This window comes from Mytilus trossulus, chromosome 6, assembly GCF_036588685.1.
Source record: "Mytilus trossulus isolate FHL-02 chromosome 6, PNRI_Mtr1.1.1.hap1, whole genome shotgun sequence".
NCBI classification, from domain to species: Eukaryota; Metazoa; Mollusca; class Bivalvia; order Mytilida; family Mytilidae; genus Mytilus; species Mytilus trossulus.
This window is the reverse complement of record NC_086378.1, coordinates 71,842,555-71,986,733: the sequence shown is the minus strand read 5'-3', so window position 1 is coordinate 71,986,733 and position 144,179 is coordinate 71,842,555. Positions and strand designations below refer to the sequence as shown.

At 33.1% G+C, this 144,179-nt stretch overlaps 1 protein-coding gene and 1 long non-coding RNA gene across 2 annotated transcripts; one reads left to right on the top strand and one right to left on the bottom strand.

Annotated features, from left to right (window-relative positions):
• Nucleotides 1-92,479: 92,479 nt before the first annotated feature.
• LOC134723728 (uncharacterized) lies at nt 92,480-93,124 on the bottom strand. Its single transcript, XR_010108169.1, has 3 exons — nt 93,028-93,124; nt 92,779-92,930; nt 92,480-92,675 (listed from the first exon to the last, which is right to left on the bottom strand). It is a non-coding gene; the product is annotated as an uncharacterized LOC134723728 (long non-coding RNA).
• A 4,583-nt stretch (nt 93,125-97,707) lies between these two features.
• LOC134721804 (ankyrin repeat and SAM domain-containing protein 6-like) lies at nt 97,708-128,251 on the top strand. Its single transcript, XM_063585035.1, has 18 exons — nt 97,708-97,987; nt 102,739-103,318; nt 109,280-109,324; nt 109,962-110,169; nt 110,519-110,616; nt 111,398-111,527; nt 112,325-112,355; nt 113,189-113,335; nt 113,778-113,909; nt 114,723-114,872; nt 116,060-116,162; nt 117,720-117,828; nt 118,476-118,641; nt 119,799-119,856; nt 121,156-121,220; nt 122,069-122,185; nt 122,715-122,806; nt 123,429-128,251. Exons 1-18 carry the CDS (start codon nt 97,865-97,867, stop codon nt 123,472-123,474), a joined length of 2,400 nt encoding a protein of 799 aa, XP_063441105.1. The 5' UTR covers nt 97,708-97,864; the 3' UTR covers nt 123,475-128,251.
• Nucleotides 128,252-144,179: the final 15,928 nt, after the last annotated feature.

Genomic DNA, 144,179 nt, shown 5'->3' with positions numbered 1-144,179 from the left:
ACGACCAATATCTAATCTTAGATGTTCTCCTATTTGATTAGTTCCTAAAAAAACTGAGGACTTCGTATAATTACACATTTATCATATCCGCATTTGAAACCATTGTTTGTCATGTTAATTTTATTACTACCACTGGGTCGATCCCTCTGTTGGTGGACTATTAGTCCTCGAGAGTTTCACACCCCAGTCGCCAGCACTTCTGTACTGGCATGAAAATACGGATTGTTTTGTGTTATTAAAATTTGCTGTTACAAAATGATAGAAATTATTATAAAATAAGGAATGTATCTCCCTCATGCAAAGCTCTGATTCCTTTCACGGATTTGGCTATACTTGTGGACCTTTTGGATTATATCTCTTCATCTTTTATATAAGTTTTGGATTTCAAATATTTGGGCCACGAGCATCACTGAAGAGTCATGTATTGTCGAAATGCGCATCTGGTGCAAGAAAATTGGTACCGTTTTTTTATTGGAACAGCAAAAAGGGACACAAATTCCATTAAAGACTACGAAAATATGACCTTAGACTACAAGAATTTGAACATGATTTGAAGAGTGGTGATCTCAAAATCATGTAGGTCAATGTGTTTTTATGAGATAGATTAATTTAAAAAAAAACCAGTTCACTGCATACATGTATGCTTTTCATTTTCATGACTTTCAACAATTACAGTTAATTTTAAGATATTATCCGAAAGAACAGGACAAACAAATTTTGTTTAATGGATTTAAATTTGGATTAAGTTTGAATTATCATGGACCAAGCATTCCATTTGAATCAACAAATTGAAAATCTGTTTTGTCAAATCCTGTTGGAGCTAGACTTAAGCTTGAATCTGACATATCATTAGGAAGAATAAAAGGTCCTTTTTGTAAACGACCAATATCTAATCTTAGATGTTCTCCTATTGGATTAGTTCCTTAAAAAACTGAGGACTTCGTCTAATTACACATTTATCATATCCGCATTTGAAACCATTGTTTGTCATGTTAATTTTATTACTACCATTTGAGCAGTATTAACGATTTCATTGATTAAAAGTTTAACTCGGTTAAATATTCTGCATAAAAAGGTTGAAGAATTTTTAGACAGAATTATTTAGTTGTCAGCCATGAAAAAAATAAACTTTAAAAGAATTGCAGTCAATTTGCGGTTCATTAGCTTTCTGCACAAAGGCTCTACCTGCTGGAAGGGCGTTTAGTTGGCGTTTGTATTCAACCATGGGCAAAGTTTCAAAACCGTTTCACTTTAATAGGGTGACATCAGGCATGAAAAATGATTTATTAATGTGGACATTATTTTTGGAACAGTTTAATGGGAATTCGTATATAAATGATTTATGATGGATATCAAATTTTGATCTTAAACTATATACAGATAGTGCTTGCGGATTAGGTAAAGGGTGTGCAGCTTATCTTAATAGACTTTTCTCTAGTGGCCTTATGAATGGAATAGTTCAGAAATATTTTAAGATATTACATACCTTGAAATCATTACAATAGCACTTGCAATATTTTTGTGGTTGATCAATTTTACAAGAAAAGCATTCTTTTTCACATTGATAATCTTGCAGTAGTGAATATTTTAAACAAAAAGTCAAGCAAATCTGAACGAGTTATGTCCATTTTGAGATTAATTGTTTACTGTTCACTTATTGGTAATTTTCAGTTTACATCTGCTGATGCATTATCTCGAGCACATTTTCAGAAATTTCGACGTCTAGCACCACTAGCCAACGATTATCCAATTCCAGTTGAGTTCTGGAACCTTTTAAAGACGAAGTGAATAAAATTTTACAGCACTCTGTTTCTTCAAATACAACGAATGTGTATGAAAATGCTATCTGTTCATATAATAAATTTTGGACCAGTTTTAAAATAGAGGAAAGTTGGCCACCGCCTGTTGATCACATCATCAACTACGTTTCATATCTTTAAAAAATGATTATTCATACACCACTGCAAAAACATATCTATCAGGAATTAATCATAAGTTGAAAATTAATAATTGGAATAATTATAGCAAATAATTCATTTCGGAAAAAAATGTTAAAAGGTATGCAGCGTTTGGGTAAAAAAGTTGATTCAAGAAAACCTATTACTGTTGATGTATTGAAAATGATTATATTATTTCTTCACCATGTTTGTAAGTCAATTTATTAGAAAACACTGTTTATGGCTGCATTTGCTTTAGCCTTTTTTGGATTTATGAGAATTGGAGAAATCAAATATTATAAAAAAAATGCTGATAATCATGTTTTAAAAATATCTGATATTAAATTTAATGATATTGATTCTGACGTTTGTTGTTACAATAATGTCTTCAAATAAAGGCAACAGTAGTATACCGCTGATCAAAACTCATAAATCAAAGGACAAAAATCAAAATCGGGGTAACAAACTAAAACCAAGGTAAACGCATTAAATATAGGAGGGGAGAATAACGACATAACACTAAAATGTAACCCACACAGAACCGGGCTGAGCATCAGACAAAATCCCACGAGAATAACAAATTAATATAACATCAAAACCAAATATATGAATTTGGGATAGACAAGTTCCGTTACACGTCTTATCGTAATGTGAATTTACACTAAAAAATAAGAGAAAAACAAACGACGCAACGTTAAAATGTAACACACACACAGAAACGAACTATAATATTGATTGATTGTTGGTTTCTTAACGTCCAGTGGCAAATATTTCCTGCATATTCAGGACGAGAACAAGTTCACAATAAATACAATAGGTAGGTTGTTACAATAGAGGCCATCTGGGATGATGGTCGGGGAAATTTGGACTGCCACTGGCAAATGAGGGTATATTGGATAGGAACAGAAATTTTGCCGTGCAACAGGTCATCTACGGACCCCTCAAAAGAGTTGTTGCAAGGGTTCTTAACGTGCAAAGAGCGTGATACTCTCTTTACACGATTTATCGGATTTAACGTCCCCCTCTGGCCGGACGTGACTACGAACTTGATACATCCTGCACAGCCAAACGGACGCCCCACTTCGGCAAGCGTTTTACTGCTTGTCGAGAGAAGACCAAGTGACCATATTTCAATACCCCAGTGAACCTTGGGGGGCCAATATGACAAATATGTCTCAAACAGGGATAAATACAAAGATGACTAGAACATATCTGACGATGACACTGTATTCGATCTCATGGAAGATTTGGATCAGATTAATAATAATGACCAACTGGAAAACTTTGATGTTGATGATCTGCTAAGTCAACATGTAGAACGCCACATGTGAGGTTTCGGCTATATGGGCAAGGGGTGGCAATTTTGAAGCGAAGAAAAGCTATCAAAGTAAGTTCAAGTATCAAAATTTCTTTTTTTTAGAATACTATAATACTGTAACACAATCTATTTCCTGCAAGCAGAATCAGTCGATTTCAGTGCTCGGTTTTCTCAAACACCTCTCCCTAGTGTTTCGTGTTGCAGATTTTGAGGCTATATATGCAAGTTTCTGGAAAATGACTTGAAATTATTTTTTTAAAGCTGGAAAAGGATTTCTTGTTCATATCATGGTCAGATTCAAAGTCACGACTGTGGGTCAATGAACCGAAACATATACGATTTGTTCGAATCCACCAAATGTCAAACTCCATCATTGGCACCAAAGTTTTTCACCAGGTTCCCCTCAAAATCACTCGTGCACGCCGCAAAAGCACTCACTCCAAAATAAATTCGATTACTCTCTCCAATGAAACACTCACCGCATCTGTATCATCAAACGACAATACATCTTTAAGGAGACACGAAAACGACGACACTAATATTCTTTTCATTTAGGTTTAGCATAACAAATTCACCATATCTATGGATCAAAAAACTTAACACTACTTATGTGTAGATACATTAAACAGTCATTGGTTTTGCGCATCATATAATAAAGTTAGACGATATTTAACAAGATTGGCAGATCATGAGATTAGAAAAATAGAAGATTGGGCATACGTTCCGCACAGTATTATATCTTCCTCTGGGGGTCAAACCTTACCCAAGCAGATGCAGACAATGTCGACCTAAATACAGAAACAATAGATGGGGAAGATACATTCCATTCAATGGCTAGGGCGGTGTTTCAAGTAGTGACATTACCCGCAGACCCCCCAGTTACGGAAATAGGGATAGCACGTGGCCCAAGACTTTCACTTTCTGTTACGAAGGAAACATCTTCCTTTATTCGTTGTCTTCCTTTCATACCAAAAGAAAGAGTAGAACTTACTAGGCGTGAAAGTGCGTATGAATAAATTATTTCCTGCAATGTTTTAAATGCAGAAATATCCAACCTTTCATATGTATTTCAAAGACTTTTATGTAGTAACCCTTTAGAGTTCCAAATAGTATTTTCTAATTCCACCGATCAACAAATCATACCATTTTAGACCGAATATCACAAAGTAATTTCAAAACAAGTATTAAAGAAGATATAATACCGTGCGGAACTATTTGCAAGTACTGTAGTATATGCACCTATAATTGATGCAAAACCAACTGTCTATACTACGATGAAAAGATGTGTTGAAATGTGTAAAAAAGCCGATCAAAAGTTCTCTGTTCATACTTTTGAACAACAGCTATATGCTATCGTTCAGCAAATAAAGTGGACAAACCCTTTGTAATTTCTTGATCATCTACGCATAGGTAGCGTCCATGCTTTATCTTGCTTCATAGCATCTGATGAAAAACTCTGTGGTGACGGAGGCCTTGCGGATCTGTTTGTTGATTCACGTGTGTATGCAGCATGTACGGTTGATCAAATGTTATCTGGAAACAGTTCAATAGGTCGGTGTGAGGTCTCACTTTAGTGTATGAGGCTACTATGACTCTTTGGCTCTCAATTTTTTTGATTGGTGTGGATCTAATTGAGAACATACCAGACGAGTTTTGGGATAAGCTCCAAACATGCTATAGTAGCTTTTCAGATGACCCGCCTACGTTTAATCTTAATATTACCAAATTTTGATCTTTATTTGAGACATATCTGTCACCTCTTCTTGAGGATTTAAGAACTGTTGTTGTTCCGTTTCTGCAACGTTTCAATACTGCCTGGGATATGTTTCTGCAAGCTATGGAAATCATGCTAGAAAATATTCGAGCGGAAAAAAATGGCTTGTGATCACCCTTTAAGTTCAGCTCGTTCAGTGGTTCCTTTTCCAACAGAAACAACTACTCTCGATGGCTACCAATATATATACTTGATCTCCCTCCCTTTGAAAATAGTTTTCGTGTTGGTCTGTTTGCTATTCGTCGGAAAACTGGTACTTTTAATGGGGTTTGGCGGGACATGACAACAGAAAAAAAACAGTAATAAAAGACAGCAAGGGATATTGAGGCATTGTTGGTATAACAAGAAAAAAGTCTGCACTCATCATGAGAAATCTAACAAGGTATATTGTAAATGTAGGACATTTGGCCACATGAAGGATAATATAATTAACCCTTTTGACACTTAAGATCACCCTCGTGAATCAATCAATATATCAACTGGCTTGCATGCAACAAAAAAAGTTTACGACTGTTTACCTCAAGCAGTTACTATTGGCACTTCAATGATTAACAAAATGTTGATAAAGCTTTGTCTGCGAATAAAAGGAGTTTGTTTGATCCAATTCAACGATCAAACATGAAGACTTTTACTGACCATCTTTTACTGACATGAACAAAAAGAGTAAAAGAAGGAAGGGCAAAAGATGAACATTTTCTCAGGGTACCGTCATCATGGAACAGAGAAGTCGGAATTGGCATTAATAGGGAAAGACAACAGTTTTTCGACGGTAAAATCATCTTTGTACTTTGTTGAGACTAGAGCACGTCTAAAAATAAGTTCTGGGTTGATGTTTTCATTAATTATTTCACCTGATCTGCATTTCAGTTTTGTCCGACTTTCTACAAGATTTGGTCTGTTCCTGCAAAGCAAAATCAATCTGTAGTAGATCTTGCGTCTGCTTTGAGCAAAACCTATGCTGTTCTGAGTTATGCCCTTGCCAAGAAAGGATCTTTGTTAAAACATGTTGACAAACGAACCAAGCCTGGACGATGAGAATGATGATACAATCAGTAAATGGAGGTAATTCTCCCCATTTTTAATAAAAAAATACCTTTATCTTTAAATAAAAAAAAAATCTCATATAAATAAAATATAAACAATAAATCAATTTTAATTCATAATATTTAGTATAAATACTTGTCAAATTGCAAAGAATTTAATACTTGTTTTGCAGAATGATGATAAAATATTATTGCACGAGCGAGGGAAAATAAACGTACGTCTTATTTATATATAAATAGAGAGATTTAGTATATCCTTAGCTAAATAGCCGCCTTTCAATGCTGACGCTTAAATGCTTAAGCAATATTTGCAGATTAGTTAATTTTGTTATTTGAAAAATATTATGCAGTTTCTCGGTAGAGTTTCATTAATTAAAAGTTATATGGAAATATTATGATAGTTTTATCAGAATCTATAATACGGCTTTTCCGTACTTTAACATAGTTTTATAGTCAAGTTCAAAATTACTGAGTTACAGCTATAAATTGTTTTATTGGCGATATTAATTTATGGCGTAATTTTAGAGTGCTCTGTCGAATTCATTAGTCGATCAGTTCTTGTCTCATTTTAGTTTGTGGTTTTATATTTAGATTATGAATGAATGTAATTGTTTCCGAATTTGTTGAATGATTTTTAAATGTTGAAATAAACATTATATTTACAGTTGATAAAAGTGGTATCAAAGTCACTGTCTAGTTTTAGCAATCACGATAATTTCGTGTATGTCAAGTTCACATTAATTTAATTTATTTGTTAAAATATTGTTTTGTTATTGATATAATGAAAATAATCATATATGTTTTCATTTCAGAAATAAATATTGAAACACTTTCTCACGATGAGGATAATAAAAGTGAACAAAAGCAATCTATCAATCGGCCATAAAAACTTAGGCTAGATGATAGATGAGAAAACTTTTACATTTTTTTGGCATTTTATAAGATATTTGATTTTTGCAAATAAGATTTTTTTTGTTTATTCTCAATATCCTTCTAATTAATATGTAAGCACACTTTGACCACGCAATACTAATATTTTAACCACTAGGGTTGTACATTATATTAAGTTAAATAAGTTTTTATCATATAAATAAGGTTATATCAATGTGTTATTTTATATCCTACAAAAGATTCCTAACGTATAGAAGCTAAGAAGAACATCCCTTCTGGAATTTGGACGTGGTCAAAGATGGAGCTTGCGGTTAATGAGGTCAGTTGAAGTCGCCATTTCCGGTCCTGGAAGAACCAAGGTTACTAGAAAGACGATCATCACTAAACTGGTTGGACTACTTGGTAACAAGACCCACCTTTGTTCCCTGTGGAGGACAGAGGCGGGACCAGTTTGGTTTTCCACTGTTGTGACTCCAGAAGAGGCCGATCCCCTGGTTGGAAAGAGGGGTGTAGTTGGAGAGTACTCTCTGGTGTTTACCCCATATAACAGAAGACGTCTGCATGTACGTGTCCACTGGCTGCCTTTGTGAACTCCTACTCCTGTTGAAGTTTCTTTTTTCGAGAGGTATGGTTTGGTACAGAGTTGCTACGAGGAGATACAGAGCCATACCACTCTGAAAGCTGGGTATGGTAATGGTGTTCGTCATGTTCAGATGGACGTCATAGAGGGTATCCAGTATGATATACCATACGGACTACCATCAATAACAGACAGTGTTTGATCACCATTCCTGGAAGACCCACTTTATGTCTGAAGTGTATGGCCATTACAGGTCAGATTGCCAAAGTGGAAACAGAAATCGTCCAGGCTCCTACTCCGATGCTCTGAGAAGTGTTGATCAGCAGCAGCAGGTGAAAATCCTGTTCCAGATACCAGTGGTTGAGCAGGTCCTCCACAAGATAAAAGTGGACAGAGTGGAAATGATGAAGATGTAAATGTAACCCCTGACCCCAGTCAAGAGAATGGTACCGGATATCAAGAACACTCTCATAGTCAAGGTGAGAGTGTTCAAGATCCTGATCCTATTTCTAAAGAGGATGAAGTTGTAATGGCCCCTCGCAAGACAAGCACGGGAGGGGGCAGGACGATAAAGATCGTATGGGCCACCTGCAAGACAAGGACAGGAGGGGGCAGGCCTCCGATTACAAGGACCCCACAAGACAAGCGCGAGAGGGGACAGGAATCCCCTGGTGATAGTGCTATGGAGGAGTCAATAGATGAAGAAGATGTTAATGAAGTTGACTCTCTATCTGACTGTGGCATATTTTTCAGTCCAGATACGCCACAGTCAAGTGACAACATTAAGAAAAAATAGAAAAATAAACAGATAAAGCTGAAGAAAAATGAAACTAAAAGCTGAGGCAAATAGCCTACGTGAAGCTTTAGATAATAACAATGTGCCTTCTTTGGTGTCCTAACTGTCACCAGCTTCAGCAATTTTTCGATCCAAGCATTGAGATACATGTACAGGAATAACTCCAAAGTGGTACAGAGTGTACAAGTAACAGTGTTACTTAGATTTAAAATATTTCTTTGTGTTATAAATAAATAATTCATGTCGAACATGAGTCGAAATACGGACTTTGAATATAAGAACACTAGCTTTGCTCCGTTTCACTGTTGATTTCATATTACAAATGTTTTTTTATATTTATAAGTCATATTTTTGTTTAATAAATTGTATATGTACATTTGTTTGTATGTATATGTCGTGTACATTTTATTATTTTGTAAAGATTATTACTTGTACAAAAAAAATGTACAATTAATCACTTGTATGATGCCAAAGAAATTTCATGATGAAATAAATAAATTGAAAAATGACAATAATATCTTTTAATAATATAATTCAGTATTCACACTTTAGTGACTCAGCACGAGGTATTTTGGAATTTACAGGTTAGTTAGAACATTTTTTATGTCCTTCTCTGTCTGGAGTAGTAATCAAAGGTACCAGGATTATAATTTAGTACACCAGACACGCGTTTCGTCTGCATAAGACTCATCAGTGACGCTCATATCAAAATAGTTATAAAGCCAAACAAGTACAAAGTTGAAAAGCATTGAGAATCCCAAATTCCAAAATGCTGTACCAAATACGGCTAAGGTAATCTATGCCTGGGATAAGAAAATCCCATTTTTTTTTTAAATATTCAGTTTTGTAAACAGATAGATGTCACCAGCAGTGGCATAGAAATCACTCTCGATCGTGTCTTCGGTCTGATAGGTGTCTGGCGGGGCCCTTCCCAGTTGGCAACTGTTTCTTACTCATCATTTACATATAGTTTGTCACGGATGAGAACAACGTTTGAGTTTTTTTCCGGCACGTGTTACTTTTTTTAAATCGGCAAGTACAAAAATCGTGCTATGATTGGTCTCGGTTTGTTCCGGTAACTCTACCAAAAACGATGAACATTGCCTCTAAATTGTATATTTTCTCTTTCATGTTCTCTTGTCTGTTTTCAAAATCAGTCCTCTCCCTCTGTAAATATTTTGTATCAGAGGCTAATGTGTCTGTCTGTGCCTTAATTCCATCGAGAAGATTTCCTGTACCATGCGAAGTTGCTTCTAGTTGAGTCACTCTCGTCTTAAACATCTACTATACCCCTTTCTGCGTCGATTACTCTTGCGGAAAGGGAATTACATTTATCGTTCAATCGACTCAAAGTTGTGTTTTTTCCTTTTTTTTTATAGTGTCAAAACGTTATTTGGAACAGCAGGTATATATGTTTATTCTCCACACAAGACATTCTTACTTTCCTTTAGAATCTGCGTTGTCGATATTTGTCACCCTTTTTGTATTTTATAGTCTCCATTTTTTTTTACTCTTTTAGACCCTCAGTTGAGTTTATATAGTTTTTGTAAATAGTACATCGGATCGGAACGGGATCACAGGTTATCCTAAATACACATCAATCTTTGATAACGGTCGTTGAGAGGATAAGACCCTCATCCCAAAATCTTTGAATAAGATACATACGATTTCTCGTGTGAAGTCAATAAAAAAAGCTATAAAAATTTATCTTGAGAGCTCAAAAAATCAAAACATCCATCTTGTCATGCGCACAGATAGATCAAGACATTAGAGTGATTGAATAATTTAAATGTCACATATTAATTAGAGTGATTGAATCAGTCACTATATAGCAAATGATAATATTTCTGACGGTAAGTTAACTGTTATAAAAAAAACGCTGCACATTCGTTGAACATGTGTAATACAGGTTTTTGAGAAAAAATTACTGTTATCATTATACAGATCATATTCCATATAACGTAACAAAAGTGTTGCTGTCAATGTGGATGGCATTTACTTAGATTGTCTTGTTAATCACTGAACACAATTGGATTAATACTTATCAAGTCATCCAAAAGTTTCGCTCTTTAGTCTGATAGACGATCCCACATATACATGATACCTTCAATAACGTTATAGAAAAAACTGTCCACATTTACCGCTCAAGAGGGGCGACTTTTCTGTTCGGATGACGGAACATAGATCAACAATATTTTAAGCTCCAACTCTGAAGTTAGGATTAATTTTAGCTATGACCCAAGCTCTGTGTGGTACAATGTGTTTGTGAATTGCACGGAAAATTTCAAAGTCACTGTAAACTAATATTTCTTGTTGCCATCTGTTGTTTTCAGAGATCACTATGGAAGTAGAAATATATCTGTTGTTTTCAGAGATCGCTATGGAAGTAGAAATATATCTGTTGTTTTCAGAGATCGCTATGGAAGTAGAAATATATCTGTTGTTTTCAGAGATCGCTATGGAAGTAGAAATATCTGTTCCATACAGTCTTACTTAGGAAGCTGCCTGATTTCATGAAATCTTCAACATAGTTTATCTTATTTAACGGCTATTCTGATTAAATATGGTACAAAACCATCTTTCGTTTGGCATATTTGTTTTTAAATTCTTTAAGTCGTAGTAATAGTATACGTTTTGGAAGCACGTTGGTGTCTATCCTCGTAGTCTTCCAAAAATTTTAACTTACACTTGTCAGTATCGCACTCCACAGGAAGCCAACCGATTAGGCCTTTGCACTTGTCGGATGGAGTTCCTGCAAAATTATTGTACATATATATTTGTGAGAACGTTCTAGCATTTTTAGTTCAGTATTTGAAAGACCATAACAAAGTGCACTTGCCTTTGGATAACACACACTGAAATGCTATTTTGGAGCACATTAATGGATTAAGGAATAATGGGTGTATTCCGGTTTCATTACAGATAACGCAGTTGCATGCGTTATTCGGCATGCATTTAAAGTTCTCGACATATGCTCTTAAATTTGGCTTTCAATATAATTCTATCGTGCATGGTTGATGTTACTACTTAAATGTCCGCTCCGTAAAGTTTTAATGGTTGACTGATGGTAGCACATTTTTGCAAATGTCTATTACAAGTTTTCATACCCTTTGATGTTGTATATAAGAGCAATGTCGTCGCTTTTACGGTACTGCTTACCCGACGATTGAATAGAATACTTTTATAAGAACTTTAATCTAATTGTCTAAGAAGATCATTAATGAACACTAAATAATAATTAAAACAGTAGACAGCACACCACGTTGTCTTGTGCCTCTTTTGAGTTTGAACCATATGAACACTTTCCTTTAAAGTGCACACAGCTTCGCATGTTCTGGTACATGCCATCGATCAACAACCAAGTTAAACCACGCACTCTATATATTTACAACTTAACTTATTGTCCTTTGAGTCATAGAGTATCGAATACTTTTATGCTGTCCAGAAGTGTGACGATAATATTGCTGTGACGATCTAAGTTATAGCGTACGACTTCTTGCATGTTAAAACTTGCATTTTTGCTAGATAATGTCTTCTGATGGGCAACTTGTGTTTGATGGGGAAAGTTGTGATGAAACAGTTTTAAACGAGTATATATAATGCCTTTTTAAACAGTTTTGATATGTTACATAGAACAGAAATTCCCCGAAATGAAATCGGATCAAACTTTGATTTTTTTCCACTTAATAAAGGTATGATACAACTGTCTTTCCAGCTTTGCGGTGTGAAGCATGTTTCCAATACAAGATTATGACGCTGATGTAGCTTTCCGCCGTATTTCAAATGTTCATAACAGATCTCATCTAACTCTAGAGATCTGTAACACGGCAAATAATCGCAAAGTTTATGTTTCGTCGAAAGTAAATTCCTCGATATTTTCGTTTGTGTGTGTACGTACAGACATCTGTAACAGTTACCATTTCCGGACCTAGAAGGGACCGTGTGACGAGAGAGATAGTCATTGGGAATAAGACTCACCTTCATTCCCTCTGGAGAACTGAGACTGAACTTTCGTGGTGTGTCACTCCGGAGACGCCCGAGGAAGCAGAGTTTTTGGTGAACAGGAGACGTAATTTCAAAAATTGCGTCTCCTGTTCAAAAATTGACAATTCTTTTTTAGACAAAGGACAAACATTCCTCCTGGACCCAGATATAGCGCTTGTTACTAGAATGATGTAACCTTGGTACAATCAAGTCTGCTCCGAATCGTCTCCTTCAACATTAAATGCTTTAATTCCAATAAAAACTTTTTTGATGAACTTCATGATAAGCAAATTCTGTTCAATTCACTAACACCATTAGAACTGAGAAAAAAGAATCATCATCTCCAAATGAGATGAATGGTATCTTCAAAGAACACTTTGAAAAATTAGCGGAGCCCAACTCAAATCCTCCCTTTAACATAAATCATGATAATCTCGCCAAGATAGACGTGGAAACCATTGTTAACATGCATTTGTGAAAATCAACAAATAACAATCCAACCTGCTTCCTCAACAGAAACCTCTAAGCGTATATCTATATTAAAAAGACAAAAAGACTGGTAATGTATATATGGTGACACAGAATTTTGGCTGAACAACTGATAACCTCGATTAACAATATTTTATATCCTAACAATGTAACAGAGTTCATTACAAATTTTCTTGCTGACTCCAGTCCACATATAAAGGCAACAGTAGTATACCGCTGTTCAAAACTCATAAATCCATGGACAAAAAACAAAATCGGGGCAACAAACCAAAATCGAGGGAAACGCATTAAATATTAGAGGAAAACTACGACACAAAAGAGACAAAGACCCTACTTTACCATCCAACTATAGAGGCATCACAGTTATTTTTATCATATGTAAGATGTTGGAGCTTTTTATTAGAACAAGAATCGAAGTTTCTTTAAACAAGCATCAAAACATGCTTCAGAAATGCTTAACATTGCTCTTCTCATCTCTTAAGCAATTAATAAAGCCAAGGACAAAGACGAGTGGCTCATTCTATTTACTCTGGATGCAGAAAAAAATAACATGAATAATGCAACAAAATCTCATTTCACACGTGTCATTAGTCTTAATTTTCTTCAAATTGTATATATAAAAGGTATATTAAAAAAAGGTAAAAGCATCGTGTTATTTGTAACGTTCGGATGACAATAAGGACATATCCGATTATAACACTGTAATCGATCTTAAGGAAGATTTGGGTCAGATATAAGCGTTATTATTGAATTCAGTGATCCTCTTGAAATTGTCGATGAATCTGGAAATAATGTAGAAGACCAGGAAATTTTAAGTGACAATGTGATAATAAGTGATGAAAATCTTCAAGATAATAATAATTCCGCTTTGGAGACTTCAAAGCTAGCTTAGAACAAGGACACAAATATTTACCCTTACTTGTGAAAGATAGATAAACTATGTTGACGGGGTTGAAACAGTCATCGTAAGCATTTGTTACCAGGATTTGGCGAACTTTTTGTTTAAGTTTCTGTTTGGGAGTACATGAAACTTACTTTTCAAAATTTGTCTCCGTTAATCTTTAATTGTTGTATGTGAATTATAATTGAGTATATCCATCAATTGTTATAGAAACTCGTTCTATTGTTTTGCAACTTTATATAATTTATTATAATATGCTTTATTTGTACCTATAAACAAGAATTGAAAAAAAAAATGATTTAATTGAACTGGAATATGTAAACTGAATATTATGTATTATAGCTGTTTAATGGGACTGTTTTCCTTAATCGGTCTTTCATGGCTTTCATACATGAGGCATTATTTCTTTGTTTGTACTCGCAGAACTGGCTTTGCTCTATTGACAGGACCTCTACTTTTATGCGTATATTTCGAATTTGTGTCTGTAATGATTTTTCTGGCTATAAGATTCTATAAATTTCGCCAGCGATCAATTTATGGGAAGGCAATTCAAAGTAAGTTATTGCCCGATGGAGTTACGACAAATGATCTTTTACCAAGTCTATCTACAATTTAAAAAATTTGAAAAATGCCAAATGTCACACAAAAAATTAAAAGTATGTGCTAAGGAAGCCTTAACCAACGACGATTTGACGAATACATAAATACTGTATCTGCAATTAATCCTTATTCTTTACATTTCTTTGACGAATCATCTGTCAAAATAACAACTGAAAATAGACTTTATGGGCATGCAACACTAGAGGAAAAGGCTATAGAGGTACAAAAATATGCTTCCAATGCTACCCACACGGTAGACCTTCATTGGCTATTTGGAGTTGTTTATTTCAATATTTTAGATGGACCTTCAAATGTATTTTATCTCGTTGAATTTTTTTTTAATGCTTTACAGTAATTATAACGATTTGGAAAGCATTGCATACGTTCCGGGGACACTGATGTTATGGACAATTGGGGCTTCCAACACGGTAGATTCGCCGAAAATACCCTGTAGGTATATTAGACCGCAATATCCAGACAGATTAGCCGGACGGTAAAACACACACATCATCATCACTATCATACCTTTGAAATGTCATTACCATCACCGTTAAAGAAAACTTAATGTTGTCGCCTATGCTGAAGCCAAGAAAAATGTCCGTAATTTGAGAAAACTTAAAGAACTCCTTCACTTCCCTGATCTTAAAAAGGCCCGAATGCCCTGGATAACAGATCATACACAGCAAGGATTTACCCTATCTACATTAGAGTTGCGTCTTAAAGCAATGCAATTGTCATAATCACTGATTGATCACAAGCTAGATCTTCAGATGCTTCATAGACTGGTGTTATGGGGTTTTACGTCGTCATATCCATATATCTCAAAAACTTCCAGCTGACTACGAAAATAAACTTCTAGAATTTCAGAAATATATAATAAAAGTACGAAAGCAAAATAATTATCTTTCGTCTTAAGATAGGCAATGCAGATCAAACTCCTCTCACGTTTGATTTACCGGCTGATACAACTATTGACCATAAGGGTACATCAACCTCAAATATTAGAACTGGCAATAAAAAAAATCGGTTTACCGTAATCTTAGCATGCACAGCAGACGGGAGAAAGCATCCACCATACTTTGTATTTAAAAGAAAACCCATGCCAAAGATACCTTTCCCTAAAGGACTAATAATACAGGTGCACCAAATTACTCTTTTATTAACACCCATGAACACACTTAAAATTATATCACAAATTATAAGGAAAACAATAAAGACGTCAACAACAGCTACCAGGACGCAAGTAATGTATGTTTACAAAAAACACGGGTATTATAAAGACCAATCCAAATAGACATTAGAAACAACGACAAATCTAAAATATATATCTAAGATGGAGACAAATAGGGAAAGAGATGTATGCATCATAATATCCAAAGACTCAAATGACATACTAGAACATCAAGTTTCTGTGTCACTAAAAGGAATTTTAATAAAATTAAGATTTAAAATAGTAAAAAAAATATCATAATATTTTAAATATATATGATCGAGTTATTCTTGGAGATTTTGTTCTTATAACAGCGAACAGTGATTCAAAATCAGGAATAATTAGAACATATAGAGACAATAAACACTTAATAACATAGTTAAAAAACTGAGAATTAAAGATTCGTATAGATATAGAACTGTCCCCGGTTTAAGGAAGATTGATAGAGATAAAATATAGACGCACATTAAAGGCACATCCAAACAATGTTTGCCAAATGTGAGCGAAACATTGACCTATTAAGTGGATTGGTGTTTCTTTACTGGTCACGATCCAGCATTTTTACTTGCCTTGTCTTTGAGGCCCTTCACCTACCAGAACCCAGACTATACATTTGGTAGTCTAAAACAAAAGAAATTTATAAGATGTTTTTATTCATATTATTACGTTAAGATTTTTCAGAAAAATCAAAACGTTAATTTTACGCGTGTATTTCAAAGGATTATGTCAGCATATTCTTTACAGATATATGGTCTAGTATAAACAATATCTTAAGCAATCATCATCAAGATTTTGTTTATAGAGTTATGTATAATACTCTGCCTGCTAAACAGAGGAAATTATATTAACGTTTCTCCAAAATGCAATTTTTGCAACTCTGAAAACAAAACATGTAGGCATATGATTATCAACTTAGTTATATTAATTCACGATGGTTTAGACAATCAAAACTAAGAAGTAAACCAAGACTCACAAAACCAACGGACATTAACATCAACAGTTATAAATAATAAGTAAGAAACAACGCTAACTCCACTGGAATGAGGCAGCTATTCTACTTCTACCAGAATTCAGCTGTCCAAATGCATGGGTTAAAAGATATAGAGGTATATAATTTTAATTTTTCTTATATTTCTTATTTACAAATAATCAAATGAATTTAGACAATTATAGATATCATAATAATATACAGATTTAATAATAAATATTTCACACATCCATTTGTCAAAAAAATAAATTTCGTCACAAAATGAATCAATCGTAAATATGATTGATTGTTGTTGGTTGCTTAACGTCCAGTGGCAAATATTTACTGCATATTCAGGACGAGAACAAGTTGACAATAAATACAATAGGTAGGTTGTTGTAATAGAGGATGATGGTCGGGGGAATTTGGACTGCCACTGGAAAATGAGGGTATATTGGATAGAGACAGAAATTTTGCCTTGCAACAGGCCACCTACGGACCCCTCAAATAGTTGTTGCAAGGGCTCTTAACGTGCAAAGAGCGTGGCACTCTCTTTACACGAGACATCGGATTTAACGTCCCCCTTCTGACCGGACGTGACTGCGAACTTGATACATCCCGCACAGCCAAAAGGACGCCCCACTTCGGCAAGCGTTTTACTGCCGGTCGGGAGAAGACCAAGTGACCATATTTCTATACCCCAGTCACCCTTGGGGATTCGTAAATATGAAATTAATATTCTTTTTTTTATTACAGAACATCCTTGGTGACCCAGTTGTCAAACTCAAGGACATCTGTGACACCAGGTGGCTATCCCACCTGAACTCAGTTGAAACAGTCAAGCGTTGCCACACAGCACTCATTGCCAGTTTTGAGAGGAAAGCCTCTGAGCGTACATATGCTACAGCAGCTTGATTAGCCATGCTTGTGAAGTCTCCATTCTTCATGTGTGCCATTGCCATGTTACTGGATACCCTACCACACCTGAACCACCTGTTAGAACTCCTCCAGAAAACATCTATAGATTTCAGTATGGTAGCCACACTTGTTTCATCAACTCAGCTAGTACTCACCAACCTACTCGACAACCCAGGACCAAACACAAAAGACATTGCAACCCACTTCAACAGCATAGAGAGAAGTATGGAGTAAAGTACTAGCAGACAGATTCCAGGAGCAAGTCTACCAACCCTTCATTTACAATGTTATCAACAACCTTCATGGCAGATTCCCAGACACCAGTGTACTAGACTCCTTCTCACTATTTGAACCAGTGTGCTGGACCAGAAAGTTCCACCTACCACTCAGTACTTGAATTTTCAGAAGTTGAAGGTATTTTTGTTTCTCATTTAATATTGAAAGTTGGTGCAACATATTAATTTCATGAAGATAATATAGATACAAGTACATTACAAGGGGTAAAAAGCATTGTCGCGCCGCGGGGAATGACCATTAAAAAAACCTGATATTATTTTTTACGTCAAATGTGATGCTATCCAAACTTTCTGGGGAGAACACTGCTGTATGTTAATAAATAACTAGCACTATTAGTTGCAAATATAGTTGATGAACATAATCACTGAACTAGTATATATTTGTTTAGGGGCTAGCTGAAGGACGCCTCCGGGTGCGGGAATTTCTCGCTACATTGAAGACCTGTTGGTGACTTTCTGCTGTTGTGGGTTTTTTTTCTACGGTCGGGTTGTCTCTTTGACACATTCCCCATTTCCATTCTCAATTTTAATGATCATATTTATTATACATTTCAGTATGTATTGTGTTAGAACATACTTACTCTGTGAAAAGAAAATCACATAACCATGTGTCAATTGACTAAAAGTTACAGAGAAACAATTAAAATATTTGAGAAAGCCTTATCTGTTTTGGATGCACACCAAATAAACTCCCTGACAATATGCTAGTGTGTTTATACAGTGCCCAGCTATTGTCATGAACATTGTAATATGGTCACTTCGACTCGCCTTTTCTTGGCGCAACTAGTTTTACTAGACCCTGAAAGTGTCCATTTTCTTGAATACAAACCCTATCAAACACAACCTGTAACGAAACCGAACCGGATCCTTCAACGATATACTTATTCCCTTTCCCCGTGAAGGGGAAACTTGATGCAAAGCATTATTTTTTACTGTTTCATTGCATTTGATAGAAAAAGAGGACTTTGTGGCAAATAAATCAAGATTTTTATAGAAAATCCACAGCCTTTAATACAGAGATTTTTGTTATAAAATTTGAAACATAAATTACTCACTTGATTTTCTATGATGTGCTAGTGTTTATTTTTTACAAAAAGTTCTAAGTAACCTGTAAATTCCAAAACACCTCGTGCTGAGTCACTAAAGTCGAGCGCACCCTAAAAGGTGTACTTGATTTTTGCCATATTTATACTTGTCTTAACTAATAACTACATTTATAAACTTGTTTTAAGAAAATCAATGCCAGCACTGCATGCAATAATCCTATATCTATCAGTCATCAAATTGCCAAATATGAGTACAAGGATAAAGGCTGAGGATTTTCTATAAAAATCTTAATTTATTTGCCACAAAGTCCCCTTTTTCTATTAAATGCAATGGAACAGTAAAACATAATGCTTTGCATCATGTTTTCCCTTGGAATATGTACAAACTAGTATATCTCTATTATGCATTATATCTGCAGTTTTGATACAATTGAAGTTTGAAAAGTTAGTACTGTACAAAAATGGCTACAGAAGATAAACCTTAAATTTAACAAAAAAAAAATCAGAATACAACCAATACCAAACTACTTATAGTGATTATAAGACTATAAAACTTATAAAATGAACAAGAAATAAACTTGACAATGACTACAAAATGACATTCGCTAATAAATCACCTAATGTAAGCCTATAACAAAATACCAGAGTAGTGTCACATATCCGGACTTGAAATCCGGAGAAAAAAACAGATATTTAGCAAAATATTTATCTTCCCACGAATAAACTTTAAAAAATAATCGGGTCGATAGAGTATTGTACTGCGGCATTACTGTTGTAGCACCAACATACAACTAAACTGCACGTGCAAATAGTGCTGCTGTGGTTTACATATATGACTATTTAGTGTGCCCTTACAATGTATGAAGTTCAGGATTTATCAATTTCTATCACAAATTATTTTGGAAGGGGTTAGTTAGGATATTTGTCTATCGATTCAGCAGTGGGGTATTTTTTGGAAGTTGGGTAACGTCAGTTGAGGGCATACGATACAGTTTTGAACCTGCATTTACAAGTTGATGAAAATTTGCATATTGGCTATTTTTTACCCGATTAAATCAAATAGGTAATACAAAATATACCTTCATGTGCTACTTTAAGAGTAAAATGAGGTCGAAATTTTGTATAATTACTCAAAATTCAGATTTGTGTCCGTATTTTCTTTTTTCGAAATAGAAATAGAGGAATAAACGGCATTTTTGCTGCATGTTTATCAAAATTAAAAAAAGAAAATTGCTAATTACAGTTTTATAAATTTTGGGGGGTTACATTAAAGACCTTAAAGTGGAAAATATATGAAATTATTCAAATTGCAATAAATATTTTTATTATTGGATGGAATTTCTTCAAGTTGGAATTTTATAAATCTCAAATATTCATATTTCATTAAAATTTAAATATTTGATGCCAAAAGTTGGACCTGAACGGAGAAATGAAAAGACCTAAAAATCTATGTCGGACTAATTCTATCTTCAATAACCTTTTTAATATTCAATGGATATTTTTCAACTTTTGATTTTTTTAAACTAAAAAATAGTTATAATGATAAAATAAAAAAATATATATGAAAAATACCATTTGGATGTAAAAACTCGGAATTTAGGTAACATAAACTTGCTTGAAAAGACTGCGGTCAGATTTATTCACTATCTTTAACTGTTTTCAATTATTCTCCTTGAAATATGAATTTTGTTATAGGAAAGTTATAATATATCATTGAAATAATAAAGAGTTTTATCGAAAATATAATGGTTGAGTTACAAAATTCGGACCTTGTCGGTGAAGTAAAAGACATGAATGGATCATAGGGGTAGATGTATTTAAACTCGCAAAACATTGTTTTTATATTTGTTTCTATTTTAGACAAAAGTCTATTAAGGAGAACAAATGACTTAAAGAATGAAAAAAAGGAAGATTGGAAGTTGAAATTATTCAAACTAATACAACTTGCTTAAACTACATACATATATATATATTAAAACAGGTCGTGAACTGTTTTATTTATAAAATGAAAGTAATAGTATTGCTTTCATATAAACCATATTTTAATTTAAAGACGCATGTTCGTCGATTGGAATGTTTTAATTACATGAACGAGTGCCGGTTGTAATTCACACCTTATGTTGATATCAGTTGATAATTGGATCAGTAGTCTAAATAAACATCTGACTTTAATCTTTTAATTGGATAATCACTATATATTGGTATACGAAATAAACATTGCTCGGTCACCAATTAAGTATATACTTTACAAATTAAAAATATAAGCATATATCAAATAATTAGAGAATTCAGATCAACGCTCTTACTTAAAAATAGTCAACTTTGAATCGTTTTTAGTCTTGTTTTAGTTTTAAAACTTGGAAGGCAAAATCCCATTAAAATTCAAAAGGCTCTATCGGATTCGGTAGGAGTTACAAAAAAATTAAAGCAACTCGCAAACGGCAATTTACTAATCGAGTGCCAAGATAAATATCAATGGAAAGTCATCCAACAAAGAACCCCCATAGGTGAATGGTCGATAAGGACAAGTTTGCCCAAATCGACTACATCATCAGCTGGAGTGATATACAACGTGCCGCTTGACTTTGATATTGAGGATGAAGACTTAAATTCAGTCATGAAAGGACAGCAAGTTAGTAAGGCAACACGCATAACATACTATGATCAAACTAGTAAAACAAGAAAAACGTCAAGATCAGTCAAACTGATCTTTGATGTACCAATACTACTATGACCGGACTATTTGGACTGTGCAGTGTGAAATTAGTTTTTAAACAACATTTTAGTATTTCTATTGGTTTAATGTATATTTAGGATTTGTATTTATTTTATTATTCTAGACTTTGTCGTAAATTTAGGCATAAGTGTTTTACACGGATTATATGTCATAATCTTGGTCAAAGGTCTTAAATGCTTAAATTTACTCTATTTATCTCATTATTTATTCTCTGTGACAGTTTGGACTATAATTTACAAATACGTGTCGGACACTAATTACTCTATTAATCTATTGCTATTTCTAATTTGTCATTTGTTAATCTGCTTACTCCTTTAATTGCTTGTGCTTATATATATGGTTATTGTTTGTATGTTACATTACATTTAGTTTGGAGTTTGTTGTGCGGTCTGTCCGGACTGCTGAAATAAAAGTTTGAAGAGCGAATTATTCCTTCTTCTTTTAGCCGGAACGCAATTTCACCCGGCTATATCTGATGTTATGACATCCGGGCAACGCATCTATCGGATACCTTGTTCTACCTGTGAAGCTGACCCCCAGCAAAGAGAAAAATGGATACGCAGAGAACCAGAAATTTTGGCCGAGACTGGAGATACCAGATGCCTGATCATGGAACTACCTGTCAGACAATAAACTTTCAACATATGGACAACTGCCTATGTAAGTTTTGTGGAAAGACTGTTAACAATCAATTTCATTTTAGACAATGTATAGCACAAACGTCATTTTGTTATAAGTGCAGAAATTTTGGACATTACGCCAGAATGTGTAACTTTCATAGACAACCCATCTTCGCTAGCCAAGGGTTACGATCCACTCAACGCTCTCTTCACCCTTGGCGGATTGAGATAAAATTTCGGAGACACAAGGTAAGGATTTTTATTGGTTGCAGTCAAAACTCGCTGCATCCAATCAAAATGCGCCTATAACATGGTCACGTGTAAATGTAGAAAGTGTTTGTAAACAATTGCCACGTGTTTTTTGTGCAACAAGCCTTTCCATCCCTAAACATACACGACTATATTTAGTGAAAACTTGAATGTTTTTAATCAACAAATAGAAATTCCTGTGTATGTTACATGCACAAATGCATGAATGTTGACGTATGCTTTCATTTCCGGCTTTACCAAGTGTGTAGAATCTAGACGCTACCGTGTCTTCACCTCCAAATTTAAGAGTTCAAGTGCTACTATTGGTCAAGACTAATGTATTCGGAATTGGCGTGATTTTTATCTTCCGATAGATGGCGCAAAATTGTTATCACAAATGTTGGATCAATCCGCCAAGGGTGAAGAGAGCGGGAGTAGATCGTAACCCTTGGCTAGCGAAGATGTAGACAACCGGACGTGAAACTTGTTAAAGTTAAATCTAAATCAAAATTACGCCGCAACGCAGAAAGGATGAGGATATTCAAAGAAAACAAAGCTATGTCAATGTTTCCATGTGCGGAACTGAATACTATAGAATTGATGGACTTTTTTCCAAGCTTAGAATATAACACGGAATTCATAGATAACGTAAGACTCAGGCACGACCGCGTGCATTCAGAGAGAGTTAAATTTGAAATTAAAAGTGTGCATTATGAGAAGAATTTTAAAGATATAAATCAAAAGCATTCCAGTGTCGTAAGCAATTTAGAAAACTTCAAAAAACAAAACGCAGATGACCAAAAAGAAATGGAAAAATTACAGGAACGCAATACGGATCTTAAAGAAGCTTATTCTCGGATATACGATCAGTAGATCAAAGATGTAAAGCCATCGACCAGCAATATCAATTACAGCCTGACAAAGAACGTATGTTGAATCGAATCACAACACTGGAAGACGAACTGGACAAAATTCGGAAAAATTCAGTAGAAGATTATCATCCAAACCAAAACTATCGTTACAGAGGACGCTACAATCACAGTCGAAACTTAAAGAAACAATTTCAGTTGAATATAATATTAAGACCCGGGACGTGTCTTCAGGGGCCGCAGGAATATATGACCGGACTATTTGGACTGTGCAGTGTGAAATTAGTTTTTAAACAACATTTTAGTATTTCTATTGTTTTAATGTATATTAAGGTTTTGTATTTATTTTATTTTTCTAGACTGTCGTAAATTTAGGTACAAGTGTTTTACACGGATTATGTGTCATAATCTTGGACAAAGGTCTTAAATGCATTTACACTATTTATTCTCTGTGACAGTTTGGACTATAATTTACAAATACGTGTCGGACACTATTTACTCTTTGAATCTATTGTTATTTCTAATTTGTCATCTGCTAATCTGCTTAATCCTTTAATTGCTTGTGCTTATAAATATATTGTTATTGTTTGTATGTTACATAACATTTAGTTTAGAGTTTGTTGTTCGGTCTGTCCGGACTGCTGAAATAAATGTTTGAGGAGCGAATTATTCATTCTTGATTTACTTTTAGCCGGAACGCAATTTCACCCGGCTATACTACCCCAAACCATAAATATTGGATTCAATACTTATAAAATAAAGCTGTATGGACCAAATACCATCCAATGTTATAAATGTCAGGTATATGGGCATATGGCAGGTAATTGTAGTAATACAAGAAAATTGAGGAAATGTGGTGAGGACCACCAATCCAATGAATGTAACACTGAATCCACAAAGTGTGTAAATTGTGAAGGTTACCATTCATCACATTATAAACTTTGTCCCTCAAGGGAGCAACACAAACAAGCTCGCAAGGTAGTTAAAAGAGACATCACCTTGCATGAGGCAAATAAACCAGTAGAAGCTAAGGCTAATGCTAAAGCAAGACCTGTTGGTCAGCAACCAATAGCTGAACATACTGATATATAAAAAAAAAAGGTTATATAAACACCAAATTGAATATAATAGACCAAGTAATTCCAATTATAAGTGTTCCAATGCTAACCATACTTACATCCCAAACCCAACTAAGTGAACTTAATTTAGAAAAGGTTATTGGTTTCGTATCAATGGCAACCAAACACATGTTTGGACTTGATTATGATGTTTCGAAAGGTCTTCAATTGGCCAAGAGAGTAACAACAGAAATGCTATAATGTTGTATTATACAAAATATTAACAGAAGTAATGTCATATGTTCTATATGTGCTTATAATGTCTAACTTTACTAGTTTACTGATATACAACATAATGTTCAGTATTGTTCACTGGAACTGTCGTGGTATTCACAATAATGCTGCCATGTATAAAGTTATGTCGCAAATAAAGCCTGATATAAAATGCTTTCAGGAAACATGGTGTAAAAACGAACAAGACCATCCACATGTAATAGGTTATAAAGTAGCTGATTTTTCTTTACGTAATACTATTAAATCACATGGAGGTACAGCTATATATGTCATAGAAAACCTCCCATATATGAAAAAGAATATTGATAGTAATTTAGAAATATCATGCATTAAATTTTATTTTGATAATAATGATATTACACTGGTCAATCTTTATGACACAGTATCAGATACCAAATTACCACAATATAACAATATATTTGACCAAATAGAGGGAAACATTTTTTACAGTGTGGAGACTTTAATGCCAACCACACTATGTGGGGTGGTAAACATACAGATACTAAGGAAATAGAGTTCTCTTTCCTTGAGTATAAAGATATAGTACTTATTAATGATGGTACAGCTACAAGGTGAAATCACAGTACATTAGAACTGGCACCTATTGATTTGTCTTTTTATAATTCTAGTCTAGCTAGAAAAATAACATGGTTAGTTGACCTCACTAGTTCTTATGGCAGTGACCATCATGTTGTAAATATTAATTTTAGTCATAAACAAATGCTAACTGATGATTCTGAATCAGTATATAATTATAAGAAAGCAGACTGGCAGGCATTCTCCAGTAAATGTAATGAACATTTGAGTCCCGACATGATTTCTGACAATATGCAATAAATATGTTAGAAAGGAATACTTGTAAAAACCGTGCCCATCATACAGGTGTTGGTATTAATGTTACTACATATAAGAGAAAAAGAAAGAGTGTGCAGAAAAACTATTTAAGCTGCACAAGCTATGTATTGGGAGAGCTACTGTTACTTGCTAAATATTGATAGTAAACTGTCAGATGCACGGAAAAAAGTAAAATCAATGTTGGGGAAAACATTTAAAAATCTAAATTTACAAACCGTTATATAATAATACCAAATATGAATGTACTCAAGACAAAACTCATAAACTTTCTACAAATTATGCTCAAGTCAGTAGTGATGATAATTACTCTGAAAATTTGAAAAGTCAGAGACAAGATATAGAACAAAAGGAATACAGTAAATTATTACACTATTATACGGATAACTCTGATAGTTATAATGAACCATATACTATGCAAGAATTAAAATATGCTATAAGTGATACATCTGATACCTCCCCTGGAAAGATAGATTTACATATTCTATGTTCAAACAATTTACAGACAAATCACTGTCGTAAGTTATTACTTTTTATTAATAGAGTTTGATTTTTACAAAAACTTCCAGGTGAATGGAAGCATTCCATTATATCTCCAGTACTTAAACCTTTAAAAAAAACCGCAGACCCACAATCATATAGACCAATAGGCCTTACATCTAACTTTGTAAAAATTATAGAGAAAATGATTAATAATAGACTACGCTGGTAACTAGAAAAAAAACTATTTTTACTCAGCAAATCCGAGTAATAAGATAGAAATATTATGGAACAAATAAATAGAATTGATAATGATATTCATAAAGCATTTCTCAAAAAACATGTCACAGTTGTATGAGAGAACTTACAGGAAGAAGATGGGACGCAACCAGTAATACCCTTATAACTATTTATAATTCCTTGATAAGATCAAAAATTGATAATGGATGTGAAATTTATAATTCAGCTTCTTTAAGCACTAAAAAATTTCTAAATAAAATTCAAAATCAGGCATTAGATATATGTACATGTACTGGTTCAATGAGATCAGCTTCCTTGAACGCTTTGAAAGTTGAAATGGGAGATCCGCCTTCAGAAGTGAGAAGACAAAGTCTTACAGCAAATTTTAAAGCTTTTGTAAATATTACTAGTTTTGATAACTCAAATCCAGCTACATCCGCGGTAAACGACACTTTCATCTTTGATTATTACTCAAATACGTTAAACGAAAACACTTTTTAATAACAGCAAGAATTTTTTTTTTACAGAATGTATTTATAGATGTTCAGAATGTCCATGTCCACCATGGCATATCGAAAAATCATTAGTTAAAACGCAACTTCGGGATAAAATAAGAAACAGAGCTCCTATTTTTTCAAGTAAACAATCAAATCTAATACGATATTCATTTAATTTGGACTTCACTTAAAAAGGATGGATCAGAAATTATATTTGAAATGATACCAAGTCATGTCGGAGTAATAAGCAACGAAAGAACAGATTTACAAGCCAAAAACGCACTTAATTTAGACAACTGCATAGATTTATACCTCTCTTTAAAGAAGACATTAAAACTGGCTAAAACGTTTCTGAAAAGTTCATAGCAAAAAGATTGGGAAACAAACAAAGATAGGTCATTTTTTAAAATTATTGATAAAGTAAATTTTTAAATTAATATTCCAAATATAACAAGGGAGCAAGAACTATTACTCTTCAAATTAAGAACAGGATATTTTAGACTAAATAAGCACCTGAATTAAATTGGAGTAGTTATCTCAAATCTATGTATAAACTGCAACCAGATCGAAAGTGTAGAGCATTATATGTTAAATTGTAAATTATTTAATTTAGAAAGGAAATTATTTTAACTTTTTATGATAATTAGATGTATAGTTATTCATGTGTGATTTTCAATCAAATTAACGAGATTTTTGTATTTGCAGAAACATGTTACAGTGTCAGCAGCACATTTACATGGTTCAAATTATGTTATAGATAATGCATATTTTAAGGTTTTTCTTGTCGTAGAACACACCGAGGGGTGTCAGGATTGATCAAATGAAAGACCAACCGGAGGGAGGTCTTCCTTTGAACAATCCTGACACCCCGAGGTGTGTTCTACGACAAGAAAAACCTTAAAATATGCATTATCTGACTTATATACCGTCAAAAAATATCAATAAATTTAGTATCCTTTTTTATCAACATCACTAAAGTGGGATATTCCTTTCTAATGCGTTCAGGTTTTAATACGCCCTGCGGCTCATTTAAAATGTGAAATAAAACTCACTTAATAATTAAGATATAAACCTTTTAAAAATTGTTATCCATACATAATAAAAATATTACTGTAACTGCATGAAGTAAGACACAAATGTATTGTTACCATCCGATAACGGTGTATGACAAATACAAGACACATTGTAAGTTATTTATTGTATCCCTTAGCTTATGGAAAAGGGGGAGGGGTATGTTTTTTCGTTTTGTTTTGTTATGTTATTTCTATCTCGGAAAAGTTGTTATTTATTTATCCATTTTACTTGAATCGAATGAAAAATTCAGAAAGATTGTCTTTCGAATAGCAATACATTTTACTAAATGATAATCAGGATAAAATTATATCCCCTCCGCACCCAACCCTTTCGTGAGTTACGTTAATGTTATTCAATATAATATAAGATTATTTTATTAGTTGATCATTTGATAGAGTAAAAGGTATACATAAATTTTAAAAAGTAACGAACTGACACGAAGACGAATATAAATACATGTAGGTCACAGTATGATTTCCTATTCAGTGTGTATCGTTCTGAACATGCATGAAATATTTGCCACTGGACGTTTAGCAATCAACCTATTTAGATTTTCAAAATCTTACACATGTTAAATCTGGATTTATTTTATGAAAGTCTACATTAAAATTCATCTCACCTATTTGATAATGTTTCTTTATTATAGCGGTAAATCAAAAAAACTTCTCGTTATTTGTTTCTAAAATTAAATTGCGGGTCTACAATGACGGTTTCTTTTACATCTATAATCGGTTGTACTTTAGAAAATAAATTTCCAAATCGGCAACAAAAAACTATTAGACGAATAAAATTTTGAAGTAAATCATAGATTGCATGTTTATCAAGGAAAATAATGACCTCACACAGGTAATTATGTTATGCCTTGGAGCATATACCATTGAAACATGGTATCGTCCGGGTTGATTCTGAAAAAGAATGACCTGACGTTCTGAAAGAAAATAACTCCATATAGGTATATAAGATGCTATATCTCCAGTATTATCAACATCAATACTAAAACTTCAGGCTTTACTTACACGAAACGCTCTAGACAGTCTTAACTCTTTACACACCATAACAGCGAGTCTAGAAATACAGTTGGCAGCAATATAAAAAAAAACTTCAACGTGAAAAAAACAGAAGTGCCACAACAAACTAATGGAAATGACTGTGGATTATATGCCCTGGCTAACTAAATGGAATTTTGTGTGAATCAAAATTTTAACCCACGTTTAAAGATCGATTGCGACAAAAAATTAATGAGAACTCATCTCGTAAGTTGTTTTGAACAAGGATGTCTAATTGAATTTCCCAAGATGTTGGGTCTCCCTTCTAACATTCATGTTAAAATACCCCAGAGAAAGACTGAAGTGTTTGGTTATATGGAAAGCCCGATTTATACGAAAATATGATAGGGTGCGAAGCTAAAAGAGAAAGAGTTACATGTAGCAAATGGAGTCATAAATCTTGTGCAGGGTTTTGAATTTCCTTGATTTCTTCCGTCCTTTTTTACTTGTTTTGCTCATCATATTAGTATCTACCGTCAATAAAAATTAGAAAGATGTGATGTGATTCCAATGAGAACGATCTCTACAAGAGACCAAAATGACATCAAACATGAAAAGTTATCAACCATATTTTTCGTCTATGTTTATTATTTTCGTTTTAAAAAAATTGTGAAATTTTAGGCTTATTCAGATTTTTCAATTTTCCGTTCAGGTCCGAGTTTTCACATCCAAATGGGGTATTTTTCTTATATATTTTTTTTATTTTACCATTATAACTTACTTTTAGTTTCACAAAATCAAAAATTGAAAGATATCCATTGAATATTAAAAAAGTTATTGAAGTTAGAATAAGTTCGACATAGGTTTTAAGGTCCCTTCAGGTCTTTTCATTACTCCGTTCAGGTCCAACTTCTTGCATCAAAAACTTGTTTTTAATTTTTAATAAGATATGAATATTTGCGATTAATAAAATTTCATCTTGAAGAAATTCCATCTAATAACAAACAAGAATGTGTCCACAGTACACGGATGTACCACTCGCACTATCATTTTCTATGTTTAGTGGACTATGAAATTGGAATAAATTCTCTAATTTTACATTAAAATTAGAATGATCTCACCAAAGGGAACACGTATACTAAGTTTCAAGTTGATTGGACTTCTACTTTATCAAAAACTACCTTGACCAAATATTTTAACCTGAACTTTGCACTATCATTTTCTATGTTCAGTGAACCGTAAAATTGGGGTCAAAACTCTAATTTGGCATTAAAATTAGAAAGTTCATATCATAGGGCACATGTATACTTAGTTTCAAGTTGATTGGACTTCAACTTCATCAAAAACTACCTCGACCAAAAACTTTAACCTGAAGCGGGAGAGGGACGAACGAACGGACAGACGCAGACCAGAAAACATAATGCCCCTCTACTATCGTAGGTTGGGCATAAAAAGTTATTGCAATTTGAATAATTTTAGTCGTATATTTTCAGGTCTTTTAGGTCCAATTTCAGGTCTTAAGTGTAACCCAATTTTAGCATACTGAATATTATGATGTTGTTACTTAAGTTCAGGTTATGATAAAAAGTTTACACCGTCCAGTACAGATAGAAGTGTTTCAGTGCAAGTTTTCGTGTTTTTTTTAGCAGAAATGTTTTGGAATGACACTTTACAGGTTTAAAAGAGCTCAGAAATTTTTCATAATGGACAGTGGTCACTTCTTCTGAAATTGTACTGTTTCACAACGTGGGAATATTGCACAGGTTCAATGCATAACAATGGAAAAAAATAAGTCAAAATGTGAAGCCCGTAAACAAGACTTTTTTAGTCTGTGCATGCAAATTAAATATTATGTTATATATGTTACAATACACATATTCAAATGACAAAAACATTTATTTTGAATGTCCCAGACACTATATTAGTTGCCAGTTTTATCACTAATTCCACGTGTTTTCGGGTGGTAGTATACTCGTTGTAGCCCAGAATGTATTGTAGTTCATTGAGCTGATTGGTCAGTTTTTCAAGGCCATATTGGCCTTGACGTATTTGGGAAATTACTATGCAAATATATTCTGACGTCAGGAAATCTTTAGTTCTCGGCTTGTTTAATTATGGAGTTTAATGCTCCCAGTTCTTACGAGGCAATTGCAGGTAGTGATGTTTTTTAGACGATTCGTTACCCTTTCCTGTTGGCGCAAAAACGGTAGGGCAGGGAATCCCTCCTAATAGTAGTCAACTTACCGACCTTCTCACTTCGACGACTTGTAAGACCGATCAACAGACCCTCAATGTAGATTCTGTCGGTTATCATGGAGGTGTCCCTACCATTACCACTGTTACGCCCACATTTTCTAGTCCAGTTGGCACCACAGGGTCCATTTCATCTTACCCTGGTATCATCATTGGTTTAAACATACCTGGGTCTAGAGCACCAGCGTCATACTGTGTCTTCACTTTTCTCGCTTCGGCTATTAATGCCATGTCTTGGTCTAAGGGTTATCTTTATTCAGGTTTTCTGGTCTTATATTGTAGGCCAATTACAACACCAGTTATTGTTCCTCATAGTACTACATCTAATCTGTCAGTACCTGCTCTTCCTTTAGCAGTGTCATCTAGTAGTTGTAGGTAGTAGTGTATCTGTACTTGCTGTTCTGTCTACCTTTTCTGTTAGGCATCAGTTTAATCAGGTAACTGAATCTGGCCCCTCCTTAGATGGGTTCACGAATATTCTGGACTACTTTCGTCGGTCTATTTCTTCTGGGTCCGTCCAGATCATGGTATATAGTGACCCGGAGGATAGTGATGAGGTAGAAGGCTTTTCAACGGCCCAAGGCAGTCAGAAAGAATATGATATTTCAGTTCAGGTCTCTCAGAATATTTCTTTACCTTCTGTTATTGGTTTTTCTTCTACCAATTCCAGTAAGGATCCTGAGGCTGAAGATACTCCTACTTTGAAGGATCTTAGAGATTCGGTAATGATACAATAATGAGAGATGTCAACAAGGTGCCATTTCAGTCTCCTCCCAGACCCAAGAAACTTGCCTCTACTATCGAGGCTTCATGTGGTGTGTCCGTAGACAATGCTAAGTCACATACTAGTTTTCCAAAATCCAACTATATGACTGTCTAACTAACTCTCTGTAGATCATCAATGATGGGATTGTGGCTAATAAGTCCCAATTTTCCCAAAACTGGTAGTAAATGTGACAAGGTTTTTTCATCTACGATTGCTTCTAAACCTGCCGATGGACTGCGTCTTTCTGGTCTAAAACGGAGAACCTTCTAAGAAATGCAACTCATGTTTTATGCACTGCTGGAAACTTAAACCGAAGTTGCTTCCTGAAGAACAAAAAATCTTGTTTTATACTTACAATTGGAAAATGAGAAATAAAAATACTAAAATCAAGAAGGAAATTCATGTTGTTAAAATTTTCGAAAAATGTGTCAATGCAAAATATTTCGGATGTGATTGGCAGTATACGCAAAATATTCAATGGACAGGAAATGTACACTTTGCCCTCAGTTGCATTAACTAACAACATTTCACATGAGACCATAGTAATATTCAACTTGAAGAGGCAATTAAACATTCTGACAATTTAACAATAATGAAAGATGTACAACGGAACAAGGGAGATATGTTTATCGTGCAAAAAATTGCAGTAGAGGAGAATTCACTTCTGCTAATGGATATTACTTTTACATGATTAAACCATGTAATTTCTATAAAATCAAATTGTACATTTACTGAGATTTCATTATTTCATTATTCTCCAACAAAAAATCTTTTAAAACTTTGGGTATGAGATTATTTTTTTTTAGAAAACACGCTCAACGCACATACTAGATTTCTACAAATTATCTTCCCTTATAACATTGAATTTTATGTATGAACTCCACATTATCTATTAATTTTAAAAATCACATTTAAAAGCTATACCGACTGTGTATTTTTATTCTATTCTATCGCTGTTCTATCCATGCCGGAGAAAGACGGCAAATGTATCTTAATTCTAAATCTTAGGTATACATGTATTCATTTTTAATCCCGAAAAAAATGATATTTTAAAATTGAACAATTGATTTATTAATTCAAATTACTTCTCTTATAGTCGACATGGCATCACATAAAAAATGCAGCTGTAAAAGTCAGAACTACACCAGTGAAAGCACGGTCAGCAACATCATTAAGATAAAGGCTATAGAGATAAGATAAATCAGAAAGGCTGTCTCAGATGTGCTCATTGAGCGCGGTGACATATATTTGCCCACAGCATTTACTTCCGCCAAGGCTGTGTGAAGTTTAACGAGACAAACTTCCTTGACGACACGCAAATGCCAAGAAAAACTAGAGGCTCTAAAGAGCCTGTGTCGCTCACCTTGGTCTATGTGCATATTAAACAAAGGACACAAATGGATTCATGACAAAATTGTATTTTGGTGATGGTGATGTGTTTGAAGTTCTTACTTTACTGAACGATTTTGCTTCTTACAATTATATCTATCATGAACTTTGCCCATTAGTAACAGAGAACTATATTTGGTAAAAATTTACATAAATTTACCAAATTAATGAAAATTGTTAAAAATTGACTATAAAGGGCAATAACTCCTTAAGGGGTCAATTGACCATTTAGGTCATGTTGACTTATTTGTAGATCTTACTTTGCTGAACATTATTGCTGTTTACAGTTTATCGCTATCTATAATAGTATTCAAGATAACCAAAAACGGCAAAATTTCTTTAAAAATTACCAATAGGAGGGCAGAAACCCAACAACCAGTTGTCCAATTCATCTGAAAAATTCAGGGCAGATAGATATTGACTTGATTAAAAATTTAACTTCTTGTCAGATTTGCTCTAGATGCTTTGGTTTTATAGTTATAAGCAAAAAACTGCATTTTACCCCTATGTTCTTTTTTTAGCCGTGGCGGCCATCTTGGTTGAATGGCCAGGTCATCGGACACATTTTTCAAACTAGATACCCCAAAGATGATTGTGGCCTAGTAGTTTCAGTGGAGATTTTGTAAAAGATTACTTAGATTTACGAAAAATGGTTAAAGATTGACTATAAAGGGCAATAACTCCTAAAGGGGTCAACTGACCATTTTGGTCATGTTGACTTATTTGTAGATCTTACTTTGCTGAACATTATTGCTGTTTACAATTTATCTCTATCTATAATAATATTCAAGATAATAACCAAAAACAGCAAAACTTCCTCAAAATTACCAATTCAGGGGCAGCAACCCAACAACCGATTGACCGATTCATCTGAAAATTTCAGGGCAGATAGTTCTTGACCTGATAAACATTTTTATCCCATGTCAGATTTGCTCTAAATGCTTTGGTTTTTGAGTTATAAGCCAAAAACTGCATTTTACCCCTATGTTCTATTTTTAGCGGTGGCGGCCATCTTGGTTGGTTGACCAGGTCACGCCACACATTTTTTAAACTAGATACCCCAAAGATGATTGTGGCCAAGTTTGGATTAATTTGGCCAAGTAGTTTCAGAGGAGAAGATTTTTGTAAAAGATTACTTTAATTTACGAAAAATGGTTAAAAATTGACTATAAAGGGCAATAACTCCTAAACGGGTCAACTGACCATTTTGGTCATGTTGACTTATTTGTAGATCTTACTTTGCTGAACATTATTGCTGTTTACAGTTTATCTCTATCTATAATAATATTCAAGATAATAACCAAAAACAGCAAATTTCCTCAAAATTACCAATTCAGGGGCAGCAACCCAACAACCGATTGACCGATTCATCTGAAAATTTTAAGGCAGATAGATCTTGACCTGATAAACATTTTTATCCCATGTCAGATTTCCTCAAAATGCTTTGGTTTTTGAGTTATAAGCCAAAAACTGCATTTTACCCCTTTGTTCTATTTTTAGCCGTGGCGGCCATCTTGGTTGGTTGACCAGGTCACGCCACACATTTTTTAAACTAGATACCCCAAAGATGATTGTGGCCAAGTTTGGATTAATTTGGCCAAGTAGTTTCAGAGGAGAAGATTTTTGTAAAAGATTACTTTAATTAACGAAAAATGGTTAAAAATTGACTATAAAGGGCAATAACTCCTAAACGGGTCAACTGACCATTTTGGTCATGTTGACTTATTTGTAGATCTTACTTTGCTGAACATTATTGCTGTTTACAGTTTATCTCTAACTATAATAATATTCAAGATAATAACCAAAAACAGCAAAATTTCTCCAAAATTACCAATTCAGGGGCAGCAACCCAACAACCGATTGACCGATTCATCTGAAAATTTCAGGGCAGATAGATCTTGACCTGATAAACATTTTTACCCCATGTCAGATTTGCTCTAAATGCTTTGGTTTTTGAGTTATAAGCCAAAAACTGCATTTTACCCCTATGTTCTATTTTTAGCCGTGGCGGCCATCTTGGTTGGTTGACCGGGTCACGCCACACATTTTTTAAACTAGATACCCCAATGATGATTGTGGCCAAGTTTGGTTTGATTTGGCCCAGTAGTTTCAGAGGAGAAGATTTTTGTAAAAGTTAACGACGACGGACGACGACGACGACGGACGACGGACGACGACGGACGACGACGGACGACGGACGCCGGACGCCAAGTGATGAGAAAAGCTCACTTGGCCCTTCGGGCCAGGTGAGCTAAAAATCAAGATTGATTTGTCAGAAAAAGCGGTGCAAGCAGTTATTTCACTTTTAAAAAGGGCCGGTGAGTGCTCTACTCAACATCAATAGGGAAATGCCAAAGCAGAGTCGTTTACGAGGATTCGAAGAGAACCCCAATGTTATATAGCAAAACATAATGTGTTTCTTTGTAGAAGTGGAAGAAATATATACCTTTTTGTGCGAATGTTGTATCAGTTTCTTTGATGTGTGACAAAACTGTGTCTGCACTAGGCAAAAACAAAACAATCATATAGCACAGATAATCTACAAAAAAAATTAAGTTACTAATTAGAGTGTTAATATCGTTGACATGTGGTTGTCCCGTATTTGTATCAATTGTCATAAAAAATTGCAAACTTACAGCATGTTAAAAAAATATTTCGATCACGAATGATGTTTACGCGTTAGTTGTTACCTTTACACAAATTTTTTTGGATTAAATATTCCGTTAACAGAGGGTTCTGACAAAATCAGTTACTATCATAAAAGACCTATTTTATACAATTACGATTATTTTTCAAGTTATTTCTCCACAAGTTACGACTATCTTCTTTTGGAGTTAAATAGTCTTCCGTAAATTTTCAATGGCTATTATTTCGGTAACAAGGTCACATATGATATTAGGAACACACGCATACAATATCGTACATACCAACCTAGCGGCTGAGTAATTCTTTGAAACAACGCGTGTACATGGGGAAATTACAAAAAGACGATTTTTTACTCCGCCACGTTTGGATCCCCATAACTGCATTAACCTTGATCAGATTACCACCAGTAATCGTTTCCTAATATAGATAAAAGTAATTTTCTTGAATAAAAAAGAAATACAATGAACATTTGAATTTATAAAAAAAAAGGAAATTTAAGTTTAGAGGTGATCAGGATGAGATCCATTCTTAAAAACGTGTCAGAAAATCTACTTGTTGGCATGGAACAAGATGCAAAAGTACAGAAATATATCAGTGTATTGTGTGACAACGGGGCTGTTATAAACTCTCAAATAGTTATCGCTGTCGCAATAGTAATGATGAAAGGAACTGATTAAGACATAGTTGAAAAAGGATGTTCCGTTGAAATAACTGAAAAAAAATTGAGAAAAATCTTTGCTGCACAGAATGAATTTTGTGAAACGTCGACTTTCGACTGCTTGTAAAAACGATAAAGTTGAAAATTTCGAGAGTTCCTACTCCAAACTTGGTTTCCTTTTTTGAGACGTATGGAATGGTATTAAAGCTGATATGAGGAGAAACGGAGTCTTACTACTCTTTGAGCTGGGTACGGACTGGCGTTCGTCATGTTGAGATGGACGTCAGAGAGGGAAATCCTGTGCCTGTGAACTATGTAGAACAACTTACACATATAAAACTTAAGTTTCCTTCTTGAGACGTATAAAATGGTTTCAAGTTGCTATAAGGATACACAGAGCATACTTCTCTTTAAGCTGGGTACGGAACTGGCGTTCGTCAGGTTGAGACGGACTGCAGAGAGGGAACTCAGTTCGACATACCACAGAGAACAACAAGTAACATCACTAAACTGTTTAATTTCAACTCATAAAAGGCCAGCTTAAAGGTTATGGTGACTGCAGATCAGATTGTCAAAGTAACAACTACTTAAAAAATCGTCCAGGTTCCTACTCAGATTCTCTTCGAAGTCTCAGGTCAGCTGTAATTATAAATGGTCAAGTTCCAGTTGATACCAATTGTACAACGGTTCCCCCACACGACAAACATGAGCAGGACAAACTGAATGATGCATATGGTGAAGACGTTTCTCCTGTCACCAGCCAAGAGATGGTACATATGATTTCGAAAACTCTGGATCCTGATTCTGTATAAAAAGAAGAACTTGTAATGGGTCCCCCGCGACAATAGCGCGAGGGGGCAAGAGGAAGACAATATATCCCCCGGCAAGAAAATCGCTTGCGAGGATAAGAGGAAGACAATGAGGTTTTTACCGGTAAATACCGGCATTGATAGAATAGTGAAATTTTGTCGTCAAAACTTTTACCGGAAGGTTTTGATGCCGAAGAAAACATTTATCGCAGAAGAAAATACCGGTAAAAGGAATGGTTTCAGCTCAATGTGAGCTGTTTGCTACACGCACCGACATAACAAATCATATCAGCAAAATGTTTGGTTTACACACGATAATGTTTTCAAATTGCCAAAACGATAGTCATCTCTGTCTTCATTGATACCAGTAGCAAAACAACAGAAATATTTGACAAAGTTCAACAATTCTTGGAAAGCGGACTTCAAATGGTGCCAACCCAGTTCTAAAGGCCAAAACCAGGAAACTGCACCTCTAAAAGATATGTTACGATTGCCGTAATGGCATTACCATACACAGTGAGACCCTTTTTACAAGCAGAAGCATGGATCTGTAGCATCTATGTTCACTGATACTAACCACGTTGACAAAGTTACCCATGCAGACTGTTTTTGACAACTTCATTGCTGACACAAACAAACTGTCTCTGTTTACCAACATAATGCAGACGGTGAAATTCCTACAGTATTCAAGACGAGAATTATGATACACTTATATGAACAAAAGAGGCAATACTCCATTTTACCAACTAACTACAGAGGAATTACAGTAACATCTTCTCTCAGGAAAATATTTGAATTATGGTACACTTATATGAACAAGAGGAAAATACTCCATATTACCAACTAACTACAGAGGAATTACAGTAACATCTGCCCTCAGGAAAATATTTGAACTATGGTACACTTATATGAACTAAAGAGGCAAATACTCCATATTACCAACTAACTACAGAGGAATTACAGTAACATTTTCCCTCAAGAAAATATTTGAATTATGATACACTTGTATGAACAAAATAGGCAAATACTCCATATTACCAACTAACTATAGAAGAATTACAGTAACTTCTTCCCTCAGGAAAATATTTGAATATGATTTATTGATTGTTGGTTGTTTAACGTCCAGTGGCATATATTTCATGAATATTCCGAACGTGTACTATTTGAATATGCAGTAATGAACAAAATGACAGAACTAAAAACAACTAATCGAACTAGACGACACACACGTCTGGCGTAAAAACAAAATTTAATTTGGGTATCTATGATAAGTTTTATTTACAACCACAGGATAGATGCCACTACCGTTTGAGTTTTAATTTCCCGAGGGTATCACTAGCACAGTAGCCATCACTTCGGTGCCAACATCTGGTTATATTTATGAATTAACTGTTTACAAAACTTTTGAATTTTTGAAATACTAAGGCTTTTCTCTACCCCGGGAATGGATTACCTTAGCTGTATTTTGCAAAAAGGAATGTTGGTCTTCAATGCTCACTGATAAGTCTTTTGTAGACGAAACGTTCGTCTGGTGTATTTACGCAGAAAATAGTCATGTCTGACTCTGTATATATGCAATTTTATTTACTTTGTGAAAAGAAAATCTCATTGTCCATTGACTCAAAATTACAGAGAAACCATGAAACTATTCGTGACTGCCTCGTCTGTTTTGGCTGCCCACCAAATAAACTCGTTGACATTATGCTGGTGAGTTTAGACTGTGCCCAGCTATTGTCATGTTTAAAGTAATATGGCAAATTCGACTCGCCTATTCGTTTTTGATGCGTTTTGTATTTTAATTTTGCCATGTCATTTATGGACTTTCCGAATTGATTTTCCTCTAAGTTCAGTATTTTTGTGATTTTACTTTTTTTTCATGGCATCGCGCGGAGCCAGTTTAAACAAGACTCTGCAATTGTTCATTTACTCGTCATGAATACAAAATAAATCAAACACACCTAAAACCAAACGAATCCTACAAGTATATGCACTTACCCGGTTAATTTTAACCAAACAACAAACAAATAACAAAACCAAACAATACAAGACTTCGAAAATTCTGAAATGAACAAGAAATAAGCTTGATTATGACTACACATGACTTTCGCTGAATCACCTAATGTGGGCAACTAAAAACCACAGGAGTGACGATTTTAAATAAGTGACAAATATCCGAACTTGAAATCCGGATAAATAGCATATATTTAGCCAAATATTCATCTTCCTACGAACTGACTTCAAAAACAAATCGGGTCGATTGAAGTGCTGTACTTTTATAATACTGCATAATAATTGCACGTGCAAATAATGCTGTTATTTTCATATAGGACATTATAGAGTATGAGATTCAGGAGTAACTGCATTAGTAATGAGACATTATAGTGTATGAGATTCAGGAGTAACTGCATTAATAATGAGATTTGTGTATTGTGTAACGTCAGTTAAGACTGCTTTTAATGTCATTTGTACCACATTTGATTTTAACGAAAAACAGGTTATGAAGCTTAATAATAGATTGACAATATATGACAGTCATTAGTTTGATTTGTTGTTGGTTATTCGTATTCTGAGTTTTGTCTTTTAATAGATTTAAATTTGATCTTCTACAGGCACATGCAAATTTTAGGATCTGGAGCAGATACTGATTCAGATAATTTTGGTTTTAATGTTGTCTCCTGACATTTCCCAATTGCAGTAGGTTTTGTGATGTTGGTAGACCATATGTTAGGATAGGTTGTATAAAAGTTCTGACTAGTTGTATAGAAGTATTAGGATCAAGGTTGTTTGTCCATGCATACCAGCTGACAGTTAATTGTAGACAGCTCTTCTTGATGTTGTGATATTTTGTTCGAAAGTAGCATGTAGTTAAGTTTTAATTAACTCAAATGTGGAGATTTATCGGTAACTGGCGTTGTAGTGATATTTATACATTTTTATACACATGCGAACTGAGCCGTCTGGTTCTGGTTGGTTTTGATTTTTTTGTGATTTGAAGGCTGTACTTTTAAAGGGACTACACTTTTCGGAGTAAACTGTATTGTTGGTATGTAATATACCGTACAATTATGTTTACTATTGTGATTATGAGGGTTTTAATTGACAATATCTACATTGTCAACTCATGATTATGCATTTAACAAAGTATATATCTTCTATAAATACGTTACATAGATCGGCGCGTAATTTCCGCCCTGTTTGACGCCTTGTAGGACTGGAAATAATTTGCGATATGTCAGTTTACCATTTTATGCATGATTCTGAGTTCCGAAAATTTCATCAAAAAGGAACTATGTAGATGGATCCGTGCACGATACAAATTTTCTTTTCTTAGCAGTATTGTCAGTACGACTACATCGAATAATGGCTTTGCATCAAATAAGTATATACATAAAGGTAATTTTTGTCACATACTCCCTATATATAAACTTCTTCGAAAATGATGGCTGGACTTAATCTTGACCTATTTGCCGTAAAATAAATTTGTAGGATTGACTTAGCTTTTAATCCTGTTTACAAATTTAGATTTTTTTTCGAAAAAAAGATGTTCTTCTCCCAGGCATAGATTACATTTTCCGTATTTGGCACAACTTTTTGGAACACTGGATCCTCAATGTTCTTCTTCAACTTTGTATTTGTTTGGCTTTATAAATATTTTTATATGAGCGTCACTGATGAGTCTTATGTAGACGAAACGCGCGTCTGGCGTACTAAATTATAATCCTGGTACATGTACCTTTGATAACTATTGATAACCTTATCTTAAAATGAATTCACTTTTTTCCTGAAGTATGAGAAGAAGTATTTTGCATTATTTTTTCTCCTTGGTTTTTAAACAAGGGTGACAATAAACCGATTTTGATAAGTAGTAATCGTTTCATTAATGATAACTCAAAAAATAAATAATTGATGCCCATCAAATAAGAAGATTTCAACCGATATTCCAAATATATTTTCAGATTTCTCTTTTCGTGTGGCTTTCTCAATAATATCTAGATCTACGTGTTTTGTAACACACTGCTTAGTAATTTTTTTTTATTCGTGTTGTTTCTTATTTATTATTTATAACTGTTGACGTAAATATCCTTTGGTTTTGTGAGTCTTTGTTTACTCCTTGGGTTTGATTTTATTGTCTTTATAGCGCTAAACTTCTCACTTGTATGACAGTAGCATCAAATTCCGTTAAATTTACAACGATGCGTATACAAAACAGACATAAAAAGTAAAATAGTCAAAATAAGGGTACAGCAGTATTCACTGTGTTACAAACTCAAAACAAACAAACATTTACAAAAAAAAACACATAAAGCATCTATCAAGTTAAAAAAAAACATTCATTGCTTCGCGTGTCTGACGTCAGAAAATGCAAACGTGACATAGGAAGAAATTATGTCGTTCAATGTATATTAAAAAAATCACATGGGGAATGGTGGTATATCGGGTTAAAATATCCACATATGGTTAATACCATTTGGCGAGTAAAATATTTTCAAATATAGTATATAACCATAACATAACATATAATGAAACAACATAATGACATAAAGTGGAACAATAACATAATTATATGTTATAGTACAGAGTCACGTTATAAGAACCAAAGAAACACAAAAATGTCTATATGCAAAACACACCAGTAGATGTGAAAATTAATAAACACTTTTACTGGATGTATAAGTACCGAACCACGTCAAATGGATATCACAGAAAACAATTCAAACAGTAAAAGTAATAATAATAGTAAATCAAAGACATATAACACGTTGTTTAGGTGTAATACCACCAAATCATGGTACGTCACATCCGGTTGTACGATAGTAGGTCGAATAAAATATTCCCTTGAATTTGACTGTTGTTGGTAATTAATTCTACATTTTATTGCAGTAAAACTATTTCTTTGTCATAAACATATGTCTTGGGTATTTAAAAAAACACCATTATTTTTTTATTAGTGATTTCTATAGAAAGTTTTGTAATCTTTAGGTTACACGGTGACTAAACCTTGTACACTGATAGAATAAGGGAAGAAATTTGATTAGTTAACTTCCAATGATTGATATTTTCTTATATGCAATGAAATGTTGTGTAAAATATTTTCTATAGAACTGGACAGGATTAAACTTTGCTCATGACAAGTATTTCTTTTTGTTTGAAACAAAGATAAATTAAGCACAATTTTATTGAAAGGTCAAATTTAACAAAGACTTATACCAGAAAATCAATGGTGGTATTACACCTTGAAATGATAAACAACGTCAGTACGCAGAATCTGTACATCAAGACAATAGTGTATTATTTGTGAGGTTGATACGGAATACTTATTAACCTGGTCTTGGTAAACTTACCGATGAACTTTTATTTTAGAAAAAAGGACGAGACGTTTCTCTGACATACCCCTAGTGTATCATCTTTCTGCTCTGACACTGGTGACGTGTAATAAAGAGTCTTGAGTAGGAGCTGCAAGCTCTTGAATATGGTAAAGGTCGGGAAATGTATATCCCATATGCAGGTGAAGTTGGTAAACTGCTACTAAGGTGGGGGAAATTTATAATTTGAAAATTGATCATCTAGTTTGTCATAGATTCTGATACTGCGATGAGATGACTGTGTGTCAAATCCGAGATATAAGTCTTAAAATGGGACGGAGGAAGCGGTGTCTGTTATTTCTTCGTGTTCTGTGGAATATATTAAGGAAACACAATCAGTAAAGTTCGGATTGTTAATGGAAAGAACATTTGCAATATATCTGAAAGTGAAATTAAATTATCTGGCTTCTTTTGTCTTCTTGTTTTTGAAAAGAATCTGAAGGAAAATTCATATGAAAATAAGAAGAGGTCGGCAAGGAGAGGCGCACAGTTCGTTTCCATAGGAATGCGGACAATTTGTTGAAAAAGTCTACCTCGCAATTCAACAAATAAATTGTTGATAAGAAATTCCAGCATATTGATTACTTGTTTTTTTTGTTATCTACCATTTTTATGTTGAAAGGCATTGTTGATGATTTCGTCAAAGCAATTTTTTTAATTCACATGGGGAATGGTGGTACACAGGGTTGAAAAATCTAAAGTTTTGATAGAACTGTAACAGGAGGCAATCATGTTTGTTGGGTTCAATCTGTGTGTTTCGATATATGAACTAGATTTTGTGTTTGGTACGTTAATGCCGATTGATTCGTTGAACAACGATGCCTAAGTTATGCCCATATATTTGAAATAAATTCAATATATCAATATAGTAGTACAGATTCGAAGTTAAACCAAGAGATACCAAGACCACATAACAACAACTACTTCCGGGTTCTAGGACCTGAGTCTCGGTTTCTTAAATCAATGAGAGGATAAAGTTTTCGTATTTTAATTCACACTAAAACATATATATTTGTGCAAGTATATCTTCACAAGACAACATACAATATTCACAATAAATTATTCCCTTAAATAAGTTCTCCTAAGTTATATTTGCAAAGTTATAATCTTAACCCTTATTCAATTGTAAAGTTAAATATTATTCCTATCTTTATATTATATCCTACATATTAAATGAACATGTTTTATTTCCAAGGTGTGGCGAAGCCAAAAAGGTAAAAATTAAGTAAATGGCACAAAACTATCTCCCTTACATCTAAATGCACCTACCTTGTTAGTCTCTTTAACAGACTGTGGCTCTCTAAATGATGAAGCCATTTGAATGGGTAAAACGTTTGTATATATAGTGCCAGAACACCTAAATTTAGTAACATAATAGTATCCAATAGGATTTAAGTTTAGAAATCAAACCAATTAAATTCATCTTTACTTATTTGTTACTAAAATGTAAAATGGCGTACTCCTAAAAGTCGAATCAAGCTTAGCCTATGAAAATTCCGAGAACCTCTCTAAATAGCAGCCATTTACACGCGAGATGAATGTCTAAATAATTTCATGAAAATACAGTAAATTATGGCTAATAAGTTATTTAAAAAGTATTACAAAGGGACAAGCAATGTCCGGGTATATGATTTTTCATAAAAATAAAACGGGAAATTGACAGGACACAGAGTAAGTGACCTCGGTCTATTTTGAAAAATATTTGGTTTGAAATTCCCGGCAAATACGTCGAGATAATTATGAAAAATATGCGTCTCCGCTACATTCCCCCACCTAAACCAATATATATATATGTATTGGTTAATACCAAACACATATATAACATAATCAAGAACCGAATTAATTAGATCAACAATATTAAACTGTACATAACTATAAAATATATCAAATTAAACAAATGTCACAACTAACTGTTCATTTAGTTTTGGTTCTTTACAACAAGTTTCCCATCCTGTACCACCATATCTGTGTTCATGTTATCTCCCACATCCACAACACCTACTATTTCTTCTGTTATAAAAATTTCCTCCTTAATGGGTGGAATATGTAGTCCTGGCGGTAGCAGTTCTTTTTGTTGCGAACACGGTGAAATGGTGATGATGGCACAGATGTTCCCTCAGTTCCATTCTTGTTTTGCTAGAGTGATCCACACCGGCTGGGCATGGTAAAACTAAAGATGTTCTGGTATGAAACTTTCGCCAATGCCTCGTGTATTGATGAAATGTCGAAAATTTTCTGCCATCACAGCTGATGACAGGGCAATGGTAGTCCTTTTGGAAAATGGGACGCGGACACGTCCAGCAATAGGCACCTGCTGAGATTCCATTTCTGTAAAATAACATCAACTTTAGTCACCAAGGTACAATACAGTAATGACAGTACTGTAGGTATATATTTTATATACATATATGAAAATGATAATTGTGTTTTCTATTTGAACAATTCGCATATTTCTCGCAACAAGTAATCACATATGTAAAGAAATAACTGTTTAAACAGTTTAAAGACTTGTCTCTACTTTTATTTTGAGTTCTGTTAAAAATGTAGAACAGCCCTTTTATATGGGTCAAATGAACATCAAATTCATATATTCCTCAATCAATATTTTAAAATAATGATAGCCTTTTTTCTAGACTAAAGAAGTGTATATGTAGAGATTTTTTAAATTCTTACAATTCAAATAATAATGCTGACGAATATTAATTCACATCACATACATATATAATTGTAACCTCTATATATATTGCAAACATAGTGACTCAGTAGCTAGGTGCATTAAATCAGAACTATTTGTTCTCTTCCCTTAATAAAGTATAAATCGGATAAACATGATAAACATGATAAAAGTTAATGAAATACATACCAGAAACATGGACAAGAACTTACATTCTTATTAAACCTCCACTCAGTTGTAAAGAAACCAATTTCAACATAATAAAATACACTGTATATTATGATTAACACATTAAACTATTTACACTATATTACATCTAGGGAGTACCGACCCCAAGGGTGACTGGGGTATAGAAATATGGTCACTTGGTCTTCTCCCGACCGGCAGTATAACGCTTGCCGAAGTGGGGCGTCCGTTTGGCTGTGCGGGATGTATCAAGTTCGCAGTCACGTCCGGTCAGGAGGGGGACGTTAAATCCGATGCCTCGTGTAAAGAGAGTGCCACGCTCTTTGCACGTTAAGAACCCTTGCAACAACTCTTTGAGGGGTCCGTAGGTGGCCTGTTGCAAGGCAAAATTTCTGTCCCTATCCAATATACCCTCTTTTCCAGTGGCAGTCCAAATTTCCCCGATCATCCTAGATGACCTCTATTACAACAACCTACCTATTGTATTTAGTGTTAACTTGTTCTCGTCCTGAATATGCATGAAATATTTGCCACTGGACGTTAAGCAACCAACAATCAATCAATCTAGGGAGTACCTTAATGGCTTATTAATGGCTCGACCACACCTGGATTGTCTAGGGGGAACTGAGGTTGTAAAAATAGTATTATCTACAGGGTTATCTACGGGACCTTCCTCTTGATCTGAGTCATCAAAGCTAGGTTCTGGGGTAATATAGATTTCTTCCCCGTCAGATTCAGATTCTGATTCCCTTATTATTGACCAAGCTAAAGGAATTGTCCCTAGATAAGGTTTTAGGTGATCTACATGGACTGTTACTTCCCTACTGTTTGGGTTCTTTTTAATTTTATAAGTAACTTCAGAAAATTTATGAAGGACTTTATAAGGCCCAATCCATCCTAAACCCAATTTAATGTGAGCAGTAGGAGGATACCATCTCCTCACAAAATCTCCTATTTCATAGTTTCTAGGTTTAATGTCCCATCATAAGTATTTTTCTGTCTAGTGGCAGCTTTTTACAAATTTTCTTTTGCAAAATTAAAAGTTACTAGAACACCCCCGCGAAATCGCAGGCATTCAGAGCGTATTTGAAAGGATGTAAATTTTGTATAAGATTTAATGACTTGAGAATTTATGGAAAAGTATCAAATGTCATAGGTACTTGGGGCCAGGAAAATGTTTTTTTTAACCCTCCTCCTTTATTTCCAAAATTCCGTTTTTTGTTTTCTACTCATTACAAACATACATTTAGTTTACATGTATTATGAACATTCCAGTCAGGAGCCTGTAATTCTGTGATTCAGTGATATTTGTTTTTCGTTCATTTTTTGTACGTAAATAAGGCTGTTAGTTTTCTCATTTCAATTGTTTTACATTGTCATTTCGGGGCCTTTTATATCAGACTATGCATTAGGCCGTAAAGTGACCTTTAAATGATAATTTCGGTGTCGTTTTGGTCTCTTGTGGACCTTAAAAACACCCGTTCCAGACGTCCCGAAAGTGTATTTTCTTTTTACAGTCAATTCTCAGTTTAATAATTGATCCACAGCGGTCATGGATATATTTTTCAGACCCTCTCTATTAAATAAACCCTGTGATTGCCACAGCGGTAAATGATATATTATTCAGACCCTCTCTATTAAAAAAAAAACTGTGATTGCCGTGGATAGTAAACTTGAAAATGATATCAGACAGAAAATACACTTTATTCGTAGTATATGTATTTGTTTCAAAGTAAAAGAGGAAAACACAAACCGGAGATCTAATCTGACTTAAATTGGTCCAATGACGGATATAAGACAGAAAATACACTGTATTCGTAGTATTAATGTATGTTCAAAGTATATACAGAAAAACGCAAACCGGAAGTCTAATCTGACTTAAAATTTCGCCCAATGACGGAAACATATCCGGACGTCTTTTTTCTCGTTTTTCACCCAAAATGACTCAATCTGAATAATCATATGAATGGATGATAAATGCGATTATGCACTGTAACCATAGGACACAGAGGCATGATGATTAATTTATCGTGGAAAGAAGAGAAGCGACACCCAAAATGAGGTCTTCTCGTTTAAAAGTATAGATATCAAAACTATGTTTTAGCCAACTAACGTACTCAATAGGACATAAATTTTCTTGAGACTTTGGATTTCCTACTAAGACATCTAAAGTGTAGGCAATTTCCCGTCCAAACATCATTTTATAAGGGGTAACCCCTGTGCTATCATGCTCACTTGCTCTATACGCCATGAAGAGATAGGGTAAATGGTCATCCCAATCATTCCTGTTTTAATTAACAAAGGAGGATAACATGATTTGCAGAGTTTGTTGTATCTTTCAACTAAACCATCACTTTGGGGTCTATAGGTTTTTTTTCTGGTTTTCTCAATACCTAAAAGTTGACAAACGGCTTGAAATAATAGAGATTCAAATTCTCTCCCCTGATCAGAATGTATTTGTGTTTGGCATCCCAAACCTAGTAAAAAAAAATATCTGCAACTGTAAGTGCGTGATGATTAGGTACGACATATGCTCACACCATTTAGTAAAAATAATCAGAAACAACTATTATATATTCATTTCCATTTTCTGTTATAGGACATGGACCAACAATAGCAATGCCTATTCTATCAGGAGGACAACTTGGGATTGTTGAAGAAGATAATGTCCTAACCCAGGACCTCGCTTTACTCGGGCACAAATAGAACACTCCTTAACCCATGAGCCTACATCTGAAGACATACCAGGCCAATAGAACCTTCGCCTAATGGACTCTAACGTTCTGTCTCTACCTAAATGACCAGCTATTCTATTGTTATGAAGTTTCCTCATGATTTTGACTCTTAATTCTTTGGGGACTACTAAAACCAAACTATTTATACTAGATTTTTCATATTGTTTATACAAAATTCCATTTACTATTTCTAGCAATTCCCAGCCACTCCATTGTTTCCTAACTTCATATGAAGAACCAGACACTTGTTCAGGACTAGGTTTTTCATCAGACTGAGTTTTTAATTGAATTATTTTAATTAAACCTGAATCATTGTAGACCGGATTTTTGGGACAAAAATGTCGGTTATTGATTTGGGGATGTACGGCGGGCGGCCGGCAATCAAATGTTGTCCGTGCATTAACTCATGAACCATTCATCCAAAGCTTTTAAAATTTTAATATGTTGTTACTGAACACTAAATGAAGGTCAAGTTCAATAACGGCGATTGTGACTTTTACCGTTCAGGAGTTATGGTTCTTGAAAGATGGAAAAATGGAGTTTCCAGTCGTGTCCTTGCATTAACTCATAAACCATTCAATCAAAGCTTTTAAAATTTTAATATGTTGTTACTGACAACTAAATGAAGGTCAAGGGATTTTGACTTTTACCGTTCAGGAGTTATGGTTCTTGAAAGATGGAAAAATTGAGTTTCCAGTCGTGTCCGTGCATTCACTCATGAACCGTTCAACCAAAGCTTTTAAATTTTTTAAATTACTGACAACTAAAGGAACGTCAAGTTCAATAATGGCGATTTTGACTTTTACCATTCATGAGTTATGGTTCTTGAAAGATGGAAAAATGGAGTTCCAAGTCGTGTCCATGCATTTACGCATGAACTGTTCTACCAAATTTTCCCAAATTTTAATAGGTTGTTACTGATGACAAAATGAAGGTAAAGTTTAATAATGACGATTTTGACTTTTACCGTTCAGGAGTTATGGTTCTTGAAAGATGGAAAAATGGTGTTTACAGTCGTGTCCGTGCAATTTCTCATGAACCATTCAACCAAAGCTTTTGAAATGTTTATAGGTTGTTACTGATGACAAATTAGAGGTTCATTAATGACGATTTTGATTTTTACCGTTCAGGACTTATGGTTCTTGAAAGATTGTAAAATGGCATTTCCATTCAAGTTGTTGCATTACAAAGTTTAGGTCAAATTTGATATTGACGATTATTACTTTCACCGTTCATCCTTGTGATATTTGCAGGACACAAATAAATGTTAATAATCCGGTTTGCTGTCGTTGTGACAGCCTCTTGTCTTGCCATAATTTAATTTCTTCATTGGACCATATACTTAACCAATTTGAAAAATCTAGACTTTCATTTATATCATCAGAGTCCTCAGTATGGGGTATTGTTTCATTTTGTTCTAGATTGTCCTCATACGGAATTGTATTGTCTAAATCCTGATCATTTTCAGCCATTAAAGGGTTAACTTTTACACAATCTTTATCTTTATCACACCCGGGACAATCATCCTTTTAACAAGGTCGATATGGTTTCCTAGATAAGGCATCAGCATTTGTGTGTTGACTGCCTTTTCTGTGTTCTATAATAAAATTATAGGATTCTAAAACAGACATTCAACGGGCCGCCATCCCCTCTGGATTTTTAAAATTCTTAAGTAAGCATGATCACTCGTTATTTTAAAATTTTGACCTATCATATGTCTAAAATGTTTAACAAAGGTTAATACTGCCAAAAATTCCCTGTAAGTAGTACAAACATTTCTCTGGGTGTCACTTAACATTTTACTGGCGTAGGCAAGAACTTTTTCTTCCCCATTTTGAATTTGTGAAAAAACTGAACCAATGGCATGTCCACTGGCGTCAGTATCTAAAATAAACTGACCAGTTTCTGAGGGATAATTTTAAATATCCCCTTTTTAGTTAAATGGGTGAGAGTAGAGGCAATTTCAGAAAAATCAAGAATAAAACGTCTGTAATATCCTGCTAATCCTAAGAAGCTACGAACCTCATTGATATTTTTAGGGGTAGGCCAATCACGTACAGCTTCAATTTTTGAGGGATCACAAGCAATGCCTTCATCCGTAATTAAATGTCCCAGAAATAAAACTTGATGTTGAAATAAAGAACACTTTTTGGGTTTTAATTTTAAATTTGCTTGCCTAAATCTTTCAAAAACAAATTCTACATTTTCAAGTGCTTTTTCAAAAGTAGGTCCAAAAATGATAACATCGTCTAAATAACATAAACATCTATCCCACTGATAGCCTTGTAATACAATTTCCATAAATCTCCTAAAACAGCTAGGTGCATTGCACATGCCAAAAGGCATTACTTTAAATTGAAATAATCCACGATGACAAGAAAATGCTGTTTTTGGTCTATCTTTTCCATTCACTAAACAATGCCAATAACCGGAAGCTAGGTCGATCGTGCTAAACCATTTATTCCCTCCCAATGGATCTAAAGGAGGAGGAATTCTAATGGGCCTGGCATCACCAGTGTCAAAAGTATGTTTGACAAGTTCAGTGCGACCTAATTTCCCTTCGAGTCCCAGAAAAATATCTTGAAAATTGAAAATAAGCCTTTTTATTTTCTCTTTTTGTTCTTTTGAAAGTTTAGAGGACACTTTTTCAAGCATACATTTTAAACGTTCAGGTAACTCCTCAGTATCTGATTTGTCACACCCTAAAGACGTAGAAATTTTACTAACAAACTGAATATTTCCTACAACTTTTAGTTTTTTCAGTGTAAAATCCCTATCTGTAAAATTAAGGGCAGAAATGACAACTTTATTATCTTTGGCATTTACTAATGCATTGCTAGATGTTCATTAGGTTCTATTAACATGTTATTTTCCCTCATATTTGTTGGAACTGTAATTTTAAAAGCTGTTACAGTATTAGCGGGTACTAACATTCTTTCTTTTAATCTTATTAAAGCACAACAATTGCTTAGTGATTTCTTTAATTTTATCACAGTCTCATCTGGCATAATGAGTAAAGCTTTGGAAATGTTTAATTGAGCTTCAGATGTATTTCACAAGTCTATGCCTTATATTCCTCACATGGTATCTAGTTCGACAACAACAAAGTCATGTTCAAATGAAACACCATCTATTTTGGTAATTTAACTTTGCCATAAACTATAAGATTTTCTCCACTAGCTGCTACTAAAGTGGTAGATATGGGTTCATACTTTATTTTAAGTTTAAGTTTATCATAAGAGCTTTTAGAAATACATGTGACATCTGACCCTGTATCTACTAAAAAATCAAATTTCTGATTTCCAAAAAGAACCTTTGCAAACAGACCACACTGTTTAATTTTATTTATCTTTATAGTGGGCCTGGTTTCAGTATCTTGGGCTAGGATCCCGACCCCGAGTCCGGTCCCTTTGGGTTTAAATCATTACTGTTTTGATTGTCTTTATTTTGTCTGTTTGGATCAGTCTTTCCCTTATTTGACCTACAATTTGCGGTAAAATGACCCATTGATTTTCATTTGTTACAGAAAAGAGTTTTACATTCTGTTCTGTTATGGTTGGCCAAATCTTGAGCATCTAGTGCATTTTTCAGGGATTGTTTTTTTTTAATTCATCAATTCTTTTATTCAATTCTTGAAAACAGTTCATAACTGATTTCGTGAACTCTGTCAAATCTTTATTTTCTTCCTTATATACCATATTTTCTACTTTTTTAACGGCATTAACGCCAATATCTGTCTGGGGTTCTTTAGGTTTCTTTATTTCACTAGTCATGCTAGTCGACCCTACAAAAGCATCGTATTCCGTTGCTATAACTATAGCACTTTCTATGTTAAAGGATGCGAAAACTGTACTCGCTTTTGAAGCTCGAAATTCTCAAGACCTTTAATGAAGTGATCAATTGTCAAATCTTCAGTTTTATCATGGTCTGGGTAAGCTAACCTCACTAGCCTTCTTAATGCATAGCCATAATCAGAACGACTTTCATTTTTCTTACGTAAACGAGAATTAAACTCAACTCTATATGCAGTTATTTTCTCTTTTTGGGCAAAACGCCTACTTAACATTTCTTTGATTAAAGAATAACTTTGCAAAGTGTCAGGTCTAGCATATTCTAACAACTTTTGGGCTGTGCCTCGAAGACTCATGCACAGTTGTTGAGCCATATCGGCTTCACTCCACTGATTCCAATGAGCTGTTTGTTCAAAATGAACAATATAGTCCTGCCAGTCTATATTTTCCCCATCAAACTTATCTGGCTCTTTTTCCCTTCGCATTATGAAGTTTGGTTTACGAAAAGAAACTTGCTTAAGAGGAGCTGTACGTAAGTTTGTAATTTCTGGTTTATTTGTAAAATTTAACTCTTTTTGGCAAATTTAAGTAAAAAGGAGATCTGATTTCTTTGCTGTTTTCTTCAGCAATTCTGTCATACACCTTGTGATGTAACACAATGTTCCTATTGTTTGAACCAGTGTTGCTTTGTGTTAGAAATAGGGTAAAGTACTTTCTATAACTAGGAGTTGCAGTTGTGTTTTTATCTACAGACAGAAAGGACAGTGTACGTAGTTGAGTTCTGAATTCACTACTGCTGTAATCATCCGTTCCTTCAGACACTCTGGGAATAGAAGATTTGTTGCGTAAGCATCCGTCTTCTATTATATTTGGCTTACGTTCACATGAAGGGCCAACTTCATTGTTGCTTTCATCAACATATCTGCTGGACACCCTCAAGGGATCTACTTCGCTTCTTTCAGATAAGCAGTAATCCCCCCTTATTGTTGAACTTTCAGGTGCTTGTGACAAAGCTCTATACTCATATGATTCAGTTTTACGAGTTCTACATATAGAAACAACAAGGGTTCTAACGGAATATAAGGTTGATCATGTTGATCTGTCGTATTTGCATGTAAAGTATCAAGTTTTGTTCTACACTGCTCAAACTTTTTATCTAACTGGCTCTTATAGTAAGGTAAATCACCAGGAGGAAGTTTCTCAGCCATATTTGTTTAGATACTATTTTTTTTTATTTCCCTATAAAATTCCTTAAAATAATTCAAAGCTTAATTAACTTCAAATTAAATTGAATTGTATAAAAATAATTCAAAGTCTAATTAACTTCATATTTAATTGAATTGTATGAAAATAATTCAAAGTCTAATGAACTTCAAATTTAATTGTTTATAAACTTCAAATATTAAATTTTAAGACTAAGTAAAACTTAAACTAACATTTTTATTTGATTTAAGGACAGAAGTTTCACAACAGGTCCCCACATTGGCCACCAAAAATGTAACCGGAGGCAATCATGTTTGATGGGTTCAATCTGTGTTTCGATATATGAACTAGATTTTATGTTTGGAACGTTAATGTCGACTGGTTCTTTGAACAACGATGCCTAAGTTATGCCCATATATTTGAAATAAATTCAATATATCAATATAGTAGTACAGATTCGAAGTTAAACCAAGAGATACCAAGACCACATAACAACAACTACTTCCGGGTTCTAAGACCTGAGTCTCTTTCTTAAATCAATGAGACGATAAAGTTTTTATATTTTAATTTACACTAAAACAAATATATTTGTGCAAGTATATCTACACAAGACAACATACAATATTCACAATAAATTATTCCCTTAAATAAATTCACTTAAGTTATATTTGCAAAATTATAATCTTAATTAGATATAGGAAGATGTGGTGTGAGTGCCAATGAGACAACTCTCCATCCAAATAACAATTAAAAAATTAAACCATTATAGGTTAAAGTACGGCCTTCAACACGGAGCCTTGGCTCACACAGAACAACAAGCTATAAAGGGCCCCAAAATTACTAGTGTAAAACCATTCAAACGGGAAAACCAACGGTCTAATCTATATAAACAAAACGAGAAACGAGAAACACGTATATATTACATAAACAAACGACAACTACTGTACATCAGATTCCTGACTTAGGACAGGTGCAAACATTTGCAGCGGGATTAAACGTTTTAATGGGTACCCTTATTTAATTGTAAAGTTGAATCATATTCCTATCTTTATATTAAATCCTACATATTAAATGAACAGGTTTTATTTCCGAGGTGTGGCGAAGCCAAAAAGGTTAAAATTAAGTAAATGGGAAAAAAAATTATCTCCCTTACATCTAAATGCACCTACCTTGTTGGTCTCTTTAACTGACTGTAGCTCTCTAAATGATTTAGCCATTTGAATGGGTAAAACGTTTGTATATATAGTGCCAGAGCATCTAAATTTAGTATCATAATAGTATCCAATAGGATTTAAGTTTAGAAATCAAACCAATTAAATTTACCTTTACTTATTTGTTTAGCCTATGTAAAATTCCGAGATACGACGTTCGGAACCTCTCTAAATAGAAGCCATTTACACGCGAGAAGAATTTCTAAATAATTTCATGAAAATACAGTAAATTATGGCTAATAAGTTATTTAAAAAGTATTACAAAGCAATGTCCGAGTAAATTAATTTTCATAAAAATGAAACGGGAAATTGACAGGACACATAGTAAGTACATGTAACCTCGGTCTATTTTGAAAAATATTTGGTTTGAAATTCCCGGCAAATACGTCGAGATAATAATAAAAAGATATGCGTCTCCGCTACAGAACTTATTTCAGAAAAAAAAACGAGATTTGAAATTATCTGGAAGTTCTTAAGAATTTTGGAGTGACCACATATGATTAATACCACTACGCAAGTAAACAGTTTCAAAGTATATCTGAAGACCCTCTTTCGCTGCGGACAGAAATTTTATGAATCTAATGGACAATGCTTTGGTTGAACAGACAAATGAGCTGGCAAAGTACCGTTGTTTGTACGAAATTTTTTGAAGCTTGTGTATCCAATACAAACAAGGTTAGTCCTCCGTTTTGTTTTTCAATGTAATGTTCATTGAAGCCATGAAGGACTTATGATTTGCCAAAATCTCATTCATGTCAAATGGAATGTCTTTGTATGTGGAATTACCTGAGTTCTCATTAATTCTCAATTCTTTTACAAGACACTCGTACTAATACGATTTACATGAAAGTTGAATGAATGAAGCTTTGCCCGCATGAACAACACCATACTTATCATGAAGAGATGATAGACATTTCACGGCCTCTTTGTCTCTGAAAACAGACTTTGGTCGATCTTCACACAGTTTTTTTTTCAACTTATAAATGCGAAGTTTTATCAGAGAGCTGATATTTTGAACCATTCTGACAAAGTGTCTAGTTCAACTTTTTCTCGTTTAGCCAATGCTCTGGCGTGGTCTTCAATGAAATCCGTAATTCTTTTTGAATGTATGGTTCCAATTGATGTGTTGGTTCTCTAAACATCGGACCATGAAAAAACACATTTCGGAGATTTTCGTATTTAATAATGTTTAGATCCCCAGTTATAACACGCTGTAATTTCAAAGCGAGTGGGAATAGTCACAAGTTATATTTTTTTGTATGTATTGTTCTAAATCAAGGTCGTGCAATGCTTGTTTATAGTTAAATACTTTGGGTGCAATGACTTTGGTGTAAATGTATGTCAAAATAGAAACAGACTGATTTTGAAAATAAATAGGAATTTTAGATGTTACCTTCTTGTGATAGAGAACATTGCAGATGATGATTGAATCAATTCCTCTATTGGTAAAGTGAACAGGAAGGACTTTCCTCTTCTTTCTGCATGTAAAGGTTCCGGTCTTGTGTGTTTGAAAAGACGGAAAAGAGCTACCTCACAAATAATACTGACAAGTCTGTATATTGAAGAAAATGTATTGATGCATCTTATGTCAAGTGCATAATCCCTAAAACATTTAAGAAAATTAACAGGCAGTGAAAAAAAGAATAGTTCTAATGTAATAAATGAAGATGTGAAAGAAGTTCAACAAAGCTCCAGAAGGCGATCTAGATTTGGAAGATTGTTTTTTACATTATGCCGATGATAATTGCCCATGACTACGTTGTTGTCGAAAGGTAGTATTAAATAAACTTGTTACATTTCCACCACTTGACAAATTGTCTACTCCTTTGACGTTATCATTGTAACCATATGGCATAGCAGTCCTTAATTCCCTTATCCAAATGTTTTCTCTCACTTAACGGAAAGGAGTACTTAGTACAGTGCTATTTGTGTGGTAATAAATATTCTCGATGATGCGGAATTTCATAGATAAAGGATTATGGTCCGGTTGATTAAAATAGTTGTAAAGAACCCTAAATTGCGGATCTTTAATATCAGACCGGTGTTGATTCATTCTTTTACGCAACGATTGACGAGTTTCACTAACATAAATTACTGGTTAAATCAGAGGTCGTGATTAACATATCACATGTCTTACACGTGCTCCTTTTTCCTTTTTAATGTTAACAAGAAGAAATGATAGTTGTTGATTCACTTGATAGCAGGTGTCTTTAAACAGTCGAAAATATTGACTCATAATGGCTTTAATTGATGAAAAGTATCTGAGTTAATATTATCTCTTTGAAATACTTCGTTACATTAACTTGATTAAGGACATTTATGCATTTGTTCCCATTTTGACTGTGTATGAAAAATATCTGTTTGTCATTCTTTGATGATGTAATTTTCTTCATTAATATGCCTCTTTCTTATTTTTTCGTTTCTAATGCCTGTCCTGAAAGATTTACGGGTGAGTTTCTTCTCCGTTTTGTACAACTTTTTTAAGATTTAACGACGTCAGCTACTAACCATAGAGAGTAGTCGCTGTATAGCAGGAAAAGCAGCTTTTCAACATAAAAATAGAAAAAAAAAGAATTCTAAGTAATGGGCGTCACTGATTAGTCTTGTGTGGACGAAACGCGCGTCTGGCGTAGTAAATTTCAAACCTGGTACCTTTTGTTAGCTGTTATTTGTGTGTTACTCTGTCCTAAATGTTCTCTCATTTATTTGTTTTGTAGTCCTGTCATGTAATGTTGTCATTTTAATGTTATATTTAACATTGCCATAAAAGCGTGAGGTTTGGCATGCCACAAACCAGGTTCAACCCACCATTATTCTTCTTACAATGTCCTGTACCAAGTCAGGGAAATGGCCATTGTTATATTATAGTTCGTGTTTGTGTCTGTTACATTTTAATTCTGTCATTAATTATTGATTATTTATTTTATTGAAAAATAAATCTCAAAATATCTTTTGAACATGGTAACAGGAAACAAACTATTGCATGACCTATCAAATTAAAAAGTGAAAAATGGGGAAATCAAGAAGAAGCGGGAATATGGGGATAGATGGAAGGGGAGCGTTGGTGAAAATGGGTTGGAATCGGGATTAGGAGTTGATGTGTAAGAGACAATTGCTTATTTAAGTCCAATTAACAAAATCATACTTTTTCGCAATTTCTTTTTGTGTGGGGTTATTTTTGTTGAATATCGGGTCTCCGCCAATCTTATTTCTGCGGCCTGTTCCTTCAATTCCTCGCTAGGATAGATGACATTATAAATTGTCATTGTTTTCACTTGGGCGCCATCCTGGTAAAAGTGTCTGATTGCTGCTGATAATTTGTCAAGGTTTTGTTTCATATATTCCATAACAGCCGGCCAGTTGCATCTGTGTCTGTAGTAGCTTTGTATGATTAGGCTTTGTTTCAAAATTGACACCTCTACATGGGTTCTCGATGCCATGATTGAATGATCAAACCGTGCTCTTTTGTTACAATTTTCACCTGAATGGGGATAAATATAGGTTCATTTGTAAAATATGGACTATTTGAGGCATAATCTATTCATTTTCTTAGTGAAAGTGTTGATAAATTAAACCATGTACTGATATTTTTTAAACTATTTTTTATAAGATATTCTCAACTAAAATTGTACAGTACTTTCATTATTATTCAAAACCCTTTCTTGTGTTCATTTACACACACAGGTCACTCAGAAAAAATGAATCGACAAAATCAGACATTCGGTTTGCTTATGATGATGTATATGCACATGAAAATGCAAGCATTGTCACCACCATCATGTTTCGAGGATGAGCAAAACTTTATGTTTTTATTGATGAAAAGCATGTACAACACATACCTTAGGAAAATCAGGAAGCTCTTGCCATTTCACGATGACAGGATGAGATCTAGAATTCTAGAAGATCAGAACCAAGATCAGTTGGTATTGGTAGATGTGTACATTACTCTTTTGTCCAGACCATGTGATTTTTCAAGGCTGTCAGGAGAGGCCTTCAGCTGTTGTCTCCTCTATGGTCGGGTTGTAATTGGTCTTTCCCGCGTAAGCATATGTAAGATGGGATATAACATTTGCAGGGCTGTACTGTTCTTTGTATTTAGGCCAATATCACACAGCAAAATGTTCTATGGTAGGATATCAAATTAAAAGACCGTCAGTAAATTACAATGCATAAATAAATTATTTGTCCGAATGGTGATACATTCCAACGAGTCTTTCCCACGTAAGCATGTATAAAATGGGATATACCATTTTCAGGGCTATGCTGTCCTTCATATTTAGTTAGGTCAATTTTACACAGCAAAATATAATGAACATGTTTACTTTTAAATAATGTTTCTTTAATAAGGAAGTGTGTTATAAATTGGGACTAACTGTGCACCACTTATTGCGGACCTCCTTTTGTATTGTTATGAGTTACAATTTATGACAAAAATAAGCAAAGACCCATCAAAACAACATCTGATAAACAAATTTAATAATACTTTTAGATATTTGGATGATATTTTGGCTCTCAATAATGACGACTTCATTATGTATATTAATGAAATTTATCCTGCTGAACTTACTTTAAATAAAGCTAATACTTACAATGACCACTGCCTTTTCCTCGATCTTGATAGCTATATCACTAACGGAAGGCTGAATGCTAAAATTTATGATAAAAGGGATGATTTTTTATTTCCTATCGTTAATTATCCGTTTTATACCATCTTACGGTGTTTATATATCTCAACTTGTACGATTCGCTCGTGTATGTAACAATGTTTTAGATTTTAAGGAGAGAAATTTATGTATTACTGAAAAATTATTACACCAGGGTTTTCGATATCACAAACTAGTCAAAACATTTACTAAATTTTATCATCGGTATAAAGACATCATTCGTAAATATAGCTCAACATGCAGACTTCTTATACGTTCAGGTATTTCACATCCAATTTTTTATGGAAATATTCTTTATAAAGCACAAAGGTGTCAGTATTCACCTCAAAAACTTACAAAACCTTTGAATAGACTTATTAAGGGATATAATTACGATACTGTTGTCAAGTCATTAAAGATTGCATATGTTGGCGTTAATATTGAGTCACTGTGCATGATAAGGTCTTTGCGTCGGAACTAAACACATTTATTCTAAAAACAGTTGTTGGCATGACACATGTTATGTTCTTCTCATATATGTTATGATGGTATGATAATAAACCCCTAACGGGAAGGATTGTGCCTGATGTTCATATGATGAAATCATAATCTTTCAGTCAGTTTAATTGAAGTCTAGAGCTGGCATGTCAGTTAACTGCTAGTAGTCTGTTGTTATTTATGTATTATTGTCATTTTTTTTATTTTCTTTGGTTACAGCTTCTGACATCAGACTCGGACTTCTTTTGAAGTGAATTTTAATGTGCGTATTGTTATGCGTTTACTTTTCTACATTGGTTAGAGGTATAGGGGGAGGGTTGAGATCTCACAAACATGTTTAATCCCGCCGCATTTTTGCGCCTGTCCCAAGTCAGGAGCCTCTGGCCTTTGTTAGTCTTGTATTATTTTAGTTTTAGTTTCTTGTGTACTATTTGGAAATAAGTATGGCGTTCATTATCACTGAACTAGTATATATTTGTTTAGGGGCCAGCTGAAGGACGCCTCCAGGTGCGGGAATTTCTCGCTACATTAAAGACCTGTTGGTGACCTTCTGCTGTTGTTTTTTTTATTTGGTCGGGTTGTTGTCTCATTGACACATTCCCCATTTCCATTCTGAATATTAGTTGTTTTCGCATCACATAAGTTTTTACATGTTACGAACTAACATGGGTCCAAGTAATGTGCAGTGGCGGATCCAGGAGATGGTTCTCGATTGGAACCGCCCCTTCTTTTTAGGGGGGTCAATGCATTTGAATGGGGACACGGGTTAGACTTGCTGACACATATCCAGGCGTTTTAAGGGGGACCTAATGTATTTTGAGTTGTTTTCGCATCACTCTTTAAATAACATAGGTCCAAGTAGTCCAAATAATTGGAAAACTATTTAATTTTTTTGCTTTGTCGCCTCCCTGAGACGATTTAAGACGTCAAAGAAAAAATATCATAGCCTTTCTAGACCTCATAAATATTTGCAACTAATGTCTTCCATTAACAATTAAAACTTTTCTGATTGTTTTCCATTAGTTTATCTCCCATAACTCGAAATTAACAAAAAGGTAGACATGGCTGCCTCTGCCTTATTTTTAGACTTATTCTCCGAAATTGACATACACGGTCATCTCAGTACGGAAATCTATTACAAACAAGACGATTTCAATTTTGAACTTATCAATTTCCCCACTTTTGTAGCAATATACCAACTTCATCTGCAAATGGGATATACATTTCCCAACTCATTCGTTACTCAAGATCTCGTGTTTATGATATCATCTTAAAAGCGTGTTCATGTATTCTTTTATTTGTCTTTTTGAATATTAAGTCAATTGTCTAGTCAAATTTTGTTGATATCAATTTGACGTGGCTCGTTTCGTTTATATCCCGTCATTCTGTTGTTGTGTTATGGTAAATTTTTGTTATCTTGTTTTTCATTTTTGCTTTCTGTTTTTTGTCAATATGCCTTTTTGTGCTTCTTTGTTAGTTTTCAAAATTGTTAACATTATAACACAATGTTGACTGTTGTACCTATATTTTGACATTTTTACCTGTTATGTCTTTGTTTTCTTTGCAGATCGTTGGCAATAGAACGAAATCTTATACAACTGTGATTCAAGTCAGAGGTTTGGTAAGCTATGAAACCAGGTTTAATCAACCATTTTCTACACAAGTATCAAGTGAGGAATTTGAGGGTTGTAATCCATTTGTTTTTTCTCTCAGTAGGGTTATTTTCCTCTCGACTTTTGTCGACTATTATTTTTAAGTGGTTTGAGAATCAGGGAGATATGGTTCCGAGAGTACTACTTCTTATACTTTATACCGTCGTTAATTTTTGATTATTTATTTTATTCAAAATTTAAAAGTGTGTTTAAGAATACCTGTTATGTTTACATCAACACGTGTTTTCGAATACATCAGTCCGTTCTGTTTACAATGTATCCCGTTGGATGAAATTTAACGCATTGAGAATTAAAAAAAGGTATTTTGTGTATCGTATGATTTTGGCTCGTGTTTCTCGTGCTTGCTATTTGATATAAATTCCATGTAATTTATAATTTATTTTCGAAGTTCTGCCTTACGCTGAGAAGCATACTCCGCACTTCTTACTACCCTGTCTGTATTATAACCATGACAGACCACAGTTCCGAAGACGAGTTACTACTACTATACGAGTCCACAACTCCCTTATTTCTAATAAAAAAAAAAGCTGCATTTCCTAGTTTGTCTGTACCAGTACCGTCGACAGCAAACCAGCAAAGACAGTCACAGCCACAAATAATTGACAGCACCTGTTTACGTCGTACTTCGATTCTAAAATAATTGCTCTAAAGAACGAGCTAGTGTCGGGCAACGACTCTTATGCCACTAAGTTGAAAATGAAAACGTCGGTGAAAATAAAAAGTGAATGTAATCAAATCCAATTTACTTTAAATTCTGAAGTCCTTGCTGGCCTTCATAAGATGCATAAACGTTTTTCGAAAGAAGACTTTCTATAAATTTAATTTCTGGACTTATCTTAAAGTCGAACAAAAGAAATAAGCTCACTAGAATAGCCGATTAATCTGTTGTTGGTTGGACATAGGTTCATGAGTACATAAGTGACGAAATAGAATCAGTTTCTGATGACGAGAAAAGACTACGCCAGGCTGAAAGCAGAGCACTTAAAACCACCAAGGAGAAGAAGAGTCGTACTAAACCTTACGCTTAGCTTCAGCTACTGTTTCCAGACCTCCTTCTAATACTGTAATTATGCCTCATCAACAGTACAACCTGCCGCACTTTTAGAAAAACAGTCAACTCACGGCGACATCCTAAGATATGCGTTATTAATGCTACCAATTCGGACACGGGGGAACAAACTGTCCCAATAGAAACAGCAAGGAACAGCCCAGCAACATAAAATAACAGATTAGTATCTTAATTTAGTAGATGAATATTTATGGGGACATGCATATACTTTTCGAAAACGTTAGGAATTTTGATACAGTAGATTTTTCAAAACTCGCAAAAGGCGTCAAAAGTAGTATGTCTGAAAATATATGATTCCTTTTATGAATTTACCACCCTCTATGAAATTCAAAAAAGTAAATCTGCAGTTAATAATACATGGCTGGTAATCTTCACACACACAGAACATTGGGTTCTGCAATGAAAACCGTGAGAGGATTTTGCGGAGTTGATTGATTGTCACCCTTTCAAACAGACCTACAAGTTCAAATTTAGTTTTTTTTTCGGGCAACGGGAATGTTGTTTTTGGCGGCGTATACACTGTCCGGTGTTGATAGACGTCTTAATAATTCCAAAAACTACATTTTTCATTAAGTCATGCGTGTGGGGATCGGTTTTGATTGAGGACATCGTGAATGCGTGGGGCACATTTTTTTTAATATTTGCCTTTGTGACTTTTGTTGACTCAATAAATGTGAATAATTCTGATTAAAAAGCACAGATTTATCCTTATATTTTAATATGTAAACTAATCACTGATTCAATGAAATCAAACTATTATTATTGTTTGTTCATTTTAAGAAAATACCATTGTTCAAAGGAAAAGAGGACTGAAATTGACAGTCAATTTACAAAAAACCATGCAGATACAAATTATCCCTGCCCTCGAAGCGAACTAACCCTCTGTGAGTAGTCCTGTCGTCAAATATACGTCACAGAGATCATCACATATATTTAAGAAAAGTATATCTTCGATCAAAACTTCAACACCTTTATATATTAGACGTAATCTGTTCACCCAAAATCACGAAATTTCGAAACAAAAAAGGCAGATATACAGAATTTATTTTTCACGAACATCGATGAAAGCCAAGCTAATCTCGAGGAAGACCATAAGGAAGAGTATGTACTTGACAACGAAGAAGACATAGGAGAAGACCACGTAGTAGACAACATAAAAGACCTTGAGGAAGGATATTAAGTTTTTCAAAGTGCTTTAGACAAACTCTCAGACGTAGGGAAAAGGGAAAGATTTTAGATTTTTTTTTCATTTACAGAGTGGACTTAAACAACATTGCATTCGACCTGTTTTTGGACATGAATGAGTGGTTTAAAAAGGACGAATCAAGAGGAATGAGATACTCCCCAACATCTCTGCAGTATTTTTGGTTATCGTTGACAACTTTTTTTGTTTTTATACTTTGTGAAACATATATTTATACTAGGTTCCCACAAGTTATTTCATAATTCAATCTCATAAATTTTCCTAAGCACACATAATAATTAACAAATCAATGTAGCCTAATTTAGGTAAGTTTCAACGACTCGTAGCTTGAATATAAAGATATGATTTGTATTTCCACTCATGCATTCACGATGTCCTCAATCAGAACCGATCCCCTCACGCATGGCTTAATGAAAAAAATGTATAGGTTTTGGAATTATAAAGACGCCTATCAACACCAGACAGTGTACACGCCGCCAAAAGCAACATTCATACCCATTGCCCGAAAAAAAAAAAAATTTGAACTTGTAGGTCTGTAAATAGACCCATTTTAAAATTGTCCGGTACCTCTTGATCTATTTGTTCCATATGAAAAATTTGTTAAACAATTTTCTATTCTATTTTTTATATGAATACGAGGCAAAAACATCAATCTTGTGAGTTGTTTCTCTCAATTTTATTTGAACTTATTATTATCCAATTATTTTCATTTTTTTTCAATTTTGTGTAAAAGCTTCAATGACGTTACTACCGGGATTCCAAAGTTTTGAATTAAATCACTTCAATTTTGTATTAGCAAAATTGACAAATCTATCAACTGTATAAGGACCCAATAAATTATCCATGAATTCAAAAGACATGTTTGCCAGTTATACATATCTATCAATTTAGCCCAAAAAATCAGATCTGAAATGTTCTTATCTAGGTATCAATATTGTGTGTACAATGACACATTTCTTCGAACAAATTTGAAAAATGTTTTATGCGAAACTCTGTAAATGCATCTTGGTACTACTTCTATTGATACTTTTTTTTATTTATCTGTGTGCCATTAACAGTACTGGTTTTTTTTTTAAACGGATTTAGATTAAAACAAAGCTAATTGAACAAAAAGCCTGTAGTTCTCGCCAAGTCGACTAATGTTTTTCTCATATTTGCTTAATGTGGAATAAAACAACTTTTTCATTGAACTCTACAGTAAAAGCACCTGCTTTTGAATACACCACTGTGTTCGGTTAGGTGTCATTCACGAAATTCTTCTGAATTAATAGATTTGTCAAACTGTCTTGACCAAAATCTCAACTCTGATTGACCCTGAATATGTATGTTGCTCTTTGCAGATATCCAAATAAAAATTTCCAGATTTTAAGTCAAATTTTATTAGGCACATGTCTTTCTTAAAAAAATATTGAGCAACTTTCCAATCTTTTTTTTTTTTTATCTTAATGGAAGATTTATGTCGATGCTCATAACGTATAAATGTGCATTTGGGAATAACATTTTTGTTTACGTTTGAGCGTATTTATTTTACTCTGTAAAGGATTGCAAGATGCAAAATAAAAACTGATCAATATTAAAAAGCCATTCTTAATGGTAACTTTGAATATACTACATTATTCGATACACATTATAGAAAATACTACAGTATTCGATACACATGATAGAAAATAAAGTACCACTTGAAAGATCAATAAAGTATTAGGATATAGTAAGATATAAATATAAATATTACAATTAATTTTATTAATAAATTAAATAAAAGCTGCTTCTAACAAATTCCATTTCTGATCAATTTTTACTTTTTGTACAGGGGTTAAGAAACATACAGAGTATTTTTCTTTATTAATCCAATACTTTAACTATTCTATTCCACCATATGTTGTGTGTGTCATGTTCCTACATCTACATCAGATTAGATTACAAAAGAAGAAAGACTTATTCGGAATGACCTTACCCTGGCTGTATAATGAAAAATGCACAAGGAATACCAAACTACTAATGTTAAGAAATAAAACACCATGGACGGATAAGAATTTCAAAGATACTAATAGGAATCAATTTGTCTTATAAACAGCAAAGACCACGGTATTATTATTATATCATGCATTTCTAATCTTGAAGCATTAAGCACAAATTAGCTTTAATTTTTTTTTCATAGATGAAACTTTAAGTTAATGTCCAACTGTATACTTTTCATACATAAAAACTTGGACATTATGTACAACTAGAATTTGCTCTCTTGCCATCTAAATCAGAAGATATTTACACTGTTCTCCTCAACATGAGATCTTCGTTTTGTACATTGATTTCAAACCAAGGCTTGTTCATATTGATTTTAAAATCGAAATGCACAATGCATTTAGTTTTGCATTTCCATCTACAGGAATAGAATGCTGTCGTTTCTATTTAGCCCAAGGATGTTGGCGCCTCATTCAGAAAGATAGGCTAAGTGTTGAATATAAGAACAAATGATGCCAAATTGGATCGAAGTAGACCAAATGTTTTGTTTAACATTTCTTGGTCCTACAACAGTTGGTGATTGTTTGCAGAGAAAAGGATGAAAGGTATTCCAAATTATCATTGCGAAGTTTGCAGATTATATCGTCGAAACTTACATTTCACCAGAGGTCCCATTTTCCCTCCAAGTTTCAATAAGAAGAGCTATATAACCAATCAGTTCCAAAGAATCACCACAACTTGTTTCATCCCCAATAGTGCTAACAACTACATATCCTTTGTTAAGTTGGACATTACGTCCATCCATAGAATACAGGCGTACCATAAACGCCCCGGAATTATTTCATGCTCACTACATTGAGAAATTATGTTCTGCAAATCAATTTAATTTTGGGTTGCTTGACCCCATTTTAAAATTTCCGATCACCACATACTTCAAACTAAGAGGGCTTGATACATGCGCAATAGTGCGTAGAAGTGATTACTTAATGGAGTAATTCAGAAAACACCAGGATAGAGAAGTTAAGAGACGTTTATTTCTTAAAGCAATTGCTTTCAAATTTTCGGCACGTTCCGACATGAAGTCATGTACTATCAGTACTTTTACTTTTTAGATAAGCTATAGTTTTTTAACATTTAAACATTTTCACCTGTATATAATTTTAGGACTTAGTGATTTCGCATAATAAATAGAACTGTTCAAAATCGGTGGGGAGCAGAGGTCTTAAGACTAACGGAAGGGGTACTTTTACTTTTAAATTGATGATAAAAAATGTATTTACCTGAATTTATCTGAGTTTATTTATCAAATAAATGCGCGCAAATGTAATCAAAAGATGGGGGCACACGTGACGATTATTTGCGAGCAAACGTAATGGTAATGCGCGCAAATGTTTTGCATTATAATATCGTTTAGATAGCACATTGCACAAGTAGTATTTGTAAATAATATATACATAATGTTGCTGTAAAGGTAAAGGTATACAAGTTTATCTAACTGTAAAACTAGGTTTAATTTACCATGTTCTACATCAGAAAATGTCTGTACCAAGTCAGGAATATGATAGTTATCCATTCGTAATAACATTAACGGTACCAATTTTCCTGCACCAGATGCGCATTTCGACAATACATGTCTCTTCACTGATGTTCATGGCCAAAATATTTGAAATCCAAAGCTTATATAAAAGATAAAGAACTATAATCCAGAAGGTCTAAAAAGTATAGCCAAATCAGTGAAAGGAATCGGAGCATTGCATAAGGGAGATACATTCCTCAATTTATAATAGTACTTAACATTTTGTAACAGCAAATTTTAATAACACACAAAAATCAGTATTTTCATGCCAGTACTGAAGTACTGGCTACTGGGCTGGTGATACCCCCGGGGACTAACAGTCCACCAGCAGAGGCATCGACACAATGAGGGAGATACATTCCTCAATTTATAGTAATATTTAAAACATTTTGTTACAGCAAATTTTAATAACACAACAAAAACACTATTTGCATGCCAGTACTGAAGTACGGACTACTGGGCTGGTGATACCCTTGGGGACTTGCAGTAGAACAGCAGAGGCAAATCGACCAGTGGTAAGATGTGTTTGAGCTTTTGATTTTGCCACTTGATTAAGTATTTTCTGGGTTTTTTAAAATTTCCTCGGAGTTCAGTATTTTTGTGATTTTACTTTTTTCAAGATAACCCCTTTGTATAGAGATTTTTTTTTAAAGATTTGCTTACATTTAATAGATGAAATGGATGGTAGTCAATATTTGATCATCAATTTGAAAACATAGTATTTAATTATTTATTAGAAATGATGAATATAATTATGAATATTATATATATAGAACAGGCTATTACAGGACATCAAAGGTTAAATAAATTAGTTTCTAACAGAAAATATTCCATGTAGGTTCAAAATTTGTTTAAGGGCTAACATTTTTTATCGTTCTGAAAAACCGTCCAAAGCTTAGAAAGCTGAAGAGGGCGAAAGCAATGTTGAATCGTTAGAGAAATCAAAGACAAATGGTCAATTGTTCGGTAAAAAGACGTCAAGATGTGATATTCCGTTCGGTATTTCATGGGCTGAAAAAAAATGAAAATAATTGGTATGTTCGGTGGTATTTATATATCTGCATATGCCATAAGGCATTCAATTTATATTTGGATACGAACTTGCGTATAAGAAACGAAAAATGACTCTTTGTTAAAAGCTGTATACACACATCTTGAAACATAAAAGAATAATAATAATCTTCTGCAGTCAAATCAAATAGCTTCTAAATTGTAGATATGAAGCCCGTGTAACTATATGTTTAATCAAATAACAATTCTATAGGGAATCATATATCTTTAATAATATCAGATCATCAAAAGTGTAGACATAGAAACACGGCCACCCATGTTTTCCTGCGAATGAATGTGCAACAGAGGGGCTTCAGATTTAATGTGCGGGATGTATAAATACGCAGCCACGTCGTCAAGAGTAGAAGTGCCCAACTATGAGCCGGGTTTAATTTCGTTATGAATTAGACCAGTAGATTACCATATTTATAGGCCTAATAAACCCTTTTGAGTTAGAACTCAAAGAGGCAGCAATTAACTTGTCACCAGTGTGAAAACTTAAACTGTGTACCTCAAGGATCCCGCGTGTGTCCCTTTATATTTTTAAATACAAATTACTGACATAGTAAATACGATAAAATGAGATATTCAACTGTTTGTCGATTACACTTGAATACACATAGAAGTGGATAATGAATATGAAGCGGTCGAAAATTGAAATGCAGAATTAATATAAAAGCACAATAATGTTATTATCACTAAAAAACACATTCTAAGGTAGAATTTTTTTTTATTGAAACTGGATATAGCGTTTAAATTAATTTTCATAAGTCAGAACTCAAATAATAAGCTCTATTAGAATCTAAAAGTTTAGGATTATAGAAACCATTGGACATTTTTTTCAATGCCCAGTCTTGAGAGAAAGGGGCTATAGATACCAGCTTAGAATAGCTGATATAGTCTACGCAGACAAATGTCTCTGGCTATACAAAAACATCTTCAGAAACCTACAATTAGAAGCAACTATGTTCGTCACTGGCTTCCAAAGATGAATTCAAGGCAGATGTTATACGATGAAACAAAATGGGGAACTATTCAATCTTACCGATGAATAATACATAAATTGATATAAATCAACACAGGTTTTACAGAGATTGTTTAGATTACTAATCATTAGTTCCTAATCATGAGCTAGGACTTGTAAGACAAATCGAGTGGACCAATTTTGCAGGTTCACTCATATAACTTGTTAATTTTATTTTTTTTATAGAAATTATTCATAGTTTACGTTTAATTGTAAAAACTTGTATTCTGAGTCCTATGTTTGACCTCGGTGAATAAGAGTCGTACTCAATCGTCATTATTATCTTTTCTGGAGGTCGGTCAATTTATAACGACGTATAGGGAGCTGCCATTTGATTTTTATGGGGGGGCTAGGATGAAAAATGTTGTCCTGCATTTTTTTTTTGCTGTAATCTCTGTCCTGCCTTTTTATTTTTCACTCTGTTCGGTCCTGCCTTTTTTTTTTTTTAGTTTATCCTTACTTTTTTTACCTAAATTGTTGTCCTGACGGTTTTTTTTTTTGCAAGTGTATCATCCTGCTTTTTTTTTTTACTCAAAACTCCTGTCCTGCCTATTTTTTTCAAATTTCATCCTAGACCCCCCCCATAAAAATCAAATGGTAGCTACCTAACTTCCAATCGTATGAAAAAGGTTGCCGTATACTTTGAGGTCATGTGTAAATGATATGACCACTATGTGTAAAACCTGAAGTACTCTTTTTTTCAAAAGAATAAAAGTTTGATAATTTGCAAATGGGTTATTTTTTAATGTCTGTCTAGGATTTCGGATCATAATTGCGTATTTCTTGCCTTCAATATCATATTTGACACTATCCTTGAGTGCAATTAATACCTTCGAAGATGAGTAAGAGCTCAACTTTCGAGATACGGGAAACTCATGGGTTTAACAACTAAAAACGATCAATCATCTGGAACATTACCGAATCGAGTACTCCTTATTTTGAGACAAACAGAAGTACAATAAATGTATGCTTTCCACATGGATGATTTATGCAAGATTCATATATGAGGCAATATCAACTTGATAGGGAACCTGATAATGCTGACATACAAGTACTAGAAGTAGGTGTGAATGACCGGAAATAACGATCCCAATCTGACCATGCGTGGCTGAGTATTTATACATCCCACATACAATGGGACTCCCCTCTTTCGCATGTGGACTTACTACATTAGACAAAAGCACATGTTTTACGTCAAAATGAAATAAATATATGAATTAATTATCAATAATAAAGCAGGTATTTGCTTTACATGTATCATGTCTTCTAAGTGAGATGTCTTCAGTTATTTGTACTTTATTTTGATACCGCATATTAAACACTGTGTAAAACGCCACATGTGGGGTGTCGGCCATGTTTGACACGGGGTGGCAATTTCGAAGCGAAGAAAAAATATCAAAGTAAATTCAAGTATCAAAATTTCTTTTTTTAGAATTATTAGTACTATATAATGTATTGCACGAAAACTGAAACACAATCTATATCTTGCAAGCAGAAGCAGTCGATTTTAGTGCTCTGTTTCCTTAAACACCTCTCCCTAGTTTTCCGTGTTGCAGAAAGGCTTCATATGCAAATTTCTGGATAAAACAACTTCCTCAAAATGAATTGGCTTTATTTTCATCAACTGACGCTCGCGGTGTCAAATCTTTCACCACAAGGGGAAGAGGCTTTTTATAAAAAAAAAAATAGAATACTTTTGCATATAACTGGTTTTTATCGTATACTTTTTAACTCAAACACATCTACTATATTATTATTACACATCACAAACTGAAGGTACTAGTTATATAAGACATGTGCTTTTGATTTCATAAAAAGTAAAAAAATGACTCAAAATATTTTGTTTTAAATCTGGAAAATGATTTCTTTTCCTTTCCAGTCACTATCATGGTCGCTTATATTTAAAACATGGGCCCAGATAAGTGTATCGCTTTCCTCATGGTTAGAGACAAGCTTGTCAACTAAAAACTTTGTAGCGATCCCTTTTATTCCATAAATATTTCCAAGATCGAAGCACCGAATCAGAATAACAGTTTGATTTTCCTTAAGATGAAGTTGCACAAGGCCTAGAAGTTCTTGACCAAGAAGCCTAATATAATTCCGTTCGTTTTAACGATTTTAAAGAAAATCCACCCATTTTCCTTTTGGTAGTTTGGACAGGAAGTTGAATTCTAGTGTTTTGTGTGGGTTTTCTTTGAGGTTTTTGTCCCGTCTTGACTTTCAAGATCTCTTAAAGATGGTTTATCATTGGTTGGAGAATTCGGTTTGTCAAATAAAATGTGTATTGCATTGGCTGACAGCTTTGCGTAAGGTAGAATCCATCTTCTAACCAAATATTCTAGAATGTCTTTGAATGTATAAATGATGGGATCTTATGGGTTTACTGTTGATCATAAGCATGTCCTCAACTATAACAAGGTGTTGTTGTTACCTTTTTAATTGAACTGATTCGTATCTTCCACAAGGTGACCTAGTTGCATTTGACTTTGTGTCTTGGTGATACATCGAACCATCTGTCATACAAATAGCACGCGGAAATGAGATGTACTGGCGGAAATTACTTAAAGGATTCCCGGATTTCATTGAGAAAGCCAACTCTCTTTTAAAACACCTGTTGTACAGTGTCTTTTCTTTTGTATCAGTATTACGCTTATTGGGTTGCTTTGATTTTGTTGTAGTAAATGTGCGTTATGTTTTTTTTCGTACGGGTGCGGTTGTACTAGGGCAATTTAAAATTCTCGATCGAACGAAATTTTCCATGCATGTTTGACCAATATCAAAAAGTTCATCAAGTCAAAATGAACGACCCCTTCAGCTTTTTGGCAGGAAAACAATTTTAATAAACCTCTGTTGATTTCGGAATTATACCCAAAAACATTAACCTCTAAGACCTCTAACGTACATGGTACAAATCTGTTTATCTTGAGTTAGTTTAGATGGAGAAAATCCCTTTTCTGACAAAGTGTTGTCACTATAAAGGTTAAATTGCTTGTTTAAATTTTTTTGCAGGGATGCTCTAAAAGGAAGATAGACAGCGATTTTATTAAGCAGTTCTGGGGATGGTTTCCGAATCGATTCCTTAACATCGCGGTTTATAAGAGACTCGTGAGCCTCGTCTAGGGCTAGCTGCTGCCATGCCCTACGAAGCACGTTCAAATTTCTCGTGGAAATTCTGCTATGTCTGCCAGATGTCTTGGAATTATTCTCAAGTACATGTGCCTTTCAAATGCATGGAACAGAGGGTTGAGACTTTTCAGTGAGGCTAATATCAGATTCCAATTCGAACTACGGAAAGCAATATACAAAGATATGTAGAAGAAACAATCTCTATGAATAAAATAATAGGAAAGTCTGTCTTGTTTTTCATCACACAGAATTTTTTAAACTCATCCATAAGAGAAGTGATGTCAATGTCTCCTTCATACCTTTTGGTAAATCAGAAGCACAGTTGTTTTTTTGTTTTGCCTCACATATTTATTGATTTCCGATACTAGCTCTAATGGGTTTTTTTTATCTAATTTCTCGGATGTTAGAGCTTCGTCATTGGTTTCCCCTCTTTGTTCAATGAACTTGAGAATCTGAACTCTGTATAAGCTCTCCCAAACATTAAGCAAAAATGAATGAGTTTTTTTTTAAATTGGAGCCCTGTTAAAGAACAGTTAAAAGACCATCTTCTTTGTGATTAATTTTTGCTATCTCTTTGAGACCGGCGTCAAAATAAATTTTAAATAAAACGGGTTGTACATTTTTTAATATATGCCTATCACCTGGAAATGGTAATACCCAAGAAACCTCTTCGGTATATTCATTTTTTAATTTACTAAAAATGTCAAAGGTTTTTGAATCCCCAGCAATTATTAATAGTGTCGGCTTAGTTGCTTGTGTGGTTTTCGGTGCAAAGACTGAAATATTTATCTTTAAAATAATCAAAGGCTTAGGACAGTAAAACAGGTTTATTAGATAACAAATGGTCCAGTACAAAGAGGTAAGGGAAACATTTTCAAGATTTGTTTGAACAGTTTTAGTTTAAACATATTTGTTTATAGTGGATTGGGAAACAAGTTTTACAACTTATATTAATCCCTTTCCACTTTGCGGGTGCGAGTGCTGCCTTGTAGCGGCATTAGCCTACTCTTTTTCGAAATCTACAAGGGTGTCTTTAACGTGCAAGAGATATGGCTCTCTCTTAACACGGGTCAGCCATTTATCGTCCCCGTCCGAACAGTGCTACGGTCGTTTTGGAATGCAGAAAAAAGAGAGTAAATGTCAATGTATTGGTTATTAACCGAATTGAGGGGTTGCTTATTGGCCAGCTTTAGTAGACTATTGTTGCATGCTTTACATATGTAGCTTTCTTTGGATAATGAAAGGTAATCATCTACTTGATAGGCAATGATATAATTGATAATTATGTTCTGGAATTTGACAAAGATCGCGTTGGCGGGTTATTTTGTCGGAGCAAATGGGCATACAACAGGCTCGTGTCTCGCCATCTCTTGTAATAAGATTCGCGAAGAAAAAACTTTGGTGAGATTATTTGGCGACTCAATGATGTGTTCTTCCATAACGTCCAAAGACTTTGACATATCATATTTATTGTAAGATTATGTTGTCCGACGCTATCACATAGATGACAAAGGTCAGTTTTTATACGCCCGTCTTTTAGACGGGACGTATTATGGTATACCGTTGTCCCGCGACCCTTTCCCCCCTAAATCCGCCTCTGACCACCTAAATGACGTAACAACTTGAAATATGGTTGTTTTAAAAACTATCGTTTGCAAGATGCATTATAAACAGTTAGTAAATATGAGAATAAATCAGCGTGAATGCAAATAATAACAATGTTTTGACGAAAAGTTACGTTTGTGCAATCTTGGTAACCGTATACAAAGTTCATTTAACTTTTCTAACTTCTAAACACAAGAGGTCGAATTCTTTTGTTCTATTTAAACCGCATATCGGAATATTATCGGGGAAACAACACTGAGGTTTTTTAAAATTGGCTACAGACTTTTTCTCGGTAATTTTTTTATAATTTATGGGAGGGCCAAAAAGTATTTGACAAACTACAGAAAACTTGTGTGAGCGCGGAAAGGCAGATACCCAAGACGCAGGAATTAATTTTAAAGTTCCAAGCCAAAATTTATATTAGACTTCAGATATCTTGGTTCTAACGTTGAAACATTGCATCTTGTTCTTACCCTTCCTGAGCACCTGAGATCACCCCTAGTTTTTGGTGGGTTCGTGTTGTTAATTCTTTAGTTTTCTATGTTGTGTCATGTGCACTATTGTTTTTTTCTGTTTGTCTTTTTCATTTTTAGCCATGGCGTTGTCAGTTTGTTTTAGAATTATGAGTTTGACTGTCCCTTTGGTATCTTTCATCCCCCTTTACATGAGGCTGACATGTTTTCCTTCATACGATATTTCTACAGTTACTGTGCTTTCATTAGCATAATGTGATTGTGTTCCAAATATATCACTTGCACTTGAAAGAACCGAGTTCATACAAGAATGGCGATTAACGCCAGTTGTCACCTAACATTCCTTCGAACTTTTGAAGACGCTGTTTCTGACGTATGGTGAGCTCTTTACAGTCTTTCAATCGTAGACCTATCACTTTAAACGACTAATGTACCCTTTTACAAAGAAAAGGTTCCAAAAACTTGTCTGTACCCAATAAATAATTGCCTAGTAAAAAGTTAGTAATTTCATTCAAAATACTTATTTGGTCTTTTAGTAGTGGTTCTCTTTCCTTAATTGTTTTCCCATCTTTAAAACCGAACATCTCTACATCTCCATCCTTGTAATCTACCCCTGCTAATACCTTTTTTCCCCGTCAGCACACGACATAAACTAATCATTTTGTTAGTTGCGTAACATATTCAAAATGTTCAATGCAAGATAAACGATGCCTTGAGAAGTTGACTTTGGGATATCAAGGTCCATTGCGATGACGTCTGATAGTATCTTGTGGCTTGGAACTACAAAATAAAATCCTGCATCTTTGGGATTGGCCAGTCTCCGATCACACAAGTTTTCTGTAATGTGTCCAATACTTTTTTTTGAAAATACTTTGAAAAAGGTGTATAGCCAGTTTTCCAAAACCTCTTTGTTGTTTCCCGATACCAAATTTCAGATATTATTCTCCTTGACATAAATCTGACCGTCTCCACTTTAAGAAGAAATATTGAATAAAGATGAGGCGTGTACGGGTGCTTTTAAGGGGAACCTGGTAAATAACTTATGCCAATAATAGAGTTTGACAGTTAGTAGCTTGCTCTGTGATTTTTCTCAATGTTTCGGTGCATTGACTTTTGATAGTGACTGGAAAGGAAAAGAAATCTTTTGTTGGTGTGTTACATATTAGTTTTTCGTTCATTTGTTGTAAAGATTGAAATATTTTACCTTTTTTGTACATATTGAAGTCTTTTACATTTGTAATTTCGGTGCCTTTTATAGCTGACTATGCGACATGGGCTTTGTTCATTGTTGAAGGCCGTACGGTGACCTATGTTTGTTAAATGTCTGTGTCATTTTGTCTCTTATGGAGAGTTGTTTCAAACATACCATGCACATCTTTTTTATCAAAGCCGAACAACTAAATGCAAAGGATGTACAAGAATCGAATCAGTTGAAGGGTTATCAAACCTTAAATGACATCTTAAAATAGCCGAATCCATATAAGATTAACTTTGCGTTACCTATGATCATGTCTGGTTATAAATTTTAGATTTTAAGTTTCCGAGGTTTTTTAGGGGAGGAGTCATTAAAAAGGAGGGATTTTCCAGTTTTCGGCAAATAACTTTAAAATGCTTTCAGCAGTTTTTATGAAACTTCATTGAATTGTTTATAACTATTGACACAGGCTCCCTGAACAATGAAATGGTATTACACAACACAATAGTTCAATTAAAGAAACAATTTCAAGAAATATCAAGGTAGAAATTCTTAAAATGTAATTGCACAACATTAACCCTTAACCAGTAGATCACAATATATAACACGCTATTATATTAAGGTTACGGGCGGGCGGGTTAATGTTTTTCAATTAAATCGTTGATCGACCCTTGAACTCGAAAATAAATACATACTATATAAAAGAGTCAAGTGTTTACTGTGTGAAAAACAATCATGAAGTGAAAATTGCAGGTATGTAATTTAACAGGTAAATGAAAGAGAGTAGATTTTAACTGACGTTTCAATCAGAAAATGTATGACAGAACTTTGATAAACAATGAAGTAGAAGAAATCTTGCAAGATTGTAAAAAAAATTCTCAGATTTTTATAAACAGGTTTTACGTTTAAAAAAGGTTTATTTTCCAGTGTTAGGACAATGCTTTGAGCACTTATCATTATACTTTATATCTATTAAAATAACCTCCCTGTAGTATTTTATGAATTTCTGATATAACATTAAAAAGTTACTGAACTTGATTTTTTAAAATAACGCCGGGCGTATCATGCGCTTATGGCGCAGCCGTTTTTTGTTTTAGTTATCTGTTCAGTTAAGAAAAAACGGTGTATGAGTTTTATTTAATTTTGGAACACTCAAAAAAAGGAATAGATATTAAATTGTAATTTAAATATTTATTTCAAACTAAAGATAACGAAGTATGTAACGAAAAGGGAAATGTGCTAGATACACTTACTGGAAATGTGAGGATATGATTGAAGCTTTAAATTTTCAGATAGATAACATTTATGTACTTTTCGGCGATAAAGTGTTTCGTCATGTAGTAGGTATTCCTATGTGCCCCTTTAATAGCAGATTTATTTCTATATTGTTATGAATCTCAGTTTATGACCAAACTCAGTAAAGACCCATCATTTTTATATTTGGTTGATACATTCAAAAATACATACCGTTATCTGGATGATATTTTTTCGTTGAATAATCCAGAGTTCTCTAAATATACTTCCGAAATTTACCCAAAATAACTTACTTTAGCTAAATCTAACATAAACAGCAGCAGTTGAACTTTAGTAGATTTAGACATATCAATTTCAAACGGGAAACTTCATACTAAAATTTACGACAAAAGAGACGCTTGTTAAATTCCTATTGTTACTTTTTCTTTTTTAGACGGCCATTTGCCTTTGGCTCCATCATACGGTGTTTATATACCCCAACTCGTTCGGTTTGCCAGTGTGTGCTTGATGTCATAGATTTTAACGAACGTAATCATTGCATCACTGGGAAATTATTGTGTCAGGGATTTCGAGACCATAAATTACTTAAAACTTTTACTAAATTATTTCATAGATACAAAGATTTGATTAGTAAATTTGGCTGTACTTGTAGAAAACTTATTAAAAATAGAATTTCACATTCTAAATTGTATGGTAATATTGTACTTAAAGCGAGGAAATCACTATGTGATCCGTGTAAACTTGTCGAACCCTTAAACAAACTTATAAGTAAGGGTTATCGTACCAATTACGGGTGCTTTCAAATAATGAAGATATTAACCAGTAATAGTTTAATTTTGGCAGCTTGAATTAACATATAAGATACATAAATAAATATAATTTACACACAAAATATTCATATAATACAATACAAAAGATACACATACGAATAATCTTAATAAAGCGGGCCTAAAAGAAATAACAAAATGCGCCCAAAATGCGAAAACTCTACAACTGCTAACTCAAATAGAAAACTTCAATTTTGTAAAATGGGTTTGGGTGGGTGGGTGAAAATTTTACGTCTAACTCGAACAATCTAAATCAAATAATAAGGATATAACATAACAGTGTGAGCAGGTTTCACTCACTTACAAAATTTACATTTTATACCTTAAGGCTATCCAGTCAAATTTGCAGACGAATTTCAGCCAAGTAATTACTGGTTTTTAAATTATAAAAACAAACCAATATTGTAATTAGATCCCTGAATATAGTTCACATTGGCACTAATATCGATTTTGTCATTAGCAAATTAAAACATAACTAAATTGTATCTTCTTTTGATGGGGGATGTATAGAGACATAGACACGTTAATTTTTATCTCTATAGATGTCGCTCCTCACTATTCTACTTCCTGTCGATACATTTATTTTTGACATTGCACAAGTTATGTCTTCTCTGACTTTTCATGACGTTAAAATAATAAATTCCTGGGATGTGTTTTAGTTTGTTTTAGTCTCTGATGCATGTTTTTTTTTATTATTAATTGTGTCGGGCTTTTAACTAGCTGGTCAGTAACTGCGAGTACTCTCGAATCGTATGTTCTTGTTAATTCGACCTGTTGATACTGTTTAGAATGTGTTTTTGTTATTTTATATTAATATGGAACGTGTACCAGCTTTGATTATTTGGAATATTTTCAAATACTACATTTGTATAAACTTCAAGATTACCTGTTGTATTAAAACCGGTTTTGTTTCAAAAGTGATAATTTTTGAAGGGTGAAATATTTCGCAGTGGTCTTGTCATGACTTTGTTTGAACTTGTTTGTTTGCTTTTTGGCCTTGAAGGTTTGTCCCGAATATTTTATGAACTATGCATTTACATTCATATATCGCAGATCATATTTATTCTTTCGTATAGAATAAATTTACGTTTTTTGATTGAGTTACGTCTGCCAATTGATATTTTACCGTGTGTTTCTCTATGTTGTGATGTCATGCTATTGTTTCAGAAAAAGAGAGAAGGTTTGGATCAATTAAAACGTTTAATCCCGCTTCAAATGTTTGCACCTGTCCTAAGTCAGGAATCTGATACAGTAGTTGTCGTTTGTTTATGTAATTTATACGTGTTTCTCGTTTCTCTTTTTTTTTTATATAAAGATGAGACCGTTGGTTTTCCCCGTTTGAATGGTTTTACACGAGTAATTTTGGGGCCCTTTTTAACTTGTTACTCGGTGTGAGTCAGGCTCCGTGTTGAAGGCCGTACATTGACCTATAATGGTTTAATTTTTTTTTAAAGTTATTATTTGGATGGAGAGTTATCTCATTAGCACTCACACCACATGTTCCTATATCTATCTAAAGACTTGTTTTTCTAAGACGTTCATCTATCTTCACAGAATTTTCGATTACGAAGTGCCAAATATAAAATAAGAATCAATGCCCATGATTTCAAAATAGAAAGAGACAAATATAAAACTTCATACACAATGAGAGTATATACTTTGTAAGAAATGTACTGTATGTCCAGAATGGATTCCTATGAGTGTCACATGACTATAACTAGTATTGTTTGCCGGAGATTTAATCTGGTGCGCACAAGTTTGAAAAATCGTCGTGTTCACCAGTTTGAAAGTCGCTGCCCCATTTTGAGAGTTGTGCGCACCAAATTAAATCTCTAGCTAACGAACATGTTTATATTCTCGTGTCATTTAACACAGCCGTCACTCGGTAAACCGAAAGATTTGTGTGTTAATCTGCCTGGGCATGCGGCTATATGGGCGGTTATGCGTCTATTAAAAACAAAACCCAACAATTATATGTTAAACACTGTTAACATTAACAGATATTTGGCATTTTATAAGAACCCCCCAAAAAAGTGTCAAATCATGGATATCTATCATAGAACATTTTCCACCTGTAAAAAATTTAATAGTCGGCGCAGTCTTCAATCAAACCAAAAGGCGTCGCGCTAGTATGTGGTACGTATAGCAATTTGTTAGATAAAAGATGAAACAAACATTTTAAGTTATCATTTAAAGGACACAAATAGTACTTTGGTTCTAAAATTTAAGTTTACATTAGTTAATATTTCAAAATTGTATGCAAGTGAATATTGGGGGAATAAAAGTCTGTTAATGTGTTGGACAATTAAAATTGTGTTAATTAAGAGTTATTTAGCCACGACAATAGTTTTGCTACCTTTATATAGAAAAACTTTTGAGTAGAAAAAATACGTTGCTCAGTATCCTTCTAATAAGAGTAATTTTATATCGACTTTCTTTGCATTTTATTAAAGTATGTCACTTCAATATAGCGTGATATGGATTGATCGCTGGAATATGCATGCATTTATTATTAACGTTTTGTCAATCAGCCTAGTGTCTGCAGTTTCTATAACGTTCGAAACGGATTTTTGAATGATTTCAAACCCACTAATATCGTCAGTCATGACAGCATCTAGCACTTATAATTTCTATATTATCATTCACTTCTGATGCTTCAGAGATGATCTCCGATTGGGCAGATGTAATTAAATGGCTCGTCAATGGAAGTCGTGTCTTTATCTACTTGTTCTCCCATCAGGTTTGCTCACAACGTTTTCGTTTTCATTCAATTTCCTAATTTCTCGGATAATGTCTTTCTTCGGCATTCGTTTAACTTCTTTCCATACATCAACCTGAAGTTGTAACTTTTTCTGTGGTTTCCACTGCTGACCCCTCACTAAGTTGATCCACTGGCCATGGAAGTGTTTGTATAGGAACATGGATCTTATCTAAAAAGCAAGATTGCATAAATTCTTCTATATGTCTCATAATATCAGTTATGAACAGTCTCTGGATTTGTAATGCGGTCGACAGTTGAAATCAGAATTGAAATAAACTCCGATGCCTTTTTTCGGTTAAGCTTGTAGGCTTCTTTTAACACCGTTAATACTGAGACCAAGGTAGATATACTGTAAATTCAGAAATTATTGCGAGGTTCTTATTATTGCGAATAATGCGACTGAGTTGTAAACGCAATAATTAAAACTCGCATTTTGTAATGTTTTAACTGAATTAAGCATGACTTTTCTCAAAATCGTAAAAATTAAAATCGCATTCGAGTGTAAAATGACAAATTCGCAATAATAAGTGCACGCAATAATTTCTGAATTAACAGTAATTTATTTTTTGCAAAGATCTTTCTTCTTCTTGAGGTTGTTGTCTAGAAAGTCAGGTAAGGTAAGTTATCCTGATCAATAACCAGTTCGTTTGTTTAATGTTCTAGCTATGTATAGATGGGAAATCTCCAATGAAAGTAGAACTGTCGGAGATATCTTTGCATAGCTCTTTTTTTTACATCCAATTTTGATGGTTTGTCATAACCACTGTAATATAAATCAACAGATTCATTGATTATTAACGCTAACTGACGTTGATTATCTAAGTTTGAAGACCGTTGTGCTTTCTTCTGTCCAACATTAAAATATACATTCCTGATATCCAACTGAACGCCTTTCAAGCATAGTCTGACATATGTAACGTGTAGGTATTTTATAATACACGGAAGTGTTAAATGTGTACGAAATGTACAGACATTTACATTCTCCTGCACAGACAATATTTTCAATCACACCAGATAATTTTTTGGAACATCGAAGACTGGCATTGGCCGTTATCATGTGTATACCTTCCTCATAGTATATAAGCTGTGGGAATTAAGTAGGCATAACTTTTAAATGCAATGTCGCCAGTGCATGAATTGCATTTTCTGTACCATGTTTTTTAAATCATTTTTTTTTTATCGATTTTCAATTTCATTTGTCTCCTTGTTCATGTTGTTACCGTATATTTTAGCCACTCGTCTTGAGACTACCCATTTGTCTTGAAAACACCTCATATAGCAATCAAATTATAATTTTATTGCCATTCATAACTCTTATCAGACCGGGTTTTATAATAATAATTTATTTTATTAAAGTTATACAATGAAATATACTGACCTTGCAATGATTTTCTCGATAACACCTGATTAACAGAATTTAGTCACCCCGATTAACAGACCAACCACCCAAATAGCTGCTTACTCAGTAAGATAAACCGACCAGTCTCTCGGTTATTTGAGTGACGACCGTGTTTAAGGGGCACCGTACTCAAATATATGTTATATCTATCTTCGTATTTCCTCACACATGCAGTCACGACTTTGAATAATGCGTGCCGTTACATGCGTGGCTAACTTACCTTCTAAACGAAATAAACTGTTCAGTAATATAACATTATAATGTGAATTGGTAAACAGAAAAAATAAAATAAATATATCACACTAATTTAATTTTTTATTTGTCAATGGTCATTCCATGTGTATTTCTTTGTAAAGTTATGTACATGTTATGCAGTGTTTAGACCGTTGGTTTTCCCGTTTGAATGGTTTAACACTAGTAATTTTGGGGCCCTTTATAGCTTGTTGTTCTGTGTGAGCCAAGGCTCCGTGTTGAAGGCCGTACATTGACCTACAATGGTTTACTTTACAAACTTTAGCTTTCTTCCCACTTATAAAAGCTGGCCTCTTCGTAGACTGTGAAGAAGAAGAAGAGGTAGAAGCCTTGATTTAATGAGAAGATGAAGGATTGTTAACCTGAGTAGTCTTGACAAATCTGTTACCATCAGTGACCTTTACATTCACCTTTACTATAGTAGGGGCCTTATTCACCTCCTCCTGTAACTGCTCTTAGGAAACAGAGAAAAACTTGTCCTTACACGAAGGAGAACTGAGGAGCTTCAGAAACGGTTGATTTTTTAAGAATCTCCTGTCTTCTAGCAAGAGTAAAGTTGGCCACAGTACCAAGAAGAAGGAAATTGAGACATTCCAAGACTCTTGTCTATCTGAAGCAGCATAGACTTCAAGTGTGAAAATTCCTCCCCTTTGTTCTTTAAAAGAGACCCAGCTGCTGACAAAAAGTGCTCAGCCGTCCCAAGAACAAAAGTCAAACACCTCAGATTATTATCTGACTTGACACAAGAAGCTTGAGAAAGTCCGAGGCCATCCAAAGGTTTCAAACCAAGTAAACTAGAAAACGCCCGGTCACAAACAGGAACCGACACACCCAAGGAAGATCCATGGATCTCAAAGTCCTTAGATCTACATCTCCCTGGGTAAGAGGCAGGTCCGAAACCAGAAAAATTACTACCACCAGTTTTGCTAGTGTTGGTAAGATTTTCAGCCAGAGAAGAGTTTACAAAAGACAAAGCAGTGGTAAAGTGCCCAGACTTTGGGAAAGAATGATAACCCCTAGACTCTGGCTTGACTATACCTGAGCAAGCCATGAAATCCAAAGGAGTAGAAGAAACCATAGGTGGAGACGACATGGGCATATCCGACATATCCCTGCGAATAGAGTAGACCAGACTCCTAAGGCAACCTGATTTGCATGAAGAAGACATGAAAGCATCTACCTCCGTGCTTACATCGTGTCAACATCTGCAATACCACCTTAGTCATCCAAAAACGTTACCTTCCTGACTTTAGGAGCCAAAGAAACTGAATCATCTTCTAACTGTGTAGGTCAAGCCTGTTACCAACGTCCAAGAACTGAACATTAACAGTATCTTGTGTATGGAGGTAATAAGACCCTCATCTCGTCCTTAAAAGAGGATGACTCTGAAGAGGGTCTACCACCAAACCCCTGACCAGACCAAACTGATTGAGCTGAATACGAATCAAAGGGTTGTGGATAAGGCGGCAAGTTAAGCATACCCATAGGCATGGGAGGGAAGGCAAATTTCATAGGCCACCTAGTCCTGGAAAAGGGGTCACTCCTAATGTCAGCTGGTAGAGTCTCCTGCCTACTTGTCGTGCAAGACACAGGAGACGTCGGTATCTCTGCAGGTCTTGTTACGGTATGTGATACCCTGCTAGGCCTAGATAACCTCAACTGACTAGCACCAGGAGTGAAAGGCAAAGTCCTGAAAGGAACAGGTTTTGAGTCATGTGCCAGAGCAACACCTGGAATGAATTCCAAACTCCTATTCTAAAAGTCATCAGAATAGGACAACAAATTAATATTGGAAGTGTGTATTTGAATGGGTAGCCGAAGCTGGAATTGTATCCATAATATTCAAATAAAATGTTTATACATTTATCCAAGCATACTTATAATTAACAAAAATATCAATTTTATAAATAATCAACTTGTTGGCAAAAATAATAAACTTTTTCCTCCTCCACAAAAGCGTGCAGCATGCGATGATGAACCGGAAAAAAAGATGAAGGTTAAGGACACGCAGGTGGGAGAGGTTGTCAAGGGGTCATGGTTCTTTTTCTGGCTGGTTTCCGGGTGAATAATGCAGCGAGTGGAGTGGTATCTAAATTTATGAAGGTGAGGTCATCATGCATATATTCTTCTTTTATTCACGGTAGGTATGGTTGTCCTGCGAGATAACGTACTGTGCTGGTGATTCGGTCCTGACGGGTGCTGGTGATCAATGAAAAAATGTAAACAAAGACGAAAATGATGATTTTTGACGTTTTCACTCATAAAAAATGGAAGAAAACAGTTGAGATTTTTCAATTTCGTTTCTTATGGGTTCATATATAAACCATTAAAAAATTGACCCTCTAAACTGTTTCAGTAAGCGTAACACAAAAATGCTCATTTTCAGAAAATCTCGAACTGAAAAAATAAAACAAAAATGCTCATTGAGTCCGCTTTCTATACCGCAATCCACACGACAAAACAATTTTGTGAAAAAACATTGCAATTTATTCAAATTTAGCATTTTCTCAATTTATTCATGTCCTGATACTGTGCTGGTGGGTCCTGTCATTGTGCTGGTGGGTCCTGATACGGTGCTGGTGATTTTGGATAAGAAGTTGGTCATATTTGAAACAAATGTTACAAAATCAATAAAGTTAGCCAGAAAATTGTTGCCAACAGGATCTATAACTCCTATTTTAGCTCTTGTGCATCCATTTGGCTGTTTAATATGTGTTTTCAAATGATCTGAACTTGTATTACATAATAACATAAAAGGGCAACATCTTTCGTCCAATATCAGATAACAAGATATAGTATCTAAAATAAGATAAAAATTCCACAATACTATATAATTCATTTTATGTGTCGATTTGTTCGAAAAATGTCGAAAAGAGGAGACTTTTTTTAATGTCATGATTATCTGTCGCTTTCAAGATCTATGCTTAAAATTAAGAAAGGAAATGGTGAATATTTCAAAGCGATAACCACCCGACCATAGAGCAGATATCAGCCGAAGGCAACCAATGGGTCTTCAATGTAGCGAGAATTCCCGCACCCGTAGGTGTCCTTCAGCTGGCCCCTATAAATATGCATAATAGTAAAGTGATAATGGACGTCATACTAAACTCCTAATTATACACAAGAAACTAAAATTTAAAATCATACAAGACTAACAAAGGCCAGAGGCTCCTGACTTGGGACAGGCGCAAAATAGCATTTATTTCAAATGACATGGACTCCTCACCCTGATGACCCTGCTGCCTTTCATGACTTTATCCGTATACATATAATAATAGATAAACAAAAGGCTGCAACACGTATTTTTGTATTTAAAATGATTCGTTGTAACGAGAATATTTGTGGTGAATGGAAACTGTGAGGGTCACAATCTTAAATTGCTTATAAATGTTGCTGGACCCAGTTTAGTTGTATGATCTGAATTTTCTAAAATGTGCAAGGTAGATAGACATTTTGGTTTTTTTTACTCGGTAATGAACCATTGGGTTGATCCCATGCTAAACATAACAAAAATCTCTGTACAAAGGTCTGTGAATTCTCTACAAAAATAGTGATTTTATTTTCACTAAATTCTCTTTTTCTACTAAATACAATAATGAACCATAAATAATAATGCTTTGCTTCTTGATATATGTACAAAATTATATCTCTATTATTCATTGTCTGTGCTGATTTGATACTATTGCAGTTTGCACATTTCGGAATTGACAGGCCACAGGAGGGGTCATAAACCGTACACGAAAAGATAAACTATTGATATAAGTACTTAATTTGCATCTTTGAACCCCCACCCCGGCTTGTTTTTTTAGGAGCCTGTGGTGTCTAAAAATATCGATTTCAGACAGCCGAGTACGCATTTTCCAGGCGTGTTATTGTTGATTGTTAAAGTCCTGAAAACGGATAGATGGAAACAAAAATGATTGATATATCTGGCTTTAGATTCAGTTTTTTTTTAAATATAAATTAAGGCTACATTATAATATAATAATTCTATGAATTCACAATATGAAAAAATGCAGAAAATAAAATGAATGAAGTGAAATATCTTAGTAAGGAGTCATTACTACAGAGATGGTGTGTTTGACACACAAAACTTAAAAGCTTAGTGATATTTCCAATATTAAAATAAAAGTGTATTTTAGTAGGTTTTTTTTTCCATTTACTTATTTTCAATTATAATCAAGGCACATTTTATTTTTATTCATGAAAAATATTTAAATATAGAAAAGAAGGACACATTGTTCACTTCCTCCCCCGTAATTCTTTATCAAAAATATTTATTTTGAAATGAAAAAGCTAAGAAATCTTAATTTTGTTAGTGTTCTCTAGGTTATCTCGTCTTCATTCTCTGACATATTCTAGCCTGCCCTTTCATAAAATAGTGATTTTTTTTAGTGTTCTATCGAACTTTCGAAAAAAAAAAATACCTGATAACCGTTTAGACAAAAAAAATATGTTGGAAAAATCTAACAGCAAGTGATTCTTAACAGCTATAAGATTTTTTTTCTTTTACAATACAACTTTTAAATCTTACGGGAAACTATTCCAAGCTTTCACTGTAACCTCGCTCTAACTTATCCCCATCCCTCCCCTGCCCCCACCCCCCAAGAAACACCAAACAAACAAACCCGCAATACTATTGTCATTCTTATAGTCAGCACTCAATTGTTCACAAACAAATGTGTTTTAAGCTGCTTAAGACATGATTCAAACGCTCAGAAAGTCCTTTGTTCTATATTTTTGCTCTCCATTTTTATGTAAAACCTTTTACATTTTTATTTTATGGGTTATTGTTGAAGGTCGTACGATGACGTATGGTTGTTAACACATACTTCCTTTGGTTTCTTATGGAAATTTGTCCATTGACAACAAACATACCACATCATCTACTTTATATAAGTATTGTATAAACTACAACGTATTTTGGTGATCTTGCAAAATGATGGTAATCCCGAAAATCGTAAACATATTTTCTTATCTGAAAAGGGGACAAGAAGGGTTCCATTAACAGGCCAATGAATAAGATTACAGTTAATTTAAAAAAAACAAAAAAAAAATAGGGGTATTTTTTCTCTTATAATAACAGTAAACAGATTCACAACAATGTCAATTTCAAGAAAGCAGAGAACAGCTAATTAGTCAATAACAGTACAGCATCAATGATCTTTAATATATGCCACTTTTAACGAAAATATAAAAGCACAGAACCAGGACATAGGAGCACAGAACCAGGACCGTTTTTCTTATCACCAGCACAGCGTCAGGACAATTCCGTATAACGAACTTGCACGACTTTTGCAATATAATATTGTTGTAATATATTTTGCATGGTACTTATGCTACATCAGAGTAAAATTAAGCAACAAAACAGTCGTTTTATTGCCGTTCTGATACAATGTAAACAAACCCACCAGCACATAATCAGGACCCACCAGCAACCGTCAGGACCAAATCACCAGCACAGTACGTTCTCTCGCAGGACAACCATACCCACCGTGTTATTACTGTGTACTGTTTACAGTAGTAATGCAACTATATGTTTACCTTTACCTTTTTGTTTATCATGACTGAGATCTGAAAACAACTCACTTTTACCTGTATGTCTCTTACCTTATTTTACCTTATTTTAGATATACTAAATTAATCATGAATATAAAGAATGGTTTCCAGAATAAGAAGAATATATATATATATCTAAATCACAATAAAGTGTCGGTGTTCTATACCACTGTGTAGAATTTAAAAAGAAGTGCCTCAATATCAAAGGAGTTCACAGATTAACCAATCGGAATACAGAAATAGAAAACCCAGGATAGAATAGAAAATCAAAGTACATTGTACTGGCATACTGTATACTATGTCAAAGTCAGTCAACAAGTCATTGCATGAACAAATATATAAAAATACTATTTATTTACATAAATGATAAAATCAAGCTTTACTACATATTATTTGACCATTAAGATCTTTGAAAGTTCTTCGGGTTTTCTATCATATGTTTTATGATCGTTGACTTTTCAAAAGAATGATATATACTTGGAATATTTTAGGATATTATTTTCATTTATATTCTGTGAAAGTAAAAAATATAATACATTTGTTTGGTTTTTTTAAATTTATTTTTTTAACAGTTTACTTAAATTCAAATACACTATTATTTTGTAAAGTTTTTTTTTAAATAACTATTCAATAGTTTAACTACTCAGAGGAAAAAAAAACATGGCGAAATATTTGCTTCAGAATAAAAAAAATAACATCAACTGCTGTGACATTCTTTCCACAGGATATAATTTTGCTTTACATATGTTAGTGCTTAGTATATACCCCTTTGTCTGACTCCTTCGTTTACTTGAAAAGGCTGAGAGATATTTCCTTCCCATTGGACTACACTTTTGGCGTTTTCGTGTAGGTGTGAAATCAGTCCCTAATGTCCATCATCAATCCCAGCCAAGAATATCCTTCGAATCATGTTACCATGTAAAACTGTGTCAAATGCTGCTTTTGCATCTAGGAGCACAAGGTAGAGAGTAATATTGTTGTGTTTTGATTTTATGTAGATTTCTTCTATTGGTAAGGCTGAATTAAATGGCGGTGACCCTGCTGTAAACTCTCTTTGCTTTATGTTTTGTGTTTCCGGGACACGGAAATTTGTATGTTCTTTGATGATAGTTTCTTTAATCTTTCCTTTGAATGGCAGCACAGTAATCCCTCTGTAGTTGATAGCTTGTTGTCGTGTTCCTTTGTATTCTGGTGTTAATAGGCTAATCATGAGTGTTTCTGATATATATTCAGCATTTCGGTGTTGACATGAATATCAATTATATGGTCATTTTTATAAATTTTCTGTTTACAAAACTTTGAATTTTTCGAAATACTAAGGATTTTCTTACCCCAGGAGTAGATTACCTTAGCCGTATTTGGCACAACTTTTTGGAATTTTGGATCCTCAATGCTCTTCAACTTCGATTTATTTGGCTTTTTAACTATTTTCATCTGACCGTCACTGATGAGTCTTATGTAGACGAAAATTATAATCCTGGTACTTTTGATAACTATATATATATATATTCTCACATATTTTAATATGCATAGTACGAGCAGAACGTAGAAGTTTCTCTGTATCAAATCATGCATATATATGATATGCTCTATTGTTATACTAGTACAGTTGAAGTTTGCCAATTCCCCTTTATAGATAACGGATATATAACTTTTGTTATTTCTGCAGGTGGTACGGTTTTCATGTTATTTTGTGTACGAGCTTGTTTTTTGATTGAATATCCTCTTCAACTTAATTATGACACTGTCTGTCTATGCGTGTTATCTCATTGGATGTTATCAAACTGCTAAACTGATCTTGAAATCCATCGATAATATTAACATTTACAACATATTTTCACCAATGACTTCTATTTAATTGATCGCATCATTTCCTTTTTTCCTGTTGTTTCGGACCAATTTATGAAATATTTTCGCATCTTTTGTCCTTGTTTCGAGTATATAGTTTCCTTCCCCTGGCTTTTTTGTTTAGCTAGTTAAATTCGTTCAACACGTCTGAAGTCCTTTTTTGATTGCTTCTTCTCCATAAGCATTTCATTATTTTTGTAAGGTTTTCCATGATTTTGTCCTTACTTTATATTTTTTAGCTGTTTTAGTGCTACTCGGAGTTCTGATGTCCACACTTTCAATTAGGTTTGGCATTGAATATTGCCTTCGATGATGAGATTAGGTCGGCTGTTTCCCTTAGTAATTCACATAAATTTAGTATGGCTTCCTCTACTGGTGTTTTTCCATATTTTCGTTTATTTGGAGACTATCTATATTTTATCCAACGCAGTCATAGGTTTGAACGTAGTTTTCAATTTAGACTCGTTTATATATATATATATATATATAACAAGTCAAAAAGGGTACAACATCACCATTAAAATAACTATAAAATATACAAATATTAGATATTTCGGATAACAGATATCCTTCTTCGGTAAATGCACGATGACAAATGAATCATGTCAATTCAAATTAAGACTCTATCAAAATCTTGATTTATACAATTTAAGTAAACGCTGGAACAATTTTTAAATTTCCAAACACACCGCAAAGACTACAGAAATATGCCAAAAATAAAAATAGTTATGTACGATGTGAAATGGCACAACTCGATTTCCAAAGGTTATGACAGTTAAGATGTTATAACTGCATTGAGGGCAGTCCTCAAACAAAAAAATCAAAAATGTCCTAACCGATCCAGCATGGTATAAATAAGACAACGGTAGGGCAAATACAACAGAAACTTCATATTTAAGCCTCCCAAACGAATAGCAGTCTAATAATGATTGAAAAAATAAGTGTTATATAATGAGGTAAAATAATTGAACGTGGCAACGTACTTATACATCATCCCGAATCAATGGAAACCTGTAATTTAAACTGTTATTTTTTAAAATAATTTCGAACTGTAAAGCCAGTTCTAAATCCGGCGTTGTTTGAAACAGGTGGTCACAGGAAAATGAGGGAACCGTTCTATGTTTTTTCATTTATGCCCTCTGGGGAAATTATTCGAAATTATTTTATTAATTTATTTTACAACGAATTTAATCAGTGAATCTGTAAAAAAAAAAAGATCTTAATTATTTCAGGGATTTTGTAAAATAACTAGTCAAAATCAGGGATTTTCAAATCGCTTATCAGTTAAGTAATTTTACAAATTCCCTGAAACTTCAGTGATTTTACAAAATCCCTGATTTCACAAATGTCCTGTAACATATATATGTTTTATCATGCTATTGTTTTGCTTATTATTAACTTGTACACTTGTGTACTTGAATTTGATGCTTATACGGAAAGGATGATGGTCAGATGTATTTTCTATCAGTTCCTTCAGGAATATTTTTTCTTGAAAGTCTTGATCCGGAAGGTTATGCATTAAATAATCCATTTCCAAGGATTCTTGTCCTTGTGAATTCACGAAATTTTTGCCTTTTTGTCATATTTTAAGCCGCATTCACTAACGAAGTTTTGCAGGTATAAATTGCGGGATGTGATTGTTTTCACATTCAGATCCTCATTTGTATCTCCTATAATATTTTATGGGTTTCGTGTTATTTTTTGTAGAGCTCGTATAGTTTATCAATTACGCCTTGGTATTCTGATAGATGGATTTTGCTGGCAGGTATACTGATGTGAAGAGTATGTTGGAGTTGGTTTTTTTTTAATTTCTATACACTGTATTCCTTCTGAAGCTAGGTCTATTGGTTTTATCGTGTGATCATTTTTTTCTTCTTCCATATGATGGCTTCTCCTCCGTATCTATACATATTGGTTACTAACGGCTCATTAATATAGATTTCGTGTAGCTGTGTTTGGAAAAAACAATGCTTTGACATTTTTTGTATCATTTGGTACAAGTTCCGATGATTGCTATCCGTGTTTAGATGTTCATTCTTCCTTCTTCCTTTGCCAAGGTCGTTAATTGTTGTCTAGGATATTTAAAAGCTGTTACCTATAGTTGCCTGTGTAATTCTTCAGTATTCAGTCCTTTCACACCTTGTTCCTGAAGACCTTTGATGATAATCTCGTGTATGCTGTTGATTTCGTTGGCTAATAATTAGTTAGCATCCGTTCACCTTGTAAGCAGACGACTGGTTGTTTTATATTATACGTAAATTGTGTAGCTTGTGCTGTTCAGAGCTACCGTTTCATCATATGCTGAACTATTGTTGTTTGCAATAGTTATCAGTTATTTTAATTATATATACTTGTCCTTTGATCTCAGGAAGGTTTTCAAAGTAGATTAAAGCTGCCAGTCGAAGTAATTGACATGTACATGTTCTGCATCTGTTGTTTAAAATACAATTCCACCAGCTTTATGTTATACTAAGATTTGTTTAGTCGCTTCAAGGTTTTTGTATAATGCCTTTGTGATATTCAGTGTATAGTTTTTCTCATTGGTTTCTTCATTGCCCTCGGTTTTCTATCTAGCACGGAATTTATTTCTTGGTTGACACTTTGTACTAGCAAGAACATATACAGGGATCTCCATGGATGAAAATTGAACCATGGAGGTTCATGATTGCGATCGAAATCAATTTTACATGCCTATACTTCAAAAAGGCTAGTTAAGAAAAAGTGATATGAGCAATAATACACATTTTATTATACATCAATCAAACATCATCAATTATAATCCCATTGTTAAATTTTCTTTGAGACAAAGAAGCCCACAACTCTGCAGTCCTGTTGAAATTAAAGTCTTTTCCCTCTGGTCCCTGAGTGGACACCATTAAGTCGTATTCGGGACTTTCTGAGAAAGTCTGTTCCTTGTCCTAGTCTTCACCCTGTTTAGGACACTGAATCTTCTTTCACAATCTGAAAAGTAATAAGATAAAATGGTAAGTATCTGACATGTTTAACAGAAATGTTTATGATTTCAAAAGTTAGGTGCATTGCTATTAAACTATATTTAAGCCACTGAAGATAAAAAGAAGACACTTGCCTGCTGTAGAAGCTGGAATTAGCATACAAATCTCTGCTAGTCTGGCAAGATTAGGGTACAACTGCCTGTATTTGGTCATTAGAATTTGAAGAATGAGTTGTGTTGTGTTGTCTTTATTTTTATGTATGACCATCTCAAAAGAATGGAACTCGTGGAATACAGTTTCTTCATCCGTCATTGGGCTGAAATGAGCTGCAAGTGTCTGTAAAGATATATATTTCATTAATATATCGACATTTGTATTATTTGGTATTTAGAATGAAAGACATTTTAATTCAGGAAACAAAATAATTGTTTTTATTTACCCGAATCTTTTCCTCTGCATAAAAGTCTAGGTTATATGTGTCTATGTTTTTCATTGCAGAGGGATCAAAACAAGAGAAAGTTGATATGAGTCCTGCATCTGGAAATCTGTTTTTATGTTGTCTGATAAGGCAATGATGAATTTGTCATGAACCTGTAATAGATATTAAATAAATAAAATATTGTTTACACTGTAGAGATGAAATAAATTGTAAAGAAAATCATCGGAAAGGTTCAATGAAAATATTTACCTTACTTTTGAATTCATCTACATCACTGATTCCTCTTCTAGTAATGGAGAAGTCATTTTCCTCTAAAGTGTTGATCATAGTTTAACTTTACTTAAAGTGTCTTCGTGGTATGGATAGCCTGCTGTCCAAGAAGTCAAGTGTAATTTGCACTTGCTCTTGAATGGTCGAATAACCTAAACCCGACTCCTGTAATTGATAAAAAAATCTTACTCCATGTTATTACTTGTATGAGTTGAAATAAAGGTCACAATTATTGTATAAATGAAATATTTGATATTTTATAATTACCTGAAAGCATTTAGACAGCATACTCAATTGAGACAGCAAGTCACACATACTGTATAATACAGAAATAAATTGCACATTCTGTACATTTTTGGCTAGACCAAAGTTCTTTTCCCTACAGCAACAACTTGAAGTTTTCTTTAAACCAATTTATCAGCAGTTGAGACTAAGATTATAATATGGATACGAGAAGGTCATAATCCGGACTACTAAAAGACAGAGTATTGTGGTCCGCATAATTGTATAATGTACTATGTTTAACAAAATAAAGAAATATCATTTATGAAGACATTAAATGAAAGAGGCCCCAATATAGAACCTTGGGGTACCCCCTTTTGAATGTCAGCCTAGCTAGATCTGAACACCGTTTACTTTAATTTGCTGTTTTCTATCAAAAAGATATGATCTTAATAAAGATACCGAATGTGGAGAAACATCATATGCTAGTAATTTATCTAGTAAAATTTCATGAGGTAAGCAGTCGAAAGCCTTTGATAAATCCATAAGAACTGCAGCTATATAAAAGTTTTACGCCAGTCTTCTAGTAATCTGAGCAGCGTAGTCTGACATATGTCCTCTACGGAAAGCACATAGATAAGGATTAAAAATGGAATTAAAGAAGTCGTACACGAGTATAACTGTATTTAAAATATCTTTTCATCAAATTTTGAAAAAATGGGTAACACACTGACTGGTCTGTAATTTGACTGCTTACCTCATGAAATTTTACTAGATAAATTACTAGCATATGATGTTTCTCCACATTCGGTATCTTTATTAAGATCATATCTTTTTGATAGAAAACAGCAAATTAAAGTAAACGGTGTTCAGATCTAGCTAGGCTGACATTCAAAAGGGGGTACCCCAAGGTTCAGTAGTGGGTCGCTCTATTTATGTAAGGGTGTAACCTGGGCGTCTGGAATATAAACCCGTGTCTATCGTGAGTAAGATTTATAAGACTGGTCAGCTGAGGTCACGTGCAACAACAGATTTACCTGCTTTAACTAATATTGCTGGTACCCCATCTGCTTCAGTTGCTATTTTCACATTAACTTTATTGATGATTTTTTCCCACTTTTTCTGGTTTTTAAAAGGAATAGAACCGGTAAGGGCCGATTTTGGCCTCATATTTCAGTTCATCTAACGAAAGATTTTTGACTATTTTTATTTCAGTTGATTCAATTAGTTAATGTGAAAGATTTTTAACTGATTTAGTCATTATATACGCTCCACTTCAAGCTCAAAAATGAAATATCTATCAAATATGTCAAAAAATGTCTTCATTCTCAACCTTTATATATATGTTATGTATTATCATCATCAGTGTATATAAAGTGCGAATCCAGCTAGTTCATTTTTACTGTTATATGCGGGTATGTCTATTGTAGAATAAAGGATCATGGGAAAACTGTATTTGTTTACGTTTAGAAAATATCATGTTAAGTGATTTGAAGGAAAGTTTTAACATATTTTCATTGTGATATGTCTTTATAATATACAAACATAGCATTAAAGTTCAAGTAAGTGTTATAAAATCATCATAATATAGCATATCGATTTTAGAAAGCGATCCATTTGAACTATAGATGCGATGAATTATCACTGTTAGTGCAGTCATTATTAATGTAGAATTTTCAAAGATGCGAGGAATGTTTATTGTAGAATTATGTGATAAATGCACTTGCAACAAATGAAAAAAACTTCGTTGATGACTTTAGGATTTATGATACATGTATTTTCAAATTGAAATAAAAACTCCTCATTCATTCTTCATCAAATATACAGCTTTTCAAACTTGTAACAAAAGCGATTCTCAAAATGAAAAATTTCTAGATCCGCGAATGGATACTACCGCAGAGATAAAACCATACACATTTGGGTTATTGTACACGAAATGCATGCTACAATTCATTTTTGTTGATTTTAGACCCTTTGGAACTCTATGTGGGCTATTTCAGAAACTCGGCAAAAAATCCCTAAACTAGATACACGGTTAGATTCAGCATGTCAAATAATCCCAAATATCTATATTAAAGGACTTTTGTCTATAAATTTGGACCCCACAAAATTGAAAAAGGGACCAAAAATATAAAAAAAAATGCATGCATCCGATAGATTTGTTATTGAAGGCATGACTGTAACAATAGGATGAAATACAAAAATATCTTATTCTGGGGTCTCATTGGGGGGTTCTGATTCTAGATCCCGCTTACTGTTATGGCAGATTCCCGTATTCCGCTTATTGTTTTGGCAGATTTCCGTATCCGCTTAAACTATGCTGTTCTCATTTTTTGTAATTATCCGTGTCCTGCTAGACTTCATTTCTCGTTTTTCACGACACAATCATTTGATTTTCACCTGTCACACTTGCAAAAAATCGGCAATCCGGCGTAACGCTTATACCCAAATGCGACCCACTATCTTACTCTATTCTGACTCATATTAAGCCCATTATAAATATATTAAAAAGTAGCGTGGATTTTTTTATCCCGTTTTTATCCCGTCTCTTTTCGTTTTTGAGCCATATATACATGTAGATGTCGTACATGTATGTGACAATGAGACAACTCTCCATCCGAGTCACAATTTGTAAAAGTAGACCATTATACGTCAAATTACGGTCCTCAACATGGAGTCTTGGCTCACACCGAACAGCAAGTTATAAACGGCTTCAGTGTAAAACCTTTTAAACGGGAAAACAGAGGTTCAATCTATATCAAGATGTACGTAATTAGTGGTGAAGTGTCATGGAAATGGATAAAAAAAAATAAGGATAAAGATCCATATACGCTTTATAAGAAACTAAATGGAATACATTTGAAATAAATGTTATTTCTATTGAATTTATTAGAGTGTTTTAAAACCAAACTTTCCTCCGTAAGTTAAATTTTATCAAATCTTTCTCTTACTTTATCTATTGTTTGAGCAAGTCGGCTAAAATAAGGCTTTACATCTAATTTCCTAATGCATGTAAAGCAAAACTTTGGCTGGCTTGCTTGCTTTGTTTGTTTAATTGTTTATACAAACTTTGTAAATAAGATTGACATTTTTAAACAATATGAATAGGCAAAGTTTAACCTGTATGTTTAATATTTGAATTAAATTGGGTGTTATCATAATGATTATCCAATAAAAGAAAAGCAAGTCAACTAAAGTCTTGCTCTACATGTTTAAAGAAATGAGCTGTAATAGATAAAAAAAATAATTATACAGTGAAAATGCACCGCATATACAATACTAATGATTCGCTCCACAGTGAAAATGAAAGAATAGTATCATTATTCAACAGTAAACATGACTAGCATTACGAAATCATCATAGTGGAATTTAGTTAAATATGAAGAAACTGAATGACAAAACATATTCTACGTTATACAACTTTATTAATTGTATTAAAATGAATATTTTTTACTGCAACAACATCTTACCTGTTAGTTATAAAGCACCTGCACTATCTGTTCGTGAAATGTCCTAAATATTCACCTATTTTGGTATATATTTCATAGCTGGATGGCTTTAGGCATCTCTTTCTTTTTTTTTATTAGTATTATGTATTTCTGAACATATACATTTTAACTCATTTTCTGCATTTTATCAAAAATTAAAAAAAGTTCGTCTGTTTATTTATCATTCTACATTAGACATTTATGGCATATACAGTAAAAATAATATTTTAGGATCCGCACTGATCATGCTCATCAAATACAACTTACATTTCAAATGCGGTCACTTTCGTCTGAGATTATATAACATAATTTCCTATCTTCTCAGCAACAGTAGCACACAATTTATTCGAAAAACTCAGTGGCGGATCCAGGGCGAGTGGGGGTTTCCGGGGGTTGGAACCCCCCCTTTTTTTTTTGGACAATCAATGCATTTGAATGGGAGCATATAGTTGGACCCCCCCCCCCCCCCTTTACTCTGGGTTGGGAACCCCTCTTTTTAAAATGTCTGGATCCGCCAATGAAACTGATACATCTTTTGAATTATTTATAATTTTTATTTGTATGACTATATATATTCATATGTTTTCTATTAGTTGCTAAAAAAAATATATGGTCACTTTGTTAACAAAAAAAGTGAAGCCCGTTTGTTGGAATTTGTAGTTTTTGCATGAATTAAAACTAATTTGCTAGATAAATATATTGATCCACATAGCCTGATTCAGGAGAAAAAAATATCCAACAAATCATAACTACTGATTTTGTAAAAACAGGCCTATGATAATATGATGTACATATTTATTTTTATCTTTCAGATAAAAATTAAACAAACTAATTAATATTCTCATGTTCAGAATATCAAAATGCAAAATAAGAAAAAGTAAGCTCGTGATAGTTCTACAATCTAAAAGTGATTCAAGCATAGCAAAGAAATCTTGTGACGTAATGAGCGGAACCAAGATGGTGGACTTGGTGATCGTATTTTCTTTCAGTGAGAAAAAACAATCATTATTTCGAAAAGGATGATTATATATACAAAATGGAGTTAAATAATATATATAACAAGTTAAGGAACTAACATAAATAAACCAAGATGACGTGATATAGTTATGGATCGCGTCCGTCAGTTGCTCCATGCCTGCGAACACGGTGATGGCCATTCAGTTCAGGCTTTGCTCGACGAAGGAGTGGGGGTTGATAGCACTGACGACGATGAAACAACGCCCCTACAGGTATACAGTTATATACAGTGAAAATAATTAGCCCAGACGAAAGACATGTCAACTGTCATGTATGATTCAAATGGGATTAATCTCGCCACCATCTCATTTACTTTTAAAAAAATGTACATGTACGCTCTTCCTCTTTTTGAGTGAAGTTTTTCTATAAAAATTATACCTTCCATCTTGTAAGCTCAAGGGTGATCCAGGAACTATAAATCGCCCTAATGAATATGAGTTGTCCGTTTACAAGACACCTACTCCCTAGTCATGTTACTGTCATCAATATGATCAGTTACAACAATTAATCCCAGAACCTCCCAAGTCTGTTTGGTAAACGGACAGAAAGTCACAGGACAAAAAGTCACAGGACATAAAGTTACAAATTTGATAGGACGAAAAGTCACAGGACAAAAAGTCACAATTATTTTTTTGACAATTGTTTGAATATATAAGAGAAAGATCTTGAAATATTTTCTTTTTATTACATCTATTTATTTTTCAGTGTAGGACATTGTTCATAAGCTTTGTTAAATGAAAAGTTATCAAATTTTAATCATGCAAAGGGGACATTTCTTGGCACCATGAAGCCATTTAAGTACAAAGTCACTTTGACATTTTGTTTTCAGAACAATTATTTGTTCATCATTGATATTTATTGAATAAATTTTAATTACAAAGTTGCTTTATATATAAGAGTTCAAGAAGAAAACAAAAACTTTGTTTTTAAAACTATTTTTTCTTGTTTAAAGAAAAATACTCTAAAAACTGAATTGTGACTTTTTGTCCTGTGACTTTTTGTCCGTGACTTTTTGTCTGTGACTTTTTGTCCTGTGACTTTCTGTCCTACATTCGTCTGTTTGCCCCAAATATGTTCCAGCCCAATCACTTTCGCAACCTTCATGTCCAAACTCAAAGTCTGCTCGCACCATACAGTGGCGGAACTAGAAATTTTCATAAGTGGGGGCCTGCTCCTGTCACGCTTCAGTTATTCCCTATATAATCCACCAAATATTTTTCTCTAAAAGGGGGGCCCGGAACCCCCTCCCCTTGCTTGATCGTCCTCTGCCATATACTTTCACACCTATATACATGATATATGTCTATATTGTTGGTTTTGTGTTTGAAAACTTTGTAATAGAGTTTTGGTAAGTGTATTGCCATGATTGCTTTAAATGTTAAATTTTCCATTGTTTCAGTATAAAGTAGGAATCTGACAATGGTTTATTTACATCTTTATGTTGAATAAATCTTAATCATATTCATGTCATACATTGTCATAATATTGCTAAAAAAATAATTTCATTGTTTCAAAATAAAGTGAGATCCAGGGCTTTCCAAAGTAGCCAGTTTAGCCGTTTTCGGTGGCTTCAAGTGCCAGCTACATGTACTTCACTGACAAAAATATAAATTCAATTTTTTTTTTATCTTTTTCAAATGTTTACAGGCAGCTGAGAGATGTATTATCATGATTGCTGCAAAGTCACAGTCATGATAAACAAGGATGAAAAGTCAGTGTTTACCTTGGGCTAAATATAATTCACATTAATTCAGGTTACTGATTGGTTGTCTATTTAAAGTCAGAATGCATTGTTTCTTTTCAAAGATAACCAGAGAGATGTTCCGGTGGTCATTGAAGGATAACAATAGAGTTGTTCTGATGGTCATTAACTCGTTGGTTTTGTCTTTTAGAACATGATTCATACAATCAGATAGAATGACAATTTTATGTTATGGAATAATATCAGTCAAATAAAAGAAAGTGTAGTATATCATTTTGTTCAGAATCTGGAAAACAATATCTTTTGCAGTTCACTTAATGATTTTTCAAAGCCCACATGGTGTTCAGAGAATCAAGGTCAAAAATGAAAGTAGAATATTGTCGACTCGACCACAAATAAATTAACACAATTACTTACATGTATTCCAGCTACATTGTATGTTAATGTAGTTTCATCATTTAAAAAGGAGTAGGTCCAGTATAAAGACCCCTTTTTGGCCCCAAAATATGGCAGTTTTACAAAATTGTAAAAATGTATACTTTTAGTTATTTATTGGACAGTAGAATGCTTCTGCTACATAAATATGGGCTGTTTTTGACAATACCATGTACATATATTGAGTACTAGCACCATTAAGTCATGCTAAATTACTGAAATCTTCACAATTCTAGCATTTTGGGGTAAATTTTAGACGGTTTCCGTGTAAAACGAAAGTGGCCACATTCATGTTCATCTTAAATTTTTAAAAGTAAGTTGTATTTGATGATAATACATATACACATGATATATAAAGGTTGAGGATGAACACAGATGCGGCCACTTTCATTTTTGACAAAAAACATCTTAAAAGTGACATTTTTTCAGCATATTCAGTCAGGGATATAACTCTATAGGGTTATTACAGGAAAAATAACATACATTTGTTGTTGTGGACTAAAAAATCAAAGAACTTTGATAACATACGTATGTTACATGTTTCAAAGGGACAATATACATCAAAAGTTTAATTAAAATGTAAACAAGTTCTATTGATACTACTATTGTCTTTATGTTTACTTAACTATTGAAAGATCTGACAGTTTATAGTATTCCAATTTTGAATAGTACACCTATATGTTATTACAGAAAAAATATGCCTGTAATAACTAAAGGGTGTTATCACAGCTCCTCTATATCACTTTAAAGAATTTGCTCAGACATTAATCATGTTTAATTACAATTTATTTTTACTTTTGTAAGAAATAATGACCAGAGCATGTAATGAGGTTCTGCGCAAGTTTCTCAGTAATTCCCAAGTGTCTTATATAATAAGTTACATTCCTTTAATAACTAAGCCTTGTTATCACAGCTAAGTTAATTCCTAAATAGCCTTGTCTCATTGATTAACCATGGTTAATCAAGAATGTATTAATTCAATTTAAAAATTAATTATCAAGGCTATGCATTTAGTTTCTGCGCAAAGTCTCAAGAGTTCCCTAGAGTCCACTATAGATTTAATAATTTTACAAATAACAAACATATGTTATTACAGATTTGGAAAATTTAAGAAGAAGTATCTGTAATAACACACGCACGTTATTTTCTGTAATAACCCTATAGAGTTATATCTCTGACTGATATTTGGTAGATTTTTCATATTTGAGCTTGAATCGGAACGTTTTTAATGACTAAATTAGTTTCACATTAATTAATTGAAACAAATCAAATAGACATTTAAGTGTTTAAAAAGTGGCCAACATCTTTCATCACATGAACCTGAAATTTGATGCCAAAATCAGTCCTTACCGGACCAACTCCTTTGTCATCATATTTTACAAATTTATCTCTTCCTATCTATTGACAGTTTCTATTAGAAAGATAAAACTTTATTCAAAACGTTACTATAAACATGATAAACATGATAAAAATAAATCATGATTCAAAAGTGTGTTTTTTTAATCATATATATTTTTCATGAACCGTGCATGTGTGAATGTATCTTTATAAATTCAATAGACACTTAAATGTAAAATACCAAATCAGTTAGTATCAAATTAACCATAGACAAATTTATATGTTTAATTGTTAATGAGCATGATGAACAACTGAATTTAAAAAAAGGATGATCATGGTAATGTCTTGGGCCTAAATTAATATATTGTTTGTTTCCCCAAGCCAAGCAAGGTGTGGGTAGGTAGGTAGGGAAATATTTTTTTTTTTTCCAAAAAGCCTGATTAGTATCATAGTCATGATAGTATCAGACAATGCTGCAAGCCCGAAAATCTGAAATGAATAAAATACTTTTCGACTTAGTTTTGACAATAAAATTTTATGAGTAGCACCGTTTTTGCAGGGTCCGTCGGGATTGGGGAAACAAACAATATTTTATTTTAGGCCTTGCATTTACATTAAACACAAACCAATCCAAAGAAGAATCCTGATTCATTCTGTATTTATTATCCTCTTGTCACTTCCTGTTATCATTTCATTTAAAAATTAAAAGTACATGTACACATTATCTTCTCTTGAAAAATTTAAAATAGACATTTTTTTTAATCATTTCAAGCTGATAAAAATGAATTCCAGATTTTAAAACGTTGTACAGGGATAATATTGATTATCATGATTATGCAGTGAAATGTTCGTTACTATTTTATTTATGGGGCAAAAGAGACCTAACTCTCAAAACTCCTAGCTGAAACCCCTGCAGTTTACAGAAGACAATGTTTGACATGCCCATTTTTGAAATATCAATCATCATAATCATTTTTTCAAAAGTGCCCTTTTCAAGACTCACCCAGGATCCCTCCCCTTTTGAAAACCTAGCTGGAACACCTCATGCAAATAATTTGAAACCTATACAAAATGCTTAAGCTTATTACAACAAACCACAGATCCTTTTTGGTCAATTTTGGTGGTGTCACTTTAACCGTTTTAGAGTTATACACATGATACATATATATGAACCTTTATAAACGGGAAAATGGCTTATTTTTTTTTATTTGGTTCTCTGACTTAAGTTTGCATCAACCAATGCAAATGTTATGAACTTTAAATTTATACACAAATTATTATACTTATTACTACAAATCCCAAATGAAGTACAAATTGGGGTAGTGTCAACTTTACCGTTCACCAGTTATGTCCCTTAAGCTTTATACATGTAAATTTATATGATATGCAACATGCAAGCAGAGGCATCATCTATGTCCATTTTTGACGCATTCCCCATATATTTTTTTTTTTTAATTAAAATACATTTAATGATTATTGACTTTGTAGATTGCTGCAGCTAATGGCCATGACCACATTGTAAGACTACTGTTAATGAAAGGGGCAGCATTAGATCAACCAAATAATTTTGGATGGACGCCACTGATGCATGCTTGTCGCAATGGCCACAATGAAGTAGTAGTAACACTGCTTCAAAGGCAGGCAGATATCAGTGTAAAAACTAGGTATGGCATTTCAGCAGTTACACTTGCAGCCAGAGGTGGTCACATACAGGTGGTCAGAAAGCTAGTGGAGGCTGGCATTGATTTAAATAACTCAGGGAATGGATGCATGTGTGAATTCACACCTCTTTTAGTTGCTGTTGAACATGGACATGATGCAGTATTGCGTTTCCTTTTGGACCGTGGATGTGATGTGAATAACAAAACAGCATCAACAGGGCTAACACCACTAATGCTAGCTGCTGTTAATGGACACCTTAAAACTGCTCAGATTCTCATAGAAAGTGGTGCTGATGCTAACCTCACATCTATAAATAATAGAACTGCTTTAGATATGGCAACAGCTATGGGGAAAAGTGAGGTTGCCAGTTACCTTGACAGGAAAACAACAAATAAAACTTTTAAAGGTAAGGGTATAATGATTGTCTATAAATGTATACATGTACATGTATGCACATACAAAAGCTTGAACCATACACTGCTAAAGACAGATAATGTTAAGTCTCTCCAAGTACACCTTGTACTTCTAATAAGTTTTATTTATGTCCATGCTTATTGCTATATAATTTGTTTTCATGGATTTGATAAAAAAGATAGTTTTAATATTTTGTCTATTGAATTCTATACACATGCATGACAGTATTCTACTTTTAATACCACTGTTCTAGCTAGATATTGTGAGCATATGATTGGGCACATTCCTAATTTAGATATATGTAGTACATGCATATGTTTGTTACAGAGTTACACAACATGCACAAGGTGGTGACATTTGTATTGAAATTATTATCATGATTATTTAATATTTTATTAGATTTATGTGATATATCTATAACATGTACAATGTATGACATGTACAAGGTATAATTTTTTGTTTGTAAGATAAGTTTCATCACATATATATTGTTCCAGTGAAGTGAATGGTGCATTCACCATGTTCATACTGGATGTTAACGATTAACTGTCAATATACAACCGATTTCTCAATTTCACGCTTTTAAGTTTTAGAAATCTCTAGACTGCATAAGTTCTTATTTAGATTTGAAACATTAAACTCAGTTTAGCGTATAAGAATTTGATTTGTAGTATTGAATTACTTTTTACATAATGGGTACATTTAAATAGACTTGAACAATAAGATCGGGACAACAGTAAATCTATAGAAACCATGGGATAGTATCTTGTGATATTTGCAGCTTCAGTGTTTACCTGTGTTTTCTTTTTAATATACCTAAGGTAACCAGTATAAAGAATTAATAACTGTATTGATTAACAAGATACTACCAGGTAATTTTGGATAGTCGGTCAATACTGGCAATGACTGGGTCGGTTTTTTGGTTAAGTTCATGAAGTTCGTGATGATTAGAAAAAGGACATACATACACTTAAGTGTAATTTTATACACAATATAAAAAAAGAAGATGTGGTATGATTGCCAATGAGACAACTGTCAATAACAAGAGACCAAAACAAGTTTATAAGATCTGGAAACAATAATTAGAACATATAGCCAGGAATACATGTACAATGTATGTACATGAAAAATACATAAACTATTTTACTTTATATAGATATAACTTTCCCATACATTTATGTATGCATTTGTTGCATATTACATACAACTGAAACTTCAACAATTTGTCCATTTGTGATTTTATTGATTATTCATATATATATCAGTTGAACCAAGTTTGTTTTGTTACTTGGTCAATAGCATTTTAATGAATTTAGTATAAGTCTAGTATTCTCTTGTATGAAAAGGGGAAAAGGGGGGGGGGGACTGCTGTGTTCTCCCTGGTATTTTCAAATAATTAATTCCTTGGAATTTAAAAAACTGTAATCAGTAAAAGCGAAGAAAAGGAAATAACCAAATGTACATGTACAATGTATGCTAAAAGAATTAGTGTCCACTTATTTGTTAAATATGTCTATCGAAAACCTCTTCAAATCAACTCTGCAAATTTAGTCTCGACCCTTTAATTGGCTTGATCAACACAAACATTGTAAATGAAGAACAAAGAATAGATATTAATTTATGGTGTTTCTGACGTATGTGATAACTGTCCTCTATTTATATTTAAAAGTACATCTAGCCCTGGTGTTTACAGGACACCGATATCCACACCCGATGTACATGATTAATAGTAGCCACATGCATACATGTTTAAATGTCTGTTGTACAATTAGATCGGTATTGTCAATATTTGTTTTAATTTGTAAAAGTACTTTTACCAGGAAACTACAAACATGATTTTGTAATTGTTTAGACAGGATTAAAAGTATAATTTACTGAATTCTCCTGAAAATTACCCTTTAAAATTAAAGTTCATTGGACCAGCATGCGCAGTTGAAGAAAAGAGTCAGTTTATTAATGTATAAAAAACTGTAGGTAATAATACCTGACCATAAAGTCTTGTCTACTCTAGTCTCTAATTCTCTAATAGTGAACTTTTCACTTTCTTTTGATCTTTGAAGCAACCATTACAAATTGAACCAAACTTGGCAAGAATATTACCTTGACTCGTGAGATTCTTAAGAATAGATATATTACAAATTCATTTTTGTTTCAGTTTTCAGTTTAAACATGAAAACTTTAGCTGTTTTTGAGTCTTATTCAATCATTTGGTTTATTCTCTTCAAATTTTTGGACTTAAATGCAATTCATTGTCATTTCGGGGCCTTTTATAGCTGACTATGTCATGTATGTGGTATGAGCTTTGCTCATTGTTGAAGGTTGTACAATGACCTGTAGTTGTTATATTTCTGTGTCATTTGGTCTCTTGGGGAGAGTTGTCTCATTAGCAATCATACATTGAACCAAATCTTCTTTTTTTATATTTAAACAATGAGACATAGAAAAATAGTAGATTGTCTTTGATAATTAGGAAGCAATAATTCCAGTATAGGGTTTTTAAATGAATAAAATAAAATATATCTTATAGACAATAAAGTTTTTAGATGACGACTACATTGTATGTACACACCTGGTAAATTTTTCATAAAAATGTGACATAATTGTTTATATTCAATGCACTGCAATAATAGTGCAAACATTTTATATTGTTCAGTTCCTTATTTGTGGAGTTGTGATTCTATATATCTACTCAACGTAAATAATCAGTTAAGCATGGTTCACAGCCAATCAATGCAGTTCATATCAACGATCAAGATCTGGTAATTTAACGTAGTCTGTTAGCCAAAATATGTGCGTTGACATTTCATAGGCATAAGTTTAAGGTGTAAATATGTCAGATTTTATGTATATCTTACAAAAATCTGAACCTTTTTGTTGGCATTGTTGAACTGAAATGAAATTGAACCTGTCATAAATCAATTATGATTATGCATTGATGAAATGTGATCTTCTGGAAAGTTTTTGGAAAGAGTGAAAAATTAGACTGCCATGCATTTGGTGATTGTATGCTTTAAAAAAAATAATAAATTGAAAAAAAACATCTAAGAAACACATGTTCTGAACTCTACGTACTAGACTATGAACTCTTAACCCATTATATAAATATAAATCATGTCATTATACATGTATTAATTTGACAATACAATACATGTAGTACTATTATCCAAAAAATATAAAAGAATTAAAATATTTATTTAAAATTTTCCTTACTACACAATTCAAAATTATGAATTGAAAACAAACAGACCACTTCAAAAAACAAAAAAATCATGTACACACATATATATATGTCAGTTATCATGGTTATGTATGTGTCAAATATATTTGTTTACTGTAAATTCGGAAATTATTGCTTGCATTTATTATTGCGATTTTGTCATTTTTGACTTAAATGCGGTTTTTAATTTTTACGATTTTGAGAAAAATCCTGTTTAATTCATACAAAATATTTCAAATTGCGAGTTTAAATTATAGCCTTTACAACTGTGTTGCATTTTTCCCAAAAATTAAGGCCTTGCATTAATTTCTGAATTTACAGTATGTAAATATATTGTAGTCTGAATTCGTCACATTAGAATACTTTTTATTGTCAATCAAATTACCTTATACCATTTCATTGAACTCATTCAAAATTTGAATTTAATTATGTTAGAAAATGTCAGGTTTATTATGATGGTATAACTAGTTCTACTTTTTTGCTCTTATTGAGTAGTTTAATTATGATTGGTCGATATCCCAAACCCTCTTTAGGTCAACCCTATTCCCCCAAAAATATAACATTCTTTCCTTTATACCAATTCAATATTTAATAAAAAATTCCTGAATCTAGTTAAGTGAAAGTCCAGAATTCTTGCAAAAATAAAGGCCAAATCTCAATGCTTAAAAAAAATCCTTTTACAAGATATATTTAGAATTTCTTAATTTTAATTGGAAATGAATTAAATGATATATACATTGTATAAACATGATAAATGTAGGGTGATTCCCAATGGGTACTTACTTATATGATCTTATATGTTCATGTACATGTATTTTTATATCCAATTGCTTTATATGATTTATTATTGTATCAATTGTTCAATTTGATGTTAAAAATATATTTATGTGGTATCCATGGTAACAATTTAGTTGTTGTTAGACCATTCACAAATAGTCCAAAGTTTGGAAAATTTTATATCTTTTGAGATAGACTGAAAAAGTTAATTTAGACTTGAAAAAAAAACCAACGTCAAAACCAAGAGACTTGGATTACGTGTTAATAAGATTTAAATGGGTAAACATTTTGACCTCACTGTTGACACAAATCACATTTTGTAATGGATTTAAACAGACAATGCTACATATTGATAAAGATCAAAATTCAATACACTTTATTATCTATATATATTATATACTGTGTACAGTACACTCAGTTTTTTGATGACGGCTTTATTTAAACTAAATTAGTTTTGATTTCAGTCTGAACACAATTTAATCATTCTTGGTAGGGAACATATACATCCATTGTTCGCTGTTTCGGTTTAGTGTAAAAATTTGAACACCATTATTTTCTAATTAATATTTTATAAGTCAAACAGTTCAAATGAGACTAGTTTATAAATACACCCAGGTTAAATTTACTGTGAAGAAATATTAGGATAATAAAAAATTATCAACTCACAATCTCTGAATCATAGGAAATTATTTTGAAAGAAGTTTGAAGTTGTCACATTTATTTCTAAAATAAATAACTGAAAATATAAATGGTGCATTGGTGTAATATAAAAATTAAATCAGAAAGTTGTTTTTGGAGTTGTCTGTTACATGTACATACATTGTAACATGACTTAAGGGCATGCATATAGAAGATGAAGGCTTTTATCAGGGTTTCAAAGCTTTTGTAGTTTGCTAATATGAGGGAAAAAGAAATTGAATAGTTGTATTATTACTATCATGACTATGTACACTGTATTGTAGTAATATTGTATTCCTATGATATAACAAAAAGAACTTTTCTGTACCAGTATTTGCCTTGTTTATTATTACATGGCTCTTTAGATATGTTACAGATGACCATGATGACCATTATGATAGAATTATTTGTTTTAAAGACAATTTAAACTAGGTGTTTGAAAGCAAGTAGATGTTTGCTATGATTTGTTGACAGAAGAAAAATCAGTTGTCACTCCCTATCATTTTTGTGGTCAGAAGGTATTGACAGTTTGTTAAGTTAATTCAAACACTGAACAGTTCATTCCACTCAATATACCCTGACTAGATCTAAACAAACAATGGTGTTATGATCAGGATGATTGTACGTTGAACATGGGTGTTATTTTGAAGGAAAAAACATTATTTCTTTTCTGCTGTTATCAATAAATATACAAATTTCTACAGAATTATATTCACTTCCTACCTGTCCAATCGAAATAGTCATTTAAAGACCAAGAAGATAAAATACCAGTAGTATAACTTGGCTAACATCCATGTATTCCAGCATCCCGATTTGTGACAACTTGGAATTATATTTATTTATGAACTCTTTCCTGGCCAGGTTCTGTTGAAAACTCTCCTTCACAACAATTGGTTATGTACATGATGTATGTCTGATTACTTTGATTAAAAAGAAGATATACTAATTTTTGTAGGGAAAAGGAATTTCCTTTCACACAAATGTTTCATGTACTTCTGATTTCAATGTTTTTCTGCATTTAAGACATATACATAACAAATAACACTAAATAAAATATGTATTTCTTTAAAAATTTGTAGGGAAGAACTGTATCGAAGAAATCTACCAAAGAAGTTATTCAACAAATGATACTGAATTCATAGTATACGATTAGTCACTATAGTTATTATAAGAAGGTTGAGCTAACCATTTCTATGTGTTGATGTCATCTTGGGCACTTTTGATTTTCAACAGATAACAATACATCATGATCAATTCATGGATATATGTTTTGTATTTCAGAATCTGATGAGAAGAAACCAGACATAATAGATGCAACCAAAAAAGGTACAAATACTTAAAGCCTGTAACATACATGTATAAGATTATAAATTAGAGATATGGGGTATGATGCCAATGCGACAGCTATCCACCAGTCCTTCAACAATAATCAAAGCCTTAACATACATGTATAAGATTATAAATTAAGGATTATGTGATATTGGAATGATAGTACATAGATTTAGGTGTAACCATGTTTGTATTTATAGATGTACTCTATATATTATTCTTATTATTTTACTTATCCAGTGTTATCACTGTTATGATTAAAAGATCATTCCATTCAGGGAAGTCCATCTTCAGAATTAGAATGATTTGATCGGAACTATTTGTGTTTCTGACACAGTATTATATGAACACAAGAGAATCAGCTGGAAGTTGGAACTCATTATTTCAAAAAGAAAAAAAGTATTATCAACAGCCTTACATAACATGCATGATTAACATTGATTAAAAGAAAAGTTTATATTGTTCAAAGCATTTTCATATTAATTATTCTTTGAATGAAACATTTAAATATTTTTGCTGTTACTATTGAAATCCTGCATTTCAGTTGGTGAATATAAGTTTATCTATTAATCTACACTGGCCATCATTTTATCATTACTAATTGTAATTAATTTGAAAGAAAATTATTTTTCAGGTGATTTAAGAAAAGTGAGATCTATTCTTGATCTCGATCCTAGTCAGTTAGATGCTTGTTCTCCTCACGACGGTGCTACATCAGTCATGTTTGCTGCCATGACAGGACAGTTAGAGATAGCTCAGTTACTGGTGGAACGTGGATGTGATATAAACAAACAAGATACAATTAGTGGTTGGACAGCGTTAATGCAGGCCACTTATCATGGGTTAGTACTGGCCAGAAACATGGGTTAATTCAACTTTTAATAAACTCCATGTTGAGGGGTTCAAACAAAGATTTTTTAAAGCAGAGAAAACCATGCTTCTTATAATCAACATGACTTTATCATGTGACAATACCAATACTTAAAATCCTGATTAAAGCAAGTCTTATAAAGAAATAGATGCTTTAATTCAGTCACGGACGGTGGTCTAGTATCCATAATGTGCTGAAATGGTTTATATTTGACAACAAATGATCTTTCAATCTAAATATGAGTTTCAGGTAACTTCAAAATCATTTTAAAATTTCAGCTAAAGAAAGAAAATATAATTATACTGTGTTTCCATTTATAGGAAGAAATCCATAGCAATGTTTTTACTGGACAAGGGAGCTGATGTGCGGATACAGGCTAACAATGGTTGTACAGCTTTTGATATGGCATCCTTAATAGGTATGCACAACATCAGTGTAGACCAAGCCTTACATATAAAGGCTGATGCAAAAGACATTGAGACATTTGTTTCACTTAATACACAAAATATAGTGCATTGATCATAACATTCTATACATCCTATCTATGGACATTTACAGAAATTTATTAATGTAAATATATGCTCATATATTCAAGTCACAAAACAATGTTACATATGTGAAGAAAATTACATAACTTTTGCAAAGTGCAGGAATCTTATACCTGTTCTAAAAATATTAATGCTGTTATTGTTTAAAAGTCATCTTTAAAAATTGGAGTTATCTCCCATTTTCCAGATTTCTAGTTGAATGAACCAATACGAATTCTTTATTGACAATGCGATATTAATTTAATTTCTCCCTGATAAATTAACCCATTCTTGACCCTCAGTGCTAATAAGCACTTTGATTAATTCAATTCTTAGTCTTTTGCAATTCAATTTGTATATAAATGCAGTTGAAATTAGATAAAATGTTCTTAAACATCCAGCAGCATATTACATAACATTGTCAAGCATCAATATATAATGTTACCAGCAGAAACAAGTTAGTGTCTATGAAATCAAATGCAAAAGTACTGTAAATTCTTTACAAAACACTCATAAAAAGTTGCATTTAAAAAAAAAAACATTATTTGTACGCAAATTTCCTGAGTTTGTCCATTCCTCAAAGATTGCTATATTTAATATACACAAACATTTCTGATTTTAATTGATTTGTGTAAAGGCAGGAATAACAATCTATTTATGTTTAATTAATAGATGATGTAGACACAGAACTAGTCAGAAAGTTAGCCAGTAAAACTATAGCTGTTCCTGGAAGTCCAGAGAAAGGAGGCAAGAAAGTCACTGCAAAACAAAATGGTGTCGCCTCGTCACTCACTGATATCAGGTAAGGTAATGTAAACATAGAATTAGGTGTATGAGCTTAGATAATAGTAAAAAATGTGTGACTCTTTTCTCATGTCTCTTAGGACATGTAAGGGATTGAAATTAGTTCTTATATTCAATGTACTGTAGATTCATTATAATTCGTTGGATACCAATTTTCGTGGCTTTCGTGGGTACTGGTGAACCACGAAATTAAATGTTCAACGAATAACAAATTTTCTATAGGCTTGTGTGTAGACTTCGGCAAAACCACGAAATTAAGTATCCACGAACTTGCAACTTTTCCATAATCCACGAAAATTGGTACCAATGAAAATAAATGAATCCACAGTATCTTGTTTTTATTCTGCAATTTCACCAGATTGCTACCAAGGTACATGAGTTGTCACTAATTACCAATAAAATGGTTTCAACTGATAATCATCATAATAGTAGACACACACACACACACACAAATATTCAAAAAACAATTATGCATAGAACAATTGAAAATTTTTAGTCTTTGCACCATCCTCAAATTAACTTTTAATAAAAAATTTTGGGATGATAAATATCACTTACATCAAAGTATAGCTTGTTTTACACTCATTCCGAAAAATATAGGTTATATTATTTTCTCATGAAATAAGCAACATAACATAGGTTATATTATTTTTTCATGAAATAAGCAACATAATTAGCCAATGGGAAGTTAGTGGTTTAGCAAGGTTGCCTAGCCGTAAACAAGCAATTGATAATGTAAATTTTGAAAAGAAATAAAGTGCTTGATTAACATCTCTTTATATATTTAATTCACAGCATGGAAGAACCACCAAAGAGTGGACTTAAGGTAAGTTTGAATAGATTCTATTTGGTTGCAAAAAAAATGTGTGCCTTTGACTATATTATTTTTATGCCCCCACTGTTAAGTAAAGGGACATACATGTAAGTGTTACCCTTGCCTGTTCATAAGTCCAGTCTAGTTTCTATTCTCTAATTTAAGTTTGCAACAACCAGATGGTATCAGTTGTAACATATGTATACACCATGCTTATAACCAAAAAATTATCAAAGGTACCAGGATTATAATTTTGTACGCCAGACGTGCATTTCGTCTTCATAAGACTCATCAGTGATGCTCTTATCAAAATAATCATGAAGCCAAACAAGTACAAGACAAAGAACATTGAGGACTAAAATTCCAAAACACAGATCAAGCTTGAATTTGACATCACTTTCACCCATCTGGAGTTACCCAATTACTGTTTGTGACTGAATAATGAGAGCATTCTTAGCCAAGAGCAATTTCTATTGACAACATACAAAACAATTGGCATTAAGTTTCATAAAAAAAAAATGATATTAGATTAAGTTATTACATTGACTTTTGCATGTGTACAAGCAAGGGCATCTGTGTATGATGAACACACTCATCTCAATTATCTTCAAAAGCAACATTTGTTTGGTTAAATGTTATATTATCATGATTATTACACACATTAAAAAAAAATTGCCTGCTTCTTTGATTAAAGCTTTTAAGTCTCAGCCTTATAACTGACCTAGTTATATTATTTCCATGAATAACTTACAATAATGTCTGAACTAATAGTATAATTGTGTATGTGACCTTTGATTAGTTGATGACTATTGATGTATACAAGCTTTTAAATGTTCTTTGTGCAGGGCTGGTTAAACAGACTTTCCAACAGATTTCGGAACATTAAGATTGGTAGAACGTTAAATTTGTCTAATCGTGTTGTGTCTATGTCATCAGAGAAATCAACATCCGTCCAGGATCTCACATTAAAAAGTACAAATAGTCCTAAAGTGGTATGTGTTATATTTTTACAGACTTTTTGTGAAGTTCATGTAAGCTTTCTTTTGTAACACACAACAGCTGAGTAAAAATTCAAAAAGATTAAAACTTGACAATTGGAGACAAAAAGTGGATTATAGAAATCAATATTGGTCAGATTGGAAAAATTATTCAGATTGTTCTTGAACATAAAATAATCATATCAACAAAATATCATCTTGTAGGGCAAGCAAATTGCTTGATTTATTTTTGTTTTAAAGTGTTTTATTTATTGCAAGAACTAAATTAGATATAAGATTTCTGGGAAATTTGAAAATATTGATAATTTTAATTGCAAGCTGTCTCTAAAATAACATGAAGAATAAGTATCATGAGTACAATCCATATGCCATGTTGTCAGGCTTAGCCATACTATATTTCTATTAAGAAATTTGAATAATATTAATTACTTTGCAGCCTGTGAAAAAGATGAACAACTTCATGGAACATAGTCAGTCCTCCCCATCCATTCCATCAGTAAATAACTATGGAAACACATACACAGGGATGGCACTGGAAAATAAACAAAGTGCTACTGTGTATACTCTGGTAAATAAATCTAATATAGTTTAAATAAATTTGGTAGGGGGATATTACTGTGTGTAAAATCTGTTCTATAAAAATTGTTCAGCATGTTTTTAATCTTTTGAGTACGAAGATTTAGACTATCAGTACAGATTGTATTCCAAATTTCAAAAGAAGTTTTAATACACTGGAAAAGGGATGATATTGTTTATAGATGCAAGACACAAAATCTCTACATCCCCTCATCAAAAAATACCAAAAGCAAAAGATTGTTTATAACAAAAGCAAAAGACTGTCCCTCTTTTTAAAGTCATAGAGAGGCCTTTAACTTGGAGCAAAAATTCTCACTACACGTTCAAGATTGTTCTTAGCGCTTTTTATGGTGAATTATGTGCTAAATGTTGGGCTTGCTACATCTGTTCTTTGAAGATCACGGCTGAAGGATAATATCACAAAGATGCATACTTTTCATAAAAAAAAAGCAGTTTATCCAATTTAAACTTACCATGTACCCAAGAATCTGTCCTTATTTAATTGATAGTGGGTTTAATGGGTCCTGTTACCGAAATCCCCCGCTTAAAAAGATGAAATCCTGAGGTTCCTGAATTTAAAAAAAACAAATCCTGAAATCTGAAAAAAAAAGAAACCCCATATCATGAAAGGGCAGTCAGGAAATCCTTAGCTTAAGAACACCCAATCCCGACTTCCAAAAAGGGTACCGCCCCCTCCCCCTCCCCCTCATTGATACATGAATATCATAATTACCTTCAATAAATTTGTTATTTCATACTTTGTCTGAATTAGTTATTGTTAAATGTTTTATTTATTTCTATTTAGGATATAAATCCTCCTAGCTCTAACATGTCCAATGACACCTTGAAACCAGTCATACCTCCATTTCTACCGCCACCAAGCTTTGCTCTAGATACAGTGGGTTCCACCAGGAAACCAGTCAGTGCTAGAGGGCCTGGTTCATCTAGTTCAGTGGTAAGTAACAAAATCAGATGTGAATTGAGTTTCAAATATAAAACATGGCCTCATGATATGGTTTAGGTTTATTGGTAGCCATACAGTAATATTTAAAGCTCAAAAATCCATTTGTCAACATTATCCCTTAGCCAAAAATGGTCAATCCAAAATGTAAAGATTTTTTTTTACATAATAGGTAAACTTTATGTACAAAACAATGTAATTAATATATGTGATGCAAAAAGGTTTTTATACTAAGTAGAATATTAAAATTTACTATTATTTATTATTTTATGACCAGAGATGCAAACAGTTTTTTTCCTGTCAGACAATGGGGCCTACAGTGTACCAAGTTTTGCCAGACCCATCAAATTTCTGCCAGACCCATATTTTCACTAAAAAATCAAATAAAATTATGCTATTGAACAAACGTTAATTTTGATTTTGTTGATATTATTATTATTTTAAAATAACCTGTGATTCATAACAATTGTAGTTTATTGAATAATACATTACATAATATTGATCTGATTAAAAGTTATTCTTCACAAGAGTACTTGGAAACAAGATAGTCATTGGTAGTTTCATTCTGTTCAAATTCAAAATCTGACTCATAGTCAGAATCATTATCACTCCCAGATTCATTCGTCTTTACAGCTTTATCAACTCGAATAGGTGACTGGTTTGGTCTTTTACCGGGTTTCGACCCACTTACAAATTTTATCGGCCATGACATATTTCCTGAACTTATCAACTATGCTTAATAGACCTCCTTCCTAGAGAGCGAATTTCTAAAACAAAAAATATGACGGAAATACGGAGAATTGTTCGGGGCGAGATGGACAAGGTACGAAAGACTATTACTGAGCGGAAATACTGGTTCCCGGAGTTAGAAAATGCGGGGGAACAGGACATTTACTTTTATTAAAGATGATCGCAATTTTATAAACAAAATACTCTGCCGGGGCCGACGGGGATTTCAGTTTTGGCGGACCCAAGCGGACTTAAATATTGCCGGCCATCAGGTCCTGCACAGCTACAAGTTTTGCCGGACCTGCATAAATTCTGCCCCTCAGGTCCGACGGGTCCGACGATTAGTTGCATCTCTGTATGACAGTTGGTGTATTTGTCAAATGATAGTTATTTACTCAATAACCATGTCATACCAGTATAAGCTTTAAAATCTGACTAATTTGATATTTCAGACATCACTGCTAGGAGGCAGGTCTCACACACATATGAGTGCTAGTCCAATGATCCATGCCAGGTCTTCGTCAAGGCTAACCAATGGTACCACAAGTAGTTCAGGTGATTTACTTTTTATTAAGAAATAACATGTTGTACAATATAAACATCGCTAGAATCTACGGACACATGTGCCATTGTCAATGTAATCATCAAGGATGTGATAGGTACAATAGCAATAAACAAAATTAAAACGAAAATTTTGTTTGTCCTTGGCAGAAAGCATCTTCATCATAAATACATGTACCGTAGATACTCGCTTATAAGTCGGAAGTTTGGGAGTAAAATTCAGAATCCAGAGAGGGGTACCGACTTATAAGCGAGATCCAGCGACCAGAGGAAAAATCCAAGCTCGAGAAAAGTGGTCAGGAGTGAATTTCCTGGTCATAACTACGTCTGTGATTGCCAAACTACATAAATCCCTAAATTAAAAGTTTTTGTCGAAAGTAAATGACTACAATACTGTCTTTGGGTTTTATTTGTTCTCTGTTGACCTTTTTCTGTCAATTTGTGTTGAATTGCCGACTATTTCCGGTTTGTGTATTGATTTTCATGGTCAAATGGTTTGTGCATGAACCCAAAAGAAAGAGCCAAGAACCAAAAGTGTATACAAGATTACAATGTACCAACTATGTAAAAGGATGTATTCAGCGGAGTTATTGTGTCATTATTGTGATATCATGATATAAATTCAATACTTATAAATCCTACAATAATCAAAAATAATTTTGATAGTCATTCCCAAGATCAAAATATTATTCATTAAAATGTCTCAGGTAAACACAAAGATTACAAATTGATTGGCAAGCCAATATAATCCATTGATAACCCCTAATTAAGAGACAAAGAGTTGTATTCACTAAAGGTGTGAAAATATCAGTGATAGGTAAACAGATGACACTAATGAGTTGGGAGATATTTTTATATAAAGTTGATTAGCTTCACTTAATTTTTTTAATCCTTTAATCATCACAATATAAAAAGAATTATGAAGTCTACATGCTTTTTTACACTGTGTTATGTGTGCTGCGAAAAATATTGATTGACCTTAAAAAAAAATTCAGTTTCATATTGGTTTATGTTCGCTTTTCTCAAACAATAGGTTGTTAGTCATACCCTACAAAATCATTGATGCATTACGTAAACAACACATGGCTAATTTGTAATCAAACAGTGAACAAAACAACAGGAATAAATACATCTTTATTATTAACAGCCAGATACATTATCTTAATCAACTTCAACTAAATTCAAACCAAACAAACTTTCATGCAGAAAATGAATATAATTCCCGGATTTACATTGGTTTTACCGGCGTTCAGTAACTGTCAGCTGCACAAAAAATGTCAAAATTTTGTCCGACTTATACGAGGGTCAAGAATAAATCCTCAGAATTTGGAGCTGAAAAGGGCAGTCAACTTATAGTCCGATCGACTAATAGGCGAGTATCTACGGTAGGTATCATATGAGACATACAAACTTGAAGTAGAAATTCTAAAGTTTAATTTCACCTATTTCCCAACTACATTTTTTTATGTGAAAGTTAAATTTATGTTTCTGTTGTCTATGTGTACATGTATTTATATTTTTCTGTGTTTATATATTGTCTTTGTTTTGCAGCTGACTATCATAATGGTTTGTTTTCATCTGAGTCTTCCAGCACTCCAAACAGACCAACACCAATATTTGTACAACCATACACACCGACCAGACAAAACCTGATGCCAAGGTATGAGGAGTAGTTATACTAAATAATCATTACAATTAATAAGGAGATATTGATTTCCAGGAATTCCTTGATTTATGCAGTAAATTGCAATATCAAAGGGGCAATAAGGGGTCCCTTAACATGTTAACAACACCTCAATTTTGGCAAAAAAAGTTAACAAAAAATACAAAAATGCTGATAGCGGTTAACAGTGGGTTGAAAACAGTTAACAATTTGAATTTATCTCAGATAACAGTTAATAACACCTTGAAAAAGGCCAAAACAGGTTGTATTGCCCCCTCAGTTTGACATTGTTGTTGTTGATACCCATCAACTGAAGTACTTATTTTATTTTTGCCTGCAAAGTCATTTAAAACAACCCAATGATCTAAAAAAAAAATTGATGAAAAAGAACATCTGATTAATTTATTTGTATTTCATTCATGTACATAAATCATCTGTTAGTATTCTTGTATGAATTGTTTTGCATTTGTCATTTCGGGGCCTTTTAAAGCTAAATATACAATATGTGCTTTGCTCATTGTTAAGGGCAGTATAGTGTCCTATAGTTGTTAATTTCTGTTTCATTTGGTCTCTTGTGGAGAGTTGTATCATTGGCAATCATACCACATTGTCTTAATTTTAAATTGACTTTTTGATCATTTCAGGAAACCACCTATATCTGCTGTGTTCACGTCTAATACTACATCCCCAAACAGTTCAACAAGTGGTAGTTCTTCTGTCACGCCAATAAGATCACACGGTCGTAGTACATCCTCTAAAGAGAGTACAACATCAACACTGACACCCTCACCGTCACCCACACCAGGAAAGGTAAGAATTCTACCACTACTACAGAAAGAATAACGCCAACATTTTTTATTTTACAGTAAAGTCAATTCAGAATTTTTTATTATTTTTATTAAAACAAACAATGCATTAAAAGGGGGGTTGACATATACCCTTGACCGGTTTCTGTCTGTCCCATTTTTATTTCTTTAATTTAACTTAAATTTTCTTCAATCAAATTTTATGAAACTCATACACAACATGCACAATGCTACTCAGTATAATGTACGTTTACATTGTAAGTTGAACTGTCAAATATAACCAATCCAGCTTCTGTGCAGTACCAGGGAATAATCCTTGCCAACACAGCTCCAGTCCCTCATTTTACTTACTTGGCAAAAGGTGGACTGCACTGACTAGAAAGAAAGGGTTGTATTGTTTCATTCCAAATTCTGATGAAATATACCCAATAAAATTCAGTTACAACAGTTGGTAAGAAAAAAATAAATATCTGAAAATTAAATAGTAATAGCATTTAATGGAAATTTTTCAGATTATGTAAACGCAATTGTCACTATTTTATACATGAACATAAAACAACAAAAACCAACAACATCCCTAATTATTAATTGATATTGTTCGTAACCTTGAGATAATGAACGATTTCTTTAGGAAAGAGTGAAGACCGGTCATAGTTTTAGATATCTGTATAAGTCACCTCAATATTTGAAATACAAAATAAAGTTAACTATAATTTCATCAGTAGCAAAACGGTCATTAGAGTTGTCTACACTGTAAACTGCAAACACGTCTGAATCACGTTGCGTTTTATTATGGAACGTCACTCAAACAGACAAACCACACCCAACCGGTCATTAACATGTGAAAGTCTGTTAATGACTGGTTTTCCGGTCCGCTTTGTTCTGTTAATGACCGATGGAACTTATTACTGAAGAATGAAGAATGTCATGTGACCTCTTTATATCCAATAAGATAAGCCTATTCTTAACCGATATGAAATGATATTTGATATTTAACAATAAGAGCACTCAAACCTGCAAGCAATTTCTAATAACAACATGTTGAAATGTACGTCATTAACTTTAAAATAGAAGAAAATGTCAATGATTAGTACTTGATAGATGCATTTTTACAATTTTATTGACCCATAGACACAAACAATATATTTTATTTATTTACAGTATCCAGATGACCACCATCCATTATTAGGTTCATTAGAAGAACATGATTCACAAGCTGGTATGTATTTCAAAACCTACAGGCGTAGACCTAAACATTCTGACGATTGTCAGTAATCCTATGTGGATTGCCTATGATATCAGAATTTATTATTTTTTTTAATGATTAATTGTTGGTGTTTAAAGCCATGTTCATGCTTTGTTGCTATTTTGTGGCAACCAGATTCTATAAGGGGTAGATGCAGGAGTGGCAAGACTAGAGAGAATCACCAACCTTAAGTAGGATAACTGAAAATCAAGTATACTGTATAAGCATTAATTTTTGTGGGGTTAAAATTCATGGTTTTGTATCCAAAAGTAAGTTCGTGGGGATTAATTTTCATGGTTTTTAAGATTAGAAACTATTATATATATGTAACTTTATAATTTACAATATTCAATTAAACTTATCTGAACTTTCATCTTTGGAAAAATGAATAATTGCATTTTATAGAAACAGTGAGCACTAATCAAGTGTTGTAACCTGCACACGCTAATATTAGCTTTTACACACGTGCACCTTTGGTGTTTTATCCAAGGACAATGATTGTGTAATAAATATATTACGACTTGAGATGCATTAGACTGTTGAAAGACATTGATCATTACTAATAACTGTACAAATAAAGGATTAGGATTATCATCTGACTTAAAGAAAACCTTTGAATATCGATGTCTAATCAATTAACCTATTTTTATTTTAATGTATGCATTTATGTTCATCAGTTATATAATTGTCCATAAGATGTTGTCAGATCATAAAATAATCGAAATCTACAGTTAAATTTTCGTTGGGGTTTTAATTTCGTGGATAATTCTTATCCATGAAATAAACGAAATTAAATCCCCCAGGAAAATTTCTGCTTTTACAGTAGTTGAATTCTAATGCACCTGCCATGCCCAAGACTCAACTCACAACTTCATTATTGATAGGATACTGATATAGTGGTATGACTGCTTAGACCACTCTGCCTTCAAGGCTCTTTGCAAAAGCATGGAATATAGTCGAAAATATATTTAAAAAAAAGTGCTACTAAGAAGAAATTAGAACTTTATTCAATATAATGCATTATTCCAACTTTTTCTAAATTCTTATTTTTTTTCTCAGTTTTTTTCTTTTTTTAAGTTCTTGTTTTTGCCTGAAAAAGGAGTAATTTGCTTTCTTAATAGAAAAGAAGAAAATGTATATGTTAGTGAGAAGGCAACAAGGTAACAAAAATGACAGAGTATAACATAAAACAATAGACAGGTGTCTACACTGTATGCATAGTTATATATATTATGTTTAGTTTTCATGTGTTTCATTGAATTTATATTGTAGAGTTGTCTGGAATTCTATCGAAACTGTCATTAGAAAAATACCAGCCAATTTTTGAAGAACAAGAGGTAATTTAAATTTTCATAATTACAAACTTTATAGAAAATTAAAAGATTACACCAAGGTAGGAATTAAGACTTTAATGTCTGTTCTCATATGATATTGGTTTCAACTCAATTTTTGTTTGTCATCTATAACCAAATCAATTCAAACTTGGGAATGCTGAAAAGTACCATTATTGTGATAAACTTGAAGCATATGACATTTTTATGTCCCCACCATATTCAGTTTTTCACTTGTCCGTCTGTACAAATGAATGTATGTCCCAAATTTGGATTCCCTACTCTCACTTTAGTTTGCCTAGACCAAATGTTATTAACCTTACACAATGTTTATTACCATAAAACAGATGTCAAGTTTCAATTTTGGTGGCATCACTTTTGCCCTTTTAGAAATATGTCCCTTTACAAATGAAAAAAAAATCTGATTTTGTTTTCGTTTTCAATTTCTTACTAATGTTTGCCTCAACCAAATGTTTAGAAACTTATACACAATGTATATTACCACAAATCAGATCAAGTTTGAATTTTGGTGGCATCATATCTTCTTTTCTAGAATTATGTCCCTTTACAAATTGCTGAATTTTGTTTTTTTCTCTTACCTTAGTATACCTGAACTAAACTTAATTAAATGTATACACAATGCTTATTAGTCAAAACTGGGTAGAGTCAGTTTTACAGTTCTTTAGTTATGTCCCTTTATAACTATATATACAAGCAGGGCATCATCTGTGTCCCATGGACACATTCCCCATTTATTTAATTTATCCTTATGTCATTTAGATATGCCAATTTGAAATTATTATTTTTCTAGGACATATATATTTTACTCTCAAATTTTCCACTATTATTTTTAGGTTGATATGGAAGCATTTCTTACATTAACTGATCAAGATCTTAAAGAACTAGGCATATCAAATACACAGTCACGATCACAGATTCTGACAGCAATCAATAAACTCAGTACTGGAAAGGTTTGTCTCAAAATTAAATGTCAATTGATTTCAAAGTTAACCTTTTAATTTAGGCTGGCATATTTTGTTTTGAAATATATGTATTGTTTTCAATTACGAAGGTCAATTTTGATGGAAGTTATGTATGTTTGGAGCAGATTTGTATGCCTTATACTATTACTATTGCTTTCTGGTATCTCTCAAAACAATTAAACAAAGTTTTGGACCAGTAGCTATACAGTTTAGAAAACATAAACATAATATGAAGATACAAAAACTTTTGATCTAGAAAGTCATTAAAAAACCACTAGTATGAATAGATTTATATATGATTCAAAGTTCATTCATAAGTCTATAAATATGTAAGAGAATTATATTTAAAAAAGACAACAATATGAAAACTCCAGATAAAAAGTTTCACTAAATTTGAAATTTTGCATTGTCAGATAACCAGCAATGTATATACTAAAACGAAAACTTATTCATTGATAATAAAAAAACATTCTGCTAGGTAATTCAACATCTGATTTTTTTTTCCTTCCAATTACAGGGAAAGGAACGTCAACAGCTGATAGATACTATGACATCTTTCCAGACAACCCTCAAAGCCAAGGTGGCTTCAGAACCTTCTAATATTAATGGGTAATTCAGTATTATCACTTCTATCACATATAAGCAATTTAAAAGTTTGGTTGCCTTTGCTGGAATATCTCATGCAAACCATTTAAACCTCTAATGATTTATTAACAGTTGCTATAGAACTGATTCCTAGATGAATTCCTAAAGATCATAAAGAGGAAGTCTTCTAACAATTTAATATCAGGGGCTGTGTGTGTGTAATATAACATTTTCCTATAATGTTGGAAATGTGTGCACACAAAAATAGTAATGCCATCTAAATAGGTGATAGAAGATTACCAAGTTGATACATTTGTAGCTGTAAATCTTAGTACTGTAAATTCAGCAATTAAAGCGAAAATTGAGATAGGGTTATAATCACAATCAATAAAACTTGCATTTTGAAATTTTCCATATTTTCAGGATTTTTTCTCAATATTGCAATAATCAAAATCGCATATTAGTCTAAAATGGATAAAACCACAAAATAAATGCACTCAATAATTTCTGAATTTATAGTATTCTACAAATTTCAAAATTGCAGCAGAAAATAACCCAATAAGACAGATTTGCTGAAGAAACTGCCTCTTAAAACACATTAAAACATGTATGTATTTCTTTAGACTGTTATATATTTGTTTTATAGAATGATGTGGCTTCAGTCCCATACAAGAAGATTGGACTACTCCTGACAGAGAGATAAGACAAACCTTCAAGTACAAATGTCATGTGACCATAGACATATCAATTCATGGACTAAGATATAGAAATAACCTTACTTGAAACTGATAAAAAAAAGTATGTCTTATTGATGTACCAACAACCACACTTGAAACTGATTGAAAATATGACCCACTGATGTATCAATAGACATAATTGAAACTGAGTAAAAATATGGCCTACTGGTGTACCAATAACCATAATAGTAAATATGAAAATATGGCCCATTGCATAGGTGAAGCCAGAAAACAGCCCATGACAGATGTTTGCTTAATGCTAAAGTTATCTGTATTCTGAATCATGAAAGCTGTTTGTTTGTTTGTGATCATACTTGTTGTATTTATGTGAAGTTGTGATTTTTATGATTAAGGTTGTGAAGAAAATGTCACTGCTATTTGCTATATATATATGGTGCCAAAATAATGTTTGAGACATTCCCTGTGATTATATAAATACTATAATCACAGGACTAGAGACTTGTTATTGTGTTCTTATTATGTATTTATAGATAATGTATATAGAACATTATGAAAATGAAATTGTTGTGTTATTGTTGTTAGAGATTAAAATTTTAAGTCTACGCTGACAGAATAGAAGATTTTGAAATGTATCATCTTCAATTGTCATTGATTTAAAAGTAAACATGTTATATTGAGACCATTGATACACAAAACCTTAAGTCATAACACACATGTGATTCCATTTGATATACACACCTACAGTCATATGAAGTTAGGACAATATTGTTTAATTTATTAACTGATGCAGTGGTTGATCTATAATTAAATTGAATATAAACTATTCATAGATTTGCTGAAGTGTAAAAAAGAGGCTTTATTCTTACTACTTTGTCGAATGAATTCCAAATTTGAAAAAAGGGCTGTAATCTTTAAACAATATCACAGGCTATAATGATACAAAGGTTTTTATTTTCACTTTCGAAGTAACAAATTTATCCATGAAAATAAAACCTTGAGAGATTGGTATTAATATTACTGTGCATTAAAAATAAAAATTGCAAGTATACAAATTGAAAAAAACTCAATATGACTTGTAATCAAACAAAAAATGTTAAAAATTTTTGTTTATTTTATTGCAATAATTTTACTAAAATTATGTTTGATCTAAATATATTTCAAAATATGCTAAGACTCCATAGATCACAGGCTCTTTGCTTGTCTTTCTCATTTTGCACAGTTTCTATATAATTTAAAGTTCATGATTCAGTAAACTTATTTCCTAGAAATTTTTTATATAAAACATATGCATATAATAAAAATAACCATCAGAAATACAGACACTGTAGCAATAACAAAATCCTGCTGGTTTTATAAAATATTGAAGTTTTGTGACTATAATCTTTGAAGTGTTAATCATGTGATCATGGTGCTATGATCAACCAATAGGAATCTCAGAAAGAGACTAATATCTATGCACATATATCATGACAACTCTATAGTCCATAAGATCATGAGAAAGTTATATGATAATTTTGTTAATGTATTGTCATATTTTTGTTATAGTATTGTATTTTATTGAACTGCTGCTGTTTTTTTAAATATTTTAGATATAATTATTTCTGTACTTTTTATTTCCATTTCTATTTCGGCAAACTTTTTGTGCGGTGATGTCTTGCTCAATAGTTTTCAGCACATGCTCATAGTTGCAATATCGTAGTGCTATACTTGCATTTCAAATGTTAAATATGAACCATGCTGAATTGTTAATACTATTTAAGGAGAGCTAAGATATTGGTTTATGGTAGATGAAAGTATGGGTACTTCAACTTCAACTTCCAACATAGTAAATATGTCCATTGTGATGTAAACTTTAACAAAATATGGTAAATAATTATGGTACTGACTCAGATTTTGCAGTTTATTTCATATGGAAATGTAAAAAGTATGAGTTGAACAATGCTTTCTGTAAACAAATAATCTTTTTTCTAAGCAACATAATCATCATTCCTGTTAAAACTCCAATTAAACATCATTTAATTGTAAATAAAGGATATCTCAATTGATTTCTATTCAGTATACTTTTTGTTTCAACATAGGTTTTTATTAGGATAAACATGTAATATTTGGTCACTAAAAGACACTAATTAATCCAAAAGTTGTGATTGTCTGCTCCGTCCCAAGTTTTTGAATTTTTCATTTCTAATCAGATTGTTGCCGTCCATGCTTTTGCTACTGTTTTTATTGTAGAAAGTATTATTTTCTTTGAGCTTCCAGCAAATTTTATGACATTTATTATACTGGAAACTTTTTTTTAAGTTTTTTTTTTGTTGGAAACTAGTATTGCACTTGGTGTTCATTTGTTATTTAAACTTTGTCATGTTTATAAACAAGTTTTAATGCAGCAAATGTCTTGTTCTACAAGTTAAAACAGAATTCCATTACTAAGAGAGTTATGAAATCTCCTTATAAAGTAATTGAGATATGATGCACCCATACTTAAAATAAGTAACAACAAATTATAACCAAACAATTGTATAATATATAGGATATAAGAGAGGTTAAGAATTCTTTAGATTATTTACTGGAAAAAGTCAACAAAAACCTCACTTTAGCTGCTTTAAAAATTATATAAAATGTTCTTTTGTGAAGAGAACAATTACAGTATGTTCTAGATGTATGTTCTCTTTATTCAAATCGTGAAATGATTACAAAATTAATTCTTAGTAATTTTCATTTTTTGTGTATTTTCTGATTAAAAAATCACTGTATTTTATATCATTACATATGTTGACTGAATTACTATCATTCTGATGTCTGACCTAAGGAATCTCCTCCTTTAAAACAGAGTGCAACTTCAATGTAGTGTTACTTATTGACTTTTCATTTAGTGCCATAATGATTTAATTGTTTTCTCTCAAATTTTATTTATTTTTAGATCAGTATTTGGTTTTAAAGTATTATATTTGTTAGATACCAATCTTACAAAGGATACTCTTTTTGAGATTTTAATTTCATTTTACTTTTAACAACCTTAATTTAGACATGTTAATAGGTGAGGAAACATCAATTTTGATGCATTCTCAAAAAGGTTATTAAAGAATGTCCCATTAATATTTTGTATTATGTTCTGAAATCCGGTATTTGTGCTGTCCAATAGTTCTGCAATGTAAGTTTTAATTGATAAAATATTATATACATGCTGTCAGTTGTTAAAATTGATTATACAATTGTTTTAGATGTCATGTCTTCATTTCAGTTCAAACTTCCCTTCTAATGCATCTCAAACTATTTATATGTGGATTGCATTTTCAAATTTTATAACTGTATTGAAATTTACTTCCTGTTTAACTTTTTATATGAATAATTTAAGCATTAAAAATTGTTTTATTACATTGGAAACTAATAACTGTATGTGAAATTTAACTTTGTCCACTATGATAAGTTTTATAAACTTTTAGCGTCCCTTTTGTCGAAATTACTTATTAAACAGAAATAATTTATAACAAAAAGTTTTTTTTCTTTGAAAAACCAAAGGTCATAAGGGATAATTGGGAGCAAAGATCACAAATTTTGCTTGTTAATTTCTTAATGATAAATTAATACACCAAGAGAATATGAAATTATCCTCAGTAGTTACATGGTTCTGTTTAATGAATTAGTAGATATAAGATGTTTTCCACAGAGAGGGAAGGCATTGATATAATTTGCAGTATTTATGATTATATATTTGATATCATTTAGGTGGTACCCAACACTTTCACTAAAATTAAATTGGCTGGTTTATTTTTCTTAAAATTTTGTCAAAGTATTTATTTTGACCCTTTAACAAAAATATATCAAAATTTTCAAAAATTTTGAACCAACCTTTTTGTCAGAAAAATTATACTGGTTATATAGCAGTTTGAAAAATACCAATTTTGATCATTGAGAAGCTTAATATTCCTTTTACAACACAATGTAATTAAAATGTTTAGCTGACTTTACAGAGTTATCTCCCTGTAGTGTTAGGTACCACCTTAAAAGCTTTTGATATGTCTTGTAAAGCAGGGTATAAATAACATATACATGTATTTTAGAATTGTGATAATCAAAATATATATATATGTATATTGTATTTCATATTTGTGACATGACAGTACTTTTTTGTGTATTACACAACCAGCAAAAAAATAATATGAAAATATTAGAGAACAATGTATTTTAGCATGGTTTTCTCTTATATCATATGCTAAAAAAATTTGATAGCTTTTAATGCCTCTAAATTTAATTTTGTTCTAGACATACTTTCTCAATTGTTCTTTACCCTACTCGATTTAAAGGATGGTGTTGCAATAAAATCTTGAAATAGAACTTCACTGGAAAATATAAATAATATAGAATTAAGTACACCAGTCTTAAGTTACCATTACTATAGGATGTATGTACTGTATGTTGTGTACCCCAGAAACACATTTTAAGCTAAAAAAAATAATAATATGCCTACATTTTTGTCCTTGAAAGTAGCATACTTTACTATGACATATAAATGCTACTTTGCAATAGAAACTTAAATATCATTATTAAGCATTCTGGGCAGTTCAAGAAACATAACTTAAAACAGCCTTTTACTACTACTAGTATTTCATCTAAGGGTATATTGTGGTCCTCCCCTAAAAACACTTTATTTCAAGTCTATTTCAACCTTTGTATGCTGTGTGATTGATAAGTATGTTTTGAGATGTTATTGATGTCAGAATGTTTGTTATAAATGAGGAATTCATCATTGTTTATCAATAAATATTTACATTTCTCTTTTTCTTTATTTAAAAACAGATTCTAGTCTGTTGATTACGATTTTGTTAAACCACATGCTTAAATTGACACATGTGATTTTTCCTGCCAAATCTATGTGAAAATTATACTACAAGTTTTTATTTCAACATTGCAGAAGTGAATTCTACCTATTGACTTGTTTAAATATTATACTAGGCCAGTTCTCTAGTAAAAATTTGACTTTTAAAATTTCAATTCAGTCATGTGGATAAATATGTGCACATCATAATCAGCAGGAAATTTTGTTTGAACTGGAGTTCAGTTAATACCAGTTCTGGTATGAGAAATTCACTGAATAAATTAATTACATTTTACGTAACTGATGTTTAATATTGCAAATTTTGAAAAATGAACAAAAAGTTAGTTAAATTGTTGTGATTTTCCTTTAGGAAAAACTAACCACTTTAGGCTACTGCTATACGTATTTGATATAAAATGTGAGTTTTATTGTGGTGATACTCAAGAAGTTGCACTATTCACATTTATGAAACTTTTCAATGATTTCTGATTTAAAAGCATTTTTATTGCTGGTAATATTAGCAAGTTACAAACTATAATATGAACAGAAATCCAATAATTACTGGCATAATTTGCCCATCAAAGTCTATTGTAGCACACAAAAAAATCAAACATTCAAATAACAGATAAGCAGATACAGATATTTGTTACGATTATTTGGCTGGAAATAGTTAATGAATAGGACAAACAAATTCTAAAAATATAAAAACTTAGGAAAAGAAGTGGAGTAGACTGTGGTTCACATGAGAGAACAGTGAATACACCAATATATTTGAAACATTTTTAGTATAATGATCATTAATCCATCAGCACTGGGAACCTTTCTACTGCCTACCCACACAAAAATAGACAACATACAATGTAATGATAATCTGTGAGATGATTGTGCCTCCTTTGGAATAATGGTGCTGTTGGATTGGTATGTTTTTTATGAGGGTTTCTTATCGTCGAGTTGCAAGATGCCAAGGACTTGTTTTTTATGCCCCCGATGTAGCGGAGAGTTTATTAGGTTTTACCTTTGTCCATCTGTACATCCTAAAATTGGTTACCGTTCTCTTACTTTAGTTTGCCTCAACCGACTATTATAAAACTTGTATATAATGCTTAATATGACGATCTACAGATTAAGTTTGATGGCATCACTGTAACCGTTCAAGAGGTATGTCCTTTTACAAATGGAAAAATTGCAATTTTATGCCCCACTGTAGTGGAGGGGCATTTAGTTTTACCCCTCTCTCTGTCTGCACATATATACCGTGCCAAAATTGGTTTCAGTTCTATAACTTGAGTTTTCCTCAACCAAATGTTGTCAAACTTGTACACAATTACCACAAAATACAGATCAAATTTTAATTTTGGTGGCGTCACTTAAACTGTTTAAAAGTTATAATTATATAAAGGTATGCACAAAACAAATATTCTGAGACAAACACCTGTGGTAGGGTGGCATGTCTTTCTGCGAACTTTTGCATTGAGAACAAGCATGCTCAATAATTGGTTCAGTGAGATTGCCTACACAGCTAATTTTGCAAAGGTACTATTTCTGTACTAAAATTATGTAGTACTGCAAATTTACTTTTAATATTAAGTACTATTTCTTAACTTTAGAATTATTGTAATATTTAGGTACTTGTACTTTACAGTACTTGATTTGTACTAAAAATTTTGGTACAGAAATAATACAATATTCCATGTTTGAAAATCATAATTTTAAGAGATTTGAAATAGAAAAACTTTCAAAATGCTGAAAATGTAACGATGGTAACCAAAAATCTTTAGTACCTAAATTTCAAGTACAAATAAAGTACAGGTACCTAAATATTACAATAATTTTAAAGTAACAAAATAGTACTGAATATTAGAAGAAGATTTCCAGTACTACTGATTTTTTGTACAAAAATAGTACCTGTTCAAAAGTAGCTGTGTAGAACAAAGCAAGGTCCATTTGCAAATTTAAATGCATTTAATTTGCCTGCTTGATATCCAACAACGCCACTCATCATTTGCATCATCCAACATAGATAAAGGCTTTCAGACAAAAATGAATAAAAGAGTTTTCTTCTTTTTAACTTACATGGCCCTTTATTAATGCTATCACATGTCATTGTCAATTGTAATCATTAACTTTATAAAAAATCACTTTCTGAAACTTTACAGCGAAATGTTATCTATGTTTTTTTTTATAGATATGTTTATTGGCAAAACTGCGTGTGCAATACAAACATGATTGGTTTAAGGTAGAATGATAAGCAAAATAAGACTACAAAAGATTTACCAAAGTCAAAGACATCATTGATGTACCCTTAAGCTTGTATGAGTTATTGTCCTTGAAATATAATGTTAAGTACGATACTCAGACGGTTCAATATATCTTCCTTTTTTGTGTGTACTAATTTTCATGTGTTTGTCTAGTCATCCAAAAACTATATTTGATGGATAAAATAATCAAAGTAAAAAATGATCAGCAAATCTACAAAAAATGAGAATTAAAGTGAAAAAATTGAATGACTCATTAATGAGTTATTGCTCCTTATTTGCGTCTTTTAAACTAATTTAGTGTTTTAACCTGTTATTTACACAAAACAAACTATAATAGGTATGTAACGTATTTCGTTTATTACATGCATCACTGGGTTTTATGATCATGATATAATTAGATTAATTACTTAGCTGCATTAACTGTTATAAAGTAATTCCTTACAATCTATGATTATCTTCTTCAATCAGATTGTACTTGTTAAATGTCAAATCAATCATGTTAATCAGCTGGTGCCCCTTTGCTAAGTTTATACAGGTGTCTCGATTGACCTTAGCTTCGGTTGACCTTAGCTCATGGCTCCGGGCTCCTGTAATTTAGCTCCTGTAGAATATTTCTTTGTTCAGAGTCATTTAACCATAGTGTAATCAGGTTACTACAGTAGTATAAAAGAGAGACATAGATAGTGAGACCATATACGATATACGAGAGGATACACGATTTTGTGTACGAGAGGTGTGTACGTAGAATATTTAGGATTATGTCACCGTAGTGTTGAGCCTGCTGTTAAGATGTTGTAAACTTGTATTACTGTTACATATACTTTGGATTTTGAATAATACAGTATTGAACTTTTAATCGACTTTTTGTGTTTATGTTAACTTGCAAGACTTCGTTCAGACTACACCAGGATCCATTTATTTATTCATGTGACCAGTTGTCGTCCGAAGACGTGTGAAACGTAGACACCAAACAACAAAGCACAAACACAAGAATACACACTTTAGTCTAAGTCCTCATACTTAAACAGCTTTTTCGTCACATTGGTGGCAGCGGTGGGATTTACTGTGTGTGACTTCAACGAACTTGTAATAACATAATGGAAACACCAAGAACAACAACAAGGACATCAACTCAGGCTCCAATGCTCTCTCAGGTAAAAAGTAAAATCACAAAAATACTGAACTCGGAGGAAAATCAATACGGAAAGTCCATAATCACATGGCAAAATCAAATAACAAAACGCATCAAAAACGAATAGACAAGAACTGTCATATTCCTGACTTGGTACAGGCATTTTCAAATGTAGAAAATGGTGGATTAAACCTGGTTCTATAGTGCTAACCCTCTCACTTTAATAACAGTATCATCAAATTCTGTTATATTTACATGATGCGTTAAATAAACAGTTACAATTAATAAAATAGTCAAAATATGAGTACATCAGTCATCTACGCATAACAATTTTAAAAGGGACAATTTAACAGAACACAAAAACATCTATCTACGAACACATGGATTGACTTGAGTGCCTGACGTCATAATTTTTTTTTATACGTCACATACATTTGTTATTCAATGTGCATACAAACAGTTTTAAAATTTACATAGGCAATGTAAGCATACAGAGTTAAAAAATCAAAAGCATGTAAGAACAAATTACAGAAATAGACCGAGATTTAAACTAGTCCAAAAGTTATAGGTAGAATTTATGAGAATCCAAAAATAGTTAATTCCATTACGCGATTGAATGATTTTGACGTTTGTGGTTCAACGTATATAGTAATTCATAATAGAAATATATCATAATGACATATAATAGACCAAAATAATACTGACGGGATCGTTTAAAGTACAGAGTAACGTAATAAGAACAAAAGAATTACAAAGAGTCGCATATATAAAACAAACCACCAAAAAATGGAAGCCAATACACACACATTGACGAGATGTATAAGTACCGAGCCACGTCAAACGGATATCACATAAAACCATTCAACAGTAAAAGTAATATTAATAATAGAACAAAAACAAATGAAAGAACAGTAAAACATGTTGTTAAGATGATAAACAACATCAGTACGCAGAATCTATACATCAAGACCATCGTAAGGCAGGATTACTTTAGAAATCAAGTTATTTTCCCTGCACAATCTTGAGTAGGTAGTTCGCCTGCCACTGGACGTACTGTTAATGACTGTTAATACTGTGACTATGCCAGATGTCCGGTATCGCCGGAACATCGGGCACTGTTACCCAAGAAAAATCATTATAGAGTTATCCAGGAGATGAGCATTACGAAAAAAGACGGAGGAAATGGTTGGAAGAAATTTTGGCAAATATGGGTTATTTTGCTTACACTCAGTAGCGACCTCGTCGCATCAGCATAGATTTATTTTCCTAACAACCGGGTTGTACAGAAATCTCAGGAATACGTTATAATTGGGCTTTTGGTGATAATAGGACTATTAATTTGTAAAATTGTTTTAAAATTAATATGGAATTCCGTTCTAAATTGTCAGAAAATAGGCAACGTTCCACCAACATGGCCCGAGACGGAGGTCTGATGACAGTCATAAAATGTATATTTATAGGACTCCAGCTCGCACCATAATGGATGAAAGCGATAACCCTTTGACTCAGATGAAGTGCCCTCTTATTCCTGTCCTAGTCCTAATAGCCCTGTTTTTAACAAGCAAAGGAACACGGAAATGGAGTTATTCGGGCACGAATCGGAAAACATGGGCACATCGACAAAACAATTTTAATCGCCAGATTTTCATAACCAGGCAAATGGATCAACTGTGGATATGCCGAAAACCAGGTGTTTTTGTGTGAGAAATGTTCGACCAGTGAACGAATATCCTGTCCGTAGAACGTTTTCCGGCGTAAGCGATTACGTCTGGAATGAATTTATTCAATACTTTGAGAATGTATCCGAGCTAAATGTTTGGATTAATGAAAAGGCACTTAGGGTACTACTAAGGACTTTAAGAGGACAAGCTGAGACTTTTGCAGTCGGGATGCCATTAATTATTCAAAGAGATTTTGAACAATTGAAACGGAAGATGGAAGAGAGATTTGGACATACTTATGAAAGAAAGGTATGTGTCAGAGGCAACACTGAGAAAAAGAAAACCGGAAGAATCTTTGAGAGATTTTGGTCAAGCCATAGAGGATTTGTACCGTAGAGCGTATCCGGGCAGTCCTGAAATTTTAGAGGAGAACTCTATTAAAGTGTTCCTTGACAAGTGCGGAGAGTCAGAGGATTTTCGCCTTGCTGTCAAGCGAACCAGACACAATACCCTGCAGGAGGCGGTAGATAATTCAATGCATGAAGAATGCTTAAGAATTGGAGAGAAGGATCTTGTTAGCAAGCATTTCAAACCAGTTCAGCGGCCGATATTTGAAGTTGAAGACTGGAATAGTGATAAGATGTAACTACAGAAGCAGAAGGAACACGAAGAGAAAATGTCGACAGAAATAATGTTCCTGATAATTACCCACGGAATAACGGAATAGAATCCCGAGTGCGATTTTATAACCGTGATAGATGGCGTGGAAGAGGCAGATCCCCGATATTTAAAAATCGTCCACCAGAATTTCCGGAACCGAGAAGGGGACCGTAGAGATTCTTGTGAAACAGATTTGCGTAGAGGAGATCGACACCAGAAGACAGGTGTCGGTCACCCAGACATGGACGGCCTGATAAAAAGGGGAACAAAAACAAAATGAAACGACTGAAGAAGCTAAGATAGTGAATAAACCAAGTGACTTTTTGAACAATTGTTTATTTATTGTGTTAACTATGTTGTTTTATGCATAAGTTTTTCTGTGACTGTTAATAGTCGAAATTTAAACTTTATTTGGTGCACTAGACCCTAAACATATTGTTATGGTGTCACGGAGCTCTTCAAAAGTACAAATTGGTGCACGAGACCCTACACCTATTGTTATTGTGTCACGAAGCATTTGAACAATGATTAACTACATTAGAAAAAAAAGTTGTAGACTTAAATAAATCCTTGTCAGCACTTGTTAGCAAATATATATTTTTTTTATATTTCGTGTTGTGATGGGTGCTTATGTGGTTTTTTTTTACATAGACTTTAATTTTGTTCTCAAATATTATTTTAAAGTCGTTAAAATAATTTGGAACCTGTGACCCTACTATTTGCTTGGTGTCAATCGTAACAAATTTTATTTTGACTTTTAAGGTACTCTTGGATCCCAAGTTTTTTGGTGTTCCAGGATTAGTTAGATTTCATTATGATATGAGTTATTTTCATAGTTTTACTTTTTGTAAGGTGCATTAACTTAACAGTGGAAGTTCAGGGCTAAGAGGGTGCTCTGTAACGTTTTTCGTTTATTACATGCATCACTGGGTTTTATGATCATGCTATAATTATATTAATTACTTAGCTGCATTAACTGTTATAAAGTAATTCCTTACTATCTATGATTATCTTCTTCAATCAGATTGTACTTGTTAAATGTCAAATCAATCATGTTAATCAGCTGGTGCCCCTTTGCTAAGTTTATACAGGTGTCTCGATTGACCTTAGCTTCGGTTGACCTTAGCTCATGGCTCCGAGCTCCTGTAATTTAGCTCCTGTAGAATATTTCTTTGTTCAGAGTCATTTAACCATAGTGTAATCAGGTTACTACAGTAGTATAAAAGAGAGACATAGATAGTGAGACCATATACGATATACGAGAGGATACACGATTTTGTGTACGAGAGGTGTGTACGTAGGAGATTTAGGATTATGTCACGGTATTGTTGAGCCTGCAGTTAAGATGTTGTAAACTTGTATTACTGTTACATGTTCTTTGGATTTTGAATAATACAGTATTGAACTTTTAATCGACTTTTTGTGTTTATGTTAACTTGCAAGACTTCATTCAGACTACACCAGGATCCATTTATTTATTTATGTGACCAGGATTCCCTTAATCACGCTACCAGAGATATTTAGGGTAACCCTGTTAAAGAGTATACTTGGCATTTGTCGTCCGTAGACGTGTGGAACGTAGACACCAAACAACAAAGCACAAACACAAGAATACACACTTTAGTTAAAGTCCTCATACTTAAACACTTTTTCGTCACAGGTAGTTATAGAAACTACAGAAATAAAAAATTAAATCTACAAAAAATGCCAGTCAAAACAATAAGATGACACTACTGTAAAGGAATTATAGATTTTTTTATTAATTTTCGTGTCCGTTGCATCCATGCACAAAATATAGACAATATACTGCTTATAGTATTGGCACTTTACGATTGTTCCATACACCAAATTTGGATTACTTATTGGTTACAGTACATAATAAATAGACCAAAACACAACACTGAACATTGACCATAGAACCTTGAAAATAACGTCAATGTCAGATGAAAGCTGCGAGCCATACATATGACCCTTACAATAGTAGTTTCTGAGATACGGACCTAATCACGTAAATTTTACTTTGATCACTGATCAATGAATGATGTCGAGGTCAGGTGATCTCTGTTTTACAGACATGTAAACACTACAAGTATAGTTATCCCATTACTCATACATGTAATTAGTGCGAAATTTATATGAAAAAAACACTCCTTTGTTCAGCAGTTTTTCGGGAAAGACGGCTTCAAGCCGTCAATCCCCTAAGGGGTTGACCAGAGTGATATTCCCTCACATCATTCATTTTGTTTTTATAGTGTGCAAAACCCCCCAAGAAATCTTACTGAGATTGATGAGATGGGGAGACACAAATGAATAGATTGACTTTAAACACTTTTTTACACATTTTCCTTATGTTTCTCTTGAAATTATCGTAAATTGAGCTCTCCTTTACACTATTTACGTTTCTTTTACAATCCGGTAATCTCAGTATGACGAGATATTCTAAATGTTATAGTGACGTCATTGTTGGAATGCCACATCACGCAGAAGTAGGGATATCCTTCACTGGTTATTTAAATCATTCTCAAAGATTGTACACTAATAAAAAAAATGGTATTTGTTGAATTTAAACATAATGATGTTTGCTGTAGATGATTCAAACATCAACATGCAATACTTTAATTTGTAGGTCAACAACTTTCAAAGTAAACAAAAGTCCGAGGGTTTACATGTTCTTTTTTTCATTCTTTATATGAAGACTATCAAAAGATACCCCCCCCCCCCAAAAAAAAAATGAAATGGAAACAAGGGCCGTCTTTCCCCTCACAGCTATTCAGCTCTTTGATTAATAATGAGGCCAAGAACAATGACATATGACAGTCAGACGACAACTTCACAACATAAGGTATTTGCCTAAAAGATTTTAAACGTCCACGTCATCTACCTTCTGAAATATAAGCTTTGTATAATCAGCTTAAACCGCCGCCACCACCACATACCCCTATACTAGTAGTAAATACATATGTCTCGCATACTGCGAAAAAAAAGCCGAGACAATAAAAACTGTAAAGAATTACGTATAGTTTCTTACTTCGCGCGTGTGTGAAATTATCTATATTCTATTCATGGTTGTGAAACTATTAACCGGTAAATATTCTATGTCAGACAATTTCGTCAAAATATTCTATAATTATATTTAAAAAAAATACACACTGAGTTGAAATAATTTAATTTATAACAACAATAAAAATACATATTTTCGGAATTTTTACGTCGGCAGTTTCAACTAACAAAAATGGTGATGTACCCAAAGAATTTTATTTGGAAGAGTTGTCAGTGTTGCAGTGTAAGGAAAGTCGAAGTATGTACCTGCAGTTTCTTAAAAGAACACTAAGTGAAAAAAAAGTTTGTCCTCATAGCAGTCAATAAGTATAAATTATTCCGGCACTTTTTTTACTTATTATTCGTCGTATATTTTACGTTTTTGTAGATCAAAAGATACAGTCTAAGACTGTCGACAAACATTATTTAATACAAGTTGTGTTTTAGTGTATTTTCAACTTGTAAAACCAATTCACCTTTTTTATATTTTATTATTTGAACCACAAACATATATAATACAATTATCACATCAATTATCATATGTCTCTGTTTAACTAAATTGTCAAAAGAATACTTGATTTCATTCTGATTTCATTCTGTAAGATGAATAAGCATCATCCGGTAAGTTGTAATATAGATTAACAGGAATTACCACCTCCCAGTATTACCTTGCTGTTACCAGTTTGTATACATAATGTATCATTTGCATTTAAGAGTACCAGTTGCACTATTGTGCTTGTCTGGTAGCCAATATTAATAGAAAAATAACCATACGCAATTGCACGTCTGTTTTTCGTAAGATAATAATATCCATTGGTGTTTGTCATGATGAATGAGGATATAAGGTAAAGTCCAGGTTTCTCGCATTTAAAAATTCCGGTAGTTTTCATGGACGATATCATAATATCTGTGATTCCAATTTTTGTGTGCATGTTGGGAAATAGTATTTTCTCACCACTCGAATAGGCTTTGGTTGTGACACATGATGTTACTGCAACTAGACAAATATATGGTATGCAAATTACGAATCTATAACGAATGCAACGACGTACATGTTTATTAGATTTCTTAAAAATACAAGTCATTGATGCAACTAATACCATAAGTTTACTTTAAAAACTATACTAGCCGAGATGAATCTTAATTCAACAATATTCAAATGCTGTTATTATTAGATGTTATTAGGTGTGAGCTCTAGCTTTGAGGCATGCCTCGTTCACACGTACCTTCAAATCGAAAAAGTGCCATCTACTGTACGTTTTGTTAGATGAATTTCTGCATTGCATCGATCTGATGAGTTAAACCTTTTTCAACTGATCTTTATAATTTGTTCTTTTGTTGAACATTTTTCTGCTATTTTACTGTACCATGCTAGGGGAGAGCTGTCGCACCTTCAAAATAGTTTAACCCGCCACATTCCGTAAATTCCTGTCCCAAGTCAAGAGACTGTAATTCAGTGGTCACATTATCGTTTGACAAAAGTGAGATCCCAGTAAAAAAAATGTCATTTCAAATCCAATCGATATTTTCAAAATATATTACCAACTTATATAGATATAGGAAGATGTGGCGTAAGTGCCAATGAGACAACTCTCCATCCAAATAACAATTTAAAAATTAAACCATTATAGGTTAAAGTACGGCCTTCAACACGGAGCCTTGGCTCACACCGAACAACAAGCTATAAAGGGCCCCAAAATTACTAGTGTAAAACCATTCAAACGGGAACTTTATTTATTTTTTAGAAAATAGATACCTCAAGATGTCGAACTTTGTGGTTTGATTTTTTTGTTCATTTTATTTACAATTTAATTCAGTTAGCCTTGACTACATAGTCAACGTTCCAGAAATATTTTTTCTGTTTGTTCACCTTACCAGAAAATTAAAATGTGCATGAATAATATCATGGCCGAATAAATGATAAAACAGAAAAAGCGCTTCGGACGCATGAAATTATTAAACGTGTTTTTTTTTTTTTTGTGTATATCATATCTGATTTTTGTTTCGTTGTTTGTACATAAATCAGGGTGTTTGTTAACTCGTTTGAATTTATAACACTTTTCATTCCCTGCCGGGAAATTTTTCGTTGACTTTGTTGTACGGTTTTTACTTATTGTTGACGGTTACACGGTAGCCAATATTTGTTAATTTTTGTGTCATTTTGTCTCGTGTATAGAATTGTCCCATTGCCTTCCGTTAATGTCCGCCTCATTATATAGAAAAATACCAAAATCAAATTGACTGTTTTCATTTTGATTGAATGTTATTTTATTCACTAGACTACGTTTTCACGAGTATTTTCCAATGTATCGAGATATGTTGATGATGTGTACATCTTCTTCAGATTATGAAGAAAAGTACAGTGATTGATATATACCACACATTTCTCATTTATGTTTTTCTTTATGAATTTCTTAAACAACATATTGAAAAAAAACGACACCATATCTAAAAAGACAACATTAAATGCACCTGACCATACAATACCTCTATCAGACATAGAATGTATTTCCTTTTCTAGTTTTCCTGTGGATACGTTCTGCATACTTTTCAGCATTTGTAATTGCGTTTCTATATACGAAAATGATGTATTTAAAGAATCGTCCGTGTGTTGGATTAGTGAACTAAAATTAGTTTCTATTGTTTTCAATGCTAGATCTAAGTTGCGTTCTGTTAATTCAGCTTTATTGAAAAGAGCAACAAAATCCTGCTTCCTAGTACTGACATCGTTATCAATAGAGCTTATTTTGTTATTCGTTATCTGTTGTCCGCCAGTTAAGTTCAGTATAGTTTGTAGGTTGGCTACACTTTTTAGCTGCTTAACATTTAATAATTCCTGTTCCAAAAGGCTATCGTATCGATTTGTTCGAGAATTATTTAACTTCAACTCGTTTAACTCTGCTTTAACCAGTTCAAATTCATTTTGTAAATTGGAATAATTCGATACCATTTTTCGTATATTTCCCTTCCATTATGTCCAGTACCGTTTTCAAAGTATCATTGCCGTTGTGACTAGAATGGAAATATGTAGTTACAACTTGTTGAGTGGCAACCAACTCCTTCTTTAATTGGGAAATTTCTATACTTTGTTTTAAACGTGCATTTCTCTCCTCGGTAACAAGATCCATCAACATATAAACATGTTTGTCTGTCATTACTTGTCCAGTTACAGTTGGAGGCTGCGTTCTATCGTCAAACAAAAATCCATTAGAGTAAAGAATAAATAAGAAATTGACCGTCAGTATTCTAAACATGATAATTGTTAAATAATGTGCAAGCAAATACGTACCGTAAAATTGCATAAGTGGGGAAATTTTCAAAGATAAGAGTAACCTACATAGAGACAATTCTTCTCGATTAGCACGTTCGTCAATCATGTACAAATCCAACTGTTTTATTTTGATTGATATGCCCGAGTATTGTAAATGCAAAAGAAAGCAGAATGGTTGATTTTATTGTATTTGCGTTTTTATGCCCCACCTACGATAGTAGAGGGGCATTATGTTTTCTGGTCTGTGCCTCCGTTCGTTCGTCCGTCTGTGCGTCCGTTCGCTTCGGGTTAAAGTTTTTGGTCAAGGTAGTTTTTGAAGAAGTTGAAGTCCAATCAGCTTGAAACTTAGTACATCTGTTCCCAATGATATGATCTTTCTAATTTTAATGCCAAATTATAGTTTTGACCCCAATTTCATCCCCACTGAACATAGAAAATGATAGTGCGAAGTTCAGGTTAAAGTTTTTGGTCAAGGTAGTTTTTGAAGAAGTTAAAGTTACATCAACTTGAAACTTATTACACATGTTCCCTATGATATAATCTTTTTTTATTTTTATAATACATGTATGATTTAGTTAGAACTTGCTACAAAAAAGTTTAATCAAACAATAACTTTGAAACTTGGGTCTGATTGTCAGTCCATTGAAAAAGAGGTAACCATTAGTTTGGTTTCGGGAATGTTCAGTTTTTCATCTTAGAATATATCGGTAATAGTTTAACCATAGTTTCCATTCTTTATACGTGACTCCTGTTCTTTTATATTGAGATAATGATGCAGGTACAAACATTGAAGACATTTTCGCTTTGGTGAAGTTATTAGTTCAAAAGTTGGAATCACTATCTTTTTTAATCTTTGAAAGGATTGGATATACAGTAAAAAACCGGTTTTAATTATAGTTCGTTCTTATGTTGTACTGTTCCACCAATTTCTCAGGTTATGGGAGGGTTGGGATCCCGCTTATATTGTTAACCCCGCCACATTCAGTATATGTGTGCCTGTCCCAAGTCAGGAGCTTGTAACTGAATTAGTCCGTTAGTTTTCGCGTCTGATTTTTTATACATTGTCATTTCGGGGCCTTTCATAGCTGACTATGCTAATTGTTGAAGGCCGTACGGATGCCTATGGTTGGTTTTTGTAATTTTGTCTCTTTTTTTTGAAATTTGTCTCATTGAAAATCATATCACACCTTCTTTTATATAAATATCGGTGACGGGAAGGAACAAATTGAACTGATTGGTCTTCCAATTTTCCTAGATTTCACTAAGCTAAACCTGTGCCTTTTGACCTAAAATCAAGCTACCTCTGGACCTCAGTGCCCAATGAGTGAAGAAGAGAACTTGCAAATATTGCGCAAAGGAGCCTCGTGTCCATATCTTATATTCTAAAGATGGACAATACATTAAGCTGGAATCAACACTCTGACAGGTATGCAGAAAATGATTTCATGGGAACATTCTATTTCCTTCATCAAAGAATGCAGAAAGCGGAAAAAAATATTGTAGAATAAAGATGAGACTAAATCATAAAATGAAATGGCACGTTCTTAACCAACTGGAAATTGAAATAGTATTTGTAAATTGCAAACAAATGTCGTTGTAATTGTGTGGAAATCAGATACTTTATACAAAGAAGAAATTATACAACAGAACTTTGAAATTAAAACAGATTAATGTTTATTTAACATAAATTATTCGAGTGACTTCTAACACATATAAATAAAAAAAAAATGCACGAAGAACCATCTTTATATATTATAACTATATAAAAACTGATAGAGGCACTGCTCTAATAATCAAATTACGAAAAGTAACATTCTGAAGAAACCAACTACAATAAGATTCTTTATTGTTAAGGACGCATTAAAATTTAATGAAATAATGATCAGATCATGTAATTTATATGAAATTATCTTACCTCCTATACATTTCTAGGATTTTTTTTGGTTAAAACACATCGCACTGAGACCCTGTATATTCCATATTAGGTTAGTAGAGTTCAATATTCGGTTATTAACCGGTGCTTAATTCAATACACGCGGTATTATCCCTTTATAAAAACCGAACGGTGTTGAAGTCAAATCTTATAGTAAAAGGTTTCAACAGCCGACGAAATTGACGATGAGGGATTGAAATACATTTATTGATAAACTCATCATAATATCAGGATTGAATTTTTATCATTTACGCCAGACGCTCGTTTCGTCTAAAAAAGACTCATCAGTAACATTTGAATAAAAAAAAATGTTAAAAAACAAATAAAGTATAAAGTTATTAAGCATTAGGACCAAAAATTCTAAATTTTGTGCAAAAATTCAGGTGAGGTAATCTATTCCTTAACGCATTTTAAGATTACAAGTGTTAATGTTGGCATTTGTTTTTGTATAGACCAGTGGGATTAGGTTCTTATTATATATATAATTACTAACGGTATTAAAGACACATCACTTTGATAGGCCTGTGTGATAGGCAACATATACACACCACATGTTAAGATAGTCGGTAAGATAAAATCGTTCCATAGTGTGCTATTAACCTAATACGATATATACTGATTCTAAAGATTTCATTTTTAAATCAACTTTAGTAGTAACTACTGTTAAAATTAGTAAATTTTAAACATTTTGGTTTTCCGTGTCAACGCAGGCTTTTAAGGTGGTACCCAACACTTTCACTAAAATTAATTTGGCCCGTTTAATTTTCATAAAATTTTGACAAAGTATTTACTTTGACCCTTTTACAAAAATATAAAAAAATCAAAACATTTGAACCAAGCGTTTTGTCAGAAAAATTAGACTGGTTATATAGCAGTTTGACAAACACTTATTTTGATCATTGAGAAGCTTTATATTGCCTTCACAACGCAACGTAATTAAAACGTTAAGCTGATATTACAGAGTTATCTCCCAGTAGTGTTAGGTACCACCTTAACAGGTTTCGCCCGCGTTTTTCATTAATCGTTGAAGCTCTCACGTTTAAATTCATACATCTTTCTGAATCTGGTATTCAAAAATTTGCCTGAATTAGTACTTTTTTGCAGTTCCGTACTATTCGGCCGAACTGTTCAAACAAAAACACACACTGATCACTGATATCGTGTCTTTTATGTTCTCATATTCAGTCTGACTGGGAATGCTTCGATCAACATTTTTAGTCCAAATTAAGACTTATTGATTGTTGAGTAGCATTGTATGTATTATAAGAAAGGAATACACCAGGTATCCAAAAGCTGCCTTTATTTCAACATCCTCCTTACTTGATTAAGTGATATAAAAATAAAGCTTTTTAATGCCGTGATGTCAAAACAGTTACCTGCACATTTCGTTAAAAAGGGTATTTGCTATCACTGAAGCACACATGGATTTCTGCCTGTGATTTATTTCTGAACAATTACATTGTACATTGGTACAGGTTTTATCTAAACTTATAATTTACTCATTAAAAACTACAAATTATACACAAAGATTTGTTCGCACATTTGGCAAAACATTCAAGGATTATTGGTCCTCAATGCTCTTCCACTTCGTACTATATCTGGCCCTTAACATATTTGTGATTTGAGTGTCACTGATGAGTCGTTTGAAGACGAAACGCGCATCTGCGCAAATTTAAAATTGCAATCCTGATATCAATAATGAGTTGATTTGAAGAAATTTTATAGATCTTAAAAGCATAAATAATAGTCTTTTGTTATCTTTTTTTTTATTTAACTAACTTTTGAACAATTTCAGTTCTAGATCTCATCTTCATGATGAATAGCCGTTATCCGGTAAGTTGTAAAAGCGATATACAGGAACGAATATTTCCAATTATGCGTTTGCTGTCCGAGCCTATAGAAACTGTGCCTATAGATAGTGCATCATTTTAC

Bases quoted from the DNA above. Each gene is read 5' to 3' on its own strand.
- LOC134721804 (XM_063585035.1), top strand. From the start codon at position 97,865: ATGGATCGCGTCCGTCAGTTGCTCCATGCCTGCGAACACGGTGATGGC. The intron at 109,325-109,961 runs GTACAAATACTT...ATTATTTTTCAG, and splicing joins AATAGATGCAACCAAAAAAG to GTGATTTAAGAAAAGTGAGA. The intron at 113,910-114,722 runs GTAAATAAATCT...ATTTCTATTTAG, and splicing joins GTGCTACTGTGTATACTCTG to GATATAAATCCTCCTAGCTC.